At 35.6% G+C, this 144,179-nt stretch overlaps 1 protein-coding gene across 1 annotated transcript; it reads right to left on the minus strand.

Annotated features, from left to right (window-relative positions):
- Nucleotides 1-26,772: 26,772 nt before the first annotated feature.
- LOC149776763 (polypeptide N-acetylgalactosaminyltransferase 5-like) lies at nucleotides 26,773-83,641 on the minus strand. The gene is made up of 11 exons (XM_089941436.1): nucleotides 83,496-83,641; nucleotides 57,943-58,451; nucleotides 56,221-56,374; nucleotides 54,354-54,520; nucleotides 52,722-52,886; nucleotides 44,238-44,454; nucleotides 37,895-38,198; nucleotides 34,902-35,030; nucleotides 33,119-33,223; nucleotides 29,055-29,186; nucleotides 26,773-28,535 (listed from the first exon to the last, which is right to left on the minus strand). The coding sequence occupies exons 2-11, from the start codon at nucleotides 58,394-58,396 to the stop codon at nucleotides 28,386-28,388; spliced, it is 1,977 nt and encodes a 658-aa protein (XP_089797562.1). The 5' UTR covers nucleotides 58,397-58,451; nucleotides 83,496-83,641; the 3' UTR covers nucleotides 26,773-28,385.
- Between the last annotated feature and the right edge of the window lie 60,538 nt (nucleotides 83,642-144,179).

Genomic DNA, 144,179 nt, shown 5'->3' on the forward strand with positions numbered 1-144,179 from the left:
AAACAAACCAAACGGCGGAAATATGTATTGTGATCACTTATGAAAGCACGAAGATTTGTGACACCGTTAGATTAAGATTGAAATTGATTAGTACCCTAACGTGTATCAAACGAACATAGTTTAACTTCTAATGAGTCTTTTTAGCATGACTATTTTTCCAATTTTTGACAGCTTTAATCAGCTTTGGTACCGGACGGAATGGGAGAAGTGAACTTATTTAATCGCAAGTCATTTTCGTGTGTACCTCACATTCATATATCGTGATGAAGGGTCACATGATTTTCAGAGTTGACCATTTTAGGCAACGTATTGAACTAAAATAGTCTGTTCACTCAATGCAACAAGTTGATATTAAACGTCGGTGTCATCATCTAATACACGAGTTTCTCAGTTCATTTCTAATACTGACCAGGACAGAACATTATACCAAGTAAGTACACAATTATGGTAACGGTTAATGTCTCGCATTATATTCGTTAGTATATTTTACGAAATGGCAAGTCTTTGCGCAACGATATTCCAATCACAGGATGAGATGAAGTACAATTAAAATGTCAGTGTAGAACAATTCTCATCTTACATCTGTTGAACGAAACGCTCAGACTAGAGGAAGCAACGTCTGAAGGTCTATCACAGTATTTGCGAAATAGCGCATGTCAGAGCTCTTTGAGAAAATATGACAGTTTTTTATATTCGTACTAAGGGAACACTTAAGTCATATCTTTTATCTTAGTTTTTTAGTTTGTGTTTCTCTTCTGCTGTTGGAGAAACTGCTTGTCTAGTAAAGATACCTGATAACTGCTTGACCTACTAATTACATTGTTGTTTAAATAATCTTGCTTATGAATGTAATGATTTTTTTTTACCCTTATTCTGGTTCTATTTTTGTATCTTATGACTTTTTTATAAGAATGTTTTTTATTAATTATATTTTTACTTGAGAATTACTGGTGTGGATTTATTCAAGGACATTTGAGATCATATCATTGTGATACATCAGGACTGTTGGAACATCAGGACATTCCAAATTACTGACAACAGCACATTCAAAATTTGAATTCGATCGGAGCACCAGTTGAATGTATTCGGAATCTTATATATGCTTGGACTTGTCATATAACTATTATAACTGTTTGGTATTTAATTAACAATAATGTAAGTTTTGTTAAAAAATATTTTAATTTTGTATTCAGGGGAAATAATATATTTGTGTAATTGTAGTGAACTTGATGGTTTTCATTCCTTTTTGTTGTTTTGTTAATGACATAGAATCAGAATACTTCATTTCTTTATTACCGGACACAACAATATAATGCTCTTCCACCATTAGAATTTGTTTTTCAAAAGGAAAGGTGAAATTACCTTTACACGTGTTTCAGATTATGCTGTTAATAATGTAGTTAATAATTATAATTCTTACACATACACACACACACACTTACAGAGTTCCAAGCTGCAGTTTCATGCGCTTCTATCATGTGCAGTGGAAGCAGTTTACTAGGCGAGAGTTTTGCCAATCACAAAATATCCAGTATCTGTGAATCATACATACATTGCCATCACAACATGTCCAGTATCTGTGAATCATACATGCACCGCCAATCACAAAATGTCCAGCATCCGTTAATCATACATACATTGCAAATCACAACATGTCCAGTATCTATGAATCATACATACATTGCCAATCACAAAATGTCCAGTATCTGTGAATAATATATACATTGTCAATCACAAAATGTCCAGCATCAGTGAATCATACATACATTGCCAATCACAACATGTCCAGTATCTGTGAATCATACATACATTGCCAATCACAATATGTCCAGTATCTGTGAATCATACATACATTGCCAACCACAACATGAACATGTCCACAATCTGTGAATCATATATACATTGCCAATCCCAACTTGTCCAGTATCTGTGAATCATATATACATTTCCATTCACAAAATGTCCAGTATCAGTGAATCATGTATACATTTCCGATCACAACATTTCCAGTATCCGTGAATCATATATACATTACCGATCACAACATGTTCAGTATCTGTGAATCATGCATACATTGCCAATCACAACATGTCCAGTATCAGTGAATCATATATACATTGCCATTCACAAAATGTCCAGTATCTGTGAATCATATATACATTGCCATTCACATGTCCAGTATCTGTGAATCATATATACATTACCAATCACAAATTGTCCAGTATCAGTGAATCATGCATACATTGCCAATCACAACATGTCCAGTATCAGTGAATCATATATACATTGCCATTCACAAAATGTCCAGTATCTGTGAATCATATATACATTGCCATTCACATGTCCAGTATCTGTGAATCATATAGACATTACCAATCACAAATTGTCCAGTATCAGTGAATCATATATACATTGCCAATCACAACATGTCCAGTATCAGTGAATCATATATACATTATCAATCACAACATGTCCAGTATCTGTGAATCATACATACATTGTCAATCACAAATTGTCCAGTATCAGTGAATCATACATATATTGCCAATCACAACATGTCCAGTATCTGTGAATCATACATACATTGCCAATCACAACATGTCCATTATCTGTGAATCATACATACATTGCCAATAACAATATGTCCAGTATCTGTGAATCATACATACATGCCAGTCACAACATGTCCAGTATATGTGAATCATATATATATTGCCAATCACAACATGTCCACTATCTGTGAATCATATATACATTGCCAACCCCACCTTGTCCAGTATCTGTGAATCATATATACATTTCCAATGACAACATATCTAGTATCTGTGAATCTTATATGCATTGCCTATCACAACATGTCCAGTATCTGTGAATCATGTATACATTGCCAATCACAAAATGTCCAGTATCAGTGAATCATATATACATTGCCAATCACAACATGTCCAGTACCTGTGAATCATATATACATTGCCAATCACAACATGTCCAGTATCTGTGAATCATATATACATTGCCAATCCCACCTTGTCCAGTATCTGTGAATCATATATACATTTCCAATGACAACATATCAAGTATCTGTGAATCATATATGCATTGCCTATCACAACATGTCCAGTGTATGTGAATCATATATACATTGCCAATCACAACATGTCCAGTACCTGTGAATCATATATACATTGCCAATCACAACATGTCCAGTATCTGTGAATCATATATACATTGCCATTCACAAAATGTCCAGTATCAGTGAATCATATATATATTGTCATTCACAAAATGTCCAGTATCTGTGAATCATATATACATTGACAATCACATGTCCAGTATCAGTGAATCATACATACATTGCCAATCACAACATGTTCAGTATCAGTGAATCATACATACATTGCCAATCACAAATTGTCCAGTATCAGTGAATCATACATACATTGCCAATCACAACATGTCCAGTATATGTGAATCATATATACATTGCCAATCACAACATGTCCACTATCTGTGAATCATATATACATTGCCTATCACAACATGTCCAGTATCTGTGAATCATATATACATTGCCCATCAGAAAATGTCAAGTATCAGTTAATCATATATACATTGCCAATCACAACATGTCCAGTATCTGTGAATCATATATACATTGCCAATCACAACATGTCCAGTATCTGTGAATCATATATACATTGCCAATCACAACATGTCCACTATCTGTGAATCATATATACATTGCCAATCACAAAATGTCCAGTATCATTGAATCATGTATACATTGCCAATCACAACATGTCCAGTATCTGTGAATCAAACATACATTGAAGCAGACTATTTTTGATACATGGTTAATACTTTGTTAAAACTATACTATGTACAATGGGACAAAAACGTAAAAGTTTGCAAAATTCCAAATCATACTTCTTGTATTAGTCATTAGATTTTATCGTAAATAAACAAATAAATAAATAAATAAAATAATGTTGGTTGTTAGACAGTGGTTTCTATACATACACGTGCAGTACCTAATCCCAAAAGGTTTTTAGCAACCTTCTTTAATTACCCAGAACATCATATGGAATATATCCAATCCGCGTTCATACGTTTATACGACAGATTAATTTTATACTTCTACCGTAATTAAATAACCACAAATCAATTGGTCTTTCGTTCTATATTTGTTCTTCTCATTTTAGACAGCACCCGAGGCATGTATCTTGGTAAAGTTAATCACAAACTCGGTATATTTGTCTGAATTATCGATAAATGCTTTAGACTGGATTCAGCTTTATACTGTTACTGTCCAAGAACACAAGAGATAATATTTGAGTAAAGACCACGCAGAAGTGTTAAATTGTCAATAGAGACAATGCCGGAAACTTTGACCTTATTTACGTATGTTAGGCCCTTTTTTGTCACAAATGTATGATCCGCATCGACAGGATATCAAACGATACAATGCGCATGCATAAGAAGCAAATTGAATTTAGGCTAATTGAATCGATCTAAAGCACTAATTGACTGAACTGAATTCTTACGTTAAACGGATTCACATCTAGAAAAACCAACTTTCTGGAGCATACATGCCTATTAGAGGCTTACCCGGATGTAAAGAGGTCAGATTTGCCCCCTTAACCCTTTCTTTTGATTTCAGTTTCTTCTCTTCCGTATCGTCTTCACCATTGGTTGGTGCAATTTCTTCTTGTACTCCATTTTCGATAACAGCCTTGCCAGATTCTTTTTCAAATGGCACACATTTATTCTCAACTTCAACTGGAGGAACTTCTACCGCTGGAGCATCAACTGGAACAATGTTATCAAGTGGGTTCAAGCTCTTGTCATAGTTTCCAGAAACCACAACCTTTGAATGTGAAGATTCTACTGGAAGTTTTCTTTTGATACTGTCACCGACACGTACAGGTTGATTATAATGTACATAGCCTGATATGTTCATTGCAAAGATAAATACACACAAAAGCCACACGAGTAGAACTATGCATATTAAATAAAACTGTCGCCTTGATGGCGTAGGGAAAACCGTTGTTCTTGTATACATCTTTTGAGGAAAGGTTTTGACTGCCGCAGATTTGATTATCCTGAAAAAAGTGATTAAATTGTCAAATTAAATTTTTCTCAAACAAATAAATATGCTTGACACTTTGAGATATGTTTCAATGGCTATAAGAAGATCTCTAAAACTAAACTGTCTTAACGCCGATCAAATGCCGTGCTCAGTTTAACATAACCGTCTTACTGTAATTAGGTATTGTAGCCAGTTATTTTTCGAACAGTGGAGCCACATAAAAACCCGGCCCCACTATTTGGTTATCCTCAGTTTTTGGTTAGCCAGAACAACTATCGTCGGTCAGTGGAGCGATAAATAAATGTCAAAACTACAATAATACACGTATCAATGAAAATAATATTATCTTATTTCGTTTTTATGTGTCAAAAACATTTACTGCATTAGCACCATCAGACACTAAGATTGCGATTTGTCGTCTTTTCCAGTTTAAAAAAAACTACTATATGTTACTTCTTTTTACCTCCTTATGTTCAACACTTGAGCGACAATCTATTATATATCAAATCTTAATGCTATTACATTATTTTGTTATCCGCTGATTAGTGTCGCTTAATGAAAATCTTATTAGTATGGCTTAGTGAAAGTATCCTGATAAGTGTGTCTTAGTGAATATATCCTGATCTGAGTGGCATAATGTAATTCTCTTGAAGAATAGTCACAAATGATATGCTACAATTTACAATTCAGCACATGAAAGAAAGAACTTGATAAGTACATATGAAATATACAACTTCTTGTCTTTGTATTTCTATTCATTCGTTATAAGATAACTGAATATAAGCAAAACAACTGTGTGAATATGGTGGTATTTAAACATTGAATAGATTGCTTTCATTTGGTGACAAATGTGAAATATATGTTCATAAAGAGGTAAGTGACTTGGTAGAAATTTATCATAATTACTTCTATTAACATATTCAGGACTCGTATAAATAAATTATATTATTTTTTAAAAATGATCATATGTGTGTATGTGTGTGTGTTTGTTAATCTTAATCAGAATGAATTCCCTTTTAAAATATTACGCCGTATATTCTGTTGCGACCAAATTCCAATGAAATGTTGCAAATCTTGTTGTGAACTGTCACTTCATTTGCAAACCCGAAAACACACCAAGATCTATACAATCTTCTTAGACTATGATAATTTGTCATTTTATTTCTTCCAAGTCTTCCAAGTAGTATTTTAGGTATAAGTTTTTTAATAAAATAAAAACGAACATTTCATTTCTAGCAACTCTGACGTATATCATTGGATACACCCCCCATACCTGTACTGACCCCTTCCTCTCTCTCTCTGAGCATGGGATTAATATCAGATTAAACCTATTTTCTTTAACAATCATAGTCGTCATATAGATAATTATGTGCTGTTATAAGCAAAAATTATTTTCTTGAGGAGAACATTACTAACATAGCAGACTTTTTTCATATAGATGACTTGTATAAAATACTTGTCTAGGATGACATCTTTAAAAAACATATATATATATATATATATATCTTATAAAGATCCTATCCTAACAGCTTAATCTGTTTCAGAAATGTAAGGATGTTTAGATTTTTACTAGATTACCCCAACTATTTATCTAAATAAAACTTTAGGACACATCGATGAATGGTCCATGAATTACATACTTTTGGGGTTGCAAATCTATTGAAAAACAATTTCGGAAAAGAATCACAAGGTTACTTTTGTGAAAAAGACAAGTATTTAATTTCTATGCAGATAAGATACATTTGTTTTTCCATTTGCGACAACATCACACACATTATGCCCAATATTTACTTTCCGATCGATTAGCCGCTTCCCTTGCGCAGATTACTTCGCTCCTTGTCTTTTTAACTCCTCTCCCAACGGAGGCTGATACATACGACTGAGACATTTTGTAAAGCAAGATGAAGCTCCTATATTTTTGTCTCTTAGTTGTTAAACCGCTCCGGTTGCCTAGTGGTTAGAGCGTCCACCTCGGAAGCGGGGGTTCGTGGGTTAGAACCCCGGCCGAGTCATACCAAAAACTTACAAAAATGGTACTAACTATATACTTGATAAATATTCTTTGCCTAGAGCTTTGACAGAAACAAGATTTACTCTTCAGATAACAAAGCCGTTTCCGAATTAGGAGAACGTGACGTAACACGTACTGACCTCAAGCTTAATAATAAACCGAGTGGACATTTTCTTAAATCCCACGCACAAGCTTTACAGGCTTGGCAACGTGCCGGCGACGTATCACTATTTAGGGGTAACTGAAGACGATGTTTCCAGAGCGAATTACATTTCGTTTCTAACAGCTTGACAAATACAGAAATAATGCGTTCGTTATGAGCTCATAGTCAATCATTTCTGGAGCAGAAGCTTTAAAATGCCCCAGAAGCAATATCACCTTAACATGGAATCGAGTCACAAACTAGTACTTCAAGTTCAGTACCTACGAATGTAGTTCTGTTTTTTTAGAACCCTTTTTCCTCTCTCATTTTTATGGTGATAGAAGAGTTAAACATACATATATATATATATATATATATATATATATATATATATATATATATATATATATATATATATATATATATATATATGTGTGTGTGTGTGTGTGTGTGTGTGTGTGTGTGTGTGCAATTTTGGTAGGGATTTAAAGGAAATTGTTTTTTTTCTTGAGAACGTGAGCTTATGGCGTGGTTGTCTGTGTATATTTCGGCTAAAGGTCACAGTGAGTAATAAGGCATTGGTGATGATCCGGAAGTGAAATCTGTGTTTCACTGCATTTTGTTTTGTTTACAGTCCAGCCTTTCAAGAAAATGCAGGTGAACCTTTAACAAGAACTTCACCGTGATGCCATTTTTGAAGGTATTTTAGATTAACATATGACTTGCAATGATTGTCACGCAGTGGAAAGTTCATTACTGCGAAACAAATGTAGAGAAGATATAGTAAACTTAATTGTGTTCTCTGTCCATATGTTACTGCCTCAATAACTAACTTCTAGTTCGTACGTCAAAATGCGGAAACGTCAAGGTGTGTAAAATAGTAATCCGCTGCATAATAATGTTTTTTAATTTAAAATTCTGCAATTACTTTTATTCTTTTTTGAATTTTGTCTTGATTTTAACTGTGTGCCATACTAGTTTTTAGATGATTGTTTTCCTCTAAATGTATATTGAGATTGTGATTAATAATCTATTTCATTTGTTTCGATTTGACCAGTTCAGTCCTATAATAAAACAGAATCAACAATGAAACGTAAGAAGAAAAACCAGTTAGGTGCGTATAAATTATTAAGTAAACGAATAGACGTAAGAACAAAAATGAAGGAATGGTAGAACAAAGAAACGAAATAACAATATATGATTGCAAGAACAGGAACACAAATAGGACACTTGTGAAATATATAAATTTAGACACGGATGAGAACAAATCAAAGGGAAATTAAGGACCACGATATTTCACAAAATGAACATAAATTTACCGAAATCATGAATAAAAACAGAATATCAAAAATTACGATAATGAATTGAATTAAGTATTTAATTGGGTGTTTCATTTCCTGTTTTCGTGGACCAATAATTAAACAATTATCTTCTTATCCGGTAAAATACGAATCTTCTCAAATCTGAACACGTAAAGACTATAAAACAAGTTTGTATTTGTTTTAACTGCTAATCACTGAGTGCTATTTTGTACACTTAGATATGAACAAAGCGACATACTTCAGATAGAATATGACACATATTAGCGAAAGCATTGTATTGTGTACACTCGAATTTTGTTCTGTTTGTCGGAAAGTAGTAGCGTGGTGCGTACCGGATCTTGTGGAAAAATGACATCAAATTCTATTTATTGCAACACGGTAAATTGGTAACGCGTCCTATTCTAGACAAAGCCGGAATAGAGCTAAAAATTCCACAAAGAAAAACGAGAACACGTGTAAAGACAATTACCCTGCTGTTGATAAAAGATCAGCAACTATTGCAATGACAAGGGTTTGTACTCGTTTTTGGTTCTCGCCAATAAAAGATAGCTATTGATTGGATGATCGAAGAATAATGATATAATTTCAATACGAAATTTCATCCGAACAGAAAACATCGGATGATATTCTCGTCTCTTTTGCGACTTTGTTATCTGACATAAGAGATGTACAGTACAGGAAGGATGCATACGCCTGCCAGCATCCGTTACATATAGGGAGTTCGTGGACATATATTTTTTTTCTTTAATACATTTCGCATGATTAAAAACGAAGGAATAAGTGATAACAATGTAAGGTTAGTTTCTTTCATTTTATTTTTAAATAGGATTTGTTTATCCATTTTATTGAACCGTGCAGTGGTGGTGGTGGTGGGGCACAAATTCAAAACAAAATTATTTCCTTTCTTATTTGTATGGAATAATGGAGCAAATATGATTGACGATACATACTAGTAATGACAAGCTTTCAGTTTATCTCGCGTACACACTTAGACATCAACTTGAAAATACGAAGAAAAAAACAGGCCCGGCTTTGGGCAAGGCGGACTAGGCAATCGCCTTGGGCCCCTCGCTTTGAGGAAATAAACTCCGGAATGCAATCTTTTTGCGTGGGGCCCCGCGCTCATCGCTTGTTGCCTTGGGCCCCGCATGCTGCCTTTTGTACATGGGATATTGCAATCACATGTATTAATTACGAAATTATTCAATTATCAGTTTTGTGTCATTACCGACTTATTAGAAGATACTAACGTCTAACAAAGAACAATATGTGACTCTGTTCTGCAATTGGGAATCAGAAAAATAAAAGATAATTGCAATCGTTGAATATATAAAATCATAAAAAAAATCTTGAATTCTATGGTGCTTTCAGACATCTGTATTAGTTATGAGTACTTTACAGAACTTAAAAGAAATTTAAAACTTTCAGTGAGCAAAGTGGTTACCATACCTGTAACGGTGAAGATAAAAAAAAAAAAAAATAAAAAAAATAAACTTGCATTCGCTTTCCTGGAAAAGTCTAGAGTACGTCTATCCTCACTCCATAAATAGCCGAGGCGACTAACGTAACCCTTGCATCACAAATGATACACTGTTACACTAAATAAGTCCATATGTAGGGTGATGCGATCTGGCCTAGAGCTCAAAACCTCTTCACAGCTGCATACGTGCAGTTTGTACTTAATTGACATAGGGCATCAGAACAAGCGGCATACATATGTATTTATATTGATAACATTAACATGCTATCTTAGGATTCAGCCAATGTGTTAATATTACAGTATGAAAAGGAACTGCATCAATTTCATCTGTAAAATTATCTGTAGTGCCATAATTATCACCATAGTCATCTTCATCCTTATAATCAGATTTCATCATCATCATCAATGACAACTTTCAGTGATGATGATATCCAATACAAAAGTAGGAACATTAAACATTATTATTATTATTATTATTATTATTATTATTATACAAAGTAGCAAGGACATATTTGCGGCGAAAGCATGTTTCACGAGATATTCATCTGAATTGGGTTTTCTATAGAAGTTTGACAAAATTGCGAAAATACCATGTCCAAATATATTACTTCTTTTGCTACAAGTTACACATATCGCTTTGGTAGTAAACTCGCGCATGCACAAAACCAGTGAGGGGATTAGCAACGTATGCTTAGGGGCTAAATTCAGGATCCGAGACCATCATTATCATTTAATCTTGCTAAACCTTATCGCTTTTCCTTAGTCTTGTAAGTGAAGTTTAGTTTACAAAAGAAAACAGTGGGTGATGCCAAGACGGGTGGATGAGTAAATGCACTATCATTCGGACGACGGACAGGCCATACACAATACGACCGAAAAAGTTATAACAAGAAGATCAATGAAAGCAACAAATCATGTTTCACAAACACGTATGTAGTCGAAGGTAATAAATAGCTGTATATTTTTTTTCATAGATGAATGGCATTAGATATACCATATAGTCATAAAAGTGGTGGACATTTCGACGGATTAACGACATTAACACGACCTTAAAAGTCATAACAATTTTGCAGTGTAAGTTCTATATTGGAACAGGAATCGGGAAGTTTTAAAGTATTGTACAAAAGTTAAGAAAATCTGGAATGTAAATTTGCACATTCAAGAAACGAAAATATCGACACGGTCGTGAATTTTGCACATGAAATATGCAGGATACGAAATTGATACTTCTAAATATTTACCTGAATATTATTTTTAAATATACTTACCAAAAATAGCAAGTGAGACGCCATTAGTCCATGATTTCATATTCCTAATTGAAAATGCAAAATGACTTCCTAATGTACACAGCGAAATTCTAAAGATACAGTAAATACCTATGTTTAAATACACAGGGGTCCCTGTCTAAATAAGATCATTAATACAATGGTACATCTGTTACCTTTCGCATATTTATCAACCAGCAGATTTTCAAAATTAACCGACAGCTATGTAGATAGTCTGCGTTTATCAAAGTAGAACAGATGTTCCATACCAAAAGAATGTCCCAACGAGCCAAACAGCAACGAATGAGAAACCTTCAAAATCGATTAAAACCCAAAATCATGTCTGTATAGTTAACATCCTTGTATTGGACTCCTTTTTCGGGCTACTGAGACGAGGATCAATATATGGAATTGTGAATGTTGTGGTAAAATATGACCTAATGATACAATATTTCCCACTCATTCTTAACCTGATGTCCATCTAGAGGACTTGGTGTTAGTTATGTTTGACTCCATCAAAACAAAAACAAAAACTTAACGTCTACCACCATCATAACAATAAATTCAACAGCAACAATAACGATAGGTATAAAGACAACTATAAAAAGAACAATAATAAAATTAACAACAACTACTACTACGATGACGGCAACAACGTTTATCGTCGCCGCCGTCATGAAGAACAAGAAGGATGATTGCTGTTTTTTTACCGGAAGTAGCAGTAACCTTTCAGTGCATGGTATAAAAGGGTTAATATCATGTAAATATGAACATAAATGATGATTTGGCACTAAAATATCTAACATAATTAATATCATTCGTTGACGTTTTCTCAATGGGCAGTTTTGCTAGATATCCGTATTGTAAGGGGAAAGAATGCTTAAGTCTCCTATTTATAATTCTAAAAGTTTCTAGTGATATTTCTTTGTTAGAGATGGTAGAGTTGATCCCGCTTGGAGACTCTCGCTGGAACCTATATATTCGTAATAAATGAGCATAAAACTATATAAATATTTTGTCTATTTTCTTAGTATTAATCTATCAACAAAATTATCTTACTTGAAAAAAACAACCAATAGTTACAGTTGGATATAGTGAATGACTTTAAGTTATTATACTTCCTAATGTATATAGGTACCTGTCTATTTCTGTTGTCTATTTTAAACATGATGCCATTTTGATGCCATTTTCTTAAATGTATATATAACATTTGAGTAGAGAATCCACTATAGTTACTTAGAATTTAACCTGTAATTCTTTGTTTGCCTAAAGAGCAAATTTAATTATATTTCTTGGAGCAAGTATCTAATGATAGCGACTTCTACGGGTCTGCCTACACTTTTTTTTTTCAAACCTTTTCAATAAAATACATATATTTTAAAGTTTTGATCACATTTACCATATGTTAAAACGTAAATGATATGTATTATCATCTACATAATTATGTCAATTACTAATTGCTACGAAATAAAATATATATTATTGATAAATATTTTTTAAAAACTTGCGTGTGCATTGATCCATAAGAAACATGTTGTCATATATCCAAGAAGATGTTGACTATTAGGGCAATCTTGATATGTTAACGATCTCAAACTAAGGTAACTTATGTAAGACGAGAGTCTCTCTCCATTTAACCTTTACCGTCTTAGCTTTCGCAGCTGTAACGTGAAAAACAGTCAACGCCTTTAGAAATATCCATTAAAAATTCAGTTATGTGTGTTCTCATCTAAAACATTGCAATAGTTATCAATTATTCCAGATGATATATACTAATATACCATGTCTCATGATATTCCTCCTCATGAATAAGGTACAGAATATTGCATGGAAAGGACAGTGTAAAACAGAAACTAGTACTTTGCAAAATTTAGAAATCGTGATTTGGTACTGAAGCGTGAGTCAAAGGTTCTCAATGAGAGCATCAAAATTAGTGTACATGAGATATACAGATTGCAAGTGGAAACTAGTGTGGAAGAGAAATATACAGATTGCAAGTGGGAACAGTAGAATTGGTTTAAATGAGATATACAGGTTGCAAGTGAGAACAGTAGAATTGGTGTAAATGAGATATACAGGTTATGAGTGAGAAAAGTAGAATTAGTGTAAATGAGATATACAAGTTGCGAGTGAGGACAGTAGAATTAGTGTAAATAAGAGATACAGGGTGAAGCTGAGAACAATATAATTGGTGTAGATGAGACATACAGGCTGCAAGTGAAAACAGTAGAATTGGTGTAAATGAGATATGCAGGTTGCAACTGAGAACAGTAGAATTGGTGTAAATGAGATATGCAGGGTACAAGTGAGAACAGTATAATTGGTGTAAATGAGACATATAGGTTGCAAGGAGGAGTTTTAGTACCTTCAAAAATGTCCCACAGCGGCTTCTTCCATTCTCAACAATGTCCTCTATTTGTTCACCATAATTGGGAACTATCATATGATGAAATAAGTCGCATTTGCTATATTTATTTTTAAATTTTAGTTATTAGGCTCTCACCGATACGTATACTTGCCTTGGATTGTGTTTAGGTATCAACGTATACAACTATTTCAATTTATTTATGAGAGAGAGAGAGAGAGAGAATTGTTTCGTACAGATCTTTAGCCTCAAATATTAGCGGCTAATGTATATTATTTCGTTTCCTTGTACGTTGCTTTCATTTATTTATAAATGTTCAAAAGAAATTTGAATTATTAATAGCCAATTTCCTTTTTTTACCCCCCCCCCATCAGTTTTTAGCTGTTACAGTCTAGAATTAGTTTGAAGAACATCCATACAAGTCAACTAATCATGTTTTTATACCATACCACTGAGATATAATACACTTTGGTTCATATATAATAATTATCACCACATTTTGCAATGTAATTTCTCTCTATTCACAACGGACTTGTAAAATCTAGGTTTTTATATTAATTTTGGCACTGCTAACTGCTAACTGAAAAAAGATATTTGCAAATAATACTTTAATATAGACACCGTGATGTACAACGAAGATTTCAATTTCTCTCGTCTCCCTGTAATATTATAGGCTAAGTTGTCCTGATAGATCATCCGTTTTATAAAGAACGTATTGTTCATATTAGAAACAAATCTCATTGATAATTACCCACATTTGTCGCGTATCTTCTTTACACATTTCCTATTTGTTGTTATTGTTAATGTGCTCAGAATGTTACGGGGTGAGAACTGAGCATAATATCAATTATGCTTCAAGCACACTACGTAAATATTCGTTGTTTATCAATAGATGCCACGTGTACATATATTGATTTTGGTACCATTAGTTCCACCAGGTAGATGATAATAGAGTGACCAATGTTTTCTAAGCTAATTGAAAGCAGTTCCAATATATCTAAGGATACATTTTTATGGTCATACATAATTAGATACTAAACTTTGCAAATATGATAGTTTACGCAATATTCAGCATTCCGATATGTTAACCCTATCTAAACCTTGGAAGATCGATTAGATATATGATTGCCTTGTCATAGCAGCATTAATTGGATTTTATCAGTTGTCTCCCTTAGTATGCAGTGCAAACTGAAAAATAGCGTGTAGCTGCGGTGCAATGTTTCTTTGTAAATCGGAGACAATCGACTTCAAAAGGATACTTTGTAAGTTTAACATCGAAAGTATGACTAGGTACAAGAGAGGAACCATTGCAGGGGTATTTGAGGAAAAGGATGTATGTGTACAAACACGGACCAGCAGTGGAAAACTGTTTGTTTATCAGTCCATTTCAGTTGTGTGCTCCCCTTCGTGTAGGAACAGTGGTAAAACTTGAACATCCTAATTGCTGCCGCAACCAACGAAATTCACAGACCCGAAGTTCTAATCTTTCTGATCTATCCGCCAAGACGTACATAGGGTTATCATGGTTCACATGGATAGCGAAGATGCGATGGCAAACTATGTCCAATGAACTTCGTTCCGAGACTGATCGAATTATATACAAAGAGGAATTACGTCGATACCTTGAGATTGAAATTACATTACCGTTTAATTTCGATCCATCATTAGAAACAATAACTGGAATCGATAAAGTTTATAATGAAAAGGCAAATCCCGCCACCGCAGCCGTGCATGGAGTTTACATCATGTACGAACCAAACATTTACAATTCAGTTATGATGGATGATGGAAAATTAAATGTTGTGACTAGTGGAGTTTTAGAATATTTTAACACTGAGGTTTCTTGGCATAAATTAACGGAAATAAGAAAACATAATTTTTAAATGGGAGGCTAATGTTCAACAAAGTTACCCAGCTATTGCACATGTAGCTTCACTAGAACGAGTCATTAAACGGCCAGTTATATACCAGTACTATCACCGTTGACAGTTTATGCAATTTAAAAAAAATCAAGATCGTTGGTATTTTGTTGGTATTTTCGGTATATCACACATAGACTTTAACACGGTGATATTTATGAAGCTGTTGCGCGTGTCACAGCTGTCAATCAGGTGTCCGTTTGATTGTTTTCTCGTGATTCTTTATCGTTACATCGTGATCAGCTTGTTTTATCATGTGGGAGATGCATTAGGCTTGAATACTTACATCACGAATTACTTACAGAAGCATGTAAATGGTTACCAAATGTCTGTGGCAAGAGGAAACATAATTGGAATCCAATTCTGAAACCATTCCTTGAAGATCTTCAACCATGGTATGTAGGACACTATCATGTAGGTCTCTGAAACGCAAATCAAAATGGCGATGATGTTATCAGTGTCAACATGGTCGGTTATGGTGAATATCAACTGTACCTCACACGGTTTGATCACCCCACGCATGATCTACCACAAATAGCTAAAAACAGACCGCTTCCCGACGCTGATCTTACTGGACTTGATTGCCATCCGGTTATTCCATTAGGCTTTGGACCCCATTCAATCCCCCCCCCCCCCCCCGAACATGGACCAACAAGAAATACAACCGAAACGGTACCTATTGTGTAATTACTTTTTGTGGTTGAGAGAAAATTAATTCATCTCCGTATCACAGAAACTATTATCACGTTCAATACCCAAAACAAGTTTGGATTCAAAGATCATCAACAAATGAAGTATCATACTTGAAAGTTACCGGTAGATAGATATTAGGCAAATTTACCGCTGGATCATCTAACGACCGTCAACTTGTGATAGATCAAATTGAATTGGATTTTCTCATCCGAAATTGTACATGTAAAGGTACATTTATGTCTCGAGAAATTGTAACTATTGAGATGGTTTTAATCCTCAACTTGCTTATTTATTTTCTCTTTCTCGCCTATGTAAACATCAATTTTCTCTCAGTGATCATTAGATCTCGAGAAGCCGTAAGAACTGAACCTGATTCGTTCTATATCAATCGCAGATATCTTCCGTTGTTGGAAAATAGTAATATTTTGTCATTAAATCAATTTTTTTTCTCTCTCTATTTCATAATCATCATGCGTGTGAAGGTAAAATAATTTCAACAACAGATACGCCAAACAGACATTGGAGAACCAAACAAGTGTTATCGCACTCAACACAGGCGGTGTTAAAGCGTTGCCAGAGAGAATCAAGCAAGAGTCATCACTTGCTCCAAATAACTGCCGATTTTAAAGTATTGACAGAATATTATAGCAATGATTATCTAACGTCAATGTCAATTGTGCCATTATGTCAATTGTGCCATCTGTCAAACACCCATGTGTACGTCACAAACTTTGCTATGTGAACAGCGGAAAAGCATCTGGCAAAACCACAAGAGAAATCAAATTATTTCGTCGCTGTGGCCCGTGTAGTATATACACCAACACATAAGCTTAAAACCAGTATGAGATCCAAAGATGTATGCGCATAAATATATAACAGTTTCTTTAGTTGGAACATCGAAGTAGCGTGGACACTAGCTCGCGTGGGACAAAACTATTTAGTGCATGCAAAAATCTGAGAGAAATTTCGTGCGGTCACAAAACATATATTTGATATTTTTCTCTTATGGCTGTTACATATTAAAGTGTACGTGGTTAGAACATCCACTAGTTGCGGGTTCTGATGATTATGAAGTATTCATTATAGATTATCTAGCTGAAGATGAAATATTAAAACAATTACAAACGCTTATACGTCTACGATAACTCATGTGGAAACAGATGCGTACATATATTACAAAGATGCTCACAAAAGATTTTTTGATCAACATGGAATCCAGCTGATTCAGCTATTTCACGAGGACAAACTTTTCAACAGGTACTCATTAAACTACATCAAGGAAATTTCCACAGCGTCATGTCCCGTTGTTGTATCATTCCGATGATTGTGGTATACAAAAAACCTCTGTGAAATTTCCAGGTAAAATTCAGACACAGTGCTATACGATATTGTATACATTGACGTTAACGCGGTTAAGTATGCGTTATAATATAACGAATGTAAACCGTTATAATGGCGTCTTGCTCACGTGATTAAGGAACAATGCGCAAAAGATAAGCAACATCTTATCTTAAACTATTTGAATCGTTGATGATCGACTGGTCAGATTTAGCATGTCATGCTATATCCAGGGTCAAATGTTATGTCACAAAATTGTTATCTATAATATTATACCGCATGTCAACAACCTATCTCCTCGACAAATTTGTACATTAATTGCTCAAAAATTGCTTCGAATAGACGTAGTGACCAGGAACACAAACATGTATGCGATCTTACCAGCTACGAGGTTCTCGTTTTCATGTATAGTCAAAACAATCGTTGTATGAAAGATAACGTTAAATTCACGTGGAACCCCGCAGTCATCCCAGACATTTTTTAAACGTGTTTGAGATATTTCTTTTAATTTATTTTTCCTTCATCGTATGGTAAAAATAAATTATCAGCTTGATGAACTTTGTTGGGTTTTTTAATTATGCATCGTCCTCATGCAATATTGTTATATGCCAGTATATAAATCTGCCACACTACTTGTACAGACAATGTCGCTGGTACTTCCTTAACGTCCATGTGTCCGTCACGTGATATTTTTTTAGTAGCTGCATTGTTTTGATAACTGTCTGATCGTCCATCCGCTTATATTATAACACCATAGTTCTAATTGAGGATCCCTGAGTATAGCACCACCGAGTGCAATGTTTTTAATTTCATGCAGCCTTTTACGAGCCAAAATGAAATACGTCCTTTCAGCGCTTGATTAGTAATTGCCATTAAATCATGTATTACATTAACGTCAGGAATTTGTCACTTTCATATGTCTAATTAATTTTTGTCAGCAGTTTATTGTCGATATAAAGCGTCATCAATTCTGTTTACAGGGTTTCTTCCCCACCGTGGTGTATCGCAGTCGTCTAGACGCATACCCAATCGTTTTCGAGGTCCACAATAATTATATTCGGGCATATATTTTTATTATGGATATTTAGCGCCTGGTTAGAAAACAAGTTTATCGTAGCCCAAACACTATATTGGCACCTGTTGTATGCAGACAAATGCATATTTTAATATTCCTCATTTTGTACATATTTCTTTGACGGTAAAACAGTCATTTGTCAACGTGCTTAGAGCAGTGTCTCTAGTTCGTGTTGTTTACGACATCGTATAGAATATGAACTCGTGCTCTTCATTCTTTGTATTTAATGATGTCATCAATTCATCGCCATGAAATGGGTAAATACAGTCCATTCACTGCTAGCATTTTTTTCCAAGCTTACAAAAACGCCACCCTCCCAACAAACCAAAAAAAACCCCAAAACAATCACTCAGCATTTCTCATTTGTGTACGTTCGATTATCACTGAGCTTTCCGGGTCAGGAAAGAACCAGTAGTCAAATCTTATAACGCGTTGTCTTACTTGGGATAAATCATATTTAGTCGCACCATCTGCGGATGATCACTCGTGCTACGATTTAATTTGCAATTTCGGTAATATTGCCTGGGCGGGCCAAAAAGGAAATTACGATGAAAAACAAGAAAACGACAATTTAGATGCATCGTTGAATAATCTTGTCGTGTACAACGATGCTTTTCAAGAAAAGAAAATCCCGAACGAATATTCAGGCGTGGATGTCATCAAATCACCGACGTGATCTACGTATCACAACTTTACTCGCACAGTCCTAAACTTTCTGACGATAAGGCTAAGATGTTAATGATTTTTAACGGTACTAACGCGCATTGATTGTCAAACGTTTACCGAACACCGGGTGCTTGCGACTTGACGCAGAACGCATTGAAGAATGCTTTCTCAGACACTCAGTATCAACAATGAAATATTGTTCAGCACGGATTTGTCTCAGTTGATTTGACAATAGTGTTATTACTGCTTTGGATTCGATCGTATATGGGGTTAAACCAGAAGTCGTACACGTAATTTAACACACGTTAAATTCAATTAATTGATTCTGTGATCTTAAATTAAGTAACAGAAAAGAGCAAAAACCAAAACGTCTCGTAAAATTCAACAAATAATATATTTCCTTAGAATACAAAGTGAAAATTTATAAATAACATACTTTATTCCAAATTAAATCACACATTGTCCTAAAAGTTCTATAACACATACACTAGTATAAAGTGCTCTAACATATTAATTTAGTCCTACGCAATCTCACTTTAGAAACCTAAGACAGTAAGGGAACCATGATGACGCGCAAAAACCTGCCCGAGAAAAACTCACCGATGGTTTCACTGAAACGTTTAAGCCTTTTATGAAACCAACACAAAATGCAGAAAATACAGCGGTCATACAAGAAACCAAAGGAAAAGTCAGGTCCATTACCTGTAACCGAAGATTTAATTCGACACAACTAGCTACAAAAACCGTTACGCAAAGGAATCAGCCGGCAAGGAATTCGAAGATAATTGTCAACTTGTTTGTTTAAATAATCAAGCACGTGATTTGATTCATGTCGACAAGGCTGGATTTGCCGCGACTCAAAATGAAATTCTACTAAATCATTTATTGCCTGAAAATTTAAACAATGTTGATCTGAAACTTGTTTAATCGTATCAAATTTATCAGTGAAGCTATCAGACATCCATCTATGTTCAATGATGGCATCAGCTTCAAGGACGAATTTCCTGAAATTCATGAAGTGCATTGAATTTAACATACCATAGATTTACAAAATTCGTTTAATGGAAAAAGAAATATTTCTAGTTTTCACATCAGATATTTAATAAACTAAAACATTAAACTGAAGATTAGTAGATTTACTATAATCATTGCGTAATATTTTATATTGTAACTAAGTTGTACAAAATTCATGTAAATATATTATTTGATTACAAGAAATCCTTCCAAACATACACGATAGTAATAAATTTTATCTGATTGAATGATTAACGTGAGTAACAGATTTATTTGGAGAGATAACGTTTAATATTTTGTCAGGATGTGAGATAAAACCTTTTCCTAGCAAATTACGGAAATTACAAAACAATAGGAACAAAATTCCTCTTGCCCCTTCCGTTGATGCTAGACCAGACTGTCTGACTCATCAATTGACGAATGAGTGGACAAACGTCATACGGGCGATATTTCCTCTGATAATATATCTGCAAAGCGTGGGTACAACAGCATGAAATGACAGCAATAAAATATAGCCTAAGGTGATCAAGGGATGTTTATGACTTTTAAATCTCTCAGCCTAAATTCTGATAGATAAACACGTGGATGAATTATACTTAATGGACAATTTAACGATGAAAGTGGTGATCTTTTTCATGTGCTCAAAGATCAGTGCATGTTTAAAATTACATTAATGCTATAGTAATGGAGGAACCAGCAGTCTTTAATTACTATGAAAAATGCAAGAACATTTTGAATGGAAATTTATGCATGAAAAATTTAAAATCGAAAACACGGACATGGCTTACAAGAAACGAGCAGGACGCAAATAAAATATGTTTCATATACAGTCTTATTTAACGTTTTCTTTACATGATTTTTAAACACACTTACTAATCAATTTAGGCAAATGTCGTTAATGCTTAATTTCATAGTATTCATAGTAAATGTAAGATAACTATCCATATTCATCTATATGAATAAGTGAAATTGTATAGACTCACTTATGGCGTACTTGATAATATTTCAGTGTACAGCGCAGCATGCCTAAAATGACACTGACTTTATCATTGATATAAGGTTTCATATGTTTCCATTTGCATCCTCTCTAGACTAACATATAATACGTCCTCTCTAGAGTCCCCTAGCGATTAAATAGTCAAGATAGGAGAAAGCCCTGTCACAGTACAAGATCGCTATCTTAGTTACTGTGTAGTTTAGAATCTTGTGCTGTTGAGTTTTGTCCTAGTTTTGTTTCTCGAGGTTCTAGGTCTTCATTAGATGATGGATGATAAGTGGCCTGGCAACATATGATTTATCTGACACAAGATCTCACATTCATTTTCAAAACTCATTTCCTCAAATTGTCCACCATACGCCCACATAATCTAACACCCGCCCATAATCAGATCATAAATCACATGCCAGGTGATCAGTGAGGTATGACTAAGAGTGACCTCCCCGTTAGGATATAGGACATATTTGTCTGCGCTTTTTAGAATAACAACTTGTACATCCACAAGAACATTGCAATAAATGTAACTTTAATTGTTCTAAAATGGAATAAGAGGAAGACAAAAGGACATAAAATTGAAACATTAGTGACTACCACTATCACCACACAAGCCGCAATTATCACTACTAATACTACTACTACTACAACTACTACTACTATTGCGTTTTGTCCGCTGTCTCTGCCTAGAGGAAGAAGATGAATGTTTGCATTATCATAAGTAATATTATTTGTGGTGGTGGCTGTGGTGTCGGCAGCGGTAGTGGTAGCAGTCTTAACAAAACTTGTTGTGTACAATAATGATGGCAATATTTTGGCAATTATCCACTATTATATTTACAAAAATTAAGGCCACTGCTTGATTTTCTCATTTTGTAGAACGTGTTTTTATATCAAAAGAAGTAAAAAGATTTGTCAAATGTTGATAGGGTCCTTAAAAGATGGAGATTTGTTTATTACAATCTTTACAAACCTATACTGTATTTTATCTTAGCTTTCTTAATTTTAGGACATTTTGTCTTTCTAGCAGAATTTGATAGAAACTTGAAAAGTCCCCATAAATGAACCTAGGTGCGCTCTCCTGGATTGTGTTGATTTTATGCGTATCAAGCTCCCATCAAAATGAACTAAGTAAATACAATAGTTAAATGATAGTTAAATGTCGGACACAATGAATGAGTTGTAAATTGTACTTATGAACATCTGTCTCAGAATAAGGTAAGATATTAATTTATTTTCGCCTTAGAACAATTTGACCGATTTTCTTCGTATATGGGTACGACTTTACCTAGGGTGGATAATTGTTTTTCTAGTTAATCAATTGAACTTGCAAGTATCTCGTCGTAGATCGTTGCGGCGAGAGAAACTAAAACCGCGTTATGCACGGGTATCTTACCCTTACTAATATGCATTCTCCTTTAGATTTAAGGCAAGTTTCTTGTCTAACTGACATACCGGTCGTTTGGATCTTGTCACTGGTGTGTACGTTATCCTTTTATTGTTCTACAGCCATAGGGCTAGGTGTTATATTTTTATTTTTTTTTATATGTGAAGCATATTCGGCTTTTAACGTAGTAGCATGAAATGATGCCTTTACCACTACGCGGATTTGAAATGGTGTGAACATCTGAATTGTTACAAGCTGCTATTAAGAGTTTAATTTAGTAACATGTATCGATATATTTTAATTCCGTCCCTGTTATTATTACCAGATTGGTTTTATTGTAGCTGTCTGTGCGTATGTGTGTGGTATATCAGGCTGTCGGTCTGGCCGTCCGTATGTCTGTATGGGGATGGAATCTGGTGTGGTCATCAATGCCATGCAAGAATGGAACTGCTGATTTGTAAATTTGCGTGCATGGTGGATCCATGAAGGGTGTGCGTGGTCCTTACATGTGTGGGCCAACCCAAAAATTCAGGAGAACTGTGTGGTTTGTCAAGTTATACGTTTTCAAGATTTTTTTACAAGCATTTATGTTTTTGTTGTTGTTTAACGCCATTATTCAGCACACGATAGGCTATGCATGGCGGCCAGTATTAATGAAGGAAGAAAACCCCGGGAAGAACTACCTACCCACAAGAAGCTACTGGCAAGCTTTCTCACATACCCACATTGGCCGAATCCTAGACTAGAACCCACGCAGACAGAGGTGAGATGGCAGCGATCCGTAACGAAGAACGCGTTAGACCACTCAGCCACTCGGGGACAAATATTTATGAGTTATAAAGCTGTACAAATGACTGAGTCATGAGTCATATGTTTGTTTCAATTGATTATGATGTTTCAATTGAGTACAATTGAGTCATTTTCATTTCATGAGATTATTTGAATCTTGCTTTCATTACGTGAGATTAATTGAATCTTTCATTAATTACATGAGATAATTTGAATTTTACTTTCATTACAAGGGATTATTTGAATCTTACTTTCATTATATGACATTATTGGAATCTGACTTTCATAACATGTGATTATTTGAATTTTACATTTATTACGTGAGATTATTTGAATTTTACTTTCATTACATGAGATTATCTGAATTTTACTTTAATTACATGACATTATTTGAATCTTACTTTCATTACGTGAGATTATTTCAATCTTACTTTCATTACGTGAGATTATTTCAATCTTACTTTCATTACGTGAGAATATTTCAATCTTACTTTCATTACGTGAGATTATTTCAATCTTACTTTAATTTCGTGAGGTTATTTGAATCTGGCTTTCAATGCGTGAAAATATTGGAAACTTACATTTCATTACATGATAGTATTTGAATTTTACCTTCATCACATATGATTATTTGAATCTTGCTTTTATTTCATGAGAGTATGTGACTCATACTTTCCTTACAAGAGATTCTTTAAATCTTGCTTTAATTACGTGAGATTGTTTGAATCTTGCTTTAATTACGTGAGATTGTTTGAATCTTGCTTTCATTACGTGAGATTATTTGAATATTGCTTTCATTACGTGAGATTATTTGAATCTTACTTTCATTACGTGAGATTATTTGAATCTTACTTTCATTACGTGAGATTATTTGAATATTGCTTTCATTACGTGAGATTATATGAATCTTACATTCATACATGATAATATATGAATATCACTTGTTTTCCCATGTGCGAATGTTTGCGTAAAGCAATCGATTGATGTATCTAGAGCTTGAAATAATCACAATGTATTTGTAGAGTAGCTGCATAATTTTTATTCATTTCATCAACTTCCATCTTTTATCATATTGTGTTGTGTTGTCATTTTATCAAAGCATCTACTCAGGTCAAATCCTGTTACGGCATCTTTATTCTTTTAGAATAGGAAGTTATTTTGTCGTCTTCGCACAATTTTTTTGAACACAAGATTTGAACGTATTTTGAAAATTCGCTAAAAGCCTGCAAGTTTATTTTCTGTTTCTCATTTTATAGTCATTTGTTTATGTCAGTCATCTGCTCTTCGTAATAAAGTACTTTAATCTCCATATATCTTATCTCAAAGCTGGCGAATGAGGAAGCAACAATATATGAAAATATATAGAAATTATGATAATGGTCTGTATAAAGAATCAATAAATTATTTAAGAACAGTCGGTGGTCTATAGCTACCTAATTCAAGAGTGCTGTTCGTTTTTGCACTGAAACTATCAGAGCTTCCATGTACCTGAGAAAACAGCCACATTGTCGTAGATGATGAAAGGTTACAAGTGCTATGTATATCTATATTTTTAAACTCCTGGCGCATGATTTTGTTATATACTTTTTGTAATTTTTATTCATTTCTGTAAAATATACAGGTTATCTTTAGTTATATATTGCTTACGTGACAGGGCCTGTTAAGTGCGTAAAATTACATAGGATTTATAAATATAAGCTTATGTATGTGCTGACAAATACTAGTAATAATTTTAATAATAAGAATTAATGACGACTTTGGTTTCTTTTCTCATTGGATGATGGGATTGGGACGGTTCTAAAAGAATTCAGTAATTTCTCACTGGTTTTGCAAGGTCACATGAACAGGCAAGTTTGAGATAATGTGAGAAGTAAGATGCGTCACATGGTGCACGTTGTGAAATATAGTAATATTAGAATCTGTTTATAAGAAGATAAATGAGTAATCAGATTAATTTCTATTCTGGAATCTTCCTCATTGCTTGTGTTCCTGCTGTAAGTCTGCAGATGTGTTTAATGTTGTACTTAGATATTATTCAAGTGGAAAATAACTGTTTGGAACTGCTCAGTGAAAATAGAAAGTGTTCATTATTTGGAGAATAATATTATTCTGGAACTATTGTGAATTATTCAGAGGAGTTCTAGACAACTCTATCTTGACAACGCACGATTCTTGGCGGACTAAAACATTTCCGGTTTGAAATTTACACAGAACTTCTCGTTAATTTGTACTTATATAGAAATTAATCATAATTTTTTGGGATTCACTACACACTACTGTATGTGCCTCCAAATTTTCATTTATAGTTTTGATAATAAAATGATTTATTAAGTTTTACAAAACTTGTTGGTTTTCCTTCTTTTTATTACTTAGGTTACATTGACTGTTCACACACTATCAAATTATACATTTCCATCTTCTCCATCAAGTGTATTCATTATCTTCACCAGAGTTAGGTAACTCTTTTATCATAAAATCAATATGCCAGTAACTTTTATAATAAATAAATATGAGTAGTGCCCGCTAAGTTACCCATCTTTGTGTTGTTGTTGTTTGTCCTTCAAATTCGAAAATGACTATGATAAACTTACTGGGTTGGTTCTGTGATTAGGCCAAATTGTGCTCTGAACTATATGTGTGGAATCTGAGAGGGTATACAGCTAGGGTTTCTCGATCGCCAGAGAGCGTGCAGCAGTTGTTAGTGATGAGAGAACATCTATCTTTCCAGGCTAATGCTGGTATAGAATATGCTCCAGGCGCTTTACCATTTGAAAGCAGGCCAAAATGTTTCCCAGTATCAGTCACAGCTGGAGTGTCAGCAAGTGATATGTTGACTTCCATTCTGGGCATTCTATCAATTGCCTACGCACTACTATACATGCATAGAATTACGCGAACTGACACCCCAGTACAAACATTTTGTGCTGACAATACAACTAGTATTTATGGCAAGTGACTGACATTCTATGTCAAATACTAGAAAAATATTTGTACACACTTCGGTACTCAGTAATCAAATGCAGTTTGTCTTAGAATAATCCAATTTCTCTCAGTGAACCATTCATTTTGATTAGTAGCATAGCAAGAAATTGTGAGCCGATGGGACAGTATGGAGGGTCCAGCAAAAGCCTAATTATAATGTCCCCGTCCGCACACTCTCACTACCTCGCCCGCACTCTCCTCTGCTTGTTGGTTGTTTTAACGTTTTAAATTAGAACAACTTCGATTGAAAATAAGTTATTGTAATTTGTATAATTGCTTTGGTCTTTAGCGTACAAGTCTTTCAAGTAGCGTAACAGTCAACGAAAGTAAATATAGGCACATAGTCAAACAAAGTATACTCTGTAGGTGGAAACGCACTGTCAACACAATGTAAAACATTTAGGTGAGTGAACATCACCAACGCTTATAATATTGATCCGAAGTATTTTGATACAGTCTACTCCTATGCAAATAGAATGAAAGTGAGTGAATACAGATCCTTCCCAATGTAAGCATATCAGATGAACAAAATATTTTTAAAAAAAATCTTAAAATCTTAAAGCTAATGGTTCTGATACACTTAATATCAACTTTGAAAAGAAATATATACTCCATTCGGATTTATACCTTCCATTTCGATTGAAACAATAATAACGCATACATATCAAATTATATTTCCTCATACTCTGTTTGAAATGTTACAAATAGACGACCTCTGTCAAATTCTTGTATTATTGCACTTGTTTTGACACAATCTCCATGAATCTACTTCCACACGTTACTCTGTTGAACATAAGATCCCGCCACAACCAAAATGTATGGCAGGCAAATCAATAGCACATATCAAACATATATCAATAGGGAAAATGTATGGCAGGCAAATCAATAGCACATATGAAACATATATCAATAGGGAAAATGTCATAAATAACATTTCTAAGGCTATTGATATTTTTATATAACAATCGGGGAAGATGGTAAGCACCCTAAACGCTTCTTGGCTACCAAACAACAAGTTAAAATAAAGAAAAATAGCAAAAAGTAAAGCAAAGCAAATTAAAAAGAAACAGTTGGAGCAAGGTCGTTGAAACAATCGCGAATACTCGCGTAGCAAGAGTAGGAGTTAATGGCAGATCGCGATGAGGTTACCTCCCTTAGAGAGGAATTGATAACAGATAGGACTATAGCCTTTTGAACGATGAAGCTAATAATAAAACGATCAGACTTTATTTGTCTTTTTCAGCTAGCAAATATAGTTCGTGGCACTCAAAACTAAAATAGCCAAGTGGACAGTATTGCTTAGGAAATAATAGAACGACTTTAACAAGCACAAATTTCCTTGGCGATTAATAATTTTACTTACTGGTGATAAGAAAAAGGGACAATAATATTCCGGAGTAAATGAACAATATAATTGTCTGAGATGACAAAGATATGTGTCTGTGCTCAAGATAATACCTGATATATATATATATATATATATATATATATATATATATATATATATATATATATATATATATATATATATATATATTAGAGGTTCAGATGATATATAAGTTTATCTATAAAGTAGGATTTCGATAATAATGTCGATGATAATTTAGCATGGCTTCATAATCATTGAATTTACGTACAAATCAGACCACCATAACTTACAGGTGTTGACAAGCTATACATTCAAATCACCAAGAATTCACATTGTGAAATTTAGTCCGAACTCCGTTTTGACCGAATATAAATTACTGGCTGCAACTTTGTAATTTTGTTAAAGTTGAGAAATTTGGAATTCCATATAATGATATTGTAATTCTCATGTAACTGGAGATATATGAAAGCTCAGCGATTAATCGCTTTTTATTCATATCTCTTAGGACCATTTGCTGGGCTTCTTTTCCATAGCCATTTCTGTCTTTCGTGACCGGTACATTCATTCATTGTGATGTTTCTGCCATCCCATCCTAATTCAAGGCATCTTTGAGAATGTGGGTGATATATGGTTTCATCCTGAAAAGAATTCAGCAATTGCATTTGAACAAGTCAGAAAGAGGTTTCAACTGCCCCGAATGAGTGGTGGGCAGAAAAAAATGTTTTGTACGCTTGCTAAAGCGATTAGATATTTATTTATGTTTAGGCAGTATTTTGTGCGATTTAAAGCTTGTCACAATGCAAAATATGAACACTTCCATACTTCGTGACCAAAACTAAATCGTCATGTTGTAGTGTATATATGAATTTATCTCTCTAAATCGCTATTGAAGTTACATAAGTGGAATCCGTTATTGTCAGAATGTTGCATCGGGCAATATAAAAATATATCGATTTTAATCGATCAATAGTTTAAACATATCTCGGTCATTTTTTAAAAAAATCCAATATATACATAAAACTGATTTTAACTTGAAAAATAAATGCAAAGTTGGGTTTTATCTATTGACCAAGGTGATGGTAAGTGTATTACACTGACTCAGCAATAACTAAAGTCATTAAAATCAGCCTAATCTTGTGTGAATTTCAAATACTTACGTCTCTGTATATCCAGTCTTGGTTGCCATGCTGTCCGTGACAACCGTAGAACTTTATTTCCGTCGATCCTGCTACATAATCCCAACATTCCGTGTCACGCCGAATTTCGTTTTCTGTGCTTAACAACCAGTACTGGAAATATGAATAAAACAACTTCGTTTTTGATAATCGAATGAAATAGAACTACGGTGGCGAGAGATAGTTTCGAAAAATTGGCCCATGTCAAATTTTTTAAGATCAAGGCTATGGTGTGACTTTTGCCTATATTATTCTGTACTAATTATATATATTAGTTACTCTGCAATATGTAGGTAGTGACATATCTATAGTTGGAGAGGAAGAAGAGCTAGATCCCCCCCCCCCCGCCTCAGCATGTGGGTTAGGGTCAAGTAGAAACGGTTTGGATGGCACCTAGTTTCAATGTTCAGAATTATTACCCAGGACAGGGGCTTGCGTTTACACTGAGCATCCCATGGTGCTAAAAATGACCTTCGGACGTGACAAAATGGATATGTAAATTTGGGGATGGGAGTATGAACTTCTTTTGTTATGAATCTTGTCACGTGAATAAGATTCATGTGCTTTGTTTTAATATAGCTGTCCAAATATTTGAACCTTTATGACCTCACTTGTGTATTTTTTTAAAATATGTTATACCCGGCCGGTTAATGCGGCATTAAATTTGTGCATAAAATCTGTCCCATGCACCTTTGAGCGGATGCAGACAGTGCAACGGACCAAGCTTCCTAACGGATGCAGACACTGCAACGGACCAAGCTTCCTACGCTCTGTTCAGCAGAGCCTGAACCGGAAAAAAGTCTTTGTGTAAATCAAATGAAAGGTGTATCAAAGAGTAATGAGTCGTAACTCCTGACAATGATGACGTACAATGCTACTTATTCAAATCATGTAAAAGATCTGCAATATAAAGCTGCATTAAAAAAAAATGTGTGGATCTTGGTGCAAAAGTAAAGTGGAAAAAGAACGGAGGACCATTCCACTAATTAATGATATTCTAACTCTAAGATTAATTTTATGAGAAGTAGACTTGTGGAAATTAAATTCTTCTCATATCTCATGAATATAAAGGAGCGAATCAAATATGGCTGAAATTGATAACTCTAGCTTCAGTTGTGATGCAGCACAAAAAGTTTGTGAATAAAACCATTCAAGAGCCATAACATCTGTCAGCGATGGATGGAGCCCTGCAAAAATAAACCTTTCCAGATCTCGTCCATATTAGGCTTATCCTAAAGTCTATTTAAATTACAACACTCCTTAGTAAGACTATTTTGAGAATAGAAAAAGAACAGACTGAGAAATCAGTGTTTGCAACTCCTACAAATGACGTCGAATTCTTGAAATCAAACTTGTACAATGTCTCATCAAGGTAAAAGGGATACAGACTTTTGTCGAAATCAAAAAGCTTCTGTAATAATAGGTTGGAAGAGGATGGACATTCATGGGCCATAACTCCTGTAGATGATACTATACGACACTAAAAATAACACAAACTTCTGTAATAATAGGATGGAGGAGGATGGACATTCATGGGCCATAACTCCAGTAGATGATACTATACGACACTAAAAAAATCACACAAACGTCCGTAATACTAGGTTGGAAGAGGATGGATATTCATGGGCCATAACTCCTGTAGATTATACTGTGAAACACTGAAAATCAAAAAGCGTCCGTAATAATGGTTGGAGGAGGATGGACATTCATGGTCCATAACTCCTGTACATGATAATGTGGAACACTGTAAATCAAACAAGCTTCAGTAAAAACAGGTTGGAGGAGGAACGATACGATTGACTAACGTAATCCGAACTGACAGACAATACGATTATTATACGACTCAGCAGACTATGTTGAACGGGCTACCTAATATTTTCCTACAGTATGCTTTTTAAATGTATACGTACAAATTGAATCATTAACATCATGCACTCTCTGTATCAACGATATTTTCTTGAGATTGTATGTCACGTAGTGCCCATGAGAGAATCCACAAAAACAAAATGTAACATCATAGATACACGACAACGCTCTGGAGCCTGTCAATGAGCAATGGGCCGGATTGGTGCAACGTGACTGCTTCTTTCTTTTGCTATGTTATTCTGATTTCCCTTTGCCGTTTCGCCTAGCCTACCAGCTGACAGTATTGGGTAAGGCCATAATCAAAGCTAATGTCACCGTCAAGCATTTTCAATGCCCTATGTGACCTAAGTTAGATTATATGATAAGGAAACTAAATTATTAGTGAACATCGTTTATTAATCATAAAGTCAAGGTAATGAACGCATGTAGTAGTGTTTAACGACATCCCAGCACAAACGTGCTATGTAATACCTACAAAAAGTTTAGTTTGAATATACTAAAAATGAATACACTGTTTAAGAAGATAAAATGTACAAGGTAAATAACGTGATATATATATATATATATATATATATATATATATATATATATATATATATATATATATATATATATATACGTGTGTGTGCAAAATCCATAAAACGTAATTAAAATGACCAACATTAGCTCGGTTATATGTCTTTATCCAGTTAGTCCATCAGTTCACGTCTAAAGACTTCTGCCTCACAGGACGGAAATTGAAATCGACAGACTCGACAAGAATGTGATCAACAGTCGGTGGACACTGGCAGGAATACATTCCGGATCAGGTTCTCCGTTCGGGAGGCATGCTTGAATCAGGTATATGTGGACGATAATAAACTGACATAAACCACCTCATCTCTCCGGTTTGTTCTTTACGAAGTATACCACTCTTCAATAATTGGTTTAATGTTCTTGAGTTTTCCTGTAGAGTTGAAAGGCCACAAGTTTTTGCTTAATTTATAGGGTTGAGCGATGAAAATCTTAAATAATGTGATTGTTCCTTCATTTCTGTAAAGTATGACGAGGCTCGATCAATTTGACAAATACACCAAGTTTCCGTTTTACAAGAACTTGTTCACGCTTTTTGTAACCTTCGATTATATCATTTCACGAATTTTCAGATGATTACCATTATCTCAGCTTACCTGCTTCATGAATACATTGACACACTACGACCTTGATATGATAGTATATGAGCCTATTTCATATTTAAGGTAATGCACATACAGTATCACGTATTCAGTTAAGAAAGATATAAGCGTGACGTCTGATTCGTCCTAATATATCCCAGTGTATCAGCTGCGATGCATCAAGTGGTGTTGTAAAAATATCTAAGTATTGTATCACATGATAAGAGCGATCTCGCATGGATGTTCAATCTTAAGAAAATAAAAGAATAAGAAGCACACACGCCCCAATCAAGAAAGAACAACACAAATATACATTTTGGGGAGTGTCAAACTTTTACCAATTTTACAGGTCATACTCGGCACTGGGTCGGGAAACATTAACTTCTGTTGGACCCGTTTGTGACATTCATATAAACCGAATATAAATGAAAGATTACTCTGGTCCATAAAAGTGAAATCACGCCAAGAAGGGGATTTAATAAATCCACTACATGAATACGTACTGGAGTGTCCTTCATGGATATATATATTTATATATATAATATATATAGATATATATATAGATATATATATAATATATATATATATATATATATATATATATATATATATATATATATATATATATATATATATATATATATATATATATATATATATATGCAGGTTACCATATTACATTTGAGCGAGAAAATTGGAATAATAAGTTGCCGACGAGAAAGATTTCAAGTATATATACCTTTACCACCCTACCATTATAGGCACTGCCAATAGACCTTATCATGACAGAATCATAAAATGCAAATCCGTTCACACACACACACACACACACACACACACACACACACACACACACACACACTATATATATATATATATATATATATATATATATATATATATATATATATATATATATATATATATATATATATATATATATATATATATATATATATATATATTGATTTATAACATCATTACTCGTGGTGTAAAATTATTACGAAAAATATCTTTATTCAGTACCTGATTACCGCCAAGAAAATGACAGGGATATGGTCGTACAATTTTGTTTGATTCACTGGAGTCCACATTTCCATCGGCACATATTGGTTGTGCTTTATTCTGTATCTGTATCATGAGAAGACAAAATAATATCCATTAAGTTTGTATTTCATATCTATCATACATATATTAATGTAAATATACGCATTCATGATCATTCGATTGTAATAGATATGCTAATATCGCACGTTACACGTTTGACTGCTCAGGTGGCTTAGTGGTTAGAGCATCCGCCTCGATACGGGAGTTCGCCGGTTCGAACCACGGCCGAGTCATGCATAAGACTTATATAAACACGGTAATAACAGCTGCCTCGCTATACACTCAGCATTCAGCGGTTAGTGTTAGGACTGGTCGGCCTGGTGTCAGGATAATGGGACTTTGCGGGACATCATGCTACATAACTCCAGCCTGATGCCTCCGTGCTAGACATCACTACAAACCACCCGACCCCTACATTGTTAAAGCCTTCAAGGCTAAACTTGTTAGCACTGTTAAATGACTGAAACTTTTCAAAAGCTACTTTAAAAATTGAAATTACACACACACACACACACACACACACACACACACACACACACGCACACGTTACACATTTAAATACAAACATTCAGAAACATTCCATTGTACTAGAGTATGCTAAACTTGCACTTATACTTTCAGGTCGTCATGTGTTAGCATTTAAATTGTCTTTTGTTGTTGTTGTAGGGTTTAAAGCCATTTTTCAGCACACAATAGGCCATACATGGTGGACAGTATTAATGGTGGAGGAAGAACTCGAGAAAACCCAGGAAAGAACCATCGACCCACGAGAAGCTACTATCAAGCTTTCTCACATACCCACACTGGCTGAATCCGAGACTCGAACCCACGCAGACAACGGTGAGATGGCAGTGATCCATAACGGAGAGCGCGTTAGACCACTCGGCCAGTTGGGGCATCTTTAAATTGTCTAAAATAACACAATTTACGAGTTCCATAAACAACAATACAATAAAGAGGCTATCAAAATGCAAGACACTGACGATTTTATAACAGGCTCGTCATTGCTGATTGAAAATGCAGACATGTAACACTATCCAATTAATAAATAAAAGAGAAAAGCACCGTAATTGCATGTAATACATTTAAAGTATTTAGACCAGAGGTGGGCAAACTTTCCAGTGCAAGTGCCGCATACACAAATTTACACCTTGTCGCGGGCCGCATATTTCATTAAGTAAAATAATTAATATTTGAAATAGCAAAAACAAAAGGTTTTTCTAAACAACATCATAATTATTTTCAGTTGTTAATATGTTGTTAATATTTGAAAGCTTAAACTTAATCTTCAAAAGAAGCACATTTATTTGATAAACAGAGTAACATAAACAGAGTTAGTGCGAATGATGACTTGTTCCTAGGCCGCATGAAAACTCTTGGTGGGTCGCATGACAGCCCTTGGCGGGCCACATGCGTCCCGCGGGCCGTAGTTTGCTCACCCCTGATTTAGACTGTAAGATAATATCCAGAAATGCGAAATGAAAACATTGTGTATACATATAAAATCCCTAGAATGTCACATAATTAAAGTTCTTTTTTCTCCGTTTTAACGCAGATATATCGTATTCTCCGTTGAAGATGCATATTTGATACATTTATTTCGTTCTTTTCAGTTTTAGTTCCTTTCAATATAATTTTTTCATGTTGATTATTTCTTTTAAGTCACTCGAAAAATATCTCCTTGATCATGCAATGTACTTACCTCACCTGATGCTTTTGATTCTGATGGGATAAACAATTCGGGGTAGACATTGATGAGGTACCATCTAAAGGTCTTACAGTTTAGACTCTTTCGAAGAGCAATTCTATCACGTACATCACCATAGTCTCCCTAAATAAGATAAAAGACAGAAAGAAACGTACAACACCATCTGTATGCGTGTTAATTTAGGAAATATTAATTTGACTATAATCTATCGCGATATATTGGGCATGAATTAGTCGCCGTAGAAGTGTAATGTTTGGCTTGGAAATGATTTTTACATAGGTTAATTTCCTTTCTTCATTTTACCTGTAGTCACTTGACACTTCCGTCCAAAGCAGTATTCTCATTAAACTCGTTGCCCGACAACAAAAATAAGCTTAAAATAAATAGTATTTCAATGCAGCGTAAGTGAAGATGTCAGAGAGGAAAGATAAATCTAACTCGCATAATATTCTCGTGCCATCTAGCGACGAACGTAATCTGCAAGCTCCATCCTATTCAAATAAAGAGATTACAACTATTTCGAAAAACTCCAGTCAATTAGGTATCGTTTAGGTTTTAGTGTCAAGAATAAACCAATGCTTAAGAATTTCGACGTTTGTATACTATAATGTACACAAAAGTCGCAGTTGGTGTCCTAACAATAATGAAAGCTGGAAGAAAAATTCTATTTCAACTTCGAGAACACTGCTGCAAGGAACAATCAAACAATCATTTCATAGGAAAGTGAAATATTTATAGGTTTGCAGAGATAAAATAATTCAAAGTCCTTCGCTGCTTATCCGAACATCAGATAATGATGAATTTGAAATAAACATTATAAGGACATATCCTTAGAGTTAAGAAAATCGCACTTTTTAAATGCAGTCTTGATTACCACACATACACTTAAAGATAATAAGAATGCTGCTCCACCCTTTTAGATATTACCCACTGCATCACATTCACCCGAATACTCGCATATGAAAGGCCATATTTCAGTCAACAGCCCTATTATGGCCTACGTTTACAAGCACATACCGCTCCGGTGGCCTAGTGGTTAGAGTGTCTGCCTCGGATGCGGGAGGGCGTGGGTTTAATCCCCGACCGAGTCATACCAAAGACTTGCAAAAATGGTACTAACAGCTGCCTCGCTTGGCGCTCAGCATTAAGAGGCAGGTGTTAGGACTGGTCGTCCTGGTGTCAGAATAATGTGACGGGTGGGACATCATGCTACATGTCTGCGGCATGATACGCCCGTGCTAGACATCACTATAAACTGTCACACTGCATACATCGTAGCGATATGACTGAACACTTGTTAACGCTACGTTAAAAATCCAAATCTCACACACACACACACACACACACACACACACACATGATTATATAATTTATTATTGTTTATTGTATCAATGTCGATTGATTGTGAATAATTGTCAACAAGGAATATTTTACTGCTGCAAGTATCTAAAGATCTGATAGAGGTACAGGCAGTGTTGGGGAAACAGAACGGAATAATATGGTAGAGTACGGTTAAGAAGCTACACCTGTGCAACTAGCTATGGAGCTGCCTATACAAATCAAGGTGCGACTAACTGTGAGTTGCAACAGGGATATTAACTATGAGCATACGACTAGCTAAGGCGCTGCACTCAGAAATTGAACTACTGAAAGTAACTAATGATCTGATAGAGGTACAGGTAGTATTGGTGGCAAGAGAATGAAGTTACCAGGAAGAACATTATGAGCGTGCATGTATATGGGAACTGCACTTTAGAAATTGTTCTGCAAGTAAGTAAGAAACTGATGGAGGTACTGGTAGTATTGTGGCAAGATAATGAAGTAACATAAAATGAAGTCTCCCAATGAACAAACATGCTGTGTAAACTATAGTAGTGTATGATTTAAGTGGTTAAGGAACTGTACAAAGACAGCAACTCTTGAGTGTGCCACTGTACACGGAGCTGCAGTTTAGAAACTAAAATACTGCAGTTAACTATGTACATATAGAGGTATATGTGTTATGAAGAGGGAAGATAATTAATTAACACGAGATGAACAGCTCCAAAATAAAATTGCCGGAGGGTAATTAAACCTGTGCACGCAACTGGCCAAGGAGTTGCACTGCGAAAGGGATGCTCTACATCTATCGGGACTGCTGCAGAAGCGCATGTAGTAATGAGTGACATGAGCTGTAATGTACATGACATACACAAGATCAGGAGAATGCAACTGAATAAAGGAGTGGATTCAATGTCCACGTTCGACAACAATTCCTTTAGATTCCATAACAATAATTATATTCGCTGAGATATAGATTACAACCAACTCAATCACTATTCAGTTTATATAACCCAAAATTAAGCAACGAAAAAAGTGGTTTACAGAGTTATTGACAAACAAAAAACAAAGGCGATAGAGTAGCTGGCAAAATGTTTATCAAAGTGTAAAATAAAAATCATTGAAAAATCTATAATTATGGCACAATGTACATGTTTGTAGAAACATATGTTGGGAACATTTAATCTTTAGACTGTAAATAAACTGTTAAATATACCGACGCATTATCAACAGTAAGAATCTCCGACCATTTGCTAGCTAATTTACTCAAAACAGTGTGACGTTGTAATCTTGACAAATTGCTACTAATTTATATTAGACATCCACAACGAATTAGTTATATTTCGTTGGTTTGTTGAACGACATAGCAATTATCTCTGAAACAGTTCTGCAGCTTTGCTCCAATAGACCTGATTTCTATGATGCCCTTTTTGTAATTTAAACATAAGGTTCTTTATGTGCTGCGAAGTACGAAACTGAGTGACGAGTACAAACATTTTCGAATCTTAATAATGCCTGAATGAATCTTGAACTCTGTTGTGTGGATATACTAATATTTAATGCAAAGTTTATGTCAATGGAGACAGATATGAGAGTTCAAACGATTAAAAACATTTAACGCATTTAATACTGACTGCAGAAATAATCGCATGCCCCATTCCACTTACCAATTTATGCCCAATTCTTTCGTAGTAGAACTCCTTAAATTCATCCAACCACACTTCCGCCAATCTGACGGTGTTCCTTTTTACGATGTTAACCCCACCAGGCCACTTATATGGGCTTCGTTTCCGGAAAATGTGGCCAACGTGTGAACACGGAATCGTCTCTAATGTTCCTCCACACATCCACGTTTTAAAAGAGAGCTCTAAGTTCTCCCCACCCCAGATGTCGAAACCAGGATCATACTTTCCTAAGTTATTGAAGAATGTCCTGCTGATAGCGAATAAACCGCCAGCCATGGTTGGTGTTCTACAGCACGAATATATATATATATATATATATATATATATATATATATATATATATATATATATATATAGAGAGAGAGAGAGAGAGAGAGAGAGAGAGAGAGAGAGAGAGAGAGAGAGAAAGAGAGAGAGAGAGAGGATTATAAATAAACACCTGACAGAAGGGAAACGTGCTATCCCTGGATTCCTATAGAAGAATGTTTGATAAAATAGTGGGCAGCATTAACATTTTAATACAAATAATACTATCATACAGGTTAGAGAAATTTTAATTCGAACTCTATGGATATTCGAAGCCAGGTCCGCGGGTAAACGGCACCCATCGCCTTGCCTGCACACACGAGCCCATATTCCCTCTCGACTAAGCACACATCACGAAAAAATTATGTTAATCAATCGGTGTGATATGCACTTGTGTGAAGCAAACACACACGCATGACGACCTAGTAATTAATTCTCATATATATATATATATATATATATATATATATATATATATATATATATATATATATATATATATATATATATGTATATATGTATATTGTTTAACAGATGAGGAGCAAGTCAGAAAACTTCAATTGTTTAGGACTATTATGAGGATAATATGTATTGGCAGGATAAATCAGGCGGAAATTTAAATCTTTCTTAAATTCAAAGAAAAGGTATTGAAGTTTGCATGCTCAGTACGTAGAAGGAAATATAAATGTAGAATAAACATATCTGGAAAGTTTACTAAATGATAGCAATAGTGGTTTTACGTGTTCGATTTAACACCCGTTCGTTGCGTTAGACGGTTAAATGGAGCTTTCTATTATGAAAGTTAAACAAACATTACGCTAAATTTAAAAAGGAAGCATGAACTGACCTTTTTGTGTAGAAAAAAAATCAGGATTTTCTCTTACCTGCCACTTTATTCAATACAGTCTTTTAACTGACAGCTTTTTCAATATAGCGTATGTATCTGAGACTTTATTTAATACAGTGTATGTATCTGCCATCTTATTTAATACAGTGTATGTATCTACCAGCTTATTAAAGACAGTGTATATATCTGTCAGCATATTCAAATCAGTGTATTATCGGACAGCTTATTCAATACAGTGTATGTATCGGACAGTCTCCTCAATACAGTGTATGTATCGGTCAGCCTCCTCAATACAGTGTATGTATCGGACAGCTTCCTCAATACAGTGTATGTATCGGACAGCTTATTCAACACAGTGTATGTATCGGACAGCTTCTTCAATAGGGTATTGTTTAATTCTTATGAACATATTATTAAATAAATACACAATGAATAATTACATCGCACAAATATCACAACCACTCTGTAACACGATACACTCATTGGCAGTATAATTGTATCAATGAGTGTGTATCTGTGTTGGAATCACTCTTCAGCATTTAACTGATCAGCGTATAGGATCCGTGGCATAAATATATTGAAAAGCAATATTGGAAATCTTATCGTAATATATTATTTGTTGAAATGTTTTGAGTGGCTGCTGGTCTTAGCATCATTTGTGGGCCTATCACTGGGTACAGACAGCCGAATCCTTTTTCTAGTGTTTGCATATAAAATATGCTTGTTTTATTCCATGAAATGTAAGGTTAAGGAACATTTGCTTTCTGTTAGGTAATGACATGTAATATATTTCTGAAATCATGAATAAATACCAGTCTCAAACAAGTCATCAAATCGTACTTACTCTCCTGCATACTTAAAATACCAAAAAAAAAAACCGCCCCCAAAAATAATGAAATGGTGTTTAAAACAGTTATATCGATTTTCCTGTCAAATCTGTTTTTGTATATATTTCGATATGTCCCTCTATGTAGCTATGCATTTATCTATCAAACAGTTTATATATTCTTGCGATATTCTTGCGGATCATTTCAATGTCTCAAGGACATAACAAATAAGCATTCTCTCATTTGGATTTGGATTTGGAATTTTGTAACGTAGCTTTAACAATTTGTCAGTCATATCGCTACTATGTCTGCAATGTGGCAGTTTATAGTGATGTCTAGCACTCGGGCGTCATGCCACAGATGTGTAGCATGATTTCCCACCCAGCACATTATCCTCACACCAGGCCAACCAGTCCTAACACTAACCAGTGAATGCTGAGCGCCAAGCGAGACAGCTGTTAGTACCATTTTTGTAAGTCTTTGGTATGACTCGGCCGGGGATCTAACACACGACCTCCCGCATCCGAGGCGTACGCTTTAACCACTAGGCCACCGGAGCGCATACGGAGCATTCTCTCATAATTGTCGCAAAGTTAATATAACACAATAGTGTTGCTGTAGTGGTGATGATAATACAATATTCGCTTAGCCTCAAGATTGTGTGTATCCCACGACCAATCTTAAAGGGGCCCTGAGTGGCCGAGTGGTATAAAGCGCTCTCCGTTACGGATCAAATCCATCTCACCTCTGTCTGCGGAGGTTCGAGTCTCGGATTCAGCCAATGTGGGTATGTGAGAAAGCTTGCCCGTGGTTTTTCGTGGGTCGGTGGTTCTTTCCGGGGTTTTCCCGGGTTCTTCCTCCACCATTAACACTGGCCACCATGTATAGCCTATCGTGTGCTGAAAATGGCGTTAAACCCAAAAACAACAACAACAACCAATCGTAAAACCGAAAGTCATCAATGATATAAAAGTGCACAAAACTTAGTGATTTCTTGAATCAACTTGTAATGTCTAACATGATCGTCGCCATGAATCCCTAATATTACTTACTTGTTAACGTTTCAACCAAACAGGAGTTTCTTTAGAAATAGTGCCGCCATATTGGTATGGGCGAGTCTGTTTCAGACAACATGTGTGATGTAATTAATTTACTGTATTCGATAAGCTCTGATAAAGTTATGTCACATCGGGAGAAACCTGCCCTTGAACACACATAAGATTTACAACTTTTTGGTTCAGGTTTTTGTAGAAATTTGTAAACTTGACATTGCAAATTTTGGATACAGACGGCACCGTTTTTATTGATAATACACCGATCTAGCAACAGAAAAGGACAATAAGCAGACGGTCTGTCTGTTTATATCAACAATTTTCTTTTTTATTTGAAAGGTGAACAAGATGACAGGGTAAGAAAGCAACTGGATACATTCAGGTCTAACATCATCAATAGCTGAAATTAATGACTACTTTTTTGCAATTGTTATATCAATGATGAGTTTCGTTTATAAATTGATAGGAGGCACAAACAAACGGGAGAGTAATTGAATGCTACAGTCCACGATCTATGACCTATATATATGGTTTGTTTCACATATATTTTCAAGTCACAAGAATACCTACTAATCAAAAAACTATACCGGTGATTGATATATTGGTAACAACAGGTAAAATAATTATCTAAAATTACGAGAATATTTTTAATTTTGCAATTGGTCTCTAATAAATATAAATAAAATAATGAATGCATTCGTTCAAATTTAAATCACAGTGAGTACGTTCAACTATATGTGCATACAGAAATCCATTTTCCTCTGCTGTGGTCAATATATTTAAAATTGTTCGTTTACGAAAGTGTCGGTTTGGTTATTAATATAAATCATGCTTCAATGGCCAAACTTCAACAAGGTCGAATCTAAAGGATATTGTATTCAATCTCAGAACATAAAACATTTTGCTTTCATGGCTGATGATATGTTTAATGAGACTTTAATCCCTGACTTTAAGATTTCAGCAAATCAATGCAGTAAAATAATTTGTAAGGAAGGCCTTGAGACACTATAACATTGAAACTCACTTTGGGATGTTGGTCATTTTTGTTTTGTTAATCGTAAATTACTAAAACCTATATTGTCTGTTCTATTAGCAGCTAAGCAAAACTTATGCTTGTGTCCCGATTTAACAGATTTTTGATCCTCGTCCCCGTGGACCTGTCTTATAATGCCATTTTTTTAAAGCTCTTTCTTGAATCTTTAAAAACGGAACAAAAGAAGAATGCAGTATTTACAAACTATGTTTATTAACTAAAAACAAACTGTAATGAATGTTTAAAAACTTAAAAGAAAATACAAATTGTAATGAAAGTATTTTTAAAGACCCCAAAACGAATTGTAATGAATGTATGATTAAAACACTAAAAAAACAAAAAAAAAAACAAAACAAAAAAAAACAAATTCCAATGAATATATCTTTAAACACTAAAGACATTTTAATGAATGCATCTTTAAAAACCAACTTGGCATTGTCATCATCAAATAAAACAATTTCAAAGAAAGTAAACTTGATGAAAGTTTAGAAATGGTCAAAATTTGAGATTGACATTCGAGTCTGCTTATGTTTGCCAGAAACCTTATCCTCAACAGGCTTACATGAGGGTATAGCTCATCACTGTATGAGTTAGTTATTAACAACAATAACAATACGAAATGGTTATTAAAAGGAAGCTAAAAACAAGAAAGGTGAGATAAATATTTGTGTAAAGATATAATAGTTAATAGAAATTGATACAAAATAAATGTCAGGTATTCAGAGGTGTTGGACGAAAAGTGCAATATATATATATATATATATATATATATATATATATATATATATATATATATATATATATATATATATATATATATATAATCAACATGCAAAAAGTAATATAGGTTAAACTTCAACCTGCAATAAACCAATCTAAGTAAAACTTAACCACACCATAAAATACTACAGCCAGGACAGAACAATTGAAATAAAAAGGTCATATAAAGAAAATATATTAATTTAATTAGTGCTCAGATGTGGAACATGCATGCGAATTTTGATCAGGATGACAAAAGATATAAGTGGCAATAGCCGTATATTAATACAATTTCGTGTGGAAAAAACGCCATTTGCACAACATGACATGTGCAAGGAACATTTGGCGCTAATACTAGTCTTTGTGTATTTGGAGAGGCTCTTTCTAATGTTTAAATTATATATGAACATGTTGTATTTAGATAAGACAATTTCGCGAACGCCTAACATTAGTCCTTATTGGGTGAATTATTGTAGTCATTTCCATTGTGGATAACAATTATGTCATTTCTTTGGAAGCCTTATTATGTTCTTTGTATACACCAAACACATTTTTCACTAAAGCAGGTGTTAGTCAATGAATTAGAAGAAAACTAGAGGAAATCCGAAATATGTACACCTTATATTGACTTGTATTTTCGTCATTAAAATATTCTGTAAAAGCGTCAACAAATTAACTAAAGTCAGCCATTAACGCCATTTGAGGTCTTCTTTGAAGTTGCTTCAGTTTAGTGACCTCCTCAAACACCACTCCAATTCGCCCTAAATATATTTTAGAATTACATATGGAGTTAAAATAGTTGACTGGCAAAAAAGGAGCAAGACTAATCTGTCAGACAATCAGACCTATGGAATATAATCAATCAGGACCTATGGTCAAAATCTAATCGTTGTCCCTGTTTCATCAATGTCTTTAAACTATTATTAAGCTATAGATAATTTCGAATTACTTGTTTGCATCTACCCTAACGGAAAGAGGTTTCGCGTTGAATTTGCTTGCAAAAATAACCTTGATAATTTGTGTTCGGTCTTTCTCATTCAGTGGTGCTTTCTCCGTCTAAGTCCTGAATCTTTCCAAAGGAAGGAGACTATGCAGATAAGGAGGATAAACTACAAACTACACGTGCATGCGGATTATAATAGAAAGATAGTAGAGCTAGAAAAGTAATTAAATAAAAATATTTATAATTTTTCTAATCAAGAAAAAATGTTTTTTAAAATTAACTTTGACATTTTTAGTATTTATCGGCGGATTTGACTTGACAGTTAATCTCAAGATTTATAACATTAATACATGTAACACTTATAACAAGGAAACCACGGAAGAAAGGCAATATCACGTATGTTAAAATAGTGTAAACTAAAGATGTTAAGTCATTCAGTGATTTTTTGGGAAAAAGAAAAACAGGAATTCGTTTCAAAACTATAAGAACCAATTAAAGGAAACTGTGGTTTTGAAAATTCGCTATGTATTTATCTCATTTAATGGAGGGAAACCAAACCTAAATGGAATGTAATCCAAATAGTTGCGCCTTTTCCTCTCATTCTCGGGTACAGGGTGCCAGTTAAAAATAAGATTCCACTTAAAGCCTCCGGCCTGTGTATGCTTAGCGGCGTTGTAGTGAATTTGAAAGTTTTCATCATTGATGACGTCGATTACCGGGACCACAACATTTGTGTAATTTCTACCAATTCGGTCAAGCAGCGGTTCCAGCCAACCTGAAAAATATAACATATTTTAATGAGAGCAAATGATATCGAAATGAAACATTATTATAACAAGTCGTGATTAAGTGCCTTGAAGACACATATGCATCTAAACAGCATATTGCAATAAATTAGAACCGGGTGTTTAGGCTATAGAGTCATATTCATAACCAATGCCCATAAACCACCCTAAAATGAAGCTTCGTCCCTACATCTCTGCTTACGGAACCGATTCCCGGCCTCCAATAGAAACCTACGGCATATGACCATCTGGCAGATGGATCCTTACTCTTTGATCAGTGTTACTTATGGTAAAAATGACGACATTGCAACGGTGTTTTTATACCTGGCTATCCAACAAAGCAAGAGCACAAGCTAACCCGTGATACAGCGATAAAGGATTAAATAGTGACTGCAACAAATGCCAGTCAAACTAAATAAGAAAAACACAAATGACACAAAATAGTGTAGTTTGAAATATTACTTGACCAAAATTAAAACTGTTGTATTCATTATTTAGTGTTGAAATTAATTGTTCCCATTATAAGGTAAGTCATAATATTTATATCTGGTTTTAAATAGTCCGATGGAAATGGGTTGAATTAATGAAAGAGAATGCTGTAAGCAACTTGATAATAAATATATAATGTGAATCACGTAATAATCGTGGGTGTGAAACTTTAATGATTTAGTTCTAAAAATTCATATTGGCTGATGCTTAATTTTGTGGATAAAGATTATACCATCATTTGCTGTCACGCATTTCTAAAATCTATATGTTGCCACAAACCATCCTTGGGAAAGTTGAAAATCTTATTCGCCAGCAAAAATCGCAAAATTCGCAAAATTCTTTCCTTATTTTACTGTAATAATGAACACAATATCATCAAGTTTCTTCTATCAGTGGAAGCGTAAATGTTCCGTACTTTAGAACAATACATTTGTTTCTCTCTTACAACTTTTGTACCCTACGTGAGATACATTGCACTCTGCAAAACAATGTTACTATTATATACCCAAATGAGCTCACTTTACGTCCGAATACTCAGTGTTGTAAATGTTGACTTCTGATGTGATTTGTATGTCGATATGTTAGCGACGTCGCCTTACATTATTGTAGTAGTGGTGGTTTTCTCTCATGCCACCTATATCTCGCCTGAGATTTAGTTTTGTTAATAAAAGTTTTTTTTTAGTCTCTTCTGAGATGTAATATCAGACACTGTCTCTATCAGCTCTGAAATATTAAACTGGCTTTGAGAAAACGGAACTGATGTGCTGGTTACTTAAACGTCCGGCAGTATAAAACTTAATTGATAATAATAATAATAATAATAATAATCATAATGTACACTTGTATTTACTTTGCAAAATTGTAAAATTCATAATGCTTGTCATCATTAGCATACAATGTTGCTAAAACATTTTTACTACTGAATGTTTGAATCATACACGATTTGCTTTTGCATTGATTTAGCTGTTCAGTTTGGAAACATGTTTAACAGCAATTAACACAGGGTCTTTTCCATCCATACGGTGTGTTGGAGATTTTTGTGGATGAATACGTACAAATGCTATTCAATGATAAGTGTGCTTACCACATGCGAAAACGGTGATTGCAATTTCAATTTCTTGAGCATTGGATATTTTCACGTTTCTGAGATCATTGAAAATTTATTTCGACATCATAAAGAAGTACAGGGATTTTGTGACATAAATTGGTATAATTTGTGCTATGTGAAGCATAGTCCGAGTTTCCTCTGACCCTTGCCACCCCATTTTTGATATTTGAATAGTTATGTTGGGGTGTAGGGCCAGATTCCATTCCCTATTGAAACGTTGTAATTTTACGACACCATTTGGTGTCGGCATGGGGTAGCCATTTACTAGCCGGCCCAGAAAACTTGAAGGACCTTACATCGAGATATACCTGCATGAAAAAATTGATAGGAATATGATTGTAAGCACAGTATTCTTAATGTCAATCCGCTGACAGACAAGACGAATGTACATATTTGCTGAAATTTGACTTGGATCTGGCCGTTTGCATTTCAAGTCACATGACTATTCACAGCTCACAACCAACATGTCAATGACATTAGAGGTCATATAGTCACGTGATACAATTGATTCTGCTCAGACCTCAAAGCACGAATGGATGATTTCTAGATAAGCAAGTTTATATAGTCCTCTACTTGATCTCAGGTCACAATTAGTATTTTCAGAAACAAAATCTGTACCTAATGGAAAATAACCTTCTAGAAGGTTCCTAATATTTGCAGAATAAAATCTTAGTGATAATTAGAATGTCAAATGTGATAAACACAATCTCATACACTTAAGCTAAGATACTGACAGGAATGTCTGCATGCAACCAATGCTATTATAGGTACATTTTCTGTTAATTGTCCTTATCAAGTATTCTAAAAATATTTTCTAACATAAGATTGTTTTGACTCAAAGCAGATATCTTGAGGAATGAATTCCATTCATGCAGAAATATCTGTAAGGGAAATGTATGTTTCCTTCTAAATCAGGTATTACGGTATTTCCTGCACCTAAAATTGGTTATGGTTTCCATTAATTTGCTATGTAAATTCTAGAAATTTGCTTATTTACCAGATTTATTATATTATTAAAGAATTAAATCAGAAGTTGAAAAAGTTGTGGGATCGTATGTTTCAGTAATCAGCCATTAACTGAAAGATCTGCATTACGGGCCAGTTAGGTTTTTCTTTCTATAAATTAGTTAATACTATAAACACATGAATCATCCAATATATGATAATGTATTCTTCGAATAAAATATGTACAGCTTTAAAAATGTTAGTAAGGTTACGTTTATCGTATTTAATATATTCCAAGATTCAGACAAATGTTGGAGATTATGAAATACTTGATATGAATGTTGTCAAATCAACACTAAATCAGGTTGCATAAACTATATGTCGATTAGAGTAGGAAACAAAGACTATGCGATTCTTCAAACAAATTCTATTTGCAGTTGGTATATGGAGGATTAGAGTTGTTACCAATCCAAATAAAGATTCATTGTGAAATGAGTGTGTGTGTGTCTGTGTGTGTGTGTATGTGTGTGTGATACGGATGTCTAAAGTAGCTTTTAAAAATGTTCAGTCATATCGCTACGATGTCTGCAGTGTGGCAGTTTATAGTGATGTCTAGCACTGTGGCATCATGCCGCAGACATGTAGCATTATGTCCCACCTAGTCTCCTGACATCAGGCCGATCATTCTTAACGCTAACCTCTTAATGCTGAGCGCGAAGCGAGGAAGCTGTTACTACCATTTTTGTAAGTCTTTGGTTTGACTCGGCCGGGGTTCGAACCCACGACATCCGGCTTCCAAGGCGGACGCTCTAACCATTAAGCCATCGGATCGGTCATTTTATTCATTGTAAAATGAACGATCATACGAAAACAAATGTGGTCTAAATGTTATGTGTGGTCGTTCCCGAAATATACGCTTTAATTAAATTGTCTAAATTCGCTGAGTACTATACATCTTGCATAATTCTTTTATTTATTTCAATGACATAAAAAAACCAATAAGAAAGAAATAAAAACAAGAGGACTGATGACTGGTTCGAACCTCTATTATATTCAAGCATATTTCAGCAATGTACCCAAAGGCAATTTTGTATGCGAATGCACGTTTTATGTTTATTAAACAAATCTTCTTGGCGTTTATATTTATAACCAAATTGTACTTACCATAAAAAAGATAATGTCACGCATTTATCTTACACAGGAATTGAAGATTTGGGTCTAATATAAATATAATACCAAGAAGCAAAATTGAAAAGCACGTTCTATCCATAACAGCTGAAAATCAATCTGCTTATATATTTGGGAGTTTCCTAGATATAAAGTTGCAACAGAAATAGTCTAAAATACTGCTGGTTTTATTTGCCATTTATTCTCAGTAAAACACGGATTCAAACCCTTTTTATTTGCTTATATTGGATTAACGGAAAGATTGATATAAACGAAACCGTGCATGTGTTTTAGATTAAGTCAAACATATGTTTTAAAATCAATTTCCCATCGTGATTGTTGTCCTTGGTTTCCTTCTTCAATCGGTACTGTTTTAGTTTCTTCTTTTGTTGCAGTGCTTCAGTATTTAGACTCATTTCTGCGTCATTATTCTTACAGGGAATAGTTACAAGTAGAGTTTATAACATGCGCATCTTTCACCATAGCAAAGGTATATTGTAAGGAAGAACAATGTTACATAAATGCATCATAGCAGAACAAGACGTGACTGATGGAAACGTGTTGATAGCTGGATAGTTCTCCGAGAAGAGAAGTGAGAAACCAATCCAAAGAGCTTAGATTAAAACAGAAGCCTACCGACATAATAGATTGATAGAGACAAAAATGCAATGATAATTGCATATGGAATATTTTCTTGAAATCGTAGATGTGTCGGTTAGAATATATGCTTTGATGATGGGATAGCCCATTTAACGAACAGCGCAATATGTTTTTCTATCAACGGAAACATTTTGTTATTCTTTCCCGTCTGGCACAATAACTGTTCGATAAAAGGAACCATACGAATTAGTTGTTTGAAACATGAAGACAAGACTAAGATAGTACAAACATATGCTAACAACTATGTTGTTGTTTGTTGTTATTATCAAATAACAGCACGCTTTGAGCAGAATAAAGTATACAATTAAAACTGCCAAGTTCAGCACGCGAAAGTAAAATAAGTTAATTATCAGCTTCGAAATTGCCGTTACGTAAATGTCTACTTATAACTGTGGATATCTATCCTGTTTGGCATTACAGCTATATTTAGAAATTAATAGTTAGCATGATTCGGTCAATCAAGAAAGAATTCCTAAAACAGTATAAGGGAAATAACGGTTACAAGCTTCATTCAGTTTTAAGATGACTAGATATTGTATGTATTAAGACATTTTCATATACTGCAGTCAGCTGGTTCAATTAGAACTAAACTAATTTAGGGACATTGCTCGAGATAGAAGAGCGTCTTGATAAGTCCAATCTGAGTAACACAAATCACACTATCTCTAATTGTTAATACTTATTTTAGTGTTTCAGGATTATACGCATAATCCATATTTTCATTTTACCTGTCTGTATTCTCGCTTTATAACATTCTCTTTAACACATACCGTTTTTAATTTTGTGCGTGGGTAAAACTAATCCAGTGCAAATAACGACATTTATATTGCTCGAATTTGAGAAGAAAAAAAAACACGATGTTAGATTTATATAAAAAAGTATGTAGATATTATAAAGATTCTTGAATACACATAAAAATATATCGAAGCTCGAAGTAAAAACAAGCAATTTTATGGTGTATTGATGACAATTTCAGAGGAAACTGTATTGAAGTGGTGCGAAAATTTATTTTGCAGTCAACTGAAGTCCAATGTGGATTCCAAGTACATTGTTGATGCAAACAGAATAGGGGTACATCACAGGAACAACCGTTACACGGAGGTAGTGAAGCGAAAGTCGCCAATAATAGCGGCATTCCGCGACTGTTGTGACATCGATAATGTTTTAGAGCATGCCGAAAACTTGGAGGTTACTGATAATTCAAATAATATATATTTTAAGCGAGAAAGTGTGCAAGTACGAAACAGGTTGTGGTCAACAGTTATAATGCTAAGCCGAAGAAATCTAGGCATGAAATTTCTATCTACTACCCAGCAAGCTTGGTTATTAATGGGACTTTCTTTAGTGCCAAATTACCAGATTGGCTGGATAGAATGAAATGTTCATGTACTTTGTCGCTCATTCATGTGCAAAATCTTTCCAGGCAAGCCAGTTATTCAATTTTACTCCTGACCAATTGCAAAAGGCATGTACACAAAGAGAAAATCATGATCAAATTATGAAAGTTGCAAGCGACAATAGTCTAAACGATCGAGAATATTATTTACTGAATAATATTATAAAAGAAGAATTATAATCGAATATGGATGAAGACGAGGAAAACAGTTTTCCAAGAAAAGATACATCGCCTCCCATGACAGTGAGCTCAGTGAGTTCAATGAGTACAGAGGACACAACTGGTGCAAAAATAGTGAGGAATACAGAGAGTTCGGTGGGTGCAGAATATGTGACTGTTCCCGAAATAGCAAGAAGTACGGTACCAGAAAAGTATCAACAGCAAGAAATGTGAACAAAATTTGCTGATAATGATGAACAAAATGTCAATAATCATTAAAGCACACACTTCGATATCCACATATTTCTATCGATAAACAAGTGGATGTTTCGTCTAATTCTGGCACAATCATTGGACCAAACACTCGAACTAAAAATGAATGAACTCTCAGGAATTAGTTCTGTTTTGTTTGATTGCACCACTAAACATTTCTGGATGCCAGCCATTAACTAGAAACACGATAACTAGTACAGACAAAATACCGGTTTCAGTGAGAAATGTTGTCATTCACCGATTTCCTGTCCATCTGTTGAATGAAAGTCGCACTAATAATGTCCATGGGTCAATGTTGTTGTTGTTGTTGTTGTTATTGTGGGGTTTAACGCCATTTTTCAGTACACGATAGGCTATACATGGCGGCCAGTATTAATGGTGGAGGAAGAACCCGGAAAACCCCGGAAAGGACCACCGACCCACGAGAAGCTACTGGCAAGCTTTCTCACATGCCCACATTGGCTGAATCTTAGACTCGAACCGCCGCAGACAGAGGTGAGATGGCAGTGATCCGTAACGAAAAGCGTTCTATACCACTCGGCCACTCGGAGCCCCTTCCGCGGGTCAAGATCTACGACATGAAAAGCAAATGAGACAAGCTACAAACCGTAACAAGGATAATACTTAGAAACACTTTACTTGGAGTAAGCAATGGCCATTACATGACAATAAAAGACATGAAAACATACACCACAGTGGTTTAAGATGTGTTACTAAAATTCCATTGTCTGAAAAAGTGCTAAATTCGATGGTTCAATATCTGAAAAAGATAATATGTTTGCCTAAGCTATATTGTACCAGTTGGACCTAGCTGGCCATCTTGGGTAGATATAAATGTTTAAACATGCCAATTCAATCGCCGTTAAGAAGAATATAACATTAATTTCAATACAAATTGTGAATGTATGATATGTGGTGATTTTAATACTCGGATGTTAGCACGCACAGAATTTATTGTGATGAAAATTTTTGATATATGTTTGCATTATCCAACAAGAAAATTGTTGACAAGTATCAGTTTGTTAATGACAATACTCGATATATATATATATATATATATATATATATATATATATATATATATATATATATATATATATTGTTGATAATTATACTATTAAACTCTGTGGTTTGCAAGATACTGTACAGACAGATTCTAATGACATTATGCTACTTGACTTTTGCAAGCAAACATTTTGATGTATAACAAGCGGGTGAGCAGATAATGAAAATGATATCGGGCGGGTATGGTGGAGACGTACGATGTAATTTACGAAGTATGTTATTGCTTCTCAGTCTCTTGTCATTAATTTACTAACCTTTGATGCGGGTGAGCCTAATACTTTATTAAAGCATTTTGTTGTATGTTTTATTCTAGAATTTGATAATGTTAATGATGTCGAACCAACATGTATACGTTTGTATCGTACTATCCGCCAATGAACTCAATTAACTGAAACAAAATATATCCTCACAGTCCATTTGGGCTATTGGAGTATTGGAACATCTATCCTTACAGTCCATTTAGGCTATTGTAATATCGGAATACGTATCATCACAGTCCATTTGGGCTATTAGAATATTGGAAAATGTACCCTCGCAGTCCATTTGGGCTTTTGGACTATTGAAATGAATCAAGATTGTGTCTTTACAAGTTTACCTTTTGATATAATATTTTTGCTGATACGTATTACCATTTGATTTACAAAAGTAAGAGTCACTGTAATAACAATTCATTTTCAGTCAGGTAAGCCATCATGATGTTAACATGCATTACAAACAATGGTGTTGTACTAAATAAGAAAGTGTGAGAACGCTATAAAGAAGTGAGGAAACTAATGTTACTCTGATACGCGGGGGTGGTGGTGGTGGGCAATGGAAGGTACATTGTATCGCCCTTCCCACAACAGTACACCCTATTTACAATGGTGTTACAGAGCACGGCACATCGGATACTATATAATATTTTCAATTCCGTGATCTGTGGAAGTTATTATTAGCTCGTGTTATATACTTCATAAATTTGTGACTTACTGTGAGGTCTTTATGTCACAACTCACCTTTAGTTACTTCACAATGAGAGTCAAGAAAAATGGCAACTTCTCCGGTTGAAGCATCAAAACCTGTTATCCGTGCACGAATCAATCCGGATCTCTCCTTTGACCGGATAAGAGACACTTTCTGAAGTCTTGCACAATATTCATCAAGGGGTTGCTTCAAGTGATCTGTGTTTGGAAAAATACTAAAATAACTTCGAAAAACATGTGACCTAGCCATTAGTCAACCACATACTGTTATATATTTCACTTTTAAAAGATCTTCCTCGATTGAAACCGGATGCTTGTTTCATCTTTGATATTACATTTCTAATCTGTTAAAAGAGACATCAGTTTTGAAATGGACTATTCATGCTCAATAATTTATTAATTCATCATATATTTGTTTCCCAAAAAATTAAAAAATAGTTGGCTTGTTTTTTTGGAGAAAAACATCCAAATTATTGAAAATAAGTTTTCACTGTAATTTTCTTTGTAGGAATTGCAAATATAATTACAATGCCATTGCTGGCAACTATTATTTATTGAGTACGTATGCAAGAGTACTGTTGTTCATTCACTATGATTTAGTCTTCCTCTCTTAAAAAGCATTGAAAATAATTTTCCTCTCCTTGTATAACAAAACCTACCTCTGTATAGCAAATACAACAAATATATTCAATTTTGATCAGCTCAAGTGTTTCACTCATTGTTAGATATGCTAATAATTATGTACGTTTCCTATTTGTACGAATATTACCTTTGGATGAAATAAATGCATGCATCTCTCTCTTTCCATACACATACATACATACATACATACATACATACATACAAAGTCATATGGACAGCGTTCTTTTGCATACCAGGGCCCAGCAACGTGGAATGAATTGCCCACTAACTTAGACACAAAGACACAATGATCACATTCAAGAGGGCTCTCAAAACTCACTTATTTCAACTGCAAAAACAAACTTAAAGACCTAATAATGTTTCCTAACTGAAATATTCTCAGCATGTTTTTTATTTTTTAATGTTTTTTCTAATTTCATGGTGTTTGTTTTTGTAATAATATTATTATATGTTTTTTTATCTTATAGGTGTTGTCTAATGTTCTAAAGCGCTTAGAGCTTCTAAAGATTAGGCACTATACAAAGTTCTGATTATTATTATTACATACATACATACATACATACATACATACATACATACATACATACATGCATGCATGCATGCATACATACATACATACATATATATACATGCATACATATATACAAAGTCCTCATTATTGTTATTACATACATACATACATTGATACATACATACATACATACATACATACATACATACATACATACATACATAAGGCAAACGGAACAATAATCCACACGTTTAAAGTAATGTAAGTGAAAAACCGTACTTAGTATTTCATATTTCATTGCATTTGTTTAAGCTTCCATGCTGCTGTATAATGTAGACAGCAATTGTAGTATTGCAGTTTGAATCGTATGTATAATGACAATTTCGAATTATAAAATTGTAAAATGGTAATTGATACGGGAATGGTTACAAAAAGCTGCTTTCTCTTTGTTAAAACAGTTATAATAATAATAATAATAATAATAATACTAATACTAATGATAATAATAATACCGAAGTCTGAAAAATCATCAACAAGGATTATTTCTTTGAGGAGATGTGGTGGTGATCTATCCAGCACGCTGTGTACTGTGCGCAATAATACAGACCAAGCTTCATTGTGGAAGATAATGATGACGCTCGCATCTGGCAAATTTTTCATGTATTCTATTTGCTTGCACCTGATAATGAAGGACACATTAATAGCACATGCTGTTAATGTACAGATTGAAAATATGGCTTAGCAAAATTTGTCTGGTATACAAGGTTCATCAAAATTCCAATATAATTATTCACTACGGAAGAGAAAAGTTTGACGGCGTACACGATATAAACCGTACATATGTATATACAGAGGATCATAACTGCCCGTTAATATGCAGATTTGACATTGTAACTTATATTATCAATTACTGTCTTTGAAAAGGAATGTCATTCTTTGTTTACTATTGAAGATAGCTAGAAGTATATATATATATATATATATATATATCAGCAACACTCTCTCACTTGATATGGAGCTGGGCAGAAGGCTCGGAAAGGCAAACACAATCATGGCACGACTAACGTAGAGGGTGTGGGAAAACAACGAGCTGATAGAGCACACCAAGGTCAAAGTCTACCATGCCTGCGTTCTCAGCACCCTTCTATATGGAAGTGAGACCTGGAGTACCTACATGAGGCAAGAGCGCCGGCTCAACTCCTTCCATACACGGTGCCTAAAACGCATCCTGAAAATCAGCTGGCAAGACCGTGTTCCACACAGCGACATCCTACAGCGTGCAAGTACCCCCATCATGTACTCCCTGCTGAGCAAACGCCGCCTTCGATGGCTGGGACACGTCCGAGGCATGGAGGATGGAAGGCTGCCAAAGGACATACTATATGGACAGCTGGCCACTGGTATGAGAAGAGTCGGCCGCCCCTGACTGCGTTTCAAGGATGTATGCAAGAGGGACATGAAGGAATGCGACATTTCACCCAATGGCTGGGAAGTGCTGGCCGAGGACCGAGGCACGTGGAGACTGACTGACGGTAAACAAGGGCATATCAGTCGCTGATGCGAGGAGAGGCCAGTTGGTGGCGGAGAAACCTGAGAGAAAGAAGAACGCGGCAGCAACCACAGTAACTCAGACTTCACAGTATGTCTTCACCCACTGCAATAGGGACTGTCATTCACGTATAGGCCTGCACAGCTACAGCAGACGATGCCAACATCCCAGAGACAGACAACACCTCAAGGGCGCTATTCGCATGGTCTCTCGAGACTGAGTCGCCAATGATGATGATGATCAAAGAGAGAGAGAGAGAGAGAGAGAGAGAGAGAGAGAGAGAGAGAGGGAGAGAGAATGACGTTGTAAGGTATTTGTTATTGGACCTATATAGGATTTGACTGTATAGTTTTAAAATGCTTTATTTGTTTAGTTCTTTCGTCTTCGCATCATTTTCGCATCATATGTATCATTGAAACCTTGCTTTATATTAATAACACGATTACCAACAATGACCTAAAATGTGCAGTTTAACTGAGCTCCTTGTCTCCATTTGTATGGTCGCACTATAGGCAAAAAATGTGGATCACTCTTGTTTCATAGTCATACCACTGTCTAACCACATGGAGTACAAACACATTAATCCGCCTACGTTTCTGTACATTGTTTGGAAATCATGACATTTAATTACAAAGGCAGTCTGCTATGAGGCACCATTAGATGGGAGGAGGCGGTATCGGTAGACCCATTTAGCGTATTAGTTATTGCAGGATTCATGAAAATATAAATAACATATTTAATGGATAAATAATGTACAGGGTTTACTGTGTATTATATAGTTCATAGATAAATGATGCACGGGGTTTTCTATGTATTATACATATACTTACTCAGGATCCCTAACATCCGGTAAACTTCGATGGAGCGAAATCATGTCGCTTACATACTGATTAAATGCATTGTTCTTGAATCCTTCATCAAATTTATCGCGCTCCTCGGGGGACAATTTTGTCCGATCAATGATAACCGGCTTCCCCATCTCACCTAAAAAAGACGACAAAACAATTCAGAAAATCTCTGGTACTAAAATGACATATAGTAGAACATTACAAACATGTTTTCAGACACGCATTGGAGTTATGAGTGATTCGATAAATGAGGATGGTTCTTTGGTAAATTTAAAAATTTTAAAACTCTATTTTCTATTAGCTTTAATTGCATAGATTTTCAGGAATATATGCAACATGTAGCCATGCACAAATACATTTAATATATTGTACGATTACAATCCGCAACAGTCCTTCATAAATGCTGTTTTTATGCCGTCATAAGAAATAAAAAGTATGTAGATTTATATATATATATATATATATATATATATATATATATATATATATATATATATATATATGTATATATATATAAACAAATTCATGTTAATTTTGCCACATATATTTGTTTTCGTTAATCTGTGTATGTAATCAATATTTTACTAATATCTATTGTTTTCTTTCTTTTCTTAAATTTTCCCCTTTACTTTTAAAGTGAGAAACAATGGTCTAGATTTATATTTATTTTTCTGCTACTGTCGAAATATTGTATCGTATTCATGTAGAATATGTTAAAAGTATAATCTGTCTGTATGCCAGTAAAACCTTAAAACTAAGTAATGGTTATTTTATTATCATTTTGCAAATATATCTTGTTTCGATATTTGGTCTACGTCTCTTTCAATGATCTAGTCAGTGTTCGGTCTATGCTATAAAAGAAAGGTACAAAGCGGCTTCAAAGATGAACTAACCAGCACACATATTAAATAGTTATACAGTTCAGGGTGTAAACGTTGCTCCGCTAGATCTGTTGACTATGAAAAATGAATGGTATGCAAGGGTTTAACAAATGTGTGATCTAAGAAAACTTAAAAGTTCATACACATATTCAATCTGGTACTAGATATGCATGTAGGACAGTCTATTTTTGTGCATATAGCTGGTCCAAAGTTGCCGACATCTTCCTTATATCAGTAAAGCACGCACAAAGTAAGAGTAGTTAGAATGCGTGGGTTCTGTGTCACCGGGAGAGCTATTGGAATTTCCAGAGATTAGCAACCTCGCTTCACCCGCCCTCCAAAATCGTTTTCGTGCATATTTATAAGAATAAAACTGTAAAGCGCCAAACAATGCTATTTCCTCAACCACGGCCTTTGATAAATGAACACACTTGATCACAAACTGACAAACAGGATCTTTAAATCATGTACATGTGTAAACGTTGCTGGCATCATCATGCAATATTTCTCATCAAACAGTCCCTATTAACTTCTTTTCTATGTTATTTTTCTAAAATATAATTAATCATTAACATGAACAATATTTCACATCGAGTATTTGGCTATTGCAAATGGAATATTTTATATGTGGATTACATTTGATGAAAATTTTAATTATTAAACAACACTCAATATGTAACGAAAATGTCAATAATTTTATATGCATGATAAAAAATTAAATTTGACATAAACGTTTTCAGAGTTTGGCATCGACCTTCCAATTGCAGAAAGTACAAATATATTTGTGCAAGAAGATACTTACATCGAGTAGATTTAGTCTTACCTGGGGCACCAAGGTTTATCTGGGGATTATCTGGATTGATAGGGGCCATACGTGCTGCATTGATCATCTCTTCATCTTTAATCTCGATGTCTTCTTTCTTGTCATCACTATATATTTGGGCAGTATCTTCTTTTTTGCCATCTTTGATTCGAGACAATTCATTTTTATAGTCGGATTCGTTTCTAAATGGCCGAACGTTTTTATCAGCTTCAACAACAGCAAGATTTTTAGGCGGATCTACGTCCTCCCCATATTCTAGAAAAACTAACACCTTTGAATCTTGTGGTTTAATTAAAGGTTCTTTTATAATATTTTTTCGCGGACTTTTCGGATGAGTAAAATGTAAATTGGTGTATGTGTTGATTAGAAAAGCAAGAATATATACACAGCAAGCGAGTAAAGCCATCCATAGTAGGCGACATAACAACCTTCTTCTTGACCTAACCATACCCATAGTTGTGATCCACTGGTATTCTCATCAAGGCTTCAATTGTTGAAAATCTGATTACCTTGAAAAGAAAGAATATATATTTTGCATTATATTCTTCTGTGGATGAAAACACGGCAACTTAGATTTTTTATATATGAATACTACATGACAATGTTTCACTTGAGCTGTGTTCCTTAACCATAGTCCTACCCCTACCCACAGCTATTAAGTAATAAGAATTTCAGTATACTAACCATGAGGAACAATCACTGAAACAGAATAAAGGAACCCTTAAATTCATAAAAGCTATATATAATGTATATATGTGTGGATAGATATATAAAATGCCTATGACTTGCACTTTCAACTTAATGGATTTGACCCATTTGTTTGTCCTTTAAATCGATATTTGGGTCAGACACATTTGAACGACTTTTTGATCAAATTATTTTCTCAGCCATGTTTGTGTTCATGCCTTTTACGCCCTTTTGTCATATAAATATAAGTAAAACCACATTTTATTGGTTAAAATTTGCAGGGAAGTGAATCCAACTTCATTTTTCAGTGAATCTTCTATTACAGTGTTGTATGCAGCTTAATGCTCATAGCCTTATCGATCAATATATCCGAGGAAGATTTCTTGACCACTGGCTCCATCTGGTGGTCTGTTTTGACGTTGAAAAACAAATGTAATGATATAATCAAACACACAAACTCATCTATCACCAAATTAATTTGCCGCAAAAGACAGACACTACATATCTTTTCCTCAAAATATTATCTGAACATGAAAACGAAATTTATTAAGTATGGAACTATCCTGCCTTGGAAGAATGGTGTTTGTTCATACTATACTTACAATATCTAAGTCATTACATTTGTGAGAAAATTGTAAATGCTGAAACAAATCATTCAGCAAAGATATGTGTTTCTAAAATGAAAATCACATTTTAAGTCTTAAAATTGTTTTATTTTGTTTTAAACATGTTATATTGTTACTATAGGATACAGTGGGATTTGGCATCATTTCTAGAAACTTAAATTCGCCCTCTCCCTACATGATACAAGTAATGCAACATAGTCAACATGACAACATAATGACGAAAACGTTTTGGAAAGAGAGTAAACGAGAAAATGACAGTACTCATGATTTGAATCAGGTATTTAAATTGTCCAGTAGCATTTATATATTTGCATGAATGATGTAAAACTATGTTTTTCATTAGCTTCGACAAAGCAGTAAATATAAGCTAATAGTTGCATATGACAGTGAAAGCAAGTTTCTCATCAACTCATTTCATTGTCTACTGTATTTGGCACAGAATTTGAAAAAGTGCATGGCGTTTTCTATCCCACCTCATGAATACAAATTAGTGACAGGAAGAAGATTAGCTTTTTATGAACTTACATTATGTTTTAATCAAATTAATAAAACTTGGCATTTTACGAGATGCGAGTTTTGGGCATAAACACATTTTCCCGCATTATGACACATTCTGCATAAATTATCCTGTTCGAGATACTGTTGCGGCTATCAAAGACAATTTGGTAGAATTTATCCTAAAAGTGCAAATGGATATAATTTGTTTGTTCGGCCAAAATATGAGGGAGTAATGCAATGATATAGTCTAGAGTTTGTCTCTTTTTATTGTTGTTGAGTGTTATTAATGTTTGTCTTTATCTTCCTTAATGCAGACTTTCCCACCATGTTTCAAAGTAGAGAGAATGTCTACAGGGGAATTTTGAAAGTCCTATAACTATTCTTGCCGCTTCGAGCTGTAGTTTTTCCGATTTTTCTGAATCGATCAACAAGCATCAGTCACAGACTACACTGGAATATTCCAAGATAGGCCTGATATAAATTAATATACATTTTTGATACAATTTGCATACTTAGGTTGTGTTTTAGTTTTCGTATATTATATATTAGAGACGATGCTGGTTTGAAAACATTTCAATAAGACAAGGTCATTAGGCATTTGATGAAAGTATTAATCCTTCATGGTGATGAGAACGACATATTTAAGTTCGAGATTATCAAAAACAAGTTCAGGATTATTTGTTACGTGTTTGTTCGCAAAAATATAGCCACATATTTCTTTTCTGGATTAAACTTTAAAAGTCATTTCTTGGATTGTTATGTAGATTTATTAGATAATATTCATGACAGGCTATATTTCCACATAAGACGCCTGCAAAAAGACGAGTGAGAGAGATCATACCATTGGCAATGTCATTTACATTGGTCAAAAACAAGAGTGGCGCAAGCACGGATCATTGAGGCACACTAGCATTTATAACCATTTCCCATGAATAACTATCGTTCTAAACCACCGCTTCTTTTCTATTACATAAATAATTTACAAACCATTTTATCAGATTTCCATAACGACCCCATTCACTCAGTTTAAATACTAAGCCTCTGTGTCAGGCCTGATCGAAAGCTTTCGAAAGATTACAAAATACAATACAATAATGTTGAGATTGTTCTAATGAACTGCAATTACTATAAGTTGAAAAACAGTCGAATGACCAGAAAATAATCTTGATTGATGCTTATAATATTACGGTTATATGAAAGTAATTATAGAGATGTTTAAAAATGAATCTTTCAAAGCTTTTTGCAACTTAGCTAAGTGTAGAGATTGGTCTATAATTGGCAATCTCGTGGGGTTCACTATTTTAGGATTGGGAAGAATGTGGGCAAGTTTCCATTTATCTGAAAATTTGTTTTCTTTCAATGATCTATTACAAAGGATCGATAGTGGTGCTGCTGTTGTTTCACTGACGCCTTTACATATTCTATGACTATGCATTATTGACAGAAATGGAATTAATAATACCACAACACTGTGTTACTGACATTGTGCATATAAGGAAGATAAAAGAGTAATAGTGTGAAAAAGACAAAGAAAAAGAAGATGAGATCATGTTTGCAAGTTTTACGAGACTGAGATAACTTTTTTGGCATACAACTGGGGAAGTGATGTAATGATTTTAAAGTTGGAACAAATACCTGGTACAAAAAAATAAATTCAATAAATACATTCAATAAATAATTTCAATATATATATCAAAAAAATTTAGTCGAAGTGACCACAACATAAGATAAAAATTTCGAGGCACATACGCATGCATACACGCTTGCCCATATACACATGCATTTATGCACATACACATATATACTTAAATGCGAATATATAGGCTTACATACGTACTTGTCCATACATATAGACATACACATATATACTTAAATGCGAATATATAGGCTTACATATGTAATTGTCCATACATATACACATACACATATATACTTAAATGCGAATATATATGCTTCATATGTACTTCTCCATACATATAAACATACACATAATACTTAAATGCGAATACATAGGCTTACATATGTACTTGTCCATGCATATACACATACACGTATATACTTAAACGCGAATATATGTACTCGTCCATACATATGCACATACACATATATACTTAAATGCGAATATATAGGCTTACATATGTACTTGTCCATACATATACACATACACGTATATACTTAAATGCGATTATATAGGCTTACATATGTACTTGTCCATACATATAAACATACACATACACTTGTTAGTCTGAAATGTACATACACCAGTAATTGAGTTGAATGACATTTTTGTCAAATGAAAATAGAGCATTACTCAAACTAGGGTAGCACGAGAAACATATGTAATACACACTGTGTGAGCAAAATATAAGAGCCGATCAAAATTAGTGATGTAAGTTAAACATAATTAGCCGCACGTGCAGATTAGGCAAAGCTACAGTAGAAATTAAGTAAGGTTTTATTAGCTTGGGAACTGAGAAACAATTGATGTCTGATCAAATTCGATATTATTTTATATGACTCTAAACACTCTGGTCATATATTCTTGGTCGTCTCTCGGGCCGAGGAAGACAAGTTGTGTGTTCTCATCGACGGTGGTCGCGCATGTAGCTCCGGAATTCTAATTCCAATTAATACATGAGGTTGCATGTGGGGCATAAGACACAGGTTGATGGGGGTGGCTAGAACACAGCTCTGTCATGTGTCCCACGAGCTGCAGCAAGACGCTGGCGGCGGTCAGCAACGAAGGTGGAACTGGCGTTTCGGGTCAGAGCTCGCCAGTGACTGCTGTTCGAGGCAGCGAGCTCGAGCTGGTGGAGTTGAAGGTCTGCACATTTGATATGCATCTTGAGATTGTCTTTTTACCTCTTGCAAGGGCGGCCTTGGTTTCGGGTTGCTCTGGGTTAGCCAGTCCAACGGAGCTAGCCCTTGATTAGTTTTTCTTCAATGCTTGTTGTGTTGGCTCTGTCAAGGAATTCCTGGCTGTTTGGACCGAATCCCCAACCATATTTAAAGAATATATATTGCATATATATAATCTTTTGTATGTTATGTGTACCGAGAAACTGTAAAAAGAGGACAAGAGAACAACTGTCCAATCTTGAAGAAAGGTATTTCGCACTGGGTTTATTGGCGGGAAACAACAGGAGGATATTGTACTTAATATCACATTTAAATCAATACAAAATAAGGCTCACCGTCAGGAGGATAAATAAAAGAAACAAAAACTAAATAAATATTAAACACGACATTTTTGAAATAAAGACCAATATATATATATTTGGTAACTCCTGGTACATGATTTCGTCCAACGTTTGAAATTTTGTTTTCAACTCTGTAAACCGTACATAATATCTTTAGTTAACTTTTTGCATTCATGATCTGAGTATATTAATAGTTTAGTATTACACAAAATACAGACTATCTCATTTGGGTAATGATTTAATATTGAATTTATGAAATGAGTTGAATAATGTCCAGCTTTTGCGAGCCATGGACTTTGTTCAGTGTTTTTTTATAATTTTAATATTAAATCAGCACCCACTTGAGATTTTTTTTCTCCACAGATTTTATCTGAGTGGAACTTATTTAGATGCAAATAAGAACAAATAATATCACTTATTGTGACAAACGTTGCACCTTTCATTTGTTGTTCGTAAAAATAGTCCAAACCGAAGTTGAACTAGTATTGATGTTTAAAAGTAGATTATAATTTTCTTACAAAAGTTATAAATCAAATAACAAGCGTCCTCCCGAATAAACAGACCAATCTACACAGAACAAATAATTGTTTAACACAGAATGCCCTGTGTGTGTGTGATGTCGTATTATTTCATGTACTATCCGTATAGTTGACGATCCCTATTTACCTAACCTTAAAGTGTCACTTTCACAACAAAACATTATATTTATATTACGATATTCCTGTGAAAGAAGGTTTACTGGATGCAGAAATTCTCATATTTACTGTTATGCTTGTGTGACCGGATATTCGCAGTGTTAGATTTGGAAGAGTAGACTGCATAATATGTAAACAAATTTCATTTTGACTCGGAATTGTTTTACATATTTAAATATGCATTGGTTGGGTTAGGAGACCGGTTCATGTTCACATTCTTCTGTGAATAGAGGTGAGTATATATACTTCTGATATTTAGAATTTAAACCACGCTTGTATATAGGTTGGATTGCATGCGACATATATACAGTCTCCCTCACTTGCAATACTCGTAGTTTTACTTGTTGTTACTGTATTTGTCTCGTGGTTTTAGTCATTTTTCATGTTATGATATGCTATACATGAGATAACAAACCCCCGTATTGATAAATTAGCTATACTGAAACAAACGAAACCATTTTGTCCAATTCCCTTTCGCGAGTCGATTCGAAAAATCGCGACCACAAAGGTTAATTGAAAACAAAGAAATTCAAAAAGCTGATGTAAACACATTTTTGCCACGATCGCGGTCAATCAGTAAAGATATTACTGCACGATAATTTCATCTTTTTTATTGACCAATCAGAATGACTTAAGGTGATATGTTAACGTGTGGTAATATCAAATATATGAAACTGCACATGTTATTTGAAAACTATACCTACTAAGTGATAATTATAATATAATCTTTATAAATATACTTAAATGAGCTTATAGCCTAATGTCTCAGTGGCTAATCGGGGTTCGACGTTTCTGGAATAATTATGTTAGGCTAGGTCGCGTGCATATGTTTATTCAACGCAACAGGAGTAGTGCATTCTATCACCTGGGGTTTATTACGAAACATAGTCGCAACAGTGACTTTGTATAAAGCAATAATTGAACAATCAGTTTCATTCCGATTTTGTAGTCGTTGTCACTTTTTGTGTTCCTCTTGCAAGTCTGCAGGCGTGTTTTATGTTGTACTTAGATATCATTTGAGATGAAAAACACTTGCTTGGACTGTTCATTGTATATAAAAGTGTTCATTATTTAAACTCTAATATTATTCTTTAACTGTTATTAATTATTCGAAGGAATTCTGAACAACGCCATCTTGACAACTTCACGGTTCGTAGACCAATACATTTCCTGCTTTGAAATTTATCAATAACATTTCATTAATTTTAATTTTGGATTCACTTCCTAATATAGTAAATTCCTTTCACAATTTCATATATAACTCTGATAATTAAATAGTTCTTTAAGTTTTACAAAACTTGACGGTTATGCTTTTTCTCTGACTACCCTAGTTGTTTGAAAAAAGTAAGATATACTTATAATTGCTATATACGTTTATGATATTTGAATCTGGAATCTCAGAAGAATAACGAATGATATCGGCCAGGAACATGCACCAAAGCAAATTGAGACTATTTGACCAAAGACTAAAGAAAAAAATAATAATAAAGAGAACTGTGCATACAAATAAGTATAAAATATTACCAATTTCTAACAAATGCTCTGATGTGCCAGCGAATGCATCTTATAAACCTTAAATTGGCTAAAGAAGAAGAATGCATCCAATGGAGTAAATTTTAGTATCTTAGGTTAATGCGATATGTTACATAGTGAGCAGGAGAAAAATGCGGTTCAGGCCTGCATTTATGTGTATAAGGAGATTATTGATTAATTCCTATTTTGGAATCTTACGTTTTATATTTCCTGTGTTAATATCAGTCCGCAGATGTGATTAAACTTGTTTTTAAGTATAATTTGAGAGGAGAAGTACTTTTTGGACTATTCACTAGAATTAAAATGTACTCATTGGCCTAAAATGTTAGTCTGGGACTATTGAGAATTTATTCAGTATAGGTCAATACAATGCTGTTGCAATACATCAGGACTGTTGGTGGACCAGTATATTCGAGGATATGAAATTCATTCGGAACATTCGATTAATTTGGACGTGTGCTAAGCTTTTCTTTAGGATTAGTTTGGACTTAATTAATAATATTGTATGTTACTCTTAAATTTTCATTTAATAACTTCTGAAAGTATTTGTTTAGTTTCACTAAACATGTTGATTGTGCTTCTTTCTGTAATTTAGTTTATAACCGTAGAGTTGTAACAATATATGTAGTCAATAATAAAAATATGTACGCTCGTAAAGAAATAATTTAAACTTCAATTTGATACTTAATTTGCAAGAATGATAATAATATATATAACATTAGTTAATTTATTGAACGAGAAATTAACGTTAAGGACGTTGCTGGTGTATAACTTTTACTACAGCTAAAGTGGTCACGAAAAGAAACTGCTAATGCCTGACACATATACTCGTTTTATTTGTTCTAACATATGGTTTTTATAATGATATAAAACGATTAGGGACGGACTGGCAGGGACATTTCTCTAGGTCCATGTACCCGGCAGGGAATTACCGGGTACCTTCAAATGGAGATACTTATCAACTTCCCTGCTTTATTCTGATGTGTTTCATTTCCACTACCTTACTCTGTATATACTACAACTAGTCATATTGCAACAACTAAGCCACATATGAAGCAATCAGCCATGTTTGATATTGTGTACTGCCACGTGTGTTGGTTTTACTTGTCACGAGCTTCCCTACACGGAGCCATATGCTTGAGAGAGGCTGATCCATAAGAAAGGTAATAATCACTCACTAAACAAATACTAAAATAGTACTAACAGCACCAGCTACATAAACAAAGCATTTATTAACATATAACATTATTATTGAAAACACTCAAACATTCCCACTATCAATACCTCTTGCGATGGAAATTCATTACAAATCCCAGTTTAAGTCATATTATTCAGCTCACGTTTCCATTGTAAAGTTCTGTTAATTCACTGTAACTTGAACTCATCATTTTCCAATTTCCCCACTTGAATCTTCATCCATACACCTCACAACATATTTGCGCATTGAAGTTTGCAATTATGATCAATAAGTCGTCGTAATATATACAAATTCGATACGAATAATCGTCTCTACGTGATAACAATTCATTGCTATTTTCTTGTTCAATAATTGAACTCAATGCCTTTGCTTTCCGTGCTCATAATGTATAAGCTTTCGCTTTGATCTGCTCGAACGTTCAGCAAGGTATGTCTTGTGGATACTCTGGCAAGCTGTCTCTGACTGGCTCTCTCTCCCTAACTTTTGTCCACAAAATACACCAACTTATGTATATCAACTTACTGTTCCGCACATCATGTGTTTTTTGTTGGAACACTCTTTTCCATAAACTTTCATCGTCATTATTATTCTATGTAACGGTTGGTAACATGCTAGTTTCAAACTGTCAATTTGAATGGTCTGTGTGATATAGCTAATGCCATTTGTGTTAGGCAAACGTGTTTTCTCCGTTTGGTTATTGAAAATTCTTGCTAACAATTACAAAGTTAAACACTTCCTCTAGTTTTGTGATATTTATTTCTAATATAGGATTATATACATTTCTTCTGCTATAGGATTATTTTCATTTCTTCAATTTTACTATCAACACTTTACATTATTTGCAAATATATTACAGGTTTCCTCGATAATTATTTAAATTATTTTAATATCTTTTTACTCTGATCACCTGTTTAATAATCCCTACGTTCTATTTCAAGTAACGATTTTATCGTTTTACGCAATATCTAAAATTATAGGCATTTCATTTACTTAAGTTAAAACATTTTAACATGATTGCATGATTCGTTGAAGCCTGTAGCGTTCTTATCATAATGTTATAGCTATAAGTTTATCATGGCTTTTAAATTCCTTTTAAAATCAATGTTCATCAAGTTATCAATTTTTAGAGGTAATTCACAAATATGTAAACGAAACCTAAAAGATAAAACCGGTACATAGTTTCGTTTGTTTTAAGTAGTCCTTTTGAAATTCTTTAGTAATTCTTTTAAGTTATCAACTGAAGGAAATTTGCTCATAAAATATTGTATTCCCAATATATCTGACAATGTATTTACAGATTGATAGCATTTCAAAATATTTATTTGATTTGTTTTGAATCCAATGTTTTTGACTCCTTGTCGATTAAGTGTTTACCAGTATATTTTCATTGCATGTTCAACTTACTGTTCTAAGTTAAGTTATATTTGCAGGCTTCACTTGTTCAGTCTTTATTTTAAGATGGTATATCCTCTGCCCTCTCTAGTTTTGCAAAATCTATGTTATTTTCAAGTTGATTTTGACCCATTTACACAGTACAATTGTAGAAGTTAGATCGCGAGTCTAGAATTTTGGAAACGAATGTCCTCTAGAGAAGAGTTACAGCTAGATACCCTCTATACGAGTTATTGAAGAAAAAGAAATACAAGTAATTAAAACAAATTAGCAATTTGATGAGGAAGTTAGATAACTGGAGACTTTAATAAATACACACCGTATAGATGATTTATGCTGTATCAGTGGTAGGATCACTAGAGCCGTCATCGATTCGTTCATTGACATTTTGCAAAGGGTATGAGCAGCAGGTCCTCCTGAGTTAGTCCAAATACAGTTTCTGGTTGAAAAACCTATCAATGGTGCTTCGATTACAAAAAATGAACCAATTCGTTGTCGTTGCCCTCCTTGCTACTATGAATTAAAAATTTATGTTATTGATAATGGCAAATATTGGAGAAGCATATACCACTACATTAGCTCGAGAGCGACTAGAAGCAATCAAAAAATTTCTTCCTGTGAGAGATTCTGTGAGACAAAAATTACAAGCGCGACAGGAAGCACAAGTCGAATATGCTACAGGCAAGGAACACTTATTTAAACTTGCTACAACAGCTGCTGAAAAAGCTGCGGCGGTCACTGAAAGAGCTTTATTGGGAGATATTAAGGATGATGAAGAAAGAGAAAAATGTATTCTTCCAATATTAAAATAGACAGCTGAGCAAGCTGAAAAAATTGCGAGGAGAACTAAACAAACAAAAAATATTTTTCGAGGCCTTTCGGCTGGCGTAGCTGCAGCTCAACCTACATCCGTCGGCGAAGAAATACTTGAAGGTATTGGACAAATTCGTACTGAAGTTGCCGACGTGAAAAAAGAACTTGCGTCTAAACCAACAAAAGAAAATATTGGACTGATTGCAAAATTTAAGGAGGGTTTTGTCGGAGATATTAGAAATACTAAAAGAGAAAAATTGCCTGAAAAAATATTAATTAGTATATTTAATAAATCTAGTACCTCAAAACCCGGTTTAGAAGGAGTAGTTGATGATAATCTTATTAAATGGATATATCGCATATATAAAAACAAAAAACAAGCCAGAGATGATGATTTAGAACACAGAAGTCTTGATGAAGAAGTAAAGAGACTTTATAAAGAAACACTGAAACAACTAGAACAACAACAACTCTCCCAGCAGGAACCTTCATATCAACTTCCTCCACCTCTGCAACAGATAGAACAACAACAGTCTTCTTCACCGCAGCAAGGGTTGATGTCGGAACTTAAAAGGTCTGATGAGCTACTTAAAAAAACAAAAGAAGAAAGATCACCCTTAAGACTATTTAAGAAAAACACGAAAACAACAGAAGAAGGAGCCACTGGCAGTGGTCTCTTAAGTGGTTCCTGTCCTAACAGTATCTTCAATGATGCGCAACGGCTAGAAGTTCTCATAGGAGGAAAACGAGCTGGAAATAACTCACCAGAAATAATTAATGTAGCCGCTGATATCTGTCGGCGATTATTTCAAGGCGGTATCATGAATATCGATATTTACCGAGAGTTTATTAATGAGCTCGTTGGTGACTACCACAGTGACTAGCTGTTAGATAAATAAATAATTAAATAAAATGATCGTACACAATTCTCATCGTAGACCAGTTATGGTTAGGGTGGTAAATTCACGATTGCCTGTATACAGGATGACTTATGGGAATTGACTCGGTGATGTTGTTCAGGGTTTATTCGCGAGGATAGCTCCTAAAGCAATACCGATCGCAAAACAATTATCAATGAAAGCTATTGACGTTTTCGTGATAAAGCTACTGGTCTGTTGGTAGCGCTGCCAGTAAAGCATTCTTGGCAATCAAGGACAGACTAGCACGATTAATACGCAGGCTAAAAGCGGTCCAGCCACCACCGGTGAAATTACCAAGCACCGAAGTGATGCCCGTAGATGTTAGTAAAGTAATAAATCAAGCTGCAAATCAAAAACTAGCAGCGCTGATAAATCAAGGGGCTGAACAAATAAACACAAGTCTGGTGTCGGGATGCGGTCTTCGTTTTAGACGATAACAAATTATAATAAAATGTTTAAACGTCAATCCGACACAGCGTTCGACATAGACGAACCGGTTCTTAAAAATGAATCAGTGCGTGATTTTCAGTATTATTCTTATGGCGCACGAGAACCAAATAAACGAGGACGAATTGAAATGCAAGTTCAAAATACAAGTATATATTTCTTACCCGCTGAAGCATTTATTGAAGTAGCAGGTGAAATTATAAAAACGGATGATACAGTATACTTGGATGAGGCTAAAGGCGGTTTTGTCAATAACGGAATTATGGCCTTGTTTGAAAGCGCTGCGTATCTCATTGACGGAAAAAAACTGAGTCAATTGAAAACAATGTTGATGTGGCTACAACAATAAAAGGTTTGGCAAGATATTCTGATGGTTATACAAGATCAGCTGGTCCATCAATGATCTTTGCCAAGGACACGTCTAATTATCCTAACAGTGATCAGTACAATATTAGACGACCAGGAAACTTTGTCAACAACGCCAACGCTGATGTGTGGTCGGTGGTTCATGGTGCTAATACAGAATTTAATTTAGGTTTTCATACACGTAGACAAATGTTGAGCGCTGATCGCAGAAATTATTCTTGCGTAATTCCGCTGTCGCATATATTTGGATTTTGTAGAGATATCCGAAAAGTACTTTATGGAGCAAAACATACGGTTGTGCTTTTTAGAAAATCTGATGAGAATGACGCTTTATGGCGACCCATAACTGACGCTGCTAAAGTAGTGCTGAAAAAACTATCGCTGTGAATGCCGTTAATGACTCCGGCAATTGCTGAAGAAGAGCGACTGCTTTCTTTTATGGATCAAGGTGGTAAATTGTTGTTAGCATGGCTTGCAGTAACCACAGATATTATTCAGAGTACCACTAACGGTTTATTTACATGGCATATAGCATCACAGCAGGGGGTTTCTGCACCGCGACATATTTTCATTGCTCTTCAGGATGTTACACGATTAAACTCACAAACACGGAGTCATATGATATTTGATCAACTTGGTGTTACTGACGTTTCTTTAAAAATAAACGGGCATCAAGAACCATCTGAAAATATACAATGAATTTTACTAATAATTATGTTGCACGTGTATATCATCGTTTGACGAAATATCTAGCGTGTGATCTAAATATTGATACTGGTTTGCAAATATCACAATTGGATTTCATGACACATTATCCAATCTATTACTTTTCACTAGAGCATCTTGATTTAACTAGACAATCTGTCGTTGATGTGCACTTCAGAGCTCAAGTGGCAAAAGGACCTATACATAATTACAGAGCAATTGCTGTTATACTCAGCGATAAAGCAATGTTACTTGAAGGTGTTGGTGGCCGAATGATAGTCGTTGATGCGCCAGTAGAAAACATATAACATTGTTAAAACAATATGTAGACAATTAGATCAATCGCGTTTATTATAAAAATGTCATACAGTCACGTTAATATCACTCTGACTCATGGTCAGGCGAAAAAATTACAATCAAAAAACGCAAAAGCATGTGGGACAGCGATAACACAAAAACTTGATCAAATTGCTAATGGTGGCCCAAGCAAATTATCGCTAACTAAAACCCAACTAAAACATTTCAATAAAGCGAAGCAAGCAAGCACCGGTGTTCAACTTGATTTCGCTCCAATTGCCATCAGCAACATGGTTAAAACCGGTCGTATGTTTCCTTTTCTCGCAGCAATATCAGCACTGATAGCTGCTGCTGCCCCAGGTGTCGCAAAAGCAGCCGCGTTAGTAGCTGTTGGATTCGCTGCTGGAATGGCATTAAAGAAAGCAACTGGGAAGGGATACAAAAAAAGGACAGGGTCTAAGACTTCCAGGAACTCCGCCCTCATGGTACGGAAAGGGTTTAAGACGTCCAGGAACTCCACCCTCATGGTCCATACGCCGCTGAAAATACGAAGTATTTCGCCGCTGTCAAATTTTGATTTGCTCGATGCTCCTAAACAACAACAAAAAAAATTCAGAGGTGTTTTTATGAGAGATCAATTAACACAACAACCGAATAATCCAGAAACTGGAATTATTAATCTCGATAACAGCGCTGGTCCAGGAACTCACTGGGTTGCTTACGCGAGACATCGACGTGGAATGATCTATTTCGATTCGTACGGGTTAGTACCGCCAGTTGAATTTCTAAAATACGTGCAAAGTGTTCCCATTCCAGTCTGGTACTCAACACTACCAACACAGACACTAACCGATCCACCAAACCGCCTCACGAGTATACCGCGGGCCGATTTAACATTTTAAACAATCCCTAAAAAATAATGGTTGATTTTACGGAAGATCTCTCATCGAAACAAAGACAAAAAAAAAAAAAAACGCGGTGATATAGATTTATCAAAATATGCGACCAAGGATGAAATCGACAATCTTTTAAAGTTATCCGGGATAGACCCAGATGAGGTTGTTTTTTTTTTCAGGACCGATACGGAAAACTAAAAACCAGCAATATCAAATGGAATGACATAATTCGTAGGGTTACTGGAGCTACCGCGGATAACATCCCCGTGTTTACTGACAGCGGAAAAATCAGGGATTCAAGTGTATCGTTTACAACTATCAGGAATGAAATTGCAAAAAGCGTTGCTAATCGCCTAAAACATACCGGTGACACAATGACAGGTGAACTCAACATGAACGGAAACAAAATAGTGGTTTTAAGAGATCCAACATCCGACGAAGATGCCGCGACGAAAAAGTATGTTGACGTTAACCACAGCGCCGTTCACGGTAAATTATCCACGTTGCGGGCCGAGTATGACGTTCACGTAAACGCGTTTTCAAGACTTCGTAGAAACTTTCAAAAAGCTAATGAAACCGCGAGCGAATTCTTTGGTGATCCACTCACCGTCGACATGAAACTTTCTAATATCAAGACCAACATTGACGCGATCAAACAAACACAGCAAGATATCGTAAGTGGAATTCCTGAGATCGTTAACAAAACCAGTTTGATTAAAATCCCACCTGGAGTTACTCCCGGGCATATTACCAACATAGTATACACGGTATCATCTGGATTTGCAACATGGTCTAAACAAAATAATACTATCAAATATACCGCAACAGTCACTGGAGTGTATAGACTGTGTGTGTTCAGTGCTGCAAAATTTGAGATATTTACAACGTATCCCTGGCGACATTCCACCAACAAGTTTTCCGGGGTTGTGACTATCATAATAAATAGCGGCGCTGAAGAAACATTTATACTGGAAGCAGAGGATAAGAAATTAACCGATACATCTTACTGGTGGTGTTTGGAATTTGTAGCTGAAACACCTCAATTGGTTACTGCGTAAAATAATAAATGCCCCCCCCCCCCCCGACGAAGTCAAAGATGGCAGCGTCAATAGATGCGCAGCAATATAGATACGATCAAGTACTCGAATGGCAATCAGAGTTAAAAACCCTCATCGACAAATACAACCTAAAAGTAAAAAATTATAGGCGAAGAGGAGTCATCCTGGATGATATAGTATACTCAGCATCTGCGTTAGTTGCATCCACCGGAGTAGTATTATCAGCGCTAACGCCAGTAACAACCGTATATCGAACAAGATATCAAAATTACTATTGAAGATGTTAGTCGCGAGTATGAAACCCAACAAAAAAAAAGTACGTCAATTATTAACCGAGTATCTCCTTGACGCGTCGTCGGCAAAAAATGAAATCATTAAGCAAATATAAATATTAAATCAAACTGTATTTGATATTGAATTTATTTATCAAAGACTTATAACAACAGTAAATCGATCACATAAACCAAGCTTTCTCGATTATTACAAAATAACAGAGGCTGATCTACCGAATTTTAAATTCCCTAGTGATCGTTCAGACGAACTAAAAGAATCAACCAACAAAATCATTGATAAGTTCTTCGATGACATACTCGCACGGCACAAAAAAACACTACTACCGGCAACTATTCTCCGGCACAACAATGACCCAACGGGGACAGGCCGACATGTATCCCCAGAAATCGTAAATATAACCCCTGTGGTCGCGGTCAATCTTGTGTGTGATGTCATTGACGGCAGCTACAGCACGGACACAACAGTATCAAATCAAGCCCAGCAAGGATTTGTTCTTTATTCATTCACCCCAAATGAACCACCTGGATATTTGATTTTGCAAGAGCCGATCAATCCGGTTTATTTGCAGTGTCATAATCTACTGTTATCAAGAATAAATTTCAAACTAACAGACCAATCTGGCCACTTTCTGGATTTGAGGATTGGATTGGTTAATATTAATGTACTTGTGAAATCCTAAAAATCTCATCGAAGAAAACAGTAAAAAAAAATAATTCTACTGACAGTCAAGGTGGATATTTTTTTTATTGTCGCTCAGAATTATAAGAAATTTATTTTTTTTTACTGAAAATCTGTCAACGCTGTCAATTCGGAAAGGTAATTATCTAGTCAAATTCATGGAAATCGACCGAAATTCATAAGCAAGTATGATAATTTTAATTTTGTGCACAAGCAACAGTAAAAATATTTTATTTATATATATTTTGTGCACATCGACTGATTTGCTAATTCTGAAGGGTACTTAGCTAGTAAAAATCATGCACATCGACTGATTTGCTAATTCTGAAGGGTACTTAGCTAGTAAAATCATACACATCGACTGATTTGCTAATTCTGAAGGGTACTTAGCTAGTCAAAATCATAAAAATCGTCCGATTTGCTAATTCTGATAGGGTGTTTACTAGTCAAAATCATGCGAATTTAGTGTTTTTCAGTAAAAGTAAAAAAAATATATCTGCAAAGAAATTTATTTTTTACTGACAGACCCTGCTTTCTAATTAATCAAGCGAGTATAATATAATGTACCAGCATGTGAAGGTTTTCATACACGACAAGCAAACACTTGAAAACTACATCAAATAGGTGTTTATGCAGTCCCCAGTCAACACAGTTGATTTAGTTATTGATGTATTCGGTAATGAAGATTTTTTATTAACGCAGGGATAGTTAGATGAACTGCGGCAAAAACGTATTTCTATGATCACATGTGACAGAGACCAGATTTTAAATTATGCACATTCCTGCATTAAATTTGATCGGCTTAAGTAAATATTATTTAACTCATCAGATTGATACAAGTAAAAGAAAAAAAAATCATCAGATTGATGCAGGTAAAAAATATTTATTTTACTTTCGATTTCATCTCCACGTACTAGACTTTATTTCGAAGAAATCAAGGGGCCTAACTCTCGATCGTTTCACAATCTGACATAAATTTTTTTAGTTGACTTACGCGAATATTAATTATTTTTTTTGATTCGTATTCTTCAGACAATGTTGATCTAATTTTTTCAATTGCACGAGACAACAAAACAAATTCATTTATTGTGCTTCTTCTACTGCAGCCAGTGATTGCATAGCAGTTTGAATTTTTTTTATCAATCTGAAATTAGATGGCAAAGTGTACTGCCCTTCGCATTTAGCCTCATAGAGTGTTTCAAAATCAGACATGATTTTTATCAGGATTTAATTCATCAGATATATTAATTCCGGTTTCTTCTAATTTTTTAATAGCAGAAATTACATCATTGATATTTTCGTTATTCATATTATTATATACCAATATTATATATTTAAAAGAAAATAAACCAAAAATAAACAGTTGCCATGATGAGCGGTTATCATTTTCATGGGCCCTTGCACTGGCCTATGTGTGTCTCCACGAGGTCCTTTCAGACCTTTGTCTTTTATCTCGGTTGAGACTTTGTCTTACAGAACCTTTCTATGGTTTCTCGGCATCCTCGTGATCGTTTCTTTTTGGCCGCATTCTTTCTGAATGTTTTGTTTTTGTGGGGCCCATTTGACGTAGAGCTTTATGCATCCAAGGCTACTGTTTTTTTGGGGGGCGCGTCACAAACATACCTCCAGCGAATACTCTAAGCGAAAGTGAAACGAAATGTTAGAGTATTCAGAAGGCTGTCTGTGTATTTCATTCATGTACATACCCCCCCAAGATCAAATCCCAGGGGTGAAAAACACCCCCCCACGGTTTGACGTGGGAGAGAGCTGTACATGAACGGCTACGGCTGCCGCCCCAATTCCGCCGACCTACCACTGATTCCGCCGACCTACCACTGCACCATAGTCTAATCTAATAATATAGGATTTAAAAAATATCATATAGGTAACTATTGATAGACAGTTAACAGTCTGCAGCCGAATTTAAATTCTGAACTGGAATAAATGTGCTGAACGGGTCAAGGATACAGGAACTACAATAAACGATGTTGCCGAGTTAGAAAAAACATTAAGATTCCCCATAACCGTAGCAACGATAACAGGGGAAGTATTATACGAATCGAAATATAATCGGAACGGAGCTCAAATAAATATCATTGATCATAACGCTCACGCTTGGACCAGTGCAGTCACAATATTTGCACGAGATCAAACTGTAAGATATTACCCGTCCTAGGAAAATTCCGAGGGGGGGAAACTCTGAGAGAAACAAGTTTGATTTTATTAAACAGATAGGTGAAAACGATCCTGTGTCAGTGTGGTTATTTTCGAGTTCAGATAATGAAAAAATGATCAATTTGTACTCGTTAACGGTGAAATATACCGTAAAGAATCTCTTCGTGGAACAATGAGAAAACTTGCTCAGAGATACTCAAAAGATACTGACCAATTACTAATTGTTTCACTGTCCCATCAGTACAGCCCATGCTGCCAGCGAAAAAAATTCGTGGAAGCCAACCCGAAGTGAGTTTCTCGAAGATGTACAATTAAGTTGTTGCGAAGACGGACACGGCGGATTGTGGAATACCAAGTATAATTACAAGGAGATGATATCAGTTGATATGGTTGCGTGTTATCCAGGAAGTTTTCTCGGGATAGGAGAATGCTCTGGATACTTTAAAAGATTTGGACACCCCACACACTCGATGACGCGAGTGGCTATTAATGGACCATTACCCGATTTTGACCTAACAGGATTTGCTCGTGTAGTGTCATTTGAATTCGCCAAGGGTCTTCATGTTATTTGTTATGTTTGGTTTGGTCGGTACTTTAGTGAAAAGCGCTGGGCACCAATAGTGTTGTTACGATATATGACTGATTGTAAAATGCTGGTATCGTTGACGGTCAGTGAGGCAATTATATCATATCGGGCACAGACTGAAGTTTGGTTACCGACACCTGAACTGGTTGATTACGAAAGTGATGATTACGATACATTAATCGCCAACCTCGAAGAGAAAAGAAACGCGAAGGATCTTGGTAGAATAATAATTGGCAAGTTTACTCAAGGCGGTGCATATGGTCATAAACGACATTATGCACGACTAATTATGGACGATGCTGAATACGATTTTATAATCGCTGATGCAACTGCGAGAGGTATATTTGTAAGTCGAGAAAACGCTTATTTATCTGACAGAACTCGGCTGGGTACGATTGTAAGTTATACTGATGGCGTGTCACCTCAGTATACTCATTTAAGTTCTTCGATGCTAGCTTATGTTTCTATAAATTTGCTATCGATGATAAATAGATTCCCTGACACTGCAATTAGAGTTGCAACGGATTCGTTTTACATCAACAAGAGATACCTGAACTCGGTAACTCGTTTTACGCCTGATGATTCATCATGGGGTTCGTGGAGAATAAGAGAAGAAATGGTATATGATTATTGTGAGTCCGCAGATTTTGAGATCATAGATAGTTATTATAAATCAGAATTATCAGAAATGTCGAGTGCACCGTCTGTGAACGATTCAGTATCCAGACACAAGACTGTTTATCTCAATGGGCCGGGAAGGTCTGGTAAGACGACTCGAGCGATTGAATTATTTCGGAATTCAGATATGATCCTGTTAACACCAACACACAGACTCGCGCGAGAGATGAAACAAGGAGGGGTTAACTCATGCACTTATCACAGCTTTTTCAGATACAAGGGCGACACATGGACCACTGATCAAATGGGAGAGAAATATATTCCAAGGATTATAATTTGGGACGAAATATGTACGGTACCGTTAGAAACATTAAAAATATTTCTCGATTGGTTATTAACAAAAAATACAGCTGTGATAATGTGTGGCGATCACGGTCAACCACCACTCTTTGTTGGACCATCTCCACATTTATGGTTAAAAGATTTTGTTGACCACTACGAAGAAGTGGCTGATGATTATAGAGCGCTTGATATAGAAATAAACGAGTTTAAGAAATGAATCAGCCTACAACCGAATAAAATTCAATGTGAAATAATGCGTGAAATAATTTCAGAGGCTTCAATGAGCGACTTTCTACAAACGTGGAGACCAAACGACTTGATAGTGGGAAGTAGAAAGATAGTCAGAGACACACTTCAACAACGGTTCTTTCAGTTACAACGAGAAAAGTTTCCAACGTTGCCAGTGCCGTTGTGTTATCGACCAGCTGATACGCGACGGCAAAATATTGACGTTGATATACCAGGACAGACCAAAAAACAAAATCTCGTATTAAATGATGTTGTTGCAGTTGATATCAATGTTGTTGAAGATGCACTGCGCGCTGATAAATCCCCGTGGACGCTAGGATACGCAATGACGATGCATTCATCTCAAGGACTGACTATTACTGATACAGTCGTTTGGATCATTGATGATCGTATCAAGTGGTCAAACTTAGTTTACTTGACACAGGATTGTCTTGGGTGAGTCAGTGGCTGATGAAGTTAATAATGAAAACAGTAATGATATAATAAGAAAAAAATAGCTGGTTACAAACAGAGTGACAAAAAAAAAAACAATCGCGATTTTGATCTTGATGTTGAATTTATCATGACACTAAGACAACAGCAGAATAATCACTGTGCGAGCTGTAATTGTATAATGTTGTGGCAGTATTTGAGTAATAATCCAAGACAATTCACCGTAGATAGAAAAGATAATCTTCTTGGTAATACACGAGAAAATGTGATGCTGACCTGTCTTGAATGTAATCGACGTAGGGGTTCTAGTTAAGTGATCTGGGCGGTAATTGTGTGTCTTCGGGAATTACTTGTAATTGTTCACGTGTGTACACAATTGCTGACAGAACAAATTTAATCGGACAACATTCAACAATACGAAGGCTTGATCAAGTGCAAAGTCTTGCCTCCCATGGACTTGTACCATCCCGTGTTACCTCACCATTGCCAAGGAAAAGTGATGTTTCCCTTGTGCCGTACCTTTGCCAAAACGTGCAACCAAGACCAGCCTTGTCAGCACACCCAGGAATAACGCGCCTTGACGGGAACGTTGGTCAGCGTGGAATTGTTCATTGCTCTGGACATGGGATATAAACTGTTAGAAGTGTACGAAATTTACCACTTTCCCAAGACAACAAAATATACCACAAGGGCAACAAGAGTCCGAAACGCATGTTCGCAGACTACGTGGATGCCTTTTTGAAAGTGAGGAGCAGTCGAATCCAGCCTGTAGATTGCTGGTCTACCAGTAGATCTAGTTATGTTAGATATCTTGTGTGTCGTGATGCTCCAGATAGGATCAGTCGCTCTTTTTTTACCACCTTCAAGTTCACCTGGTTCATATAAATATTTACAGTGACATTGCCCAGTATTGGTTGTGTTGAAAAATCACGTCGCTGTACGGGTATATTTTTTTTTGGTAATTGCGTTAATAGGTTTCATGTTGGTTGTTCGAGTAATTTCATTATTTAATGCAGCTATCACATTTGGTAATCTTGCAACCCATTCGCGTGATCTCTTGTCCTGAATGAATTCATTCGCGTATTGATATCCAAATAACCGCTCAGCAAGTGTTCGATTAAATCGCTCAACAATTGCATGATGACGGTGAATTGCAGTATGTCCTCGTCTGACGTTGATATTATGTTGCTTCATCAGCGATGATACTGGACCCTGAAATTCCTTGCCAGGATCAACATGTAGCAGCTGTGGCCAACGTATACCACCTCAATTCTAATGGAAATCACTGACTTTTTTGCTACAAGGAAACGAGAACCAGTTAAGCATCACGCAGCGCTACCAAATTCTGTTCGTATAATTATTATAGGTCCATGTGGAAGTGGTAAGACACAATTACTGTTGAATTTAATAATGAAATGGATGAAGTAGGATAAGTTGCATTTGGTAGCCCCGTCAGTTGATGATCAACGATGCTACGAAGTGTTAAAAGATTTTAATGAAAGTGCAAAATCGTTAAATGAGAGCGGAGATGATGTTGTTGAATTTATAACTGACATTAATGAAGCGCCAAGTATTGATGATATTAATGGATTTATTAATAATTTAGTTGTTTACGATGATGTAATGCTGGATAAACAATCAAATCCAGCTAGGATATTTGCCAGAGGTAGACACAAAGACACAGATGTGATTTATGTAACCCAGCGGTATACACAAATTCCTAAATCGGTCAGGGATAACTGTAATATTCTTACTGTCTTCAACGGAGTTGATACGCACACGTTACGAAATATTCATCAGACCTGGTGTAGCAGTGATATGGATATAAATAAGTTTAGAAATTTCTTTAGTCGTGCTCAATCAACACCACACGGATTTATCACGATAAATTTACATGATCCTCGAACACGATATCGAGTTGGTCTTGATAAAAAATTTGGATAATAGCAGCAGGGAGGGCAACGACAACGAATAGGTTCATTTTTTGTAATCGATGCGCCATTAATAGGTTTGTCAACCAGAAACCCCCTCCTTGTGGAGGGCTTATTTCGACATTTGGAACCTTCTAGAATTTGTAGGGTTCGCCCTCCCTGCTGCTGTATGACTAGTTGTGCCGTCCATTTGTTTAACTGAGCTAATATGACAGAAATAATATTGCCTGGTATAAGTGATAGCTTGTAATATTAGTTCTTAATAACTGAAAATGTCTTGCATAAATTAGCTTAATATTACGGATTGTATTATAATATTCCTTTTAGTTGCTTAATTCATTTGAAGAATTAAATTACACCAGCCACTACAACTAGACGCGTAAGAATAAGAACTTGATCAACATACCAACACAATCAGTTACATAATTTAGTCCAAAGTTTTAATATGAAATATGTTGCTGAAATGTTGATGTGATGTACTTATCCGAATCATACCTTATCCTAAATACACAATTAACCTATTTTAACGGTTCTTATATAGTAGAAACATAATCGGGTAATACGTTTGTTTCCCATGTTGTACTTGATGTTCCGAAACACATATACATTATGTTGTGTTAATGTGATTGACGCGTGCTTGTTCTTCATCTGTTATTCTATTTATTTGCTTACGAAAGAAATATACCTATCAATTTTCTTCGTTTTTTATGTTTTTTATACAGATTCTTTACTTTTTAACTTGTGTAACTTGCTATTCATCATAAGGGTTATTTAATATTTCGGTATTATATCATGCAGTTACTTTTCTGTACTGTCAGATAATTGCTTCAATACATGTTTAGTCCATTCATTAAAAATGACGAATTTATTTTTATCATTGAGGTATATTCAGTCATGATTAAATATCACTGCTAATGTTAACGCACATGTTACATTGTTTAAATTCATGCAATTGTTTGTTGTATTAAACGGTTGAAAATCGGGTAACTTGTATTGATCATTAAGACAGTTATTTGCTTATCTGAAGTACATGCGAAATCTATATGCTGACTTTTTTCAGCTCTTGTATACGTTAAGTTGATAAATACCGATAAGATAATTCGTATCCAGATGCTGCCGTACATACTGCCAAATGCAGCTTCGTTCTCTAAAGGATCTTAACGATCTGTGATCTGCGTCTAATCAACGAATCAACATCGTTCTAACTGACATGTCATAATGTGCTCTGTACATAATCAATGATTCAATATGATGTAAATTGCCATATTGCCCTGTGTTCTGTACCTTAGCAACGAATCAACAGTCTAAATTTCCATACCACATTGTGCTCTGTACCTACTCATTGACATATTAGTATCAAAATTGTCATATCACACAGTGCTCTGTGTCTAAAAAAAATTAATAAACATTATCAAAATTATGTTATAAAAGTTTAGTAGACTGAAAATAAATTTGTCATTTTTTGTGTAATATATTTGCATTTCATTAAAAGTATTTGCTAATAATGAATCAACTGGTGTATGCAACTGGGCCATATGACGAGAATTAGATACTCTGCTTATTTGTTTTTAAATCTGCAGAATTTGAAAATAAGAAAATCAGGTGATGCAATAATTCTCATTCTACATGCTTGTTCGATGTTAATTCACTTCTTATCCTTCTTTTACTTTATAATACATTTTGTTTTTGTTTTTTTTTTTGATTATCTAAGAATGTTTTTGAACTTGAAGACCCTGCATAGAACTTTCGAAAATGATGAATATGCTCTAGGTCGGTGAAGTAGGGCTCCTCGTTATGCGACGGTTCAGTTTTTGAGTCTTTCCTTTTTGGTCATGGGACATGCATTTGAACTCTCTAAGGGACATTTGAAATTAGTGTGGGCGGACATTTCATGTAATTGTAATATTTGTCAACGAAATGGTAGAAATTAGTGCGAAAATGATTTAAACTGTAAATTCTAATTAAATTAAAAAGGTTATTAATTAGGGTAAAATAGAACTTTAATAAAACAAAGCCTTGAGAAATGTATGGATTTCGAAACAAAAAGATTTCCTAACCTTAAAAACAATATCTTGCCTAATGTAATGTTATTTTGTTGTTACTCGTCAATCTCCTTGGTGTAAAGCAAACAAAACAAAACAAACAAACACATGCAACAGAAAAAAAGACAATGTACAAACATGCAGACAAATGTGGAATATTTAGCAGGCACTTCGTTTGCAAATGTGTAATATTAAATATACTCTGTTTCTTCTTAGAACACAAATTCCAAATATATTAGGCAATTAAAATTCGACTAGTATTGAATGCAGACTAAGTTAATCCATGGTCTCTTTGGCAATAAGAATAACATTAGTCTAGTATTGAATGCAGACTGTTTGATACCCTTGGCATCTTGAGTAATAATAATGAAATTAGACTAGTATTAAATGCAGCGTTATACCTCTAGTCTTTGAGCTGTAATACTGAAATAAGTACTGAACGCGGACTGTGTGATACACGTGGTATCTTGAGCAATATAAATGAAATTCGACTTCTGTTGAATTCAGACTGTGCAATACACATGGTCTCTTGAGAAATAATAGTATTTGCACACGAAGGTATGACTAAAGTTGGTTGAACTGGTTAGAACCCTGGACTCTGACATACAAGCGTAGATTTTATGGCCATTGGTTCGAGCACAAGCTAGATTGGTGTAATATTTGTTTTTTGATTGTTTTCTGAATTAAACATATATCAAAAATCGACAATACCAGCAACAGTTAGCCCACAGACTTGTGTCAGCGCGAATGAAATAATCTGGGATTAATTGTTAACCGCAATATTTAATTAACAAAATGAAGGTGTGCTATTTCAAAATGAACATGAAATGAACATGGTACTAAATTAATTTTAAAAGAATGTATAAAATACTTACCACAAACTGCTGGATATACTTTAAAATTTCTTTAGTATTCCCATTCATATACTTGATTGCTATTGAAATCGGTCCAAAGCTTACATGTCACTCTTCCTCAAGGAAAGTGACACAATCATGAAAGATAAAGCGACTGCACACCTTGATTTTTGAATGTACAATACCTTGTAACTGAAGATACAGAAAAAACATCGATTGAAGGAAACATCTGTTACGGACGTATATTACTATACACGCGGAATCGAAACCTCAATGCGTTCTAAGCCGCTTTTCTTTTTCAAATTATCAATGTCGAACAGATGCTACATCAAGTATTGGGAGTCCGATTTGCGTTAAATAACACTCCAAGTTTGAATGTTTGTATGCCTTTTTATGCTTTTATCTTGCGAGCTCAAGCACACTCAACATCAATTAAAATATTCTGAACAAAGAGGAGATAAAAATATATATTTATGATCATCTTAGATTAGACCTCGCAGGTATAATTTAATTTGGTGAATCATATTTACATATTTGAAAGGTTTTATATACAGAGAGTGAGTGTGTATGTGCTTGTGTACATTGACGAGTGAGAGACAGAGGCAGACAGGCAGAGGGGTCACTCTACGAATGAAAATCATTTTTGACTTTCTTTTATCATCAGCCTTCTATTAGCAGAGAAGGCGGGCCTAAATAGTATACTATATCTAAATTTGTTTTGTTCTCTTTTAATTATTTTTCTCTCAATCTGACGAATGACATTAACTGTAGCATTAATCCATTTAGTTTCCTAAAGTACTACAGGATCACTGTTCAGTTGTAGCCAGTTGCAAATTCGTTACACAATAGTCTTTATATTAACGGTTTTTGTTCGAATGATGTTTCAGTTCCGCATATATATTAGAGATAGGTATTACATGCTCAAGGGTTTCCTTCCTTGGTCATTACTGTAGATGTGCGAATCCATACAAATCACATAGTGGCATTGGTCATTACTAAGATGCAAGACTCGATATGAAAATCGATCGGCTTCGGTCGCTTCTTTATTGTGAGGATGTAATTATCACTAATAACATTAAATTCATTGCATTGTTTATTTGTTTTCTTTTAACAATCAACACGTTCCACGCCGTTACAGTGCATGAATAGTTAGAACTTCCCCCTCGGATGCGGGAGGTCGCGGGTTCGAACCTCAACCAAGTCATACCAAAGACGTATAAAAATGGTCCTTGTAGCTGCCTCGTTTGGCTTTCAGCATTAAGAGGTTAGTGTTAGACTGACTGGCCTTGTGTCAGGATAATGTCTGGGTGGCAGATGATGCTACATGTCTGCGGCATCATGAATCAGTGATATACATCACTATAAACTGCCACACTGCAGACATGGTAGCGACATGACTGAAACATTGTTAAAGCTACGTTAAAAATCAAAATCACAATCACACACACACACGCACACACGCAAACTCAACAAGTTTCCTGTTTAAAGTGCATGATGAAGTAACAGAGTCGATTCCCAGCTAACTAACAAAAGCCTCTGGAACTTTTCTCGCCATTGGACGAACAACACGTTACTCATTCTTCTCTTGCACATAGCCATAATTCGAAAAAACTGAACCGTTTGTACTTTTGGAGTCTTCGACTCGGGTAAGATATCATTTTATATGTTAATGAGCTAACATATTGAAATACCAGCCTGCGGGTTTTGAATCGTATTTGTCTCCTTTGTAGTATTGCATATTAAGTAACTAATCTGTTTTGTTTCAGGTTTACGTTTCCTGTATGTTAATAAACCCCACGACAGTAAAGTGTTGTAGTCATTTCTATCTATACAACGCTTGATGCATATACGAGTATGATGGAATTTTTGATGTTTTGTTTGGTATTGCAGATTTATCTCCCGTGAGCAAAGTTAACAAACAAGATAGTGACAAGTAACAAAGAGGACGCGAGTTAAACATTGCGCGAAAGCTAAATTCAAATCAAATGAAATATTTTTTCTTTCTTTCTTCCCGGCTTATAATTCGTTAAAGATCTAAAGGTCTCTGCAGAGAATGAACCTTCAAGAATTCTGCCGATGTTTTGGCTGCTTCACCTGTATATATATATATATATATATATATATATATATATATATATATATATATTATATGCTCATATTTTCTCTGTTAATTTTACAGTGTCAGAATCGCTCAGTATTTCAGGATATTGCACACATTCATATTCCATTCACGTACATAACGGAACTAGTTTCTATTTTTAAACAATGGACGCAAACGCCAGCTCTTTTGTATGTAAACAAATCATGTGCACTCGCGTATTAGGAGTTTTACGTTGTGGTTGTTTAAATTTGTTTCTGAATGAAGTAAAGCAATTGCTTCGTGGACTTCCACGTACATTCCGCGTTAACTTTATGATACAAGTTTTCGGATTTAGGCTAGATATACAATAAAGGCAAGAAAGGGTCCTTACAAATAATATACAAGTGTCAAGAAATAAACTGTCTTCTTTAGGTCGTGATAAGAATTGCAAAAAATACACTTACAGTTTTACATCCTGAATGTCCTCTGAATTTGCTTTCTTAGCCAAGTCATAGGTTCTCAATCTTGATTACACATTTCGCAATTGTACTGTAATTTCAAAAATAAGTGCAATTACATCCTCCTTACTGCACTGTAAATGAAATAAGCATTACATTTCCATAGCGTCTTTTTGATAAGTACAATTGAAAGACTTCATATTTTTCCCACATTAAGATTTAAAACATTAAATGACAGAAACAGAAACACATTTGCAGATGTCAACACGCAAATCCATCGCTTCTTCAACCGGATGTATTTCATGTGGAAGTGTCATACATAAATCCAGTTCTTAATCACGAAATTTCCTAGAATGGAAAGAACAAAAAATAATATTTTATTCTAGATTAAATGGAAAAGTTGTTGCAATGCACATTCATTCACAATATGACTCCAAATTTCAATTTTAACTAGACACGCCATTTTATTTCGAAAATATGTCGAGCGCTACAGTAAGTTCAAATTTATCTGGGCGGAGTTATGAGCGCAGTAATAACGTTGTTATTGTGTAATGATGAATCTGCGCTTGTTTATTCAGTTTTGAATACTGCACACATTCAGTTATTGTGTTTATTATTGTGTATTCTGTAAATATAATTAAGCATCAGGTAGAATTAAAAACAATGAGCATATAATAAAGAGTTACTGCATTTGTATGGGCAAATGTGAACTCGTTTTTTCGGATGAAAATACTGCACGACCTTCGGAGTGCAATATATACATTCGAAAAAACTCGTTCATATCGTCCCATACAAATGCAGTAACCTATATATATATATATATATATATATATATATATATATATATATATATATATATATATTCCCTGAAAAAACACTGTGAAAAATGAAAAACAATAAGTAAATAAATAAATAATCTAAACATAATTCAAGAATAATAAACAAATTAAATAATAGAAGTCCTAGTAAAGTAATGTTCTAAAAAAGTTCGATTCCCGACGAAATATCCAAAATGGAAGACGATGACGTATATTGTTGCCTTTATATTACGAATGATCTACAGTTCTTTGCTGATTGACAGACAATATTCCGGTGTTTCTGTTTCCGATTAAAATTTAAAGAAAAGTCTTTGTCCAAGAAGGCGTGTCTTCCAAGTCTGCCTCGATTTCACTATTATGGATCTCACATTACGAATGAATCATAAAAAAGAAGTTGTTTACTTGATTCTAAATCAAGGTCAGGAACTAGGTTAGCATAAGATACAAATTTCAGTGTTTAGAACTAACAGTCAGATCACACTAATTTCAGGAAAATATCAAATTCCTAGTAAATAAAGTTAAATTACTTTGACATTGAACGAAATTATAAACAAAAATATTTTAAAACTTGCAAACAATTAAATTAAATCAAATATACATAACAACATACATATTATACATGTATAATATATATGGTGGCCTAGTGTTTAGAGGGTCCGCCTCGGATGCGGGTGGTCGTGGGTTCGATAGCTGGACGGTCATACCGAAGACTTATAAAAATGGTACAAACAGCTGCCTCGCTTGGTGCTCAGCATTAAGAGGCTAGTGTTAGGACTGTTCTGATTGGTGTCAGGATAATGTGAATGGGTGGGACATCATGCTACATGTTTGCGGCATGATGCCCCAGTGCTAGACATCACTATAAGCTGTCACACTGCAGACATCGTAGCGATATGACTGAAAAAATGTCTAAGATACGTTAAAAATCCAAATCACAACCACACACACCTGAACATTCACCAAGCTGCACGCTCATATATGTAGGAAAATAGTGCGACTAGAAATTATAAAGACAGTGTACTATGTATGTCTCTGGAATAACTGTATAATTTCAACTGCATATTGCAATGCAGCCGTGTGATCTACTTTGGAACGACGAATTTTGTTCTGTCCATTTCTTATGCTGCTGGGTGTGTGACGGGTACATAATCTGCTCATTACAATGTATCTGTTTTGTGTACGACTCAGACACACATTCACTTAAGAAATAAAAAGAACCATGTAAACACCCGGAAACAAAAAGCCCAAAATAAAACAATCTAAGGACGCGGTCTCTCTGTATCCATCTAATGACCTAATATCTGCAGGTATTTTTATTCAACAGTTGCAGCTGGTCTGATGGTACAAGCCGAATAATCTTATGAAGTACATAATTGAGAAGTGTGCTTGTATCATACTTGATCATCTACAGTGAAATCCCATTTTATTATAAGATCAATTTACTTCTACCTGAAACCGAATGACACATAGCAACAATTACGTCATCATCCGGCGCATTGTCACCACATGCTACAAGTATATTAGGAATGTAGACGAAGCAAAAACTTAAAATATATTGGCAAATTCGTCCATTGTGTCAATTTTGCTTGGTAAAAATGATGTCCTTGAACACAAGTTTCTTGTGAAGACATCAGATAATACCCTGTAAATTAAATTAAATACTTTTGTACTTGAAATGAAAGCGTGGAAATTGTGGGACGATGTAATGGGTTCACATTAAAGTTGAGTTAGAAAATAATATCACCTGGAAAAGAAAATTTCTTAGAGTAATGATAATTCACGTCTCAAATAAATTCAGAAATGTAAAGTGAGGAGAATCTGACATAATTTTACTCAAATAATATGCAGCTTGCTTTATGCCTATTTCAGTTTCATAAATCTTAAACTTATCATATTTATGAAATTCATATATTAGAATTATAGGTCAGCTTATGACGAAACAAAGTTTGAGACTTCAGCTTTGGCAATCCAAATTTTGGTTTTAGTACTTAAATGAGCCTTTTTCTTATATGCGTCCTTCATGAACTGGGACGGTTTTCAATCTGATAATTAATTAACATTTTATTTCTATATAGCGCAATTGTCATGGAAAAACAAATCGTAAAATCAGACGAAAACTATTCTACTTTTTCTCTCCGTTTGTAACGGAATGTTAATGACGTGCATCGAATTACATAATTTGTTTCACACACTGCTTTCAAAAGTAGCACAAACTACTAAATTTATATGTGACCATTGCATGTGTTTAGGGGCGAATTCGTTAATTGGATTATAGTTGTTCTGTCGCATATTGACATTTACGAGTCGTTCGTTTGCATGCGTTTGCGTGCTACTAAATTTGTTCGATTATCCGTTATTATCTTAACACCAGAGCAAGCCGCAGAAAGTAGAGGCACCCCGACCAAAAGCTGTGAGTTCGTGCACAAGCACCGTTAACTTCATTTATTTCAAGTAAATACCGCCAGTTTCCTATCTTGTGGGGTGGTCCCTAACCTACCGTCAAATATGAGAGAGTTACATTTGATTCAATTTTTCCTGAGTTAGTTGGTTATTTTCCGTGCAGTAGGCATACTTCTATTTTCCGAATATTTTGCCTAATCGTTTTGGATTATAGCTGCCATTGATCTTTTTGATGAGTGTTGATTCGATTGTCTTGATGCAGTGAGTTTGGAAAAATAAACCAGTCAGAATCATTTCAGGGCCAAGCAAGCTTTTGTCTGGAGAAGGCTTCCTAAGGTCAGAATGTGTGCTGTATTTTCTTCCTTTTTTGGGGGTGGGTGGGGTGGGGGTGGAGAAGTAAATTCGTTAGTGCTATACTGTATGCTATTTTTAAATTTAAATGTTATATGAGTGAGATATCAATTTCGTTAATGTATGTTCCGATTTTAGGCGTTTGTTTTAATTGCTTCGGATGGTAATTTTTTTTCTTCTTCTCTATGCTTGAATTTGAGGTGTTTATTTTATTTGTTTGGGATAGCAAATTCGTTTCTCTATGTTTGTATTCGAGGCGTTTCTGTTTTCCTTCCCTCCCCCCCCCCCCGAGTCCGCCTCTTCACTTCTTTTGTAATGTACTTTACTCCGTGTGAATGTGTTTCACGTGTAGTCATTGTTTTTCATTCTTTGTTTCCTGATCTTCCTTATTTCTGCTTCTTTTGCCTTTTTCCTTTATGCTGCAGTGGTTTTGCATTTATTTCCGGATCTTCATCATCTCTTCTACGTGTTTCCCATATTTACCTTGTCCCGCGTTGTTGTTGTGTTCTGCCTGTGCACTTATCTTCATCTTTTTACTGCTCATATTCGCCCTGTTGACCACTTAAACATATCTCTGTGTGTGTGTGAGTGTGTGTGTGTTTTATTTTCCTTCTTCAAAATAAGCTCTCAAGAGTCACTAACTTTGTTGAACTGGCAGATTTATTTGCAATATATGTTGCTCACTCTGAACATCATGTGACCTGTTTAAATTGTATAGACAAAAATAATCAAGACTGTAACAGAAATAAGCGTTCGAAGCACGTTTGTCTCATCAGATAGCTCTGTGTCCCTCCTCAGCACCTTGGATCAGTTTTGCTGTGCCCACTAAGAAAGACAGACCTAGCACGATTCATAAACAAAAATACAATGCGGTTGCCTGTGCATTCCTCGAACAGACTCATTGATAGCTTATTTTAGTAATATAATAAGCAAAACAATACCGTTGAACCCGAGCTTTGAGCACGGTTCTAAATATTTGTTTGGAAGGAGAGTTTGACAAGTTGCTCCTGTGCATATACCCACCAGTGGTGTACCAGTGTTTGGCAAGCTTGCAATATTGGTCTAATGTAGTGGTCTCACATTTTGTACGCCTCCTGTCACACTATGACAAATAGGGCCTTAACCTATTTCCTTTTTTATCTACATAGTTAGACGCCTAAGCAAACATATTAAATTTTGGCGGCTGCCATGAATATCATACATTTTTATGAGATGTTTCTTGGGCTGACATTTCTAGATTGAAAGACTGACCGGACGTCATCAGCGACAAAGGCCGCTCACCGCGCTAAACTGGATTTCAGGATGACTGCTTGGCAGTGGTAGTCTCTAATTGGACTGCAAATAGCACTTGTAAGCCACTTTCTGCGTATAAGAAACCATGAACCAGGAAAGTCTTACTAGCAGTCTCGTTAACCTCATTGCTGCTGACATGATTACGAATAAAGAGGTAAATTGTGAAAATATACAAACACCAGTAAGAACAAGCGACCTGACGAGAGATAGATCAGCGGAACCGAAAAAGGATAATTCAGTAAGCCCGAGGACGGTAGCGTCGGTAGAACAATCTCAGGAAGTATTACATGTCACCAAGGTTAAACAACCATGCAGAGTTGCTGCTAACGAAAGACTTGGGCTGAAGAAAGAATACCAGACTAAGAAAATTAGGATGCTCACAACACGTTTGCAACCCAAGTAATGACAATCGCAACAGTGCCTTAAGGAAACATCAAGCGATACCATAGTATGATTCTATGGCAGCCTATCATATGTAGCAGGCCTTTGGTTGCATTTAATCGTGTGCGCCAGCGTAAATGCGTGGAACACGAGTGCAAGAGAGACGGAGCTACAATCATGACAGCAATCGGTATCATCTGGGAATCTGCTGGAATGAAAAGTACCGCATATGCTTGAAGCATCTAATTGACATTAGCCTGACATATTTCATATTGAGTAGCATGAGTTGCGCATGTCGTCAAAAGACAATAACATAAACTTGTTAACCGCGGAACGTATGTTCAAGGTCTATACACTAGCATACGCGAAGGACCTTGCAAACCTTCTTTACCATGAAGCTGCACACTGACGCCATGACAATAGGTATTCAATGATTGTCAAGCGCTCGGTACATCTGAAGCCAGCCGACCCCTTGTACGCTAATACCTCAAGGAATCATGCCTGTTAATATCATAAAGTTCGTCTAAAGAACACGCTCGCCTCTGCTGGTCTCCTGATGTTGGAACACTTGTCAATGCATTCTCTTCTTTACCATGCAATCAAATACGACTAATGATGAACACATCCGAAATGAAATGGATTCCTAAACCATCCGATCAACGTAGGGTGTATACCAACGCAAGCGAAGCGATCATTTCGATTATTTCAATAAACAAACCAAGAGAAACAGTACGCGTAAAGGACTCACCAAGACGATATCGATTCTACTGGCGAGTAGTAACTAGTGACCGGTTGAAAAAAAAACGATGTTCCACAGCTTGGTGAAACCTTATCATTTGCTACATTTTTTGTGACTCTATATAGTCAGTTCAACGCGCGCATGTGCTGCGGATCAAATGGTGCGTACGGTGCTTAAACTAACCGTAGAGGTGTCGCTAAACTTGGTACCGGCTATGTTCTTGTTGCCTCGTTGTTCTTGCTGATTGTACATCTAAAGCACATGCTTCCTACTTCACGTTGTTTGACATTGGCACGGTTGCGCATTTACGCCTTTAAAATGTATGTGTCCACACTGACAGTTTCAACTGGGCGAAGCCGATGGACCATCAAGGAGCACTTCCTTATATAAATCATATCATGTTTGTTATGCATACAAGCACTTGCTCATGAGACCAGACTAAAAAACCTCTAGCAACATAAAACGGTGCAGGCATTGTACGTGTCTAATTGTCCTCTCGTATCCGTTCTATATATTTAGAATTACCTTTGGCCGGCACCCCTCTGATATCTTAGTGCAGGTTGCGGTTATACGCCTAACTGCTTTTGCAGAGGACGTCAAACTAGTTATTTCTGCATGCAGACAGAAACCAGAGGTCGCACATGGTTTGGAGGAAGATGTTGAAGCGGTCTATCCGAGGGTGTGGGACGTGGTACTCTGGGTTGGCCAAGTGATGGTCTATGTCCTTTGCTTTCATATGGGCTGCATAGGGGCGCGAAGTGAACTCAGTTTTGCTGTCTGTACACAGCTTACAGACGGAGATTCGATGTGTTACTCGAAAAAGAATTCTGGCTTTTTCCGCATTTGCGTCGCTTCTGCCCAATGTACGCTTGGCATAGACATAACTGCTCGCGTAGGAGCAGTTGAGCAAGATCAGTACGTTAAAGAGCACTATGTAAGTTTGGTTATTTACTAGGAGGACCCCAGTGGGTTAGAACACCTTAGGTTTTATAAAAAAAAAAAAAAAAAAAAAACAAAAAAACAGCGGTCGATGCGCCGAAGAGGCTCTATTGTCATTTGTTGTATAGAATACCTTCTACATGGTAATGGAAGATATCGTCTATATTAAAGCCATTGTCCTCTATAATGTTTGCAAACAGTCGTTCTTGAGCTCTCATGACTGCTTATCTTGATGTTGAATGGCATGCAATTGGGTTTCGGCAGCACCTGCAGGTAGGTTTTCAATTGTCCTTGCTGTGCTTGCGAGCGTTATCAATATAGTAGATGATTCAGTCCTTTTGTAGAGGCTTCAGTCAGGTGGCACATGTTTTCACTGGACACAGTCGACGTTAATAGTTTGCGATCCTTCGGTTTCACCGGTGGCATGGTCCAATCCAGTTGTTCCTGCTTGTTGTTCTGACAAGGCATTGTCATATATCCTGCCAGTTGTGTTGTCGGAAGTATTTTATGCTTGAATGTGATTTTCGATTAAACGGCTAGAGACGCATGTGGTCACCGTGCATGACAATCACTATCGTAATGGTATGGAACGCGTGAGGACCTTGCGAAATCACCTACTCATTTCCAGGGGCTGTTAGCATTAGGGATGTAAATCTTGTTCTCAGTGGTTTAACCATTTACTTCGTATTCTGTGCGACACTGATATATAAAGTAGTTTGGGTGCGCTGCTTTGCCTCAGCATTTCGTCCACACGATCCCATCTGTGAATGCTACGGTTGATGTCGCTGACCTCCAGTACGCAAGCAAACGGGCGTTATGGCAAAGGGAGCTGATGTTCACGCCAGAGCTCTGCATATATTGCCACCCGCGGATGTCTGTTTCTGTTATTTCAAAACCGGCCTCATGCAAGCGCCTTCTCTACTGCTTAGCAAACGTTGTGTAGACACATCATGAACGAAATGTTACTGCAGGACCGACGATACTAATTCAGATTCAATAGTAAACCTATGGAAAATGATGATAGTAAATTTCTGAATGTTCTTGATCAAGCCTATATTTAACAGTACAATCATGTCCTTGGTGCAAGCTTCTGTGTTGGGAAATCCATATGAGCCGTGACATACTTGTGGATCTAGATATGTTTCAAGCATATGTTTCAACCTTGCATCAATGAGTCGGGCGCAAATTTCAGTAATGAGTTTTGCAAACTCACGTCTGTGAAAGGACTGAAACACCATCAATATAACAGTATCTGTAATTGTTTTAGTGATAGGAGGAGTAACTATCAAAAGGATTCTTAAAAGTTTACTTTCATTATCCTGGCCGGCCGAAAACACACAAACTCTATTTCTTGCTGACCATGTTTCGACTGAGTCCAATGTTTCCATATCATTAGTACTGTGATACCTAAATAACCTCATTTTTTATCTGACAGAGCTATACATTTCCACATAATGTATAGGAAAACAGTGCGCATATGTCCGATTGTAAAAAATTATATTATTATATTACAAACTTATGTTTGCTATTACTGTTTATCTACCTTTAAATAAAGACTAAAGGTAGGACAACCAAAATATTTAATGAATGGAATTGCAGGGACAAAAACTGATCTACGGTCATCTGGGTAAGGTATGGTGATAGATTCTTAAGTGATCATATATGACGCAAAATGTTTCAAATTCAGTTAGGAAATACGAAATTGAGGAGTATAATTACTCTGTAAATGGTAAATTGACTAAACTGTATATATATATATATATATATATATATATATATATATATATATATATATATATATATATATATATATATATATATTCGATTGCATATATTAAAAAATGTGCAGCGCACACACCTTTCAGAGTCCATCAATGAGCAGCACATCCACCTTGCATAGTCAGCCAATGTGTAGCAGACCCATCTTGCATAGTCAGCCAATGTGCAGTAGACCCATCTTGCATAGTCAGCCAATGTGTAGCAGACCCATTTTGCATATCCAAATCTATACATTCTACACATTTCACTACATATTGCATGGAAACAGTTGCCATATCCCACTGTAGATCACTTTGCAGTAGACAAAACGTGTTCAGTTTGCTTGATGTTTTTGCAAATAGAACCAGAATTTAGCTTTTAGAATAAAGTTTATCGTACATGCATATGTGGAACAGTAGTAAAGCAGTTGTACAATTTTATCGGGCTGAAAATACTAATTCAACTTCTATAAGAAACTAATGGAAACACTATGATGTTAAAAGTTCAATGACTTTACATTTCTGAAAGCTAATAATCATACCTATCTGTACAATTATAGACACATCCTCGATGCTAACATCTGTGCAGAGAAAGCCACACGAACGGTATGCCTTATGGATCTACGTGCGTTTTCTAATCATTATAAAACATTATGTGGTCATTGAAATTCCACCAATAAAAAAATACATGTTTGTTCAGTTACAACTATGAGTAACTCTCAAAAGGTTCTTTTTACTAATAGGTTACTTTCATTATCAACCAATGTTGGCCAGCTAACCCATATATAACCTACTTTATGTTCATTCTTTCAAATTATTAATACCGTGAGTCCCATATCAAACTCTTTATTTTTACTTGATATATTTATGTATGTTGACAGAATGCATAGGAAAAACAGTGCGCATAGGTTAGGTTCTCAGTAATAATAACAATAATAATAATAATAATGTACACTTAGTACAGAGCCTAATGTTCAGAGGCGCTAAGCGCGTTACAATAATAGATAACAGCTGAAAACATATATAACGATAAGATTTTGAAAAAATAAACACCATGAAAAAAAAAAATTATGGTGACAAAAGTTAAAGATGTAAACATTATAATGGTCTCAAGTTTGTTCTTTTAGTCACAATAGGTGAGTTTCACGAATACAGTTGAATGATACCAGTTTCCTTGAGTCTAAGATCTAATTCGGTTCAATTATTACATTACAAGTTTATGCACATCAATAATAGTAATGGTGCAACATTGAATTAGCTGATCTTCATTTCAGGATTTAGAGAAGTATTGAAATAAAGTTGTCCAATCAAGAGTTACTTTGCTTTACCATCGGAATTTATCTCCCTTTAAATGAAGACTGGGATATATTATCAGCCTCGTCTTACTTTGCAATAAATTAATAAAAGGTCAATGTGACGATCTAAAACTTCAGAGCACATGTACTTTAAAGTTAAAGTAAGGAAGGCATATGCAAATAAAAATACGATATATTGATTTCCAGAATATTCACTAAATGATCATATCTGAAACCTAATATTACAAAACACAACAAGGACATATTTGCAACCACAATTACTCTAAAAATGGAAAATTGCATATACTGTACATATGTCATTGCATTTATTAACCGATGTGCATCATACTCCACCTTGCAGAGTCAAATCTACACACTCTTCACACTGAGCCCAACAATTCTTGGCAAAATAATTCGCTATATCTTAAAGGGTATTTAATATCACACTGTAAATCTTTCTGAATTATACAAAATGTGTACAATGTGCTTGTTTTGCTTTTGTCAATGAACCAAATTAAAAATTTTATTAAAGTAAGTTGTACGTACATATATGGAACTACGGTAAATCTGTTATGTTGAGAATGAAGTGCGAAAACTATCGACAGCCGTCTGAATGCTGTCTCTCCCTCCCTCTCCCCTCTCTCTCTCTCTCTCTCTCTCTGCCCCGAGTGGTAGAGTGGTCTTACGCACTCTCCGTTACGGATCATTGCCATCTCACCTCTGTCTGCGTGGGTTCGAGTCTCGGATTCAGCCAATATGTGTTTGTGAGAAAGCTTGCCAGTAGCTTCTCGTGGGTTGGTGGTTCTTTCCCGGGTTTTCTCGGGTTCTTCCTCCAACATTAATACTTGTCGCCATGTATAGCCACTCGTGTGCTGAAAATGGCGTTAAACCCTAAAACAACAACAACAACAATAACAACAACAACTCTCTCTATCTCTCTGTACTTGGTCAACAACTAGACGGAGGTCTGAGTCAAGGCCTAAGCGCAGGCGACCGTAATAGCTTGCTAAGGCTTCACTCTTATTTCGATAGATCTGACCCCATTCTGCTTTATTAAAGCCGCAGCCGGTCAGTCCGAAGACAAAGTGTGTATCACACTATCAAAATTCCTAACCTCAATGCTATCAGATATAACTGTACAGCTACCACAACACTTTGCTTGGTTTGTGATACACATATTTGTTTGGCCCAAGTTCTCCAAGAATAGTAAGACCTATTCCTAGCTCCTCTGCACACATTACAAAGTCAGACATTAAGAGAGATGTAATCAGTGTTGTTGCCCCTGCTTGGTAAATTTTGGTGGGACAAATTGTACCACCTCTAGAACTCAGCCGGTTGTCAAACTTGGACAGTACAGGTATGGATAACAGCTGAGTATCACAGGTGTGGACGACATCGAGATCGGTCACCCTGGTACCCTCTTGTAGCGCTATCACACGAATGAGACAGCACCATATATCGCGGCCGTAAGATCAAAATTGTGCAAATGCGTCCTTTTGCAGTGTAAAACCATATCCCGGTCTCTTCTTTGGAGAGCTTTCAGTACATCTGTTACGGCAGGTCTCCTACAGTATCACCAGGTGATCACTCCGGAGGCCTAGTGGTTTGAGTGTCAGCCTAGCATGGGTTTGATTACCGGCCGAGTCATACCAAAGACTTAAAAAAAATGGTGCTAACATCTGCCTGGCTTGGCGCTCATCATTAAGAGGTTAGTGTTAGGACTGGTTGGTCTGGTGTCAGGATAATGTGACTGGGTGTGACATCATGCTACATGTCTGCGGCATCATGCCCCAGTGCTAGACATCACTATAAACTGTCAAATTGCAGACATCGTAGCGATATTGCTGAAAAAGTGTTAAAGCAACTTTAAAAAACCCATAACACACACACACACACACACACACACCCACCACCCCCACCAGGTAAAACACGCCAAAGTCCGGCAAATGCTTGGGTTACAGTGAAGGTAAACATTTTCACCATACACGGGTCGTCTTTGTGAGCGTGGTACAGCACGCCATTGAGACCCTCTAGTCTTGCTGGTTATACATGTCACACTGCTGTTGCTGCTTCAAATAAAGTTTGGTCTCACTCTATAACAACGAGTAATGAATGACGTAGAGATGCTTGTTCGTGACGAATGGTTTTATACAAGCCCGGTGGTGGGTGCTTCCAAAATGTTGTTGTCAAAATCAGCGGAAATAACTAAAAACAAATTTAGTTTCTGGGGCTAGTCAATCGGTCACTAATCTGGTCGCTGATTTATTGTGATGGGGTCTTTACCTATAAAATTCTTTTTGAATTTCAAGTCCGTCTAAAATAATAAATATAACACTGGACGTTGGCTGACATTTATCTTCTGAAGTTTGGTAGCATCCGCTAGAGGCTCTGACGCTAAAATAATGTCTTCCATTTGCACCCAGAAAAAGTTTCAAATTGTAGCATTTTTACATTGCATAGATTTTAAGGAAAACAAATACCTAACATAGATTCTGGAGAAATACTATTCTATTTCATTAATTATTTTAACTCATTCCAATTCTGACGATTGATCGCGTGTTAAGTTAATATCGGAATTTTAGCAAAAAGTTATATGGATATATACATATTTTTATTTCACTGTTCCCAAAAGCTCACGTCGTCAAGACGTATTAGTATATGTGAAGACTGAACGATGACATAACATATTTGATAGTTCAACGAGAAGCATATGCTTGTATTTGTAATGCGAGGAAATTTAACCAAGTTTTAAAAAAATCGATTTTGTAGCCGACGATAACAAGATTACAGTCGGACCGTTTCCAGACGAGTACATGCATGATTATTTAACACACCGAACCTCACGGGACAACAGTCAAGTGAACACAGGGGGTCATGAACTACTTAAAGCTGCGAAATAAATATGACATGTAATAGCTAAAGAGCTAGTTGTCTAGGATTCAATCATAGCTGAATTCACTTTGCAGTCACGAAATATAGAAATACAGTTGATTATGTATGATATATTCGGTCACTATTACCTATATGGGATTCTTTACTTGTAAGCCCACCGAATTTATATTCCGATCATTTTGTTATACATTTATGTCTTTAAGTAAACAGTTGTTTTTGCAATTTGGAAACTTGTGAGAAATGCACAACTACTTTTCATTCAAAATGTACGCATAAGTCTGGAATCAACGATTTTTTGGGGATAAATTAAGCTCTCCATCAGACACGAAGACATCCAATGAAATACTGAAAAATTGAAATGGTGTATCATTTAAATATGTTATAATTCTATAAACGAATCCATAACAGAATGTTCAAACTTTATTAGCTCAGTAGATATAGGTCTACTTTGTAAACGCCAAATGGTTACATAATTGCATACATATCGACATTCATAATCAGACTGTCAAAGTAAACAAATACAATTGCGTAATTGAAAAATATATAGAGAAAGAGTAAATCAGATTTAAATAAAACATATTTGATTGAGATGCTCTCTTCCAATAAGACACATCATAAATCATTTTGGGAATATTTGTTGATGAACTATCTGTTATGTAGACCTGCATTGTGTGATTAACTTTTGTCTTTGACTCCAAATTGTAAAGAAATGATTTTTAACAGAACTAACTTTTGTTCATGATTGCAGATCATACTTTACGATAATGATTATTTTTAAACATGTTTACTTGGCTTTGAACTAAGGACATTGGTCTACCTAATTTTTGTCAGGTTGTTTAAGTCAACATACCTGACCTTTTCTACAGTTTCGTGTAAATTTCCATCAAGACGAGGTGGGTTTTATCTGTTAAGAAAAGATTATTGCGAGACAGGTCAGGTAGGGATGTATACAAAGCTCATGCATACACTATCATTCTTTCGTATAATATTCAAATGTGTTCATTTATAAATTGAGAATGTTAAGTTAACAAATTATTTATTGGAATCACAAAGTACTAACTGACATTTTGGACTATAACAATCACTTTGGGATTATTGTGTATTCATCCAAGGACATTTTGGATAATATCAATGTGATATATCAATACTGCTAGCACAAGAGCTCATTCAAGGCTGTTGGTACATCAGCACATTCAATATTTTAGGTTCATGCTGAACACTTGATAATTTTTGATCTGTGATATATTTTTATGATTATTTGGGATGCAATTCACAGTACTGTTAAGTTCCTCTTAACTATTAATTTTATAACATTGGGAGTTAAGTTATTTGATGATTTTATTAAAATTGTTTCGTTTAATGACTTAGTTTAAGACTGTATAGTACTAGAAGCAAGTAAACGGAATGTTGAGGAATATTGCATGTTTTGAGTTTATGTCTTAATACATGAAGCCATTCCTGCTATAATAATACATGTATTGGAATCTTTGTCTGCATGTCAGTACGTCTGATGAGATGTTGCAATTGTTATACATAATGCTTATGTACGCTATGACTTAAATAACAGTGTTGCTTTACACTGAATTAAACTCATTAGATTAAATTCAGGTAAAAATTGTTTGGTAGTTTTGCTTATTTTGCTAAAGTGTTCGATTCTACGGCAAGTGCTTTTTTTAGTGCAAACTATATGTTAAAACTAATAAGTGAAATGTCTAATTTTGTGAGTGATTGACAACATTTATGTTGTCCATGATTATTATTGATTTTGGATAAGTTATTAACAGTGATATCCAAGGTGCTGACTTCAGTTCGTTGAAAGTGTTTATAATTTTATGCTCATATGATTAAGATATATTTTTTAGGCAAACAGAGTATGCAAGAGGACCTAATAACATTGTGTGACAGCTGGTGCCATAAATTAGACACAAGAAAGGAAAATTGCTGTTGCTTGTATGGTAGGAAATTAACATATGATATTGTGTTCTTTCATAAAGGTGTATAGTCCGGGGTGTTGAATTTAATAAATTTGTGTTTCTTCAAATTAGTTTTACAGCAGACACTTCTTTTATACTTGTTCAGCAAACAGTATATGCATAAGGGCAAAAGGCATTATTTGCAATGGAGACATATTTGTACAAGTCTCCTAAATCTGACTCCAAAGTTAAGATATAAGAAACATTTTAAAACACTAATTTCATCAATTCATAAATATGAATCACAGTAATGGGGTTTATTCAAGAAAACGCTGTTGAGCTGTCGCACATTTCTTATATACTTTTATTTCATCAATTTTAGTCAGCTAGTTTATTTATGTTTGATTGACCGACTCGTGTGTTTTTTTTTGTTTGCTTTTCTATGTAGGATCAGCGACCAAACATTCTTTCCTTTTGCTTATTTTATGTTTTTTTAAAGTTTTAATTTCTTGTCTTTTTCTAATCTGCCAGTTTACCTTTATATGATATCTTACTTCATTATCCTTCTTTTGTCATATTTTCTGACTACATTCCTCTGTTATGGCTGTTATAACTAACATATGATTCTTTTTAGGTCTGAGTCGATTACCGGGATAACCACTGACGGTTCCAGTATTAGATGTAGCCTTTAAAAAAATGTGTTAATCGGTTAATATAATCGGTTAATATACAACTCTCGCTTTGTAACACCTAGAGTATTTTAGAAGCGGATATTTTTTCAATTTTCAAGACCTCCAGCAATGATACTTTAGTTTTAGAAACATTGAATGTAAATGTTATTGCTGGATGTAATTCGTTTAAACTGTCTATGAAATAATAAAAGTCTTCCAATGAATAGCTCCAAAACATAAAGATATATTAACCCTAGCTTTGTAACACCAAGAGTATTTTGAAGTGGATTACTGCAGAAACCCATTGGAAATGTGTATGAATCTTCTCACTACCAGACTTTTCTTCAAAAACATTCTGCTGTTAATACGCGTAGCACATTTGCCCCATATGCAGCACAGTGTGCTATACATGTTCTGAAATCTTCTATTTTAAGGGTGTTACAAAAGGATACGTTGATAAGTAACCCGATTAACATTGTTTAGTATTTTGGTTGTGTGTGTGTGTGTGTGTGTGTGTGTGTGTGTGTGAGAGAGAGAGAGATTTTGATATTTAACGTAGTTTTAAAATTTGTTTAGTCATATCCCTATTATAGCTGCGATGTAGTAATTTATAGGGATGTCTAGCACTGGGGCATCATGATCCAGACTTATCCCAGCCAGTCACATTATCCTGACGCCAGACCAACCAACCCTAACACCATCCTCTTAATGCTGAGCGTCAAGCGCGACACCTGCTTGTAGCATTTGTATAAGCCTTTGGTATGACTCAGATGGGGCTCGAACACGCGACCTACCACATCTGAGGCGGATGCTCTAAACAGTTAGACCACCGCAGCACTCTTTTGGTTGTAAACATTCTGAAAGTTAGTGGTACAGCAAGAAATGGTTGTGTTATTCCTACTTGATTATTTGTATTCTAGAGGGATATTAAATGTGTTTGTACAGGTCGATTAATTACACCGAACTTCTCTAAGCGGGAAACCACGGCACAGTTGAGACGACAGAATGAGAATCGCAAAGAAGGGCAACATCTAAGACGTTTTTTCGCCTTGAGAGGATAACTGTGAATCTCTGCGACAAAAAATAATTTTGGAGAGTTTCGTCTGAGCAGATAAAAATCTAATTCAGTTCCAGAGACCAAATATATCTGCAGACCAGTCAGAATTTATAACCAGATAGCTATGATGTGTGCGGTTGACCGTCGTCATTTGAGTAGTATCAGTGGGGTTGGGTATGGGTGTGGAGATAGAATATAAGGCAAGTCTGTTTACCTGACATCCTAGGTATGGACAAATCTAGCCCTAGAGGGTTACATGAACTTCCCTGGGCACTATATCAGTGGTAACTGAAGACTTTAAATTATGTGTATTAGCCATTATACTTGGAGAGTATTGCCATACGGGTGTAACCATTGGAGGATAGTGAAGACTTGTTATAGACTCTTTCTTCGATTCTGCACTCGTGGATGCTGTGGTGGTCGTGGAGGATATCCCTGCGGCTCCAGCTCTTACCACTGTCTTTCCAACTCCGCCTCTCAGTTTTCCATCTGGGTGACAGCGGTTCTTGGTACTGGTAGTGGTGGTTGTATTTGTGGTACTTGGCGATGTGGAGGTGTCCTCACCTCAGGTTTGACCTGACACAGAGGTCTAATAATAAGGTGAGGCAGGATATGTCTTTTGTTTTCCTTTTCTTATTTCTTCCTTGTTTTCCTCCTCTTCCTCATGTCTGGCACTTTCTTCAATGGCTTTCTTGGCCAGCTCATCCAGGAGTCGAATGGTATACTCCAGGTGCATTTGGAGTTCTAAGAGTATTGAAATCCTGCTCATCGTCTTTTAGTGGACGAGTCAACGATGGGTAGCAAAACCGACAAACGCTACGCTTTATATACCTGATGGAAAACACCTCTGTACACAAAAACTGGCAATACCCACTCTACCATCAATACCATGGAATGCTAGGATCTATAGAAAACATTCACATTCAAGTTTGTCCTACAAACACACTTTGCTATCACTCATACATGAAAAGCTCACCATCTTACAAGTCAGAAAAACGAAGTATTATATGCACACTTCTATTTGTACTTACAAACACACACACACACACACACACACACACACACACGCATACACAAACACACATACACACACACGCATCACCTCTGTCTGCGAGGGTTCGAGTCCAAGGTTCAGCTAGCGCGGGTACGTGGGAAAGCCTGCCAGTAGCTTCTCTTGTTTCGGTGGTTCTTTCCTGGGTTTTCCAGGGTTCTTCCTCCACCAGTTATACTGGCCGCCATGTATAACCTATCTTGTGCTGAAAAATGGCGTTAAACCATATAACAACAACAACAACAACAACACACACGCACACACTATCTTACAAGCCAGAGAAACGATATATAGGCACACTTCTATTTCTGAACCTACCAACTCAAAATGACAGACACATTTTGGCAATAAAATTGTATATCTTTTCTAGATTTTTTGGGATAGCCCTGAAGAGGGCTGTTTTGTTAAAGGTTATGGCAATCTCTTATCGTCTAAGATAGCATCCTCGTTTGGCTGCAGGCTTTCCTACATGATATGGTCTACTTCTTCTTAAAGAGAAGGAAAACTCTTTCGTGTCCACACGGCAATTCATAAAACCTCTGCCTGCTTCATGGTGTTGTTGTTACTGTTAACTCTGCTGTTTCTAAAGTCTGTTCTTCTTAGTCCATTATTCTCTCTCCTTCTAGATTTCATCTTTTAGAACATCTTGTATCAGGTCTTGGGTCACTTTTGACATACTGACATTTTCAGTCTCTTCAGGCTTGGGTATCAGGTTTTGCCAGACACGACGTAAATTCAGGTAGATTTCGTTTAGCTTTGCTAGTCTTGAACACATCTCCATAGGTTGACGAGGCAACAATGGATAATTCGACTGGAGACCGCTACACTTAATATGATTAAATCGCAGACACGATCCTAAACTTCACTATGTTTTGGGGAGTACTAACGCTATAGCTTATCTCATGGTGAGTGATTGAGATAAGTCAAAGAGCATGTATAGTGCAAAACATTTTTATAACAAACCACCAACACTTTTTCAAAAGTATAACATTTTTATTCAACCAACAATTAACCAACAAATAATATAGCAATTTATACAATACCAGATAACGCATTTTTGACAAGGTTGACAAAGTGGTGACATCAAGTTCGACTTCCACTGATGGAGGTTGTTGTTGTTGTTGTAGAGTTTAACGCCTTTTTTCAGCACACGATAGGCTATACATGGCGGCCAGTATTAATGGTGGAGGAAGAACCCGGGAAAACCCCGGAAAGAACCACCGACCCAAGAGAAGCTACTGGCAAGCTTTCTCACATACCCATATTGGCTGAATCCGAGACTCGAACCCACGTAGACAGAGGTGAGATGGCAGTGATCCGTAACGAAGAGCGCGTTAGACCACTCGGCCACTCGGGGCCCCTTCTGATGGAGGTCATTTTGCCATTAATGTACATTACGTTCGCTAGATAAAGACAAGAGATTTCCATTATGGTCACAACAATATAGATCAACTTTTTCTTTGTTTCCAGAAGAGTCACGATCAAAATAAGTCACTAGATGTTCTGAGAGATATCCAAGGCCGCATAGATGAATAAAATAAACACAATATTGTCTACACACCAGTGAATATGTGCTTTTCACATTATTTAATCGATTCGTCTGGGCATTTCTTCTCATAAAGTCGATGATGTCGTCTTACAAAGGTGGTAATCCGTAGGAATCAAAATGCTCCACACAGACAGCGTGGGGAAAGTCGATAACTACCCAGTGGGTTCTTTGGAGATGACTGTCGTCCGTGTTGATGACATAAGTCTGATGGTCGTTTGGTTTGTGACGAGGACGTTCATCTTAAGAGCATATGACATGATTCTAAGAAGTGGTGTATGAACTGTTTTTCAAACGGTAATACAGTTCCCTGGTATCTATGTTTTCTTGTTTCACAGATTATAATAGATCGTTAATTCAGTCCTGATATTTTGATTAAAAATCTCTGTCAAGTGATCTTCTTTTCGCTTCGTCAACGTACGCTGGGTTAAAAAAGATTCGATACGATGGATCTCGAGAGCAGTAAATGGAGGGGAGGAATGATCACGTACGACTTTATACGACTGATGGAACTTTGCTTCTTCCGAGATGGGACCCCAATCTTCATCCATATACTCGTCCAATGTTTCTTCTTGACTTATCATCAGATATTTATATTGCTGAATTTGACCGGTATGATCGGTTTGACATCCATATCAGTTTGTCCTGGGCAACCTGGTTTCGGTCAGGTGTTTGTCAAAACAGGGGAATAAATGTTTTAGTTTTTCGGTCCATCTGGACATCGGTCTGTTTCCATGTTATCCTCCCATTCCATTTCAAAAGGTTTATCTACCATTCAAAGAGGGAAAAGAGTCTTCCATAGCTTTAAATTGTACAGAATTACGTCTCTAAAACTGTTGATTTCTATATTATTGTCGAATTTGACATACAAGATGATGTTCACCGTCTCGGTTAGAGCTTCAACAAACTGACTTTCCACACGCAGTGGACCGGATTTTATAGGGTGGATACGAACCTCGTCGACGCCTTGGTCTGGAGTGAAATCAAAGGCCCACAAAGCCGAGCCTCCGGCATAATCATCGTACGAAATGCGTGGCTGCTGCTGATCCCTAGATTTCCGATGGCTTCGTACAGGTACAAGTACAATCACAAGAACTTATTTTGGGCAAAGTTAGGTTCAAATGGTCTGGTACATAAAATCCTACCATTGCGACCGATATCGATCTTGAACACACTGTAGTGCTTAAGCTCTAAAGGATTGGCAGTGACGGATGCGTGGAGGGTTTTGATGCTGTCGAATCCAACAATTAAACCTTTGGGTAACTGTCTTTGGAACAGATGATCTTCGATCTTGGATCGGAGTTCTTCGGCATTGTTGAATGTTTTCACTTCAGTTCGGGGTATCGGATACTTTGAGGTCGTTCTACTTAATGTTGAGCTATTGTCGGATCCCACTTTAGGTAACACATCCACGCGTCGTACGTAGAGTCTGGTTTCTTGAATGATCGTTTTGTACTCGTTGGCATTGGACATCAAATGGAAAAAGTTCTGCTGAGATTCAGTCTCATGCGAGTATCCACTCCATTCAGCAGATACTTTTCTTGCAACCACATGTCCAAAGGCAAACGATCCATCAGTTCTAAACTACGTCCCTGCAGGATTTTCTGTCGACGGTCGTTAAAGCCCACACTGTAACGATCGCCATCTACTGTTAGGACTGTGTCGTCAAACTTGTCCATGCCGGCTGTGTCAGGTTCCCATAGCACTCAATCATTCAAATTAGTGTTCGTTGCATCTTTACCGTACGTCAAGAGACTTTCCAGGTATGGGTAAGTATTCACGCTACTGCTGACTAGTTGGTTATGTAGGTACAAATTCACTACGCTGAACAAGGAATGCATGATATTATTAAAGGTAGCTACTCTAGCATCGGCTCCCGGAGTAGTGTCGTCCGTTATGACTACTTTGACTTACAGGATCAAGAGACTACAATTCAGATCGATGTAATCTCTGGGCTTTCATTTCATTTCAAATTCGATTGGGCCTGAGGTCGCCAAAGAGGAAATGGGATGAAATTCGACCCATTGAGGTTTTTGCATCGTCATCATAGTGGGTGCCATGGCAACAGTTCCAGTTCCGAATATTCGCAAGACTCTCTGTGTATCATTTTTTCATTCTTTTATTTATTAATCAAAAACGTCTAATTCTCCGACGGTTCTTCTTTTCATGGTCTTTCCAGCACTGGGTTTGTGAAGTCCTCTGGATGGGTGTCTTCGTCGTTTTTTATGTCTTGACCTTCCTGTGGCGTCAGGGAAACATGAATACCTGGCTGGGCAGCGTCCAGGGCTTTAAAGGAAATTCTCATTGGCCCAAAATGTCATTGCCAGTTTGAAGCAAGACATTTTTGCCTGCTCTCAAGAAGGCTTCTTTGGGACTTTGTTTGTCGATGATAACATTTGTAGAGAAATTCTTAGCATTGCATCAAAGCTGCATCTATGAAGGCGTGCAATCCTCATATCACCATTTATGTCAAAACATGGGTCACCGCACGACACCGATTTCAGCATATATCCTAAATCATTTCCTCGCTTTCGAGTGACTTTTCGGTACACAGGATACATGGCTTACAAGCCTTTCGAGAGATGTTTTAAAAAAATCTAGCAATTTTGACTTAATGACTGTCAAATAGTGAGGATGTATAAATCTGATATTTGTTTCCACCTTCCTCGTCACTGGTCGTGGAAGAATCCACTTTGAAAGGAATGACTCGCAGTAACGGTACGGATATGTGTCCCACCATATTTTACTCCACTACATCAGAGTACACAAAAATGAAATTTAATCCTTGGTTCTGTTCTGCCTGGTAAAGAACAAACTTCGCAAAATTCAAGTTGTTGTCGATGGGTGGCATGTTGTTTCCCTTAGTCATCTTGAGGATTCCGTCTAACAATTCAGGATAACATGTAATGGCCAACGGTTTGCATTCTTAAAAGCCAAACTGCGCATAGCATTTGCTAGCAATCGTGTCCTCCAGATGTTGGCTACTAAATATAATAGTCTGCAGAAAATTTCAATATATATATATATATATATATATATATATATATATATATATATATATATATATATATATATATATATATATATATATCATGGAATATCTACAGTTTCGTTTTTATTCAATTATTGTTGCACGTGGTCGTTCAGAACCTTAAAAGTGTTTTGATTTTTAGTGAAGGTTTTGATTTGTGTAGGGTGAATCATTTGTAAAGCCACTTCCCAATATACATCGTGTTCCAATAGGATGGCCTGAAGTAATTTGGCCCTAAAACAGCAGAAAGAATGGTGGGGAAACACATCCATAGAACTGTCATTGGGTATAGTTAAGTGGAGTGAAGTAAAATTGGTTATTCATTATTTCAGAGTTCTGCTGGCCGAGGGTTCACTGGAAGTCAGAGGGGTGTCTTAAAGAGGATTATTGTTGTTGTTTTGGTGGTGACTGTTGAAAAGGGTAAATGACGTTGGGCGCAGGCAACACGTTTTTACCCTTAGAGTATTTCAGGGAAGGATTGAGGAGAAGGTAACTAATGAACTGCTCATTAAAATGGTCCACAATTGTTTGTCTCCATGTTGAACACTCAAATTAGCAATGTCAGCATCGATGACACAATACACCACGATTTGGTATTTTAGGCACACGTTCTCCACACCACACCTGCAAAGGTAGCTTTTGTAAATCTTGCAGAGAAGAACTCGGCAAAGGAGTGGTTGCTGTGGTGCTTGAGGCTATGTTGAAAGGCATGATGCTCACTTCATTTTAAAGTCGATGACTTGACAAGCGTCGATCCAAGCGTCAAAACTCGCCGTATATCCTTTCCAATGTACTTTGACTTCTCTGACACGACGTTTGTACTCTTTACGGCTTCTTCGTTCTAGAATGCTTTTGATATCGTACACTTTGACATTTATTTTGGTCACGCGTTGTAACTCGGACAAGTAAAACGTTCCTTTAACACTTCCCCGTTCATGTCCTTAAATTGATAAACGGCAGCATGACAACCACGCTCCCCGTCCACTGACACGAAACAATCCGGTGGTCCTGTTGGTTAAGTAACCTTTGTCTAAAATACGTTTGGTTTTGCCAATACGCGTTCAATCTCCAGCCGTCAACACTTTTTATTTCTTGGGGATAGCGAATGTCAAATATGTACCAAATCGGCACTCAAAGATGGTCACTTCTTTGTCGGGAGTCACTTCTTGAGTGGCGGATCCGATGCTCCGATGATAAGATTGGTTTTGCGCTTAGACCATGTGCGATAAGACTTCGATGTATTTGGGAGTGTATTGATGCTCAAAATATTTCCACATGCGTTCTTTCAAGGTACGTTAAAATCGTTCCACGATGCTGTCTTTGGTTGCGGGATTCTCGGTGCTGTAAAAATGAATGTATCGTTCCTTTAATTATTTTTGGATAGGTTGGTTAATAACGTTGGGGCCTTTGTCTATTTGCCATCAATGAGGGTGACGGCGCTTTGTTTTAACTCCATTTTTACGACTCGCACTAACTCGATTTGGAAGTAAATGGCACGAGCCAGGCAAATGTTGAAAAGAAATCGATAACACATGACAAATATCTGTGGTCAGGATTGTAGACGATTGTATATGGCCAAGTGAGAGATATTGGCTAAATCAGTTTGCCAACGATGATATATGCTCTCCACTCAGATGCGATTTCTGGAAACATTTCGTGGAATTGGTGTATGTAAGGTGTACGTGGCTTGTTATTGTAACCATCGTTGCACTTGATACAAACGGACACTTTTGAATGGGGTGTTGGCAGCACGATACAGTCTTTGAACTCCTTGCGGATAATAAATTCTTCATCAGGATGCTACTATTTTCTTCTTGTGGTATTTCTTGAATTGGAATGCTTTGCGTGTCCGACGAGAAATAGCTGTCGTGGATGATGTCTGAATAGAAGTAATCAGTTCTTGTTCAACTTCTGACTTCACTTTCTTTTCTCTTCAGGGAAAGAATGGCTTGCCTTCATCTTTTTAATCCAACCAATTCAGGATCTTGCTGGTGTTAACTTGCATATTTTTCTGATCGAGTTTGAAACTCTTCTTCTCCTTTTTCTGTCTAGGTTACTGGAGGTGTTGATGATGGACTTTTCATCAGGATTATAAAATCTTTCAGAATCAGTCAAGCTGTTTTGTTTAAATCTTTTGGTTGAAAAAGTTGAAGTCGTTGCAGCACTTGACGTACCGTTGCGAATTTTGCGTTTCTACCAAATCGTTGAGATTCATAAATGAGTGCAATCCATGTTTTAACAGGGACATCTGGTAAATGTGTGGTCCGCTTTTCTAGCCAACGATGGAATCACAACATTTTTGGCGACAAAGGTGTGGTACCCTAGGGACAGTTTGTACTATGTTAGGGGCTCTACACCTGGAACAGTCACACAGGTCCTCCCGCAATGGCCTTTCGGAGATGTCCATTTCAATAATGGTCCAGTCCTGAATGGAGGGGTTTTCCTCGGTGTCGGATTGTTCTGGCACACGTTTAAAATTTACTCTTTTTCACTGAACTTTGAACTTAGGATCATACGTTTGTGAATAGGTTGCCGTTTCTTTTCCCCAAGCCTCGAAACCCAAACTTTTGCCAAACTTTTGCCGTATTTGTACATCTGGCCACACACAGACATTGTCGTAATGATCTTCAGTGACTAAACATTGACGAATCTTTTTTCCCGTAGAGGTCGAGAAGTAAGCGCAAGGTTTTTAACATAATTAGTGTACATTTAAGAGTACCATTCTCACGATTCATGATTTTTTAGGTACCTAACAACATTGACCGTAAAGATCATACAAAGAATTGGCTGGTAAACGAAATCCCAGAATGGAAGTCACTAAGACGCACACCGTACGACGTCCCCAATTCAATGGATACAGTTCTTGTAAAATGCGTTGGTAATCCTATACAGTTTGACTACTGTCATTGATTTTTTTCCACGGCAATTTTTGTATCACTAATGATAAAGGTCGTGTCAGAGGTAATAAAAAGTACCTTTTTACACAGAAGAGGGATTAGTTCAGTACCGTACCAAAATTGTTTAGTCACTAACTCACACACCACACATCACACAAACCTTGCCTATTGAAACAAGATTTGTTCTTGTAAACGATATTGGTTACCCTCCAGCGCTTTCTCCGGAATTCGGTGTAGTATGGCTAGCTTGCAAGAAGTAGATGAGTAGCAATCAAAGTATTCTGGTCCTAAGTCACTTGAACAATCTCCGACCGTTGGAAGGCTTTGAATGAATCCATGTTCCAGTGGTTCCAAGATCGGTGACGTAATGCATGCAATTGTTCTTTGCGTTTGACTTGTGTTTTGACAAACTCTCGGTAAATGCGTTCTCTTAATTCCACAGGCAAGCCACATATATTCTGTTGTAAAGTATCCATCAAGACATTACGGAGGTCGTCCCACTAAACGTAGTCAGTGACAGTGTGGAGACCATCGAGCGTGTTCCAGGTAAGCGGAATCTTTCTGTTCCCACTCGTCAAGTGACACACCGCAACTGAAGCACTTGACTTAATCATATTCGCCCGATTATATAAATCAAGCTCTGGCTATGTCTTCGGGGGTTGGTCCTCCCAGATATTCAGGCCATTTTCCTTGGAAGGTTTGAAATCCATTTTCAAAGTCACAGTATTCAGGCAAACGCACAGGGAACGAATATTCGTGTTTCACAGCTTCGTGTTCATGAGGGCAGGGTTACATCAACAGGAGTTTGCTCCGTTTGGATGACATCCGTAGGGTGGTAGACGCATGGCCAAGCGTGAAAGTTGACATTGATAATGACAACCAGTAAAGAGTCCACGATAACGAGTGGCGATGCTTTCGCATCAGTCAAGTTTGACACGCAAATCATCACTTTCTATTGTAGGGGTAGTGGTAGTAGTGGTGGTGGTAGTAGTAGTAGTAGTAGTGATAACAATGTTCTCATGATGTTTTACTGTATCGATCTCATCGCAAGGCACAGCATCGCACTCTACTTGAGAATCACCGAACTTGAATGATGTCTGTTTGAAAGTATTCATCTTTCTCACTTGGTTTTGGTAGTTACAATGAATTATTTATCTTGGACGTTGTCCCTTTTTATACCAGCCGTATTGAAGTATCGAGCTTGTACATCTTTCCTTTGTTGTGTCTAGTTGTGGAAGCCTTCCTTCTTTTTTTCCTGGTCAACGGTACTACTAGTCCTTTCAGATATGTAGGGCATTTTCTTTGGAAGGTTTAGAATATGCTTTTAAAGTCGCAGTATTCAGGCAAACACACAGAGAAATATTATTCTTCTTTCACTGGCTCATTTCGATGAGAGTACGGTGAAACCCGCAGTAGTTTGCTAAGACATGGAAGACATCCATTGGGTGGTAGCGGCATGGTTTCAGGTGGAGGAATAACATTGAAAATGAAAACCAGTAAAGAGTCCACAATAACGAGTTGCATCTCTTTCGCATCCGTCATGTTTGACAAGCTCATCATCACTTTATTTGATAGGTATTGTAGTAGTCGTAGCAATGTCCCCATGATGTGGTATGAAATCGCTAAAGGCATCACTTCAATCACAATGCACAGCATTACCCTTCACTTGAGAATCACCGAACGAATGGTGTCTGTTTATAAGACTTCATTTTTCTTGCATGGCAATGGAAGTCACAGTGCCATATTTGTCTTGGACGTTTTCCCATTTTTATCTAGTCGTAATGACGTTTTGAACTTGTAAATCTTTTCTTTCTATTTTCCTGGACAACGTACGACATCTTTAAGGTACCGTCATAAATGTACCTTAGTATGATGGCTGGAAAGGCCATAGAAAGGTAAGAATACTGCGGAGGCAATAGAATGTGTTCTAGAATAGTTGAATTGCTATAGATACATCGATCAATACGCAACCTCTGACCACAACTGAAACACTGTACCTCAAATCCCAATCCAGCATCTGGTCCCAAATAGACAAATCCTGTTCTAGGTAAGACATTCAAAGTAGGCAATCCTTCCCTATCAGTAGGCCATTTTAAACGTTTCCAATCGACCGGCACAATCACATTAGTCAGGGAATAAGACAGGAAAATTGCATTCTTTGTACTTGGAGTTTTCAAGTGGTCCCTGCATCGATTCATGCTGGGTCGAGGTCATCTTTTGTGTTGGTGGCTATCGTCTTAGAACCATTTATTATAGAGGAAAGTTTATCCGTCTCTTGAATGTGGTAGTAATTTCCATGGGTTAATGGTGGAGGACACCATTTTGGTGTACATTCTCAAGGTCTGGGTTCTGGTTTACTCGTGTCATCTCCAACATTGCTAGCATGAATTTGAGCCAAGACTTCAGCTTCATGCGATGAGAGAGGTTACATTTCTGCCTCATACTTTCTTCTCCTTTCTTCACGAATTTATGCGATTGTTTAATCTTGATTACAAAAAGTCTAATGACTACATTTTAAGCGCCATGGTTCTCTTTATATGACTGTAAGGTCAGTGTCTTCCCTATATAAATGGTCAGTGTCTCCATCAAAGTATTCATTTCACTCTCAATCCTACCAGAAAGTTGGAAGAGCCAATACAGATCGAACTTCTGATCAGAGCTTTGCAAGGTGTCATACGAGAAGAAGAATACGATTTTGTTGTTGTTGTTGTTGTAGGGTTTAACGCAATTTTTCAGCACACGATAGGCTATACATGGCGGCCAGTATCACTGGTGGAGGACGCACCCGGGGAAATCCCGGAAAGAACCACCGACCCACGAGAAGCTACTGGCAAGCTTCCTCACATACCAACATTGGCTGAATCTGAGACTCGAACCCACGCAGACAGAGGTGAGATGGAAATGCTCCGTAACGGAGAGCGCTTTAGACCACTCGGCCACTCGAGGCCCCAGAAGAAGAAGAAGAAGGATTACTCTTCCTTTTTTTGAAAAGAAGTCAGGATGCTTGATACAAGAAAGGACACTGAATGTTCACAACATCAAAGTAATAAAAGCTTAAAAAGAGACAAAGGTCATGATACCTGTTATCATTGTTATCATTGTCAATAGAATGGAAATTTATCTTCAGACTGCGTTTAGAAACAACAGGAGCAGGAGGAAGAGGGTGGTGCTGAACAAAAAGATGTACCCCTGAAAAGAAAGAAAGGAAGAACCCAGATCAATGTGACCAAAGCAAAAGAGGACGAGAGGAAAGTGGAGAAAAAAAAGAGTTAAAACCTGTGACAGTGACGAATTTAAAACAAGGAGAGAGTGAAAAGACAAAGGAAAAGAACACTCACCATTTTAAAGTGTTGTGTTGTGAAATTGCATTGTAAATATGTACCAGAGAATATAACCGAAGGAAAAATCTTGAGTGCCTCATTCTTTTGATTTTTAATTATAAAAATCAAAACGAAGAGACACTTACGGACCTACACTGAAGCACTCACACACATCCAACATGGGGAACAATGGATTTGGAGCTTTAAATGATTTTGGCTAACATTGAATAGTCTATTTTTGAGAGAGAATGGTGGCCCTCAAAAGGACGGTTGGGTGTTTATTTTTTTGTTTTTTGCTTTTAGTCGTTTTTTAACAAAAATCAGTAACGGGAAGTAATGGGCTTTAGCTGTCTTATCCCTTTCCCACGGTCTACTTCTGGACCTGCTAATGTCGATGATTTGGTAGAGATCACTGGTGTTGGTAACTTAGGCGTAGTAGGTGTCTGAACAGGGTTTGACTGCTTGGTCCGTGAAGGCCTCTTTCTATTGGGTCGTATAAAAGATGCTTGATACATTTCTTTCAGACTCCATAACTCAGCCAAAATGACTAAGAGTACCACGACCGTTTGAATTTCACCGTCGTCCTTCTCTCATAAACCTCGTGTCTTCTCTGCTTCTTATCCTTCCTGTCGTTTTCTTCTTCTTTCTTCTTCTTCTCTCTGTTGCTGATCAGTGAGAAAGGCCTGTTCTGCTGTTGCAAAAATTTATCCAATTCTTCTTTCTGTCTCTTTTTAAAATCCTCGACATACGGTTAGGAAGGGGAAGGTGCTAGTACCAGAACTATTTTGCAAAAAAATAAAAAATAAAAAAAAATCCACTAAATCCCAATTAATCTCGTTCTCTTTTGGAGGTATGACTGTCTTTGTTAGCCTCAGCTAAGTCATCACATCTCGTTTCCACTTTCAGTGCACCCCATGTGATCGTCTTCTCAGTTTCCGTCATATTCTAACTCTGTCGCATTGATTCCCTGCGCGCAGACCCTAGCGCATCTGTATAGTGAATATGACGTCACAGGTAGCTCTTATCGGATTGGAAGACAGACTCCGCAATGTGACTGGATTTTGTAACGCATGTTGCGATTGGTGAAATAACTCAATTATTTTCTATCCGCTCTTCCACTATAAATAACCGTGGTTCCCCTAATTCCCCTTCACCTGTCCTCGTCACTAGATGTGGAATAACGTAGAATTGCCTACCCTCCTATCGTCGATGCTGTTCAATTAGGAATACCCCATGTATGTCAAATCATCATATGCTATCACCAAGATGACTGATACAGCCATTTGGAAACGAATAATCTTTGTGGAGAGGCACGGCTGTCTGAAGAGCGTTTTAATCTAAGGCCAAGAGGTCAGAATAAGTTTGAGCAAGAAAAGGTGATCCATGCGACGCCCCTATGTCAACAGAATGATGTTAAAAACAAAACGAAATGCCCTTTTCAGGGCCACTCCATTGCCTTGAAAAGATATCCATTCTCTCTTGCCTAAAACAATTTTATTCGATTTTTTGTGTGTGATAGATTTATGTTCATAAATATATGTTTGTGTCATATGTCTATGTCTCAGTCAATGTCTCTAACCCTGTCTCTAACAAAGGATATATGTTATGTGTCTATGTCTATGTCTCTATTGTCCCTAGAGTAATGCGTATTCCGGTCAACCCCATTGTCACACTGCTCCGCCCAATTGAGGTCAACCACTTGCATCGTCGTTGACAGTGCCTAGTAGCGTGATGTCACCCCTGTTAAAATCCCCTCGTCTCTAGACAAGCTCAATACATGGTTGCTATATATTCCCTATGTTAAATTCCATATGTCATATTCCCATGGCGACCAAATTTAAAAAAGAAGTCCTATAGCCGCTAGGGTGTCTATAATCACTACTAACATCCTCTAGTCAAACCCTGTTCATTGCGTGTGTAACAAATAATGGAAATATCTGTGCACGATACTGAACAAAGCCATGAATAATTGGTTTTGTTTGTAGACGGGTTTCTGAGGTAAGATGAATAGATCGTGTCTGACTCTGGCCAATGCATCTCTTCATCCTGGATATACATGACAGAAGATGAAGAGTAAAATTAAACTTTTGTTTACGCGAAAAGGAACTCGTGCATAATTGTCATTACTGCAAAATATTTCAAAAACAAAAAAAAAAATCTCATGGCATCATTAGTCGTAATGGTCATTGTGTGATCTTGTTTATAATTCCTAGAGTCACATTTTGAGACCCCAACATAAAGTCTGCAAGCAATGCCTTAAAACTCACTACGAAAAGAATGACAATGAATACCAGAGAGTGGTATAGAAATCACACTAATCTCTACCGCTCCCAATAATAAACAACAAAAAACTACCAACTAAACTGCATAAAGCTAAGAATTAATGCTAACAGGAGCACGTTCGGACTGGAAACTGAACACACGGATCCACTGCCAGCTATTTTTCCTCCACATATCCTCTAGTGAAGATGATGCCAGCCAAACCTGATTTAAAACAAACGTTTTCGAATCTTATGAAGAAATGGAAACGCTACGCTTCCTTAGTCTTCTGCCGCTGATTTCCCTCTCACTAGCATGAACATAAAGGTCGAACCGTCTACGAAAACGTCAAGACGGAACAGAAAGGTCACGAAGTCTGCTGGATTTGTTCAAACAATAACATGTACTATTTATACACTTACTTAAACACTTAGAAACGTCTTTATTGCAGTCACACTTATAACTCAAAGGGAGTAGTGGAAAAAATACAACAATTATATAATGAACCCACAATAATAATTACACCCAGGTACTTATTTTCTTAAATATTCAGATGAAAGAGTCATGATCCTAACCAGATTATAATATAATGGCTGTCAAACCGATCATCCTCGTCAGAAACAGATCGGCAAGTAAAAACGTTGGACGTTTATCTTGAAGAAGCATGGACAATCTTCCATTAAAAAGTATATTGAACGAGTTGAATAAAGACGAAATACACTATTAAAATCATTCAGTTTACTCGTTTGGAGACGCGTCTCTTTCAAATAGCAGACTGATATGCCCCGCTCTTCAACATACTTTAGAGACTGACTCAAAAATATTAACATGTGACATGAGCATGTTAGATGCAACATATTGAATATAGTTTGTCCATATAATGTACATTGTTGCTTTTTGTACATCTGAATACAGATTTATCACCTCTCTGTCCTTTAATTTGAGACGTATCTAATTGCGGTGGGCCTTTTTAATGTCACAGTAATTTCAACAAAACTATTTAGCAAAGAGATTAAATTTATATATTACTTAGTTTTCCTATGTAAGTGTCATGCTGTTTTTATAGTGCTATTTATTTGGTAGTACATATCATAGTCCATTTTTACAATATCTCTTCCTAATTTATGGAATTTTGACTTTGTTTGGTCCACCTTTACGGACGTTCTGTCACAATTCATCTTCTTCCAATTAAACGTTGTTCGTATTTCATTTAAATATTCAAAGTATAAGGTCATACACGTTCTTATGCAACACATTTAAATGATTCAATACCGGACACTGATCTTGCCATTGATGTGTTACATTGGCTCCACATATTCAAATCAATGTGCTGTTAAAGCGGGCTTTTAGTACTAAATCAAAGTTGTGATTTATACAGATATACTGTTAAAACGATTTGGTCCAAATTAAACCCAGAGGTTCCAACATGTTTCGTGACGTTATCTGCAGACCAGCTTCCAATATTAATACAAATTGGTCACCAAATCAACAGCCTATCAACCCTCCTCTAGTAAGGTCATCAAGTGTTCATAACAGGTGCCTACAATGCTGACTGACGTCCTAAATGATCCACAATCTGGGTATAATGATCTGATTAATTGATATGGTTTGTCTGATTAGATGTCGTAGCCAAGAAATAAAATTCTAACAACGTATTCGTTCCTTGATCCAATAAGTAAAATGCCAAGGAAAAACCTTGATGGTTTTGTTATGATGTTGAGAATTTCGAACGTAATACTAGAGATCTCGATGCATTTGGTATAACGAGCAAACTAAACACATACTTGAATCCATCCTATATGAAACAGATCTGGTTAGATATGAAGAGGATGCTTTGTAAACGTCAAACAGTCGATTCCAAACCAGCCATGCTATCAGTGGATACCCCTGTTGAATATGCAGTTGAAATGCTTACAAGGATAAAAATGGAATGCGTCGTGAACAATCTTAACTAACAATGATTGCAGTAAGGCAGACTAAATCGCAATAATTCTTATGGAACACTTGCACAAAATATTATTCGCAAATATAACTGAATACATCTAAACAAAATGTGTTAATCAACGAAATAAGGTTAATAATGAAGCGTGCTCGTAAAAGGCCTTTACTCAGTCATGACAATACTACTGATGTCATTTAAGGAATTAAGTTTAGGCCCTAGTGGAACATGACGCGTGCATTTGCTAAATCGTATATCTCAGATTTGGAGAGTTACATGTTTTTAGAAAAAGAGTTGTGTTTCATCTGTATCACCCGGTTACGATTCTAATATTCCGCTTCCTTTTTCCAAACATAAGTAATATTGATCAGCATGGCATCAATATTACAAGTCAGTAAAAGAGTGTTATTGGATCTTTGCTACATGCAATTTTGTATCTATATCTATAATTTCCATAACTCTTGGTACGTGATTTTAATTTATTTTAGTCATTTTTATTCATGGTTTTATTAGTAAATAATATATTTTGGTTTAAATTTGTGTAGGTGACCTGGCTATGTTAAGAACGCACATTACATAGGTTATATAAATAGATGTTTACTTATGTGTTGATAAATATTACTTAAAAGACTTTTTGGGGCCATTGGCTAATTTTTCATTGGCTGATGGGATTTCATGGTTACTGGAATAGATTCAGTATCTTTCCATTGGTTGAGCTGGGTCACATGATTAGGCAACCATCAACGTAAAATTAATAATGTAGTATGTCACGTGGGGTCTATTGTGAAGTACAGTCCCAATTTACGGTGTATATAAGGAGAGAATTAAGAATAAGATTCATGCCGATTTTGGAGTCATTCTCACTTCTCGTTTTTCTGTTCTAAGTCTGTAGAAGTGTTCGATGTTGTACTTAGATATTATTCAAGATGAAAAATATTTGTTTGTCCTGTTCAGTGGAAATAGAAAGGGCACATTTTGGAATAAAATATCATTCTGAAACTGCAATAAATTATTCGAATATATTCTGGACAACGCCATCTTGACTACATCACGGTTCTTGGAGGATATTTCCGGTTTTGAACTTTAAACGAACCTTTCAATCATTTAGGATTTCCATAGACCTTTATAAGAATTAGATTGGGTTCATTTCATAATACTGTAGTTCGTCTGATATTTTCATTTATGACTTTGATAATTAAATTAAATTTTAAAAATTATATTGGTTTTGTTTCTTTCTATTACTTAATTTGTTACCATAGAGTAATAGCACAAAAAAAGTTGCTAGACATAGCTCTTGCATCTTATATATCAAAAGACTTTGTTCTGGATATTTTCTATCTCAACAGAAAATGACCTTTTGAATAGCTATATTCCAGAGGAGTGGTCCGTCTATTCCCTCTAACTCGCGGCAGATATTTGTAATAAGTGTTCCAAACAAATTCATTGAAAGAATGGTGTTTGAATATATTTACAATCACCAATGGTCTAATCAAAAATGTATAAGTTGCATATAAACTATCTATGTAGAGCTGAAATCAAGCAACTGACCATGCTTCAAACACTTAAAACTACTATATAAATCAATTCGCGACAAAATTTATTTGACATTCATTAGACGAATGCCTGAAGCTTGCGATGTTTGGTAGAACTCAAGGCGGATAGGCTAATTAGAGGTGTCAATATATTATGATGGAAATGCTCTTGCATTTGACATAGGAAGGGAAATTTTAAAGTCATGAATTTTAATATGTACAATTGTATATATAAAATCGGCATTGGCATAAGTGTACCACATTTGCTGAAAACGTTTCTTAAAATTGCAGAAGCAGTATCAAATTATTGCCTTCCTGAAATATATCAGGTACCTTTATACATTTTAGGATCGAAATATTTTTTTCTTTCTGTCCAGGTACAATTGAATGTTGGAATTAATTCCCTTGGTAGGCCCCTAAATCCATCTCTTTGTGTTGGGTAAAACAATATTTAACCTGATTGGAACAAGCACAATTGTATGTTACTAGCGCCCATAGGAAATTTAATTCAGTCAAATTAAGACAATTATACAACTTGAAATCTGAAATCCATCTGGTGAACCAACAACGCGATCTTGCTTTATATGATTTGCTGATTGTAATATCAACGTCCATTGTCATATTTATAAACAAAAGAAAATTAAATCGGTTTGATTTTATCGATCGCATCTCACGGTATTTGTTAGCTAAAAACTCAAATGTATAGTCAGTAAATACATGGACTCGATTGATGCATTTTACCTGATTTACTGCATACTTATTGTATCTTTTTTATATCAACCGTTTGTTGTTTTTCTTCTTCCTCTGATTATTATTATTATTATTATTATTATTATTATTATTATTATTATTATTATTATTATGTCGTGTTGATAAAACATATCAATATAACATACATATTATATTATGCAAGTTTCGCCTCTTGTCTCAGAATTTGGTACACAATAACTTGGTTTTGCTTTAGAACTATTTGACTATTTTTCGTTGTACATGTGTACAACGTTATCTAAGGTGAATAAGTGTCTTTCCAGGTAAGCGACTGTACCAACATGTACCTCGCCGGAGTTTACTTGCGACGAGGGACATTAAAGGCACGATATGCACGGGTATTTTACCCTGACTAATACTCACTCTTCGATGGATTTAAGGAAGATCAATTTCTAACCGACACACTGGTCGTTTTGGATCTCGTCAAGGAGTGAACTCTCCATTGTGTTCTCCAGCCATAGGTGGTACGTGTTAAATTTATATTTCATTTTGATATGCGAAGCTTATTCAGGTTGTAATATCATATCGTGTAATGATGCATTTATTACAACGGAGATTTGAAACGTTGGGAACTTTAAATTACAAGTTGCTATTATAGTTTAATGTATTAGCATATATCTAGAGATTATTCAGAACCCGTTATTATGACCAGTTTGGTTTTATTGTAGCTGACTAGAGCTGACTAGAGCTGACTAGGGTTGACTAGGGCTGTCTGGGGCTGACTAAACCTGTCTAGAGCTGTCCAAAGCTGTGTAGAGCCGTATGGAGTTTCCAGAGTATTTAGGGCTGCGTGCTGTCGATACGTATGTATGTATGTATGTATGTATGTATGTATGTATGTATGTATGTATGTATGTACGTATGTCTGTACATCCGGTGGAGCCACGGATGTAGACGTAGCTAATTCAAGGGTGCTGTATTATGTCTGTACCTTTGTATACTATATGACTGTACATGTGGTGGATCCGTGAAGGGTACGAGCGGCCGATAAAAGTGTGGGCCAACCCAAGGACTCGGTGAAACTGTGCGGTTCAACAAATTATGAATCGTACGACTGTACAAGGGTCAAGAAACATATGTTTGGTCCAATTGTTGTTTCAATTGGGTACATTTTCATGTTCATGAGATTAGTATGAATCTTAGTTGTATTCCAGAAGATTATGTGAATCTCACTTACAGTGCATACTATTATTTGAAACACATTTGAATACCTTAACCTCTTATTTGCCCAACGTTATGCTTGGATATGATGTAAATGGCTCAGTTATATACCGAACTTGAATTGTGTAAGTAACTGAGATAAGATCTTGGCTAGTATTTTACCGTCTACAGTGAATGTGGTTATAAAATAAATGCAGATTTATTCATAGAAACAATACATCACAGTCATTAGGGTTTGCACAGAATTGCATCGACATAATTACTTTTAATGTTTTGGTTCCATCAAACGACTGTGACAAGTTTAGTTTCACTCACTTTGTTGGCTGACTTTATGTTGTTCTCGAGTACGTTTTGGCGATAGGAGATCACTGACTCATATTTTCTGTCCGGTATATAGAAACGCTGCATTGCTACCTCCTTGGGAGCATGTCTTCTTCACGATACCAGTGTTTGAGCTGTAGTGGTACCTTTGATTTGTATACGCTTTTATTGTTTTATATCACAAAAACACAATTGTTTCAAATTTGATGTAGTCTATTTCGAAATATTCTGAACCAATATCTTGGTCATTACCGATCCCACATTTGTGTTACAAAATCTTATCTTCCTGAATAATGTATACCGTGCAATAGTTGAAAGCATAAGAAACACCAGGAGCATTGGTCATGGTGGAAATATATATTACGCCCACAAAAGAAGGGTGCTAATTTTTATATTTTGACCTAAATACCATAATGAGATGTACGAGTCCCCTCCTCTCTCCTTATATATATAGATATAATTATTGTGATATTGCAATACCATATACCACTATTACCCATGCCTTATCAAACTAGCCACCTACTTATGTCCCTGGGATAACAAAACGAAAGAAAAAGAGGATGATTTAGATTACGATCATCATCATCATCATCATCATCATCAGTATCATCGTCATCATCATCAGCATCATTTGTACACAACACCTACCTACTCAACTCACATATGATCAATATTTGTACCTATACACTTCGTAACTATCTACGTAGGCAATGTCCACATTTTGCCACTGTTTACCATATCAAATCATCAGGACTTTGTATTGCATTCTGTCACCCTAGATCTTGACATTTATATCGTCCGTTTAGTATCATGGGTAGAAGCGCATCTCCGTTTCATATTTTATTTATCTGATTGAAATAATGACATGTACAAACTTGGGTTTTAAATTATTTATAAAATGTAAACCGTTTAGTTTTAACCTGACAAGAGAAAGTAGAGTTACAGACGGCTTTACAAAAAATATTTCAATCTCATTGACCACCGCATTTACTCCCCTCACATCACCCTCCCCGCTAAATTTAGAGTGTTGAAAAGCATTCATATAATGTTGACACTGTATATAATATACTCGCTCATAAAAGCGTCATTTCTCTTTACGTTAATACATATCACTCTATTGAATTTATCTTTTAAAGACCAAACTGTTAAGCATTTTAGAATTGTTGTTACCAAACACAAATAAACCTAGAACATATAGTTCGCATTGTTGATAACATCTTTTATCGAGAAAGGACGAGGTAGATGACAATGCCACCAGGATGACAAAAGACCCATCCAGTGGATGTACGCCGTTGCAAAGGTCTGCGTTACACGTGCACACGTAAGATTTGACCCCGTCGCGTATTTGAACCTCTTATTGATTCCCACCAGGCAAGCATCCTCGTACAACAGCTGAAATGTAAATGCTTTGCGCGATTAGATAATTCACAAATGACCAAAATATGTATAGAAATTACCAATCAATAGTAATAAAGGGTTACTTATAAATATTACATTTATCTTATGGAATTTTCCTTTCATTTGGCAGTGAGTATTCTTGGCACTCACAGACGGTTCCTTTACAATTCAAAATGGGATATCACCACGTGCGTCCATCACAGCTCTATTTAAGTTATATCGTAGTCTTACCTGACTTATATCATACTCTAACTTACATACCTTACCTACTTACATATAAAGATGCGTATATACAGGTAAACAAATGGACATATATAAGAATATAAAAACACATATGCAAACCATCTTTAATACCCCTATATTAAAATGGAAGAACGACTTGCTGAGAAAGCAACAGGCACTGGAGTAGTACGTTGTTCAAATAGCAGGGTACATGAGGGGCAAGCGTAACATAATGGGTAGGATGTTTGGGTTATCGAACTTTCCTTATCTCCCTGTTCATTGTTTTGTCACTAAATTTTCAAAGGGACTCGAAAAGTCAAGATAGCAGCATTTAGACCTTTTTATCAAGACATGACTTTTTCTGGACACGAGTAGCTTACTTGTAGATCAACATATGTTATCTTTTAGTCCACTGTTACGTCCTCAACTGCATTTTAGTGGAATCTGGATTAGTTCAGCTGTTTGCATTAGTTTCAAGTATTAGCCGATTTAAATAATTGGTCTGTTTGGAAAGAACAATATGTTTGAATGGACATGAAGAAATCAGATGACATATATAGTTGCAAAGTTATTGCCCTTGGTGTGATAAAATTGCTTAGAACAAAGTAGAAGGCGAAAGGTCACATCAAGTCTGAAGTGTTTCTCTCAAGTTGGTATCGTCTTTGTTGATGCAATGTTTCCGGTAATGTTATCACAAACAACATTGTGCTAACACAATTTAAATATAATGTAGTAGCATCTACTGACATCGGAATAGTTTCTCGACTGAGCTGCTCTAGTTTCGTCATATATTTTTTCTAATTATTGCATTTGGCTGGAGCATATAAACTAAAAAATCTCTTGATATTGTTATGGTGTTTATGACGTAGGGTGATACAATTGACGGTTTTCGTTTTCTTGTTTGTTTCACGCATACAAATTTAATAGATCTACAAGGTACGTTTTAGCAACCCAAACGCAGTTATTATATTGGAACAAGCATCATCTTTTGTAATACGTTTGCAACATTTTTCTAAAACATCAACAACGAAAAACATCAACTATTCTGCAATTTTAATAATCAACATTACCTCGTTTGATATCGAAAGAAAATAGTGTCCCAGGATCAATCATCCCAACATATCTTTATCATGTGCAGAATCTTTTTCGCAAATGAATATTGGTGAATACACAAAGGTAATATGCATTTGTTATTTCTGCATCACTTGGTCTTGGATTTTTTAGGAAATGTTCAGAGAATCTGCCTTGTATTTTTGACACCAATATTTCAAATCTCCTGACCTTAGTGCATATATAAAAAAGCGAACGTAGCTTGCTTCAGAATTAGAACAGGTAGTCAGATGTTGTAGTGTCCATCATCCATCTAAAGGCTTAAACCATAATAACCTGATGTTCCACCAGACAAAATATTTTAACTATATCTGGAAAAACAAGAGTGATAAAAAGTTGATCTATCTCCACAGTCAACGAGTTTTCATTCTTAGTGTCAAAGCCATGTAGAATGGTACTGCTGTACTAAACATACTCTTTAGCAAGTTGGCAAGACATAACCGAAGGTCGAACTCAGAAGAAATATTGTTTTTAATGGTTATCACGACTGGGGAAGAAATATATATGGCCGGCATCTGAATTTAAACGTTTGTTACAATTTTCAATATCAAATATCTATATATTTTTTATTTGGAAAAGTTTGTCTTACAACTATAAAACAAACCCAATCTTTTTAGGATTCACGTTTTTGAAATAGGTTTAGAACTGAGTAGAACATTTAAAATATCTGCGCCTAAATATGTTTAGAAACATAAATTATGTTTTATCTTTATATACGTTTGACGGAAAAAGAATTTTACACAAATTATGCTTTCAGATTACTATGTTAAAAGGATGATTCCTGAACAAGCTGGCTGTTATATTGTTGAAATTAGATTGTCTATTAACATTAAATCCATATATAAGAAGTTAGAAGGCAATATGAAAATACGTTCAATATTAGTTACAAACCTTATTTAGAACAAAAATATCAACAATGTTGCTGTACATATAGCATAATGTAAATTTAAACAATTGACGTTTAAATCATTTATATAAACTCAGAATAGCTGTCTTTCAGTTTTGTCATGTAAGTCCAAAGTATTGTACAATGTATCTCTTTATACTATTCCCTTACCATCCACTGTACATCCACCATGCACTATTTCCATACGGACGCATGCCTAATCTGATATGACTGTTGTTAGGTTTAAGTTGGTCAATAGAGTTTAGTTACGCTCTGATATAAGTGTTCGAATGGTATGTTTAAAGTAATGTAACCCTGTAACTGATTTGAGACTTTGTAAAGGATACTCTATTAGTAACAATCAATTGTCTAATGAATGAGAGAGAAAGAGAGAGAGAGAGAGAGGTGTATTCAGAGCACGCTGACGATAGGTGTGTTCAATATTCAATTGTATTTCAAAATTATATATACGGATACTTAGTAGTTATTGTTCTTTTACTTGCACTATTTTACTCAAATATATATATATATATATATATATATATATATATATATATATATATATATATATATATATATATATATATATATATAGCATACAAATCCTATGGCGCATAACAATCCTTTCAAGCGCACTGGATCAAACAAGGGATCACGTCTGTCAGGGATTGATTAGGATAAATACAATAGACTGACAACAAACAGTGCGAAACTAGTATCTAGCTAGATGCTAGTTTCGCACTGTTCGTTGTCAGCTTATTGCATATGCATATATATATATATATATATATATATATATATATATATATATATATATATATATATATATATATATATATATATATATATATCCTTCTCCTATCGACATATTGTTAAAATTCAGATTCGTGTTTGTCGCTGAAAGGTCACAACTTCATCTGAACTGAAACTATGGAAATTTACGGGTTTGACCTGGCATCCGTCCGTCTATGAGAGACGATGGTGTAGCTCCTCGGTTTTTTGAACTCCCTGCCTGATAGCTAGACTTCAGGTGGAACGGTCGTTAGCACAGCACTCCCAGTCGTGGACATTGATGTTGGCCGCCGTCATGTCCTTCTTACAAACATCTTTGTTGCGCAGACGTGGTCGTCCAGTCGGTCGCGCACCTTCTGCTAACTCCTCATGTAACCGTGTCCTGGGAATTCGGTCTGGGTCTATTCTCTTGACATCGCCGAGCCAGCGATGGCGCCTCTCGCCTAAGAATGGAGAACATGCTGTTCATGTTGGCGCGTTCTAGAAACTCTATGTTGGGTACTTTGTCCAGCCACTGTATGTGCAGAATGTGTCGCAGACATCTCAGGTGGAAGTTGTTGAGTTTTGTTTCGTGTGTTGCGTAGGTGGTCCATGTTTTGCTGCTGTAGAGGAGTGAGCTGAGCACGCAGGCTTGGGAGACACGCAGTTTGGACTTCTCGATGAGGTTGAGATTGTTTCAGTCACTCTGGTTAAGTCTGGTCATCACTGATGCTGACTTTCCAATCCTGTCGTTCACCTCAGAATCAATTGAGAGTGAGCTGGAGATGTTGGACCCGATAAATGTGAAGTTCTCGACAACTTCCAAGTTGTACCCATCAATGGTGAAAGAGGGAGTTGAGTCTGCGTCCTACGCCATGACGTTCGTTTTCTTCAAACTGATGGTCAGTCCAAATTCCTTACATGCGTGGGAGAGGCGGCATAGCACCTGCTGAAGTCCATCTTCCGTATGTGGTGTCAAGGCTGCATTGTCGGCGAAGAGCAATTTACGGATGAGTACCTCTGTGACTTTAGGCTTAGGACGGATACGGGCGATGTTGAACAGCTTGCCATCAGCCCTTGTATGGATGTACACTCCCTCGCTGCAGTCCTTGAAGGCGTACTGGAGAATCATGGAGAAGAAGATGGCGAAGAGCGTCGGCGCAAGAACACAGCCTTGTTTGATTGCGCTGATGACTGAGAAGGCCTCCAATGTTGTGCCATTGAAGTACGCTGTGCTGTGGATGTTCTGGGGGAGCGACGTGAGGACAGCAGACATGCGTTGGGGGGGGGGGGGCCAGTCAATCTTCTATAGGAGTCTGAAGAGTCCACTCTGACTTACCAGGTCAAACGTCTTCGTCAGGTCTATGAAGGCAATGTAGAGGGGCATCTGCTGCTCGCGACACTTCTGCACCACGCCAAAAAGAAAGGACACCCACGATTCAACACCTGCTGTGCAAGCAGCTCAGAGAAAACACAGCAGTTCATCAGCAAACTGCAGAAAGCTCTGACCAAAATGACACCTGATGAGACCATTGACTCCAAGTGGTCCCACTCCGTGACTCTTTGTACAATTCAGCCATCACAGCTTACGGGAAGAGGTAGCTAACAAATGTAGACTGGTATGAGGCAAACTGGTAGGACATAGGGCCCGTGACTGAGGCAAAGAGGAAAGCTCTCCTGGCATACAAGGCTGGACCTAGCCCCAGAACACTAAAAGCCCTAAAGACAGCAAGGAACAGCGCCCAGAAGACCGCACGCTGCTGTGCTAACACCTACTGACTGAACCTTTGCTTCAGTATCCAGACAGCTACCAACACCGGAGATGCAAGAGAAATGTATAAGGGCATCAAGAAGGCGACACCCCCACCTCCAAGACAGCACCTCCTCAAGTCCAAGACGGGCGAAGTCATCAAAGACCAGGGGAAACAACTGAACCAATTCGGTTTTATTTTCTGATTAAACATCTAAGGTCCCACCGTGTACATGCGTAGATGGCTTTGCTTGGTTTACTACCTGGAAATGCCCACAAAATCGGTAACGTGTAAATGGTTATATATGGTGGATATTACGTGGCAACTGACTTACCATGCTAAGCCTAAAATCTAAACATGTGCTCCATTCCATGGAAATGTTACACGAAGCACGGTAAAATTCGTCGAATGAAAACTTTATTAAACTGAGCCCATCATAATTTGTTAGCTGTGCATAAGGAATCGTTATACTCAACCAGAGGAAGCTGACGACCACAAACATCTTGGATCATTTATCCCGAATGACTGATTACGACACAGATGAATAGGATGTGTACAATAATATTAACAATATTACTAGCTTTACCTTACTTATGTAGACAATATCCAGTTAGTTCAAACTCGAACACGTCTTGATTATAACTCATATCTTCCTTCAGTCATTCCATAATGGAATACATAATCTGTTGGGACTCGTCAAACTGATTCTGACCAACCCAATAGCCTAGTATTTAGAGCGTCCACCGCAGATGCAGGCCAAGTCATACCAAAGATATAAAAATGGTACTCGCAGCCGCCTCACTAGGCGATCAACATTAATATGTTAGTTTTAGGGCTGGCCAGGCTAGTGTCAGCATAATTTGAGTGGGTGGGACCTGATGCTACATGACTGGGGTAAGATGCCCCAGTACTACACATCACTATATAAACTGTCACACTGTAGACATCATAGTGATATGACTGAAAATTGTTTAAATCTACGTCAAAAACGCACACACACTCAAATTAGTTTCTTGAAGAACTTCAAAAGCACATTAAACAATCGAGAAATTTGTATTTAGGTAGAATGAAATTTCATTTTTTCATGCCCTACTTTGAACAAATTTGAATTTATTTAATCAATGTTTATTTCCAAAGAATATAATCGAAACACCTCTTTGTAGATATGCGTCTGTAAAAAGCACACAAATTTCTTTAACTTTCTTGCGTTTGTTTATTGCTAAGAACAAATAGATCGTACTATTTAAATACATCATACCATATGATAGTTTAACTGTATATACCTTCTTGCATCATGATACAACGCGTTAGTATAAACTAAATATTAATACTTTTGATGTCGTTCATAACTGTACTCTGAAGTCAAAACTATTTACTTAAACGTACATATTACTAACACATACGCTTAATGCGGTCATTAAAAGCTGTAAACAGCAATTGTCCTTGTTTTTCAAATGATTTCGCTATCGCCTCCACAACGGCAAGCTCGAAAGGAAGCGAAATTCACTTTTAATCTCGCATTTGTTTCCTTTTTATTTATTTATTACATGCTTTTATTTTTTGTTGTTCTTTCTCCCCTTTATTTATCCAGATCTTCTCAATTTTCTACACAATGTTTGAGATACATTAATTTACAATCTCTCTCAGTTTAACTTCTTTCAAAACTTTATCCTCGTCTTGGATATTTCCACTCATTGTTAATCCTCGTTATCCAAATACTTCTATTTCACCAACTGACTCTTCACTTTGACTATTTAACAATTTAATTTCTTTGTAATTAAAACTTAATATCGGCTGCCATATACTCATATATATATATATATTTTATTTATATCATAAAAGGAGAAGAATATAATGAGCCATTAACTCCTTTCCAATCCTTTGCCCTGAATATTGCTCATCGTGCAGTCTCAAATAAACAGTTGTGATTTAAAATTTGCTTAAACTGAAGGAGTCCTTAGAGGAGCATGCAACTTTCATATATCAACTTGTTTAAACACTAAACCCTAAATGGATAGACAGCGGTACTTAGTCTCTTTCTACAGTAAAATATTTCTGGATTGTATTGCATCCAATAATAAATGTACAGATTAATGACTCATCTTAACTGCTCCCTTGTTGAGTTGAAAGAAAATCAATACTTTCTTGCAAAAATAATTTCACGGATCTGGCAATTTATCTTATTGCTTTCACATGAAAGGTAAATATATTTATTAATAACCCCGGTTTATTCTGACACGTTAAGGATATTGCGAGCAGTGAACTATATCAATATTTTGTACAGGACAAAAGTTATATATATATATATATAGATATAGATATAGATATAGATATAGATATAGATAGATAGATATAGATATAGATATATATAGATATATTTATAGATATAGATATATATATATAGATATATTTATAGATATATCTATATATATATATATAGATATATATAGATATAGATATATATAGATATATAGACTTTGAACAGTAAAAATGTTATATAAATGTATTTATGTGTATGCATCTGTCATCTAGGAGGTAAATTTGCATCTCCCTTTCTGACAATTGAATGTCTCGTCAATTTTTGAAGGAGTAGGGTTGTTCTTTATATTTTCACTTGCAATGGTACGTGTATGTAGAGCTAAGTGTTAACCTGGACATTCAAAGTATATAGAATTTCAATAACTTCCATCTTATAAATGAAAACCCACATTTTTCTTTCCCGCTTTGTGTAAAACTTGTTAAATTGAAGTCGCGAGTTCGAAACTCGTGGCTGCAGCCAAAACATTTATTTACTTCTTTGCGTATTTGTATGTTTAAACTTTCTTTTAAACTCGCTTATCCCAATTATTTTATGTTTTATTCTTTGCTTTTTTCTCACTATGTTGAAACTGTCCTTTGCATTGTTTATTTCATAACGAACTACTAAAAAAATAAGGCATACAGATTACTTTCTGATAGCAGAACAAAATATATAAATTTAAACAGAAATTTATAATTTCTGCTGTAGTAACAATAGTAAAACTTCTTTGCGCCGACATCGTATATTATAATTCGTACGCAATTTTTTTTACTTTCTGCTGTAATAACAATAGTAAAAATTCTCTGTACCGACATCTTTTTTTATCTTGTAGAAAAACATCCACATTTGTCTTCCTGTGTGTCCCAGATGCCAACAAGGAGACCACGGCATCCCAATTTGACTTTTTAAATACTTTTTTATGTTTTAACTTTCTTTTAAATTTTCTCATCCCAATATTTGATTAAACCTATTTTATTCCTATCCTAGCACGGGCACGTAACCAAAATTATTATAATCAGTCATTCGTTGTAAGGGTAGCAAGCAGAATGGACGAAAGTTTGAGTTTAGATTCGGTTAAACGGCATAGATTCGGTTAAAGTACAGTGTATATGGTTATAGCACAATGTATATGGTTTATAACATTTGCACAAATTTAAGCCTCAGTAATGGAAGTATTCATGTTTTAAAAAAATTGGGGGGGGGAGGGGTTTGATTTTTTTTCCAGTCGTATTTTTTGTGGCGGGGTGGTGGTGGTAATTAAGAAACTTATTTTTTCTTTGTCAGCTTTTATACATCTGGTACTTTGCAGTATCATATTCGGCAGCATATTCTTTCCAGAAAAGGATATTGTACTTCATTAATCTATACTTTACATATGCAGTCCGCTAGCAATATGAACATTTCCCGCATGGTTCTGCTTCACTCATTGTATATATTCGACCTATGAAACATCGCTTTGTATTGCGCATTAGAATATATTATTTGTTTTGTACGCAGCAGCAGGTAAAACAGGATTTGACGTATTAAAAGGTTTTATATGTTTTTAGATCATTTGTTGATAAAACAACACTGAGAAAAACATGATAAAGGACATTAAGACCGAAATACAGTTATGTAAACACTATGCTACGAAGTGAATTCGAATATCAGTTTAACTTTCTTATTTCCAGAGGAAACGTGAAGATTAGATTTTATCTCCTTTGAAAAATGCTGTATCGCTGATTTGTGTAATTTATACGTTGCTTATGATTCGACAAGAACAATAATCATCATATGTATCTTCATATCAGGTGTATTGAATATCTCTCTTTTTCTCATTTCTTTAACACTTAAAAGAAAGATGATCTTTGAGAATACGTTATTAATACTGACCATAATATTTTGACTTGCATATTGGCAATATTCAGATATATATATGATTGTAAATTTGCAAATCATATTAACTTTATGATAATTTTTATTATTATTATTATTATTATTATTTGTTAGTTAATCACATTGAAAACTAGTCAAGGATGGTTACTGGTTTTGTGTGATTGGGGTTAAGGAAAGAAGAACAGTCTTGTCAATAGGCCTACTGACCCTTCAATTTATATGTACAAAACCACTGCAGCTTCCATGAAAAGTGATTATGCCTCGGTTTTGTAAAAAAACGTTCCAGGAAATATAGCATGGTAAAATGCCACCCACCCATACTTATTGAAAATAGTTTTTACAAACATGAACTAATTAGTATGCATTTTTAATTGAAACAAAATGAAAGTCAAATTATTTAAGAAGAAACTCATTTCAAATTTGAAACAAATATGAAATTTTGTTTAGCACATGCTTTAGGAAAGAGTCAGATATACATACAATGCATATGTGTCTTTTGTTGTGGAGAGTGGCATGATTGTGGCACTTGTGTATCATACAACTGTGGCACTTGTGCATCATACGATTCTGGCGCCATACGCTTGGTTGAGAATAACCGTCATTTCATTAGTGGCACAAATATACTTATCCAGTCATGTCATGAGGTCGATTCAAACTTAGTAGATTGCTTCATGTACTGTGATTATTGTCAAGTTAATAGATGGCATAGTTTTATTAACATAAATATGAATTCCCATCAGTATTGTAATCACATATCAACAATTTGGAATATAAAGTCAGTGCTTATGTTCTGGCATTTAACAAAATAGACAGAGAGAAGACGTGTAAACAGTTTACACTGATACAATTATCGTTGATATATTGTGAGTGCTGTTTGTATATAGGATTCAATCTATAAAACTAAAATGAAAAACAACGAATAAAATTATGGCAAATGCAGAGAATTAAAATATTCTGAGAATGGAAATATGAGTAAACGATCTACAAAAAAGATAGAAAAAAGAAAACGAAAGAAAGAGCAATATTTGATAATCTAAATTATAGTCTTCAAGATTCATAAATATTTTGAATTAAATTATGCTTGCTCATTAAGGATATATTGATAAACAATATATATAATTATAAAAAAACTGGTTTATGCTCTATATCCTGACTGGTACCATGTACAAGTGTTTCAATAAGCTATTGATTCCAATGAGCTCAATATGAACTTGTCAAGTTTATTCCTAGTTTACTCATAACATTGGACAAATTGAGAATTTTATCGCGTAAACGCTAATTCATTTTTTCCACTAAAATGCACTATGATCCTGTTTGACACCTTTTTCACTCACACACACGCACACACACACACAGACGCACACACACGCACAGTCACCTACAGCTCTACAAACAGACATATAATACATTCTCTGTCTCTTTGTCTCTCTCTCTCTCTCTCTCTCTCTCTCTCTCTGTAAATATGTCTTTATCTCTGTCTCTCTCGCTTTTTATTTGTATAAGATCCCGGAAATCTCTTCGTACTAAATTTGGATGGCCCGACGAAAACACATGCCATACTGATTTACTGCTAATTTACTCAACTCTATAGCGGAGCATCAGCGGCCTATGTAAGAAACGTCGAACGGATTATTGGAATGCAGACAGTCGATTTACAGTACTATTCCAGGAAGTATAGGTCTTTTTTAAATTCGTTTTAGAAATTAAATAATAAATCATTACCCGTTTTATATCCTCTGTATACCACACACACTATAGGGAAATGTATTTTGAAGTATGGTCATAGAGTAAATTGATAAACCAGTAATGGTAGTGAATGAAATAGTTGTTCGCTGAATGTATATGAATATGCATATGGTTTTAACAGTAGACTAGTACTTATATACTCTCTAGATCAGTTCTAGATTTTTACCTATAATTATTAAATAACAGGAAACTGAAACACAAAATAGAACAAATATATCATCCGGTCTTCTAAATAAATAAGACGTATTAAACAGTGTGTAGGAAATCTCTCTTTCTCTCTCCATCAGCCAAAAGTTATGAATGTTTGGTTCTTTGGATCACGTGAGTTTTGTGATATTGCCCGGCTCTTCATATAATATGAACGGACAATGATTAAGGATGAATAAACCGGGACTGGAATTCCTGTAAATTCCATACTGTATAACCCTTTTTGAATTAATGTCTACATAAATGTTAATTTAATTTTATTTGATGTTCTCGCCGTTTGATTAATTAACTTGTCGTGGATGTATAATTTGAATCAATGAGATTTGAAATACATGTATTATTTTTTTTAAATCAGCCAAAAAATTAAATTATGAAAGATCCAACTAGTTTTTAATTAAACTATTTTTGAAGAAAAAGCATTACTCACAAATACATGCAAGACATTTGTGAACTTTCGGACTTTCCAGAAAATAAGTACAAATCAAAATGAGACAGATACTATGACAGTCAGATAAATAGATAATTAATCAAATATAAAGAATCCTTTATTTTCAAGAAATATTCATTATTTTCCTTTCACGTTATCTTTCCTATCTTTCAAGCAGAATAATCTTTACAGGAAAATGAACCAGATGACTAAGTAGGACAAAGAAACCGATATTTGGACCAATTACCATAGCATCATATATAATGGTACATCTCTAGACATCTCATAGTTACGTTCTGCTCATTTCACATTCTTCTCGCCTAGATAATCAAATTTGATAATTGATGACCGAAAGTTCATACATATGTGAACCACATCTTTCCAACCAATGCATCTTTGCCCTTACAGGAGCTCCTTTGAGGCTAATCTGTTCTGCCTTGGTACACTTTAACTCTGTAGGTATGAACGCTTTAAATGCCACATCAGACACCATGATTAATATCCAATTCATACGTACACGTGTCTTTATGACTTGCGAGTATTTTTCTCCAAAATTAATTGCGTGATTATCATCCTGCTGGATACGAATTTGTGACAAAATGTGTTTATTGTCTTACGTAAGATAAATTAGTATTCTTAAACAACTACTTTACTTCTGCTACCACTACTACTTCTACGAGATCTAGGAGCAGTAGAGGTAGTTGTAGTTGTAATACTGCAGATGCTATTATTTTACATTTTAATATACCAAATCCACTGCTGTAACTTATATGGCATTCTCATAAAAAAGGTATACCATATAGTTGCTTCCTTAATACTGTTCTACTTTGGTTTCCGTTTTTGATGCTGCTTCGACTTTTACTACAATTAAAATTTAGTAACATTGTTCTATATTCGTGAATGTTTCCTTCGTGCGATAGATGATGTTGATAGTGTTGCTGATGTTATTTTGGCTGCTGTCGGCAATTCTAAACGACGATGATGGTAGCATTACTAAAATCAACATGTGTTTCGTTGTAGTTATTGACTGGATAAATAGGTGCTTTTTTAGATACGTGTTTGTTAACGATTTGGGGCAAAAAGGTGTTAAGTTTTAATCTAGCAGAGAAAAAAAAATCACTTTACAGGTCTCGTTAAAAAGTGGATTACTAACACTGAAATTGACTCTTTCGCATTAGAGGTATCTTTAGAAATGGACCCTGGGAAGAAAAGCAAATATTTATTGTAATTCGTTGCTTTTAGATGTACACAGAAAATGTTACAACTTTTTTAGCATGTGTATATATATATATATATATATATATATATATATATATATATATATATATATATATATATATATATATATATATATATATATATAAGGGCACAATACAGTAACAAGGAAAGTGGTATCTATGTTGAGGACACTTTGTATTACTTAATATTGATTATTACAAATCTGGTTTAAAATGTTTTCTCAAATCACTGGTCTTTCAAGAAAAGTTATATTGCCTTCACAACTATGGGTTCAACGCAGATCGTATTGCTTGTGTTAGCTTCATGGAATGAATTAGGTAATTTAGAATGTGCGTGTATGTTTAACAAATGTGTTATCAGAAAATAGTCAAATATATGAAAATTGCATGCTCGGTATCCGTCCTGAATCAGTACCTTAATAGCCAACGGTATTGCGGAAACACCTAGCAGCGAGGAGAAACCTGTATAAGCACTGTATACGGGAAAGGTCTATTGAACTAGGCTGTCCTGATGAGAGAGACAATAAACAATATTGACGACAGTAAAATAACCGCCGTTGCAGCACTAGCTTATAATCGGTGGATGACAATTATATGAACTGTGATCATGAAGGGAGTTACTAAAAGAAGCAAGTCCAGATCTTCGTATCTTTTGAAAGGAATATCTTGTTTTTTGAAGCATTATATTGAACCTCCTTACATGTGGCTCTGGTACCAATCAATAAATGTGAGTGTTATCATCATCAGTGAAAACGCACACGACGTTTAAAACCCTCTTCACGTAACGGTAATACGACCTATGAAATGAAAATGTATTCTGCAACGGTAACAGCATAGAGCGATTTTAAGGGATTCTATATGTCTAATTTGAATCACCTAAGAGAATATTTACATTATGGTCAGCGAGAACGTAAAAGAATTTTTATGTTCACTTTATCCGTATTTTTATGAGCGTGATGAATCGATACATAATGGGTATTGACAATTCTGTACCACTTTCAAAAATGGGCTTTCTCCTAAGTTTACACAATTCATAGTGATACGTTTATGCTCTTACAAAGCACAACAAGAAAAGGGTGAAGACAACACGCTTTGTAAAATGTAACAAATAATTTATTTCCCTAGACATACAAGGTAAAAATGAGAACATGAACTCACGGTTTTACGAACAAAATGCATAAATAATCTAAGAATAATCCAAAAATTAAAAAATAGAAGTGTTAGTAATAAAAGGTCCTAGTGAAACTGAGTTCGAATCCCAATGAAAACCAAAATGGAAGGCGATAACGTATGATGTGCTCAGCGTCGTACTGATGTGTCGAAAGTTCTTTGTTTAATCACATAAAATAATATTTCAGTGTTTGAATTCTTTCTAAATTTCGATTGCTGTCTTTGTAATATAATTAATTTAGAACACAAGTATTTTCAGGGGAAAATAATCTCTTAGAATCCAAATAACTTGAAGAAAAATTAAAATTTCAACTCAAAACTGGTCACAATAAAAGACCTTTATGTGTCAATGGTTAAAGCCCGAGTGCCCAAACTCTGTTTAGAAAGCAGTTATACACTAATATAAGACGCAAAACAGATTCCTGTATGAAGGTAACACACATTCTAGACCGTTATTTTTTACATGCCTAACATCACGTACTCCAAGTATGGCCTCAATTTTACTTTATGAATCTTACACTAAGAAAGAATATAATTTTTTTATAAAGCAAATATTGTTTGCTTCAACTCTTACTAATTCTGTGTCAATGTCAGGAAATAGATCAGCCTTAGATCCAAACTTTCTGTTAGTAGTGTTTACGAAAACAGTCGGGTCAAATAGAACTGAATTAATTTTCTGTAAAATTACAAATCAAGTACATAAAGTTACATTACAATAGCATGTAATGGAATACAAAAACTATTCAATATAACAAACAAACAATTAAATGAAATCAAATATAAGTGAAATCAAATATGCATAACAATAGTTACGAGTTACACACGTCTAAATCTACATATAGTAACAGGTATTGGGAGTTCTGAACTGGTCAGTGGTTAGGTTACAATATTATCACCACATCTATAGGCAGAGTATTTATATACTGCAGTGAGCATTGTGCCCAAAAGAGAGTATTGTTATCCAAGCAATTTATTGTGCAATACGCATTGCAGTTTCTAATTTTAATGTCTAAGGTGCTAACATATAACTTTAGATAATATGGTTTATATTAAAACAATAGCACTAACATATACATAAACATTGTATTGCATGACTAATGAATTAGGTGTAAAATATACTTTGTAAAATTCCTTTCTAAATAAATCGATTCCGAAGCTTTAAATACTAGATTACTTCATTCATTAAACGCTTGAAGAGAACTTCCTTTAACACGTTTACAAAACTAAAAAAGAACTGAAACGTATGAATGAGCAAACGTTTAATAGAACTATCACTAAAAGACTGAGATATTTAAATAAAATAAACTAAATTAATTTTACTGAGGCTGCACATTTGATTTATATGACTACGAGATGTAATCATACTTAATAAATATCAACGTTCACAAAACAGTTTCGTTCTATAAAATTTAGTAGAAGAAAGAAGCAAAGTGCAAAATGGATGCTTGACAATGCTGAATAGTTGATCGTCCATAGACAGGTACCAGTGACTCAAAGAAAGATCATGTATAGATTAGCCCGTGTGGGTATTGAACCAAACCGTCTGTGTTAATGTTAAAGTTAATATCTTAGATATGTATGTATTTATCATGAATTTGTGTTTAATATGTATTGGATCATCAAAATACAATATGGAAAATATACTCATTGGTTACAGTCATGTTTGGTGAAATTCCCGATCACTAAGAACTTGAAACTGACTTAAATGTGTGTAAAACAATGGAGGGTTAGAGAGCGGGATATAAAGAAACTACATAGAAGGGGCCATAAAACTAATATGGCATGCTGAACATATTAGATTCAAGTGAAACATTGCACAACCATTCCTTTGCAAAAGATTATATACATTGAAGATACCAATATTTTGAATAAAATTCTTCATATATTTCTAGCTTTACGTTGTTTCATACTGTATGATGTACTACACGCATACATAGTGTCTAGATTGGTGTCACAGAAGTAACCAATTATGACGGGAAGTAATATATCCTTGCATTTTTGAATGCATACGAATCCTTTTCAGAAAGCAAAAGACTGTGCCACAGTGTACATAACTCGGTATATATATTGCATGAACCAGCATCAGTTGTAACAGTTCAATATTTTTAGCATAACCTTCAGTTTCTGTTCGCTGTTTAATGTGACTTTAAAAGGATGGAAGTACAGTAATGGTGTCATGTATTAATCAGATGTGTAAAGTACTTTGAGGACTCAGCCACGATGGAGCTTGCAAACATTTAAAGTAATTCACAACACCTCCGGGCTAACCGTTTGCAGAGCCATTGCTTGCATTCAATATTATTACAACCGGTTGGGTAATGTGACAAAATGATGTAATACGAGTTAGTTATAACAAATGCAAGATTTGTGGTATTCACAGAGGTTGGCGAAAACCTTTCTGTCTCAGTAAATACCTGGACTATGCACAATCAAATAATGTTTAGAGATTCAGTGAGTGCCTGGGACCGTCTAATTGGAATGTAGTGCGGGACTGCTCATAAGGGATCCAGAGTAAATGCTATGTTGGCAAATGTGCTTCATTTCTTTCGCTCACAAGTTGTAGAGCTACGCTAGTCATCTCTTTATCAAAACGTTTGTAAGAAAATGATTCAGACGAAAAGATTAATTAATACTGATAATAATGAAACTATGTTTTCTTTTCTTTCAGGAAGGATCTCATTGTTTATATGCTTTCCAGTATTCCGGCCGAATCATACCGAAAACGTATAACAATTGTACTTACAGTTGCCTCGCTAGATGGTCAGTATTAATAGGTTTGTTTTAGGATAGATAGGCCTGGTTTCAGGATAATGTGACTGGGTGGGACATCAAGCTACATGTCTGTGGCATGATGCCCAATTACTAGACTTCACTATAAACTACCACATTGCAGACATTGTAGCGATATGACTGAAACATTGTTAAAGCTAAGTTTGAAATCCAAATCACACACACACACACACACACACACACACACACAAGGTTCTCCAAGAATGGCCAGGAAATAACCGTAATAAAACTATTAGATAGGAAGTTCGATGTTGATTCAAGGATCAGTCTTGTGACCAGCAGGCTAAATTTAAACTCATGTTAATTTTCATTCGATGAACTTAAATTTCTCAGATAGGGTATCCAGCCGTAGGAGTAATTCAATTGTTTAACTAGATTTGAGGCATTAACGCTAACTACTATAAAATAAAAGCTGTACTCATCAGTGGACAATTGAAACAACGTGCCACGATGATCAATAGTAGTACCGGGATTGTGACAACAATTTAATGAAAATACCAAAATGTAAGTAATACAATGTTTCTCTTTGTGCGCCTTGTAATTATTATTAGTAAGCCTCGATGACCAAATGTAAGATTGTATCTTTTACGCGCTGCCACGGCTACAGTGTGTCCAAAATGACTCGACTTTTCTTAATGAAGCACTGGTGGAACACAAATTAGTACACATCATTAGAAAAGGCGATTTGTGGCTTATACCTAGGCATCTAAGTTGCAATCAGTACCAGTCTTTTACTATACTACTAGCGTTACTCAGCACAAGACACTGTTATGATTATACACATAATACATGTGCCAGGATTGTGAGTTGTCATCCAACAAAGCACAATATCAGCAAAAATATCGAAATTATGTTGCTTATCATCAAATGCAAAAGTCCATTTTTGAAGAGGGCAACTATGTGCGGCACGTGATATTTTGACTTGAATGAAGTCATGTAGACGCTGTGTTATTAACCAGTATTAAGCACCATCAAATAGTCTCCTCATTGGATGATATTGTTAACGACATTTTTGACGCTCTGTGTTTCTGGTATCATTAACATTAATTGGGTTACCATCGCGAGTATAAGTTGAAAAATATCGCATTGGTCTTTAATGGTTGCCATGTCTACGGAAACATCAGCTGGTTTTATTTGATAACACAGTGAGTCCATGTCGTTTAAGAGCGACTTGGCTTGTTTGCCATAACTTGCTTTGATTGTATTTTAATGAAAATCATATATGATGTGCTTAAAGAAGTCAATAACAGTAAAACCAGAAATTAGCGGCTTACTTAATTTAAAACGTAATTTGTTTCTATGGGTTGTAGCCATGTTCTCATAAAACAAAATTTTCATTCGCATGAAAACTGATCTGTAATCACCTTGTCGCGCTGCTTGGCATCGTTAACAATCTCGATATTTAGACGCATCCTATTATTTGCCATAGTTTTGCCAATGAAGGGATCATTTATCAGTTTGTAGAAATCTTTTCCGAAACCATTTGTGGCTAGAATTCAAAGGACCTTCTTGAGACCAACATAATTTTTCATCCAAGAGTCTGCTTGAAGTGTAGCACACGGTCGAGTCTATGCAACTTCATTTAACTTCATTCATAGGAAGATACACCGCTTCAGGTTTCTGTAGTAAGTAAAATGATATTTGTCTCGAGTGTTTTGAATGGATTTAGGAACATTACTGATGCTAACAATTAGTTTCTCTTGCAGATCACGTGAATATGTACTCAACATGTCATCTTCTAATGTTATACTTTCTGGTACTAGCTGATTCTCGTTATGCCGACAGAATTCTTGCGTACATTCTAAATCCGCTTCAAGAAAGTAGCTAGTGTTGTCATCACTTGCCAAAATCACTTATATACATTTCTGTAGATTATATCGGGTGATTGCACCAAACATGACATCGCCCAACCATGCAAATTAGTATTTGTGTAAAGTACTGGCAGTTTTCATCCTGTGTTTGGATCCTAATTTCTCAGATATTTGTCATTTGTTATTTTTAAGACATAATCATAAACTATTAACTGAAATTACACATCGAATCCCCCACTCAATGAAATGAAACATATAAACATCAGGTTAACTCAAGCAATTTTGAGAGCAGCATCTAAAGTGTTTCCTTAAAAAGACTATGACAGTTTATGTGAGTCACTCAATGTTTTGTAGGCGTATTATGTTCTCGCTTAATCTTTCAAACATTTACGAGTCGTATCCGCAGGAATATTTGAAAATGACTGTGATAAAGTTCGTCATATATTATATTAGTGATGAACGACATCATGATAACAGCCAGTATAGTGACAATGATCTCCGCCTTCTGTATTGCCAAGAATGCGACTGCAGATCAAATACAAAACGTTCAATGGTGTTGGTATTCAATATCATCTCGCGACGAATAATTGTTTGTATTTAATTGATCTCATCATGCATACTCGTTATGAAACGCGCATCACAAGTATCGATGCGACAAAGTTAAGCTGGCTTAGATAGCCTACTGTTGACGTAAGCGACATTATAAGCCAAACGAAATATGTTTTTGGTATCGCCACATGGAATATGTTTTAGGATCATTATCATCTCCTGCGATTGGAACCAACTACGAGTAAAAATCGTCAACGATTGGGGTAAGAATGGTCTTACGACACTTTGAAGTGCCAATACGTTATGCCTCTTAGGCAGCAAATTGACTTTACACAATGAACACAATTGAGGCCATGTCTATGAAGAAGTGCCTCGATTGATTAACCAGGTACAAACTTTATGCAATAATAAGTTTTATGTTGGTGCTTATTATTTTGCCAACGCCACTGAAATGGATTTCTGCAATATGTAATGCAGATAGCATGACCCATATGAAACATGTGTTACTTTTGTTTCCAACATTGTTGCAACTTGTATATAAGTTTTGCAGTTAGCTCTTGGCAAGATCTTTTTCACAGGTGGACATATTGCGACGAGCTCACTACGCATCTGCTAACATCAAAGAAGCTCATGTCATGGCCCTCGCGTTGGTTTTAGTCGATCTTGTTGTCAAATGTTCGAATTGGTTTTGATACAACGTGAGCCATTCTTCACTCTCATCATCAAGCTGTATAAATGCTACACTGATTGCAACGTAGAACTGGATGGATTTCAATTTCGTCTGAAAAATTATTTTGGTGGCTTGGCCATCTTAGCTACAGAATCAAACAATTTAAGATTGTTCAGGTTTGCCATAAACAATTAATCATGCTTAGCGAATTACCATTTATAGATACCATGTACATGCGGTGTTTGTTAATTAAGGATGGAGGTTAGATAATTAAAATACACAAAGCAATCTGAATGAAACTACTTTTGTCTAAAATAATTGTATATCAAGTAACAAATCATGATGTCTATCAAAATAGATGCCAATGGCGAATCATTAGCAGAAGAAACATCTCAAATCCGTCTTGAATAGAACTTGCTTCTGGTAAACATAACTACGCAAGGAAAAAAAATCAGAAACCAGTGTGTGCTAAGTAGAATAACTATACCAGAATGAAACCTTTCGAGCGCATGTGCTGAGACGACTTCATTCTGACAGGAAAAACCGCAGCAGCGCTAAATGAGGAAGAAAGCAACAACATTATGTTACGAGTCTACGATCTTACAAAAAGTAACAGGAAAACAGTGAAGACAACAAGCTTTGCAATATTTAACAAATAATTTATTTCACAAGAAAATCAAGTGAAAACTGAGAACAAAGTACCTACGGTGTTAGGAACCAAATTCCAAAAATTAAAACATAAAAGTCCTAGTAATAAAAAGTCCTGAATGAAACTGAGCTCGAATCCCAAAGAAATCCAAAATGGAAGAAGATGATGTTTGGTGTAATCTACGAAGCGCTTCAGTGTCAACAGTCTCTTTTAGAATCACAGGAAATATTATTCCAATTTTTGGATTCTCTATAAATTTTGATAAAT

Source organism: Sinohyriopsis cumingii, chromosome 18, assembly GCF_028554795.1.
Source record: "Sinohyriopsis cumingii isolate HCF-2022 chromosome 18, ASM2855479v2, whole genome shotgun sequence".
Classification (NCBI taxonomy): Eukaryota; Metazoa; Mollusca; class Bivalvia; order Unionida; family Unionidae; genus Sinohyriopsis; species Sinohyriopsis cumingii.

Bases quoted from the DNA above. Each gene is read 5' to 3' on its own strand.
- LOC149776763 (XM_089941436.1), bottom strand. From the start codon at position 58,396: ATGGGTATGGTTAGGTCAAGAAGAAGGTTGTTATGTCGCCTACTATGG. The intron at 35,031-37,894 runs GTAAGTGGAATG...TATCTTATTTAG, and splicing joins AAAGAATTGGGCATAAATTG to GGAGACTATGGTGATGTACG. The intron at 28,536-29,054 runs GTAAGTATTTGA...AATTCTTTTCAG, and splicing joins AAGACTGGATATACAGAGAC to GATGAAACCATATATCACCC.